At 54.0% G+C, this 121,896-nt stretch overlaps 2 protein-coding genes across 2 annotated transcripts; one reads left to right on the top strand and one right to left on the bottom strand.

Annotated features, from left to right (window-relative positions):
* Nucleotides 1–8,383: 8,383 nt before the first annotated feature.
* ASTN1 (astrotactin 1) lies at nt 8,384–61,890 on the bottom strand (the record flags this gene model as incomplete). Its single annotated transcript, XM_082312231.1, has 23 exons — nt 8,384–8,618; nt 13,694–13,877; nt 14,510–14,610; nt 14,741–14,876; nt 15,223–15,374; nt 16,056–16,189; nt 16,442–16,710; nt 19,795–19,983; nt 20,158–20,262; nt 22,551–22,678; nt 23,019–23,213; nt 23,410–23,576; nt 24,303–24,453; nt 24,821–24,958; nt 25,415–25,489; nt 33,227–33,311; nt 33,518–33,685; nt 34,392–34,541; nt 35,636–35,743; nt 36,232–36,378; nt 37,217–37,610; nt 40,750–40,937; nt 61,608–61,890. The coding sequence occupies 23 exons, from the start codon at nt 61,888–61,890 to the stop codon at nt 8,384–8,386; spliced, it is 3,882 nt and encodes a 1,293-aa protein (XP_082168357.1).
* Nucleotides 61,891–71,642: 9,752 nt separating this feature from the next.
* Nucleotides 71,643–77,377, top strand: BRINP2 (BMP/retinoic acid inducible neural specific 2; the record flags this gene model as incomplete). Its single annotated transcript, XM_082313233.1, has 7 exons — nt 71,643–71,944; nt 73,853–74,043; nt 74,214–74,404; nt 74,778–74,883; nt 75,242–75,478; nt 75,688–75,910; nt 76,261–77,377. The coding sequence occupies 7 exons, from the start codon at nt 71,643–71,645 to the stop codon at nt 77,375–77,377; spliced, it is 2,367 nt and encodes a 788-aa protein (XP_082169359.1).
* Between the last annotated feature and the right edge of the window lie 44,519 nt (nt 77,378–121,896).

The raw sequence follows: 121,896 nt of genomic DNA, 5'->3' as shown, positions 1-121,896 counted from the left end.
GGCAGAGAGCTGCAATTATTGACAGTGATCCATTTTTCAATCCAAAAAAAACCCCCAAACCAAGGAAATTTTTAAAAAGCCCTTTGAGACTTTTTGGACCTGAATGCCCCCAGAAGGTGCAACTTGGGCAGCCCGTCCTGCTCCACCAGCACAGGGAAGGGGAAATTCAAGGGTCTCAGCACAGCAGGAGCAGGGGGCACGGCAGCCCCCCGCCAGTGGGGATGGTGGGGACGTGGGATGAGGGTGACACGCAGAGGGAGATGGAAGAATTTCAATTCCTGGCATCTTGTGATGCCAAACCCTTCCCTGCCTGGTGTCAGCATTACCTAGATGCCTATGTGTTTAGATGCTAAATTTTTACCCTTTTGGCGTGAAAATCCTGGTCTCAGCAATGGCTCATCCCTGCTCAGCAGTGGATAGGGGAACCAGGGGCGGGCCGGAGGTGCTGGCTTGGCTGATAGAGATTTGTACTTCTCATGAACAGATAGCTTCTATGTACCTAAATATTGTTCTTCTATAGCGACACTGAGCGGTTTTTGTCCCCTTTAGGTTTTTATTCACAACGGAGGCTGCTGCTATTTTTATTTTTTTGTATTTGATAATTATTTTTTATAAAAATCTATGAAAAATAAATAATCTTCTCATCCTCCACCTCTTTTGCCTCCTTGCTTCAACCAAGGGGAGGGCCAGGCTGGGGGAGGGAGGTGGTTCGGCCGCTCCCAGCACCCTTGGTCCCACGTTCCCTCCTCTGCCCCAAACTACGGGTTCTCTCAACCTCCTCCCAGCGCTGTCTCAGCCCAGTGGGAGACCTGCTTTGGGTTTTGCATTGGGGAAACTCACACACAAACCTCCAATGCTCTCCCTGTTCAAGGCTGCCACCCAGGCAGCTATTGCTGCGCCGCCAGCTGTGAGGACACTTTTGCAGCTGGTCTTCTGCTGCTTATGCCACAAACTTGTCCATTGCCAATCACTTTTTGTAATTAACTCACTGTAAAGGTAGGGAAAATATATTTGTGTGTGTTCACACGCCACCTCCCTGGGGACAGGGAGCAGAGGGTGGCTCATGCCACAGCCAGAGAGAAATGCTAAGTGGCATCCTGGCAAGAGGGTTAAAACCAAAGACAATCAAAAAAGTTGCTCAAAGATTTTGAGAATTATTTTTTTTTTAAGCAACCAGATAAGCTTTGTACATATGGACTGAGAAACAGCAAAAAGCCCTGCACAAGGTGGGTGGCAGTCCACAGGGAGGCAGCCAGCTCCAGCCTCCCCATCGGATGGTGGTAAGCCCAAGGCACCCATCTCCACTTCAGTGCACCACCAGCATGAAGCATGACAGGGACCAGGGCAAGCTGATGCCATAGTACCAGCTGAATCTCCTCCCATGGACAGCCCCAAATCCCACAAACATCCCATGTCACCAAGGCAGGGGACATCCACAGGGTCCTTGTGGGTTAGGACTTCACTTCAAAGGTGCCCACAGTTGCTCTACTCTGCCCAGTTGGCCAAATCAGTGTTTCTCGTGCTCTGGAAAATGGGATTTGCAGCATTCGATGAAGCGGCCTGTCCTGTGGAGCCTGCTGCAGCCACAGCCCTGCATGTCGCTGGCCATACCTGGACATGCCCTCTGGACCAGGGGCACCTGGAGCATCTGGGCCAGGTTTGAAAGTCCCACCACCCCCCGCACTGGAAGGCTATCATGCCAGTGGCACGAGGAGGGACAGCGTGAGGCTCCTTCCCCTAGGATTCTTTCCCTGTTGCAATTCCCAATTCCTAGTGGCCCCCAGCTGGCCAGGTCTCCCATGGTGCCAGGTACAGAGCCACTGAGCCACGATGGTCCGTGGTGGCCATAGCTGGTGGCCACATCTGCAACAGGACCAGCCTGCCCTGTTGTTGGTTTCTCAGGGCCTGCAGGGTGGTTTACTCGGAGGAAATACTGCTTTTTAAAGGCTTTGAGGAAAGAGGATTACAGGGTTTTTCTTCTTCCCACTGCTACCTTTTCCACTGTTCAGATTTTTTTGGTATATACTTTATGGGTATTTTTTCCCCCTTTTTTAAGACTGTTTCAACTGAGCAAATAAAATGGCCCTGAAAAAAGTTCAAGAGCAGAACAAGCAAGCACAAATGGCAGATAACAAAATTCAGGCTGCATTTCTGATAGACTAGTTCTGGCGACATTTCAAGCCTCTCCGCCCATCAGTCAGGGGCAAGATGGTCCCTCAAGGAGCCCCTTTACTGTTTTGCAGCTCAGTGCAGGGTTTGAAAAGGCCAAAGCTGTGCTAGTAGCTATTTCTCTTTCCTTCGCCACGCACTTCGCTTGCAAGCGGTGGAGAAGGTGAGTCACGGCTGAGCAAGCAGAAAGGTTGGAAAGGACTGAAAAACACAAGCGCTTGCAGTGGGTCAGAGACCAGGGGGCTGCTGAACCCCAGGGGGCAATGCCAAGGCTATGGAAAGCAATGAAATCCCAATTTTCATCCTGTGGGGCTGATGTGAGCACATCAAGGGTCCCAGAGAGGAGCAATGGGCTGAGAAAATGGAAGGAAAAGCCCCGAACATGGGGTGCCCGGTGCTGCCCTGGTGGCTGGGTGAGCAGGGAGCACCTGGGGACAAGGAGTTGCCCCCGCCAACCCTGGGGTGGCTGGGTGCATTGCACAGCCCTCCCTCCTCATTGCAGCCAGGGTGCCCTTCCCGTCATCGGCAATTGGAGCCATGTGTACCCAGCCTTGATTGAAACAAGCTGAGGTGCTTTGGTTTTGTGTTGCTGCTGGAAGCAAGCAAGGTCCCGGCAAGCCCTCAGTCCTTCTGGCTGCCTGTGCCAGAGCAGCTGGGGATGCACAGGCGCATGCAGGCAGGACTGTGGGCAGGGCTGCCTCCAGTGCTGGCCCTTGTACCATGTCCAGGGGCTTGGGGCTGGGATAGAGATGCCCAAAAGCCAAAGGGGGTGTACTCCTGCTGGGGACAGTCAACTCATCCTGAGTCTCCCTCCTTGTTATCTTTGATTTCCCTTGTTGTGTCTTTAAAACCCACTTCCTCATGTCTTTAAACCCCGCTGCCTCTTCTTCCAGCCATCTCTGATGGCCATGTGCCTCCCTTTGCTCTGCACCAGCCTCTCCTTCACTTCTGGTCTTTGCACGGGCTCTCTCATCCCTGGATGAGGAACAGCATCTCCTGGTGACATCAGATGTCCTCTCTGGGGCAAAGCTCCCCAAATCATGCACTTCCACTGGGGCTAGATTTGCTTCCACAGAGGACAGTGCATTAAGAGGCTCCACAGCCCCAAGCAACCAGGACCCCATTTATATCAAAAAGGGGAGTTGTCTATGGCAGTAGCCAAGTGACAAGCTGTTTTCCCATCCCATCCCCTCCTTTCTGCCAAACACCCAGCCTTAAGGTAAGAGATGCCAACCCCTGTGTCCCCAAGACAAGGGGGACATGTGGTTGAGGAGGGTGGTGGCTTTTTCAGCAGCACAAACTGGATCTGAAAAGTTTTGTCAGCCGTTACAATGGAGGAGACCATGCAGTCAGTCATTAAGAAATGGGGCAGGGGGGACCAGGTGCCTTGTGTGAGGGCCCCAGCGATGCCATGTCGTTCATGCATGCACTGAAATGCGGAAATCCCTGCTGGTACCTGCTTTCTGAGCATGAATAAGGATTGCTGGCCAATGGCAACCCTTCCAACATGCACACACATTACCAAACCCTTCCTAAAAAGCTGCCATTTTGTGTCAGCTGGTGATGCATCCTTTACAGTCCACTTCTTTTTTGGGGTGGCTTTCTCCAAACCCCCATTGCTTCCAAGCCAGATGACCCCGGAGGAGATTTTGCTCTGGTGAAGCTGTGAGGAGCCAGCCACACCAAGACCTTCTTACACAGCAGTCCAGGCTTGCGACTGCGCACCTCGCTGCCACGCAGTCCCTCTCCTCCTCCTCTTCTTCTTCCTCCTCCTCCTCACGTCTCGTTCCACAGCCACGGGTTATTGTGCAATGAGCATAGCACTTAACTGCATGGAAAATAGCAGAAGGAAAGTATTGGGTGTATTTTTAGCTTATTTTCCTCCAATTTAGCAGTGGGAAGAGAAAAAAACATAAAAATCAAGTTGTTCCATGAGACATAATGAAGTCTGGTTTCCTATGGATTCGTGTGCTATAGCCCCTAAATCCCCCCTCTCCCGTGTCCTCCCAGGCATCCTGTCTGCCTGCCCACAGTAATCCCCAGCTCTCCCCTGGGTCTCCCACCCATCTGGCAGGGCGGGTAGCAATACACACTGAGCTTGGCCAAGAGGCCAGCCACTACAAGTGCTGATGGCCTGAGCACTAGACACAACACCACACTGCAAATGACTTTTAAGGCATCCTTTGCGTCTCTCACCTCTGCTCAGGCACTGATTTTTGCATAGTTCATAGGACATTAATGTTCTTGATGCTGCTAGTCCTCTGTCAACGGTCTGCCAGATGGACCAGGAAGTTATCAGGGGGTGGCTGGCCACCAGACAGCACCATCCCATCCACCTTAAACCCTAAGAAGACAGGCTAAAAGGAGCTTTTTTTGACTGTGCTCCCAAATTCCCAGCATCCATGGAGGTTTGCAAAGCAAGGACTGAGAGCCCCTTGCAGAGGGTAAGTAAATGCAGTCTTCCCCCCAAAACCTGAAGGTGCCTGCAGGCATCCGCACTTTTGTGTGCCCAGCAGAGCAGGTAGGCGAGGCGAGGTGCAGGACACAGCTCCGGCTGTGTGTACTGAGTGGTTTAGGACTTGGCTAACCCAGTGGGCAGACAGGCTAATGCTAAACTTGTGTGAAGATGCACCCAAGTTCAAAGGCTGGGAGTGTTTCATCTGCTACCAAATGATGACATCAACTGGACCAAAACTATAAACAAACACTCCAGTTTGCCAGAGCCACAGATTACTAACAGCTCCGTTTAATAGTCAGTTAAATTATCATCTGGAGTTTTACATATTGTTACAATGATTTTTTTGTTGCTGTTATTTAAAACCTTTTTTTTCTTTAAGTAATCCGGAAGGGTTTTGTGTTTCTTGCCACATGGCTATCTCACCCTAAAGCACCCTACTTTCAATCTACAGTAGTAAAACGTCACATTAGAGTTTTAATAGAACATCAAGGAACATGAATTGTAGTCATCTTTGTAAAGAAAAGGACCAAACCATCTTTGTATGTTAAATAACTCCACGACAAGTAAAAGGTAGTAATGCTATTACAGGGGTACAGGTGCAGCAAAGAAAAGATAACGACCCAGAGGTTCATCTCAGGTGAATGATCGCTCATTAATTGAGAAACAAAACAAGAAGAGAGGGCAGGAGGGCAAGGAAGGTTGCAGAAATGGATGGAAAATGATGTCTTCTCCAGCTTTCATGTGGTTGATAGCATGGGAAGAACCAGGAGTCCAAGAGAAAATGCTGTGCAGACCCAACAGTAGGGCCCCGCGGCAGACATGGACGGTGTCAGCTCTGCAGGGAAGGGTACACATTGGGGCTTGCCCCCAGCTGTTTTGGATGAGCAAGCCCCATACAACACATCCCACCAAGGCCAGGTCTGTAGCCATGGTGCAGCCCCTGCCTCTGGTCTGGGCCCCAATGGCAGGCTGCTGGCATTTGTCTGAGATGGGCTCATGTTAGTTGAGGGATTTTGGCAAGAAAATCCAAGTTTGGGCAAAATTCTGACTTGCAAAGCCAGAGTGAGGAAACCAAGAAGGAAGCCTTCATGAAGCCAGGGCCATCATGAAAATGGCCCTGCAGACATGCCACGCCGGCAGGATCTGCCGACACAGCAGGTGCAGCAACACCGCGGCGGTCAACCAAGCAGAGCATAGCCCCACCAGCAGACTGGGCAGTCCACCACGGGATAGGAACACCAAGTCCCTTCCAACTGTGCAAGGGTGCTGTTGAAGGACCTTGGATGGGTGGCTTTCCCCTCACCTTCCAGGATGGTCCATCTCCCAGCCCATGGGGAAGCTGGGGCCACAGGAGCAGAGTCCGGCCCAGCCAGCTGATGATGCTGTGGGGTTTTGGTTGACCACGCAAGGGATTTTAAATGTGAGCACAGAAGCAGAACAGAAATACCTGCAGAGCCCCAGTGCAAATCTTGGGGCCGGATGAAAAAGTAACCTAGGCAGGTGTGAATGCATGGGGTGTCCAGGGTTTTCCTGGCAGCGTTGCAGCGAGTGGCTGGCAGACTGCACTGCTCCTGTCCCTGCTGCTGCACCTAGTAAGCAATAAAAGAGAGGAGTCTGCTACCCAAAGGAAAACAGTCTGCGTTTCATATAAAGGCCACGTAAGCGGTATTACTTGGTGAGCAACCAATTTGTGTCTAGGCCAGAGCAGCCTTCGTTCAAGCATCCCTCTGAGGTGTTGACTGGAGGTGCCCTTTGCCCATCCCTGGATGGCTGCCCGGCTGGAAGTTAAAAAGTTGTCTCAGCATCCACTGGGAGAAGCAAGAGGATAAAACAAAATGTCTTGGCCAACACTGCCAGTGGCTGAAAGGAAAAGGAGCAATGGCTCAGTACGAACCACCTGCCCAACATATACCTGCACATGGAGACAGCACTGGTCTTGCTCTGAGCCCCAAGCCCTTGCCAGCATCAGGCACATCAAAATATAAGGAGAAACATGTGAGAAAAAGCCAAAAGGATCCAATAGACTTCCTTCTTGCAAAGAGCATCCATTTGCCTGATGACTCCTGCTAGACACATTCATTACAGAAATGACATGGGGATGCACAGGTAATATTGACTATTGGTGGCTGCTCCCAGCAGCTCCCCGGTTCAGGCCAGCTGCCCCTGGAGTAGAGGTCTGCCCACAAGAAGGGAAGAGCAAAGCACTGTGTGGTCCTGCAAGAAGATACTGAACTGCTGTTGAGCAAATACTGTATTGCAGTGCTGTTGGCTGTGACTGGCTGTGGACCACAGCCACGTCCCTCCCAGCACCACGCAAATATTCGAGCCGTGTCCTTGGCAGGTAGGAGGAGGAGGAATGAGGCAGAAAATCATAAGAGACAGGCTGAAGATTGCTCCTGCCAAGACTGAAAAAATGAAAAGGAAATTCCTCTCTGAAGAGGCATCATAAAAATCCCACTGTAGGGCTCCTGGCTTGTCCAGATCAAAGGTGCACAGCTGGCAAGTCCAGAGATGCCTCCTCTGCAAACCAGGCTGGAAGCTGAAGCTAAAAGGAAGCCATTTGCTGCCTCCAACATTGTCAGTGGTAACAGGGTTTTGGAGAACAGTTTGCTCTGAACCAAGCCCAGTGTCCCAGGACAACCCCAGTTGTCTGGTTTAAAAAAAGTCACCGGTGAGAGCTGCAGATGTGAGCCTGAACATAGGCAAGCAACACCCCCAGAAGCCTGCCTGCCACGTCATGTCACCAAACCTTCTCTGGGACCAGGACCTCCAGAACCATCCTGCACCGCCACGTTGGGGTACGCTACACCCTGCTCCCCTCGCCATGCAGAACCTGGGCTATGCCACAGCTACAGGGTGGCTGGTGCAGAAGGCAGCCTTGTCTGTGCCATCTGGGTGCTGCTCTCTAGACTGGGACACTCCTGAACAGTAGTTTGACATTGCTTCAAAGTCTTTGTTATGGTGGGTAAAAAATAAAATAATGGAAAGGATTTTTAAGTTGACTTCCTAGGAATGTGGTCCCACAAGAAGAAAGCTCACGATGTCCAGCTGACCACTGGCCCTGAGGCCAAGCTGCCTTTGCTCTGGAGGACTCTGAATCTTGGAGCAGATGTGGGCTTTGACCATGACAGAAGAACTTGAGGAGATGGGCTCACCAATGCCCTTCTCTCCTCACCCCAGCCGGTGACACCACACCAGCCCTGCCCTGCAATGGCACCATCGCTTGGCCAGGTCTCATCCAGACCTCATGCTTTACAATTGCAAAAAAAATAAAAAAAATCCCAACCTTCTTGGCCATCCAGTGGCTGTTTTGCTCAGCCATAACCGTTAGCATCTCAGCCTGCATGCCCTGCCTCCATTTTCCCAACCCTGCAACACCTGCTCTCCTGTCCTGGCTGTGTCACCGTGTTTCTCCTGTGAACAGTGTCCCCCACCCTTGGGGATGGTCCCCATAGCCAGGGCAGGGATGGGGCAAGACCTGCCCTCTCCACCAATGCTGAGGAACCTCTTGGCAAAATGAATGAAACAAAACCAAGAAAACTGGGTCCCACAAGACTTCTAACTAGAAAGGCTTTTGGCCAAGTCGAAGAAGAAACTAATACTGAGACAGTCCTGCACAGAGCAGCCGGTTTCGCTCCCCAGTCCAAATTTTTGCCTCCAGAAACATCAGTGACACCCTCCCCACCATGGGTCCATGTATAAAACCCTCACAAACGCCCGTGGGAAGGCCAGCATGAGAGCGGGCGCCCGCAACCCTCAGTAGTCCTTGTCACCATAGTCATTGTAAAGGACACTCAGCGTCTGCTCCTCGCATGTCTTCTTGAGGTCCCGGCTGAGCTCTGACCAGTCGAGCCCATAGGGCTTGATCTCGCTGTAGCGGCAGGCAAGGTACTTGAGGGACGAGCGCTGGAGGCTGATCTTGGGCTCTTGCAGGAGGCCATTGCACCAGCTGCTGAGGTCCCCCAGCTGCGAGAGGATGAGGCCAGCCTTCCTGCAGTGAGGGCGGGCAAGGGGACATGCCAGGGGGGATGGACAGCGAAGGGGCGGCAGGGGTGATGGAAAACACCACAGGGGGATGGTGGGAAGGGCAGGAGAAGTGTATGAGGAGAGAAAAGCAAAGACAGTTAAGGACACCGCGGGAGCTCCTGGAGGGAGAAGAAATAACGCAAGAGTCAGGCAGCATGGAGAGCAGGCTGAGCGGAGCCCGATGCTGCTAGGACGAGGAGGAACAGCAGGGCTGGGGGGACGCACCAGCCCTGTGGCAGCACTGCAAGCCTAAATGCATGCGAGAACAGCCCCTACCCGGGCCAGAGATGCCCATGCCACCATGGTGGTGCTGGACCTGCTACGCTGGTCTTGGGACTCACCTTACACTTCCCTGCCCTGTCCCTCCCTTCTCCTTCCATTCTGTATCGTCCCTTAAACAATGCCAGGTTTGCTGCAGGTTTAGTGAGGCGACAGTCACAGGTGTAGCTGTGAAACCCCCAGCACCCCTTGGGATGGACATCATCAAAGACTCAAATGGCATCACCAGTCACTGCTGCAGCTACCGGACCCCAAATATGACAGGATGGAAAAGTGGGAGCAGATAGCACTGCAGGCAGTGGGGAGAAACGCGAAAAGGTGTCAGGCATGACATGTGTGGCCAGCCCAGGGCAGTGTCACCACGTGTGTCCTCTCCATGAAGTGCATGCGTTGCATGTTTGGGAACTGCGCTGGTCACTCATGGCTTGGTGTAGGACACCTCCAGTGACATGGCAGGAAGGGCAGGGAAAAGGCAGGCATGCCAGGAGCATCGCTCCCTTGCCATCACATGACTGAGGGGCACATGATGGAGAAGAAATGCACAGTATTGGGAGCCAGCATGCTGGGACACCACTGAGCATGAAGGAGATTTAGGAAAAAAAACCACTCAAAATTATCATGCCTGGCTTGGGGGGGTCTGTGTGGAAGGCTGAGGGCGAGATAAAAATTACGATCCTCATAAGATGCAATATCACAAGATCTAAGTACAATGAATGACACTCCTGCTACATGACTTGTAATGTTTAGTAACAGTTGAGGAAATGTGTCCTACAGGATAGTGTGCAAACTAGAAGGAATATACTGAGGTATACAACATTGGTTTGACCGAAAAAGCTCTGAGAGAGCAGGAGATGTGGCGGAGCTCCCTGGTTCTTTGCATGTGCATTTTGCATATTCCAGTTGCAGACAGCAAAACAAGGAAAGGCAGGTCATGGCAGTGGCGCTTTTTAAAGAGCCACAACCCAGCCAAGGAAGGCAGGAGAGAAGGTCGGGTGAGAGAGGGAGAGGAGGTCTAGGAGGAATCCATCTTCAGCAGAAGACAGACATGCAGCACCCCTAGGGCAACATAGCCTCTGTGTGGGCTTGTTCTGGTAGAGAGAAAGTGCTAAATTACCAACCCTGCATGTTGGATGAGATACTGGAAGAGCGCAGAGGATCCTGGCCAAATATGACCTAAATTGTGTTCTCTTCTTTTCACATTTTTCCTCTTAAAATTGTGCTTCTAATGCTTTTATCAAGAAAAACAGCTTGTTCAGATAAAACACATTATGTTCATTTTAAACTTGTCTAGCACTTTGGGTGATCTCCAGGGAATCTGGCAAATGTGGAGGTAATGGATTCAAATGGAGTGTCTTGAAGGTGAGTATCGCATGTGCCTGGAAACCCAGATAGAAGTTTAAGTGACTCGAGAGCTGGGATAAGTTTCCTAGCCAGCTTCAAGGTCAGTTGGTGGGTTAGTATAGACAGGGAAGAGAAGATACATCCCCTTGGTAGTTTTAATTCAGCATCTGTTCAGCACAGAACAGGCAGCAGAGGTACAAATTGTAATGCTAGGGAAAAAAACCCTCTTTGTCACATTCTTACTTGGATAAGCAGGGGTTATGTGTGGAGCACATGGCTGTGTTGTGGCTGCTTTGACAGCTCAAGGGTATGCGTACCAACCATAGAGGAACATCCGCAACCCCTCCACACCTTCCTCCAAGGCCAGGTGCACCATGGGAGAGCTGGTTGGAGAGGAATTAATTTACCGCAGACCCAGCTAGAGCCAACCTTGGCTTTCCTGGAGAGGAAACCCTCAAGAGGTCCATCACAGAGGTGGCTGCAGCTCCAACGGGCCAGTCTGGAGCCATAGAGAGGTTGTCTAGCTCTGCAGCCATGTGACACCTGCAGCCCCGGGGCTCACATCCAGAGCACAGCAGAGAGGTGAAGGTGCTTAGCATGGTACTGACTCTGGAGACAGTCACCCAAGCTGGCCAGGTCTTCCAGCCATAAGAAGGTAGCCGACCCCTCACTTGTCTTGGTCCCCGCACCTAGACACCTAGGCAAGGTGCTGCGACTGCCTCTCTTCCTCCGGCGTCACGGGTACCATAACAGGAATGTTGAATATGATCCCACAGATTTTGGCTTAAAGCCCATAGACACTACCCGACTTCACCAGGCTTTGCATCAAATCCTACTTTCACTTATTACTTGATAGAAAATGACTTGTGTTTCCCTCCATTTCTTCTCCTTATGCAAAGTTCAGGCCTCTCTCCAGGCTTTCTCAGACTGGGAGGGAGCGACTTGCTTTCGTAACCCCAGAGAAGTTATCTGCACACACCCTTGCTTCCTTCAGTCCAGCAGCCAGCATCGCCAAGAAGGGAGGCAAGCGCACCCCAAGCAAGCAGAGCCAGAAGGCGGCATGGCCGCGTGGAGGAGGAGGGACATGGTAGAGTCAGTCGCGTGGGTCCACATCCAGGACTTCAAAAGAGCAACAGCAGCAGTCAAACAAACACTCTGTCTGCTGGCTAAATAATGTCATCTGCAAGTGATTTGTCCTGTCACCACCAGTCTGGATCCTTCGCCCTCGCAGACGATCAAACAGGAGGTCTGCTTTCCAAGATTTGTCATCACCAGAACCCACTGCAGCTGCCTAAATGTCTCTTTCCAAGTAGTGCGAGCTGCAAACACTTCATCAGCAACTTGCGTCATCCCATCCTAAGCGCTCCAGCATTTCCAGAGGGTGGAATTAACCCTCTGGCTCGTAGATTCACACAGCAAAAGGTAACATTTGGGCAATTCAGTGGCATTTCTGGCTGCTCCGTGCCAATACACCTCTGTGTCATAGGCAGCTTCCACCCCATGTTCTGGCTGGTCCTTGGTCTCCCCACTGAGGCAGTGAGCAGTGATGGCAATGCTCAGTCTTGGCAATGGCAGTGGCTGTGTGATGACTCCAGTCTGTCACGTAAGGAATTTTATGTACCCCTCATGCAAACCATCACAACAGATGTCAAATGGTCTGTGCAAACTGGGGCTGGATTTCACATCTGGAAATGGAGACAAAGCGGCATCATTGCAGCTGGGCTCGAGACGAAGGTGAGACGTAAGTCCAAGCCTGCTGATCCCACTTGGTATTATGGGAATGAAGCAACCCTGGGTAGAGGAGCTGGTGGGAGCCTCAGCCTTAACAAGACTCCACGCGCTGTGGGACGTCGCTACTGAGCTTTGAGGCTGTGCCTCAAAGAGCTCACATTTCTTGGAACACAAATGGGAAAAGGGGAAGGAGGAGAGACCTCAGCTTTGCCCCAGGGAGTGGAGTATCTCTTAGGAGTTTCCCACTAAAGCTGAACTAGGAGACATGCCTAAGACACTAAGTGCAAGACAGCCACCAGCTATTTGCTGAGTCTTTCTGACCACCTAGCAGAGGTCTGGAGGACAGAGAAGGGACACAGAGGATCTCCAATCCTCTGCTAGAAATCCACAAGTGATCACTTGGAGAAGCAGGGCTGGAAGACAGCTAGTGGTGAGACCAGCAAAAGGAGCTCTGGAGCAGGGGGTAAGGTGGAGGCCATGCATTTCATAGATAGGAGCTGTTGCTGATGCACATTTGGAGTAATCCTGATTACGGGATGGGCTCAAGGCTCCAGTTCTTTGGAGGCCAGATGCTATGAAACACCACTGCAGCCCACACAATCTCCCAGCCCAGCTTGCTAAACTGACTGGAAACATCCACGTTACTGGGAAACCACGCAGACAAAAGCAGACGTTGAAGGACAAAGGAAAAGGGAACATCTGTCTGCCTCTGCAAGCCCGGGGCACAAGGCACCTCATCCCCAGGCAGCTGGAGGGGCTGCAGTGACCTGGAGGAGCCCAGGGAGAGGACATGGTGCTCACTCAGGCATGAAGGGACTGTTTCAGCCAGGAAGAGCTCAGGGCAACCTCCTTCAAAACCTGCCATGGCAGCTCAGCACTGCCTGGGCACCAAAAACACTCATGTCCCTGAGATCACCCCACACAACCACAGACATGGATCAAAATGGAAGAACACGTGCAATTCAGACCCAAAGTCAATCCACTGCCTGCTTTGGACCACAAGTGACAGCGAGTTCAACACACAGAGATGCATTCAACTCAAGCCAAAGCCCAGGAAAAGGAGGAAAGCCAAGCCTGACCTTGGCATGGCCCCGCACACACATGTGTTTGCACGCACTTCATCCAGCAGCTTCCACAACCAAGCTCTTCTGTGTCACCTTCTCCAGCAGATTTGAAGGTACAACCACCTCCTTGCACCTTTTTGCCTCCCTCATGCCCAGCGCCCTTCTCTAGCAACACGCTCTGACCACACTCCCTCCCATTCTCACCCGCAATAACCTCCATTCCTCAAAGATGCATTATTTTTCCAAGACCTTCCGCCTTTTTGCCTGTGGCAGCAGCTACTGAGAGAAAGAGAGAATCCCATCCCCTTCCTGCATAGCATGAATAGACTAGGCAAAACTCCAGAGACAGTATAGGGCTGGTGGGATGGACAAGGATGATGGGTTGACAATGGTCTACGGCCTTCCACCTTGTCCTGTGTTTATGGTGCTTCGAGGGAGATGGCTGGACCTGAAACATATGCACAGCAACCAGCAAAACAGGAACCCCACTGTGAGACTGTAAGGTCTATCATCAAACAAATTCAGATTTGCCAGAGAGCCACCTTACTGGTGATCAACATCTACGAGGGATAAGCCTGTTGGTGGGCGGGCCTGTCTGCCTAGCCAACCCAACTCCTGAGCCTACCTGGGCCCCAGCTCATCTTCACAGCGCCAGGTGAACTCCCCAAAGCTCTCGTAGTGCTGATTGTAGTGGTAAAGGACTCGGTGCAGGCTGGGGGAACCCAGGTCCAGCAGAGTGTTGTAGGCTGTTTGCTGCTCCTTGCCACTGGTGTAGCCATTGAAGAGGTTGTAGATCTTGTCTGCTATTTCTGTGCAGAAGGACAGGGGGTATTCAGTGGGGTGCAAGGAAAGGCATGAACAAAGCCCACCAGGCTAAAGCTCAGCTCTAGGGCAATGAAGACCAGAGCCAAGATTTGTCCCCTGAGTTACGATTTACGTCATATCAAGACAAGGTCCCAATGGAGGAGCAACAGAGTAGATGGCATTCCCTGGACTCAGTGCAGGTTAGGTTCCCATAGTTTGGTCCAATTAGGAAAAGAAACCGGTGGTGTCATCAGGGACTGTTGGTGAAGTACCATTTATTTAGAGGAAGCGGTTTCTTGAGCACAGCCACCACCTACACTACCAGTTGCTTTCTGGGCAGGACAGACAGGTCTTCTTGGCTATTTTGGTATGTCCTGAATGCCTGCCCCCCCCCCCCCCCCCCCATCCTCCCACGCTTCCACCAGCACAGACTGCCTCTGTGTTTGTTTGCGGAGAGGATGCGTGCCTCCTGCTACCCTCCACGCCAACCCTCAACACCACGTGACAGCACCTGGGCCACCATGGGCGAAGGAGATGTTACAGCCAGGACACAAGACGTGTGCGGGGACACGCTGGAAGGGGGAACTCCCTGTTGCTGGTCCCAAGCATCACAGTCCAGCAGCTCCCTCCATCTCACCTTGAGCTTTCACATCATCTACCACAGGGCAGGGGGTCTTGACCGTCACATCACTGGACCTGGAGCGTCTTCCTGTGTTGTCGACTCCCCAGAGCGTGAACCTGGCCAAGAAGGAAAAAGGTGAAGCTCTGGACTCCCAAGATTTTATGCAAACCCAGGCAGAATCAGGCAAGAGCACCATGGTCAGGGCGACGGTGCTGCCGCCAGCATGGCACGGGGGAAGCGACTCACATGTAGGTGGTGTCGGGCTCCAGGCAGCGAACAATGAGGGAGATAGTAGAGGAGAGCTTGTCAGGCACTTGGGCCGGCATGGCGCAGGGTGACTTGGCACCAGAGATGATGTCATCCACGAAGCTCAGCACCGTCTCTAGGGAGAGAGGGGAGGACATACCGCAGGTGATGACACAGATGTCCCCAGGGCTGTGGAGAGCCGCTGAGGTCTGTGCCCGCTACCATGCTGCCTGGTGCCGAGGGGGACCAAGGCTCATGCATGAGGCTGGTGCAGAGATGGACCCGTTGCTTTTCCAGCAAGGCTCATCACCATGGCGTGGAGCTGTCACTTCTGCAGCAAGGTGGGCAGGAGAGGGGCTGCTTTCTCTTCCACAGGATACTAGATATGTTGCAGCATTCCCTTGCAAAGAGGGAGACAGAGGCTGTCCTCCAACATGTCCATCCCACCCTCCCCAGAGAGAACCAGTGAAGTCCCCGCTCACCTGTCTCCACCTTGGAGTGGTCCATTCTGTCGGTGACTTTCTCTTGACGGAGGAGGTAGTCGACGATCTGCACCCCAATGGGGGGCTCCGAGTGCCTCCACTCCAGCACCACCAGTGTGCTGCTGGGCTCGTGAACGGTGGAAAGCCGCAGGCTGGGGGGCAATGCTGACCGGTCAGCATCTCAGGAGGGCAAGGTCTGTCAGCCATCCCCACCACCCACCCATGCTCACCCTCACCCATGTCTATCAGCGCTTTGCTGATCCTCTGTGCCTTAAAAAGGCAGCAAAACCACCAGGCTGAGACACACAGTGTAGGAAAGATGCTGAGGACAACCTCTCCAGCCAGTCCCCATGGCTAGTGCAAAAGGCAGCATGAGCGTGTTTGCTAGTGCCACTTGCTCTGCTGTGCAGACCACACACAAATGCACCAGAAATTAGTTGGTTTCTGTAAGGTAGTATGTAGGGACTATTTTTGCATAACTCTCTCCCAACAAAAGGGCTTCAAAGCCATTAACCCACGGAAGAGAGCAACCCCAGGAGAGAAGTGACTCCCCCTTTCCTACCCCTCCTGGCTCTGGGCATGCTGGTCCAAAGGGCTCCTTCTCTGGGGTTGCTCTATCAGGATGGATCCAAAAACAGCTCCCCAGTCCTCAGCTGAATTTAGAAAAGACACTGCATCTCTGCACACTCTGCCTGATTTCCAGGTCCCCCATCTGCTTGCAAACCTGTCCCATAAAGCCACCCCAGCCCCACCACCTCCTGCCACCACACCGTTGGCCATCACCACCTCCTCTCAGACCCAAGAAACCAGGCTGGGCATGCATGGAGGCCTACATGGGGTGCGGGAGAGGCGCGCAGGTGGGCAGCCCATCAGCCCCGAAGGCACTTGAGTCACAGCGGCACCAGTCCTCGATGACATCTCCACTGCCCGAGCACCACAGTGAGCTCATGGTGGCCTCCTGCAAGAGCTGGGAGAGAGGAGAATGGGGTGAGCGCCGGGCAGGTGAGCTCCCATCCCACCACCACCCAAGTCAGTGCTTATCCATCCCCCGGTGGGTTCAGCACAGACCATCCACCCTGGAGAGCAGGACTGGCCAATAGGCAAGGGCTGCCATGTTTTGATGTGATGCTACCAGGGCAAGCTGCCTGCAAAGACCACCCCAATGCTGTCCTGCCACCCCCCCACGCCCACCCCACCACCCCAGCCAGTGGCTCCTCACCCGCTGGGTCTGGTTGTTGGTGACCAGCTCGTAGATGGGGGCCGCTTTGGTGACCTCCAGCAGGATGGGCTCAACGGGCACGTCGGGACTGGAGGTGACGTGGCAGAGCGGGCAGGAGGAGGGGCAGCGCCCACGGCTCTGGCACTCCATCCGCACGCCAGCCGCCATGCGCTTGGTGCCCGACTCAGAGAGGCTGGCGATGTACTCAGGGAAGGTGAGCACCTTGGGGTCCCGCTCGCGCTCCTCTGACTCGTCTGAGGGGGAGTTGCCTGGGGAAGGGGGAAAAGAGTGGCACCAGGGTGGGCTCCGAGCCATCAATAAGGGGATGCGAGGGGGCTAGAGCCCTGCCTTCCAGCCAGGAGAGAGGCAGTGCTGCCCAGAGACCCTTCTGTATCCTTAAGAGCTCCCCATTTGCTCTGTAGGGATGAAACGCTCACTGGTCTTCAGAGGAGAAATCAGGACTGAAAAGTCCACCCTGGCCTCTACCATTGCAGGTCCTTTTGTCTCCCCGTGCCTCAGTTTCCCCAGCCCCAGCCCTTCGCCTGGCACTGGGACAGACCACCCTTGCAGCAGGTCCCCACGAGAGGGAGCCTCCTTCATGTGGCTGGAGACTCATGAAGGACCTGCCTGGGCAGCTTCACCCCACGCTGACGCCCCACCAGAGCCCCCTGCCAAACCACTGTGCTGCAAAAGCCCTCCTGGCCCAACAGCTGATTTCTTTGCTCAACTCCCTCGGTTCCCAAGGACTCCCATCAAAGCTGATGTGACAGAGCATGTTGGAGACCAGAGAGAATGAGTGCCAGACCAGGGTGCACAGCAACGATGCTGACTCGGTGCCCCCTGCCCCGCAAAAGGTCTGCAGCCAGCAGCACTGAAGAGCTCAGAATGAGCAGGAAAGACTTGCCAGTGCCTCACGATGCCCAGAAAGCTCCTGAGATGGCTACAAAGCCACCAAGCCCCTCTCCAGCCCCTCTACCTCTCCTGCACTCAGTCCCCACGCAGGGGGAAGGGAGATGGGGAGCTGGCTCAAGCCTGGCTCCTCCTGTCTCTTTGCACTGTCATGGGGCAGGATGGAGGTGGACAAAGTTGCAGCTGAGCAAGGAAACAGGGTCTCTCCCCAAGGGCTTAGCTTACAAAGCATCATCACGAAGTAAAAAAAAATGGTGAGATAGAGGCAGGTACGTTCATCGGGACCACAGACCCCCAGCCAGACTGTGATGAGACTGAAGACTTGTTTACCCTCCGCCCCGTACACACGGGGGAATATCTGCAGGTCCTACCCTGCCAATACTCAGGCAACCCTGCAACCCAACAGGCTCAGAAAAAAGATTTGCAGCACAAAAACATCACCACGGTCTACGCTTTTCCCAGCTCCGCGCAAAGGTGCCTGACGCTGGGTGCCGCCATGGCTCTGCCACACGGGGCAGCGAGCCAGACCGTGCACTTGGTGGGCTTTTCTCCAGCGCTCCCATAGCAGGAAATATTTTGACACAAGGGGACAAGTCCTAGCACAACAGTCAAGAAGGTAGGATCTGTCCATCACTGCTGTGCCCTGGCTAGCATCACCCTGCCGCTGAGAGCCTTGTCATGCAGGGGAACACTCAAAATCCCTGCCGAAGGATGTCCCTGGCTCTGCACTGAAGAAAGCGGGGCACAGAGGGACCATTGATGATGGTCAGTGGGGTCAGAGGAAGCCAGAGGATGCCCAGGCAAAGCCTTGCCCTTCAGGCAGGCTCAGGGCATTGCTGGCGGTAGTTTGGTATGGGCTGGTTGCTGCAGGGAGCTGCCGGAGAGCACATCCATGGCTCGGTAGGAAGATCTTCCTATTGCAAGGGTTTGCTGAGAAATGGGCCACCGCTAGCCTATCCTTGGGACTCCTGCAAGGAAAACAAGGCTGTTAAACAAAACCTGGGGTACAAGAGCATTGCTTCGCTCCCCTAGCAAGCTAGAAACAGATCGCTTTGGGCTAGCTGTGAATTGCAGCTTAGCAGGCGCCGAGGGAAAGCAGAGGAGCCAGGGAATGATTTGTCTCTTGCAATTCCTCAATCAATATCCAGCTCCTGACGTTTGCAAACAAAAAGCAAAGGAGGGAAAGTGGCAGGTGCCAGAGCGAAACCAAAATGTGATATTGTGGGTGGAAAGAGACTGCCAGACCTGAAAAGCCTCCAAACAGGAAAATCAAAGAGGAGGAAATTGCAGGAGAAAAAAAACTACTTGCAATCAAAAGATGCTACATCTGGAGACAGCCCACAGCAAAACAGCAACGGGTCTATACTCTTGCAGGTGGGCTTGGGAAGAAGTCCAGGCTCCAGGAGGTCTGAGCCCACAGGATCCAGACTCAGGCTCAGAAAGAAGCCTTTCCCACACAAGAGCCCTGGAGAGAAAACAAATGTCTCCGCGGCCAGGACACAGCAAGAGCAGCACCGTAGGCTGGTGCCAATACTGAGAATTATGAAGCTTCATGATGGAAACGATGTGGTGGTCACAGCGCCTGTGAGCTCCACGCTCATGCTGCCAGCTGCTGGGCAGGGGGCAGGAAACCAAGGTCACCTGAAAAGCAGCGGCTCCGCTCGACATCCCCTATGTCTGGGCTTGGGAGCTGGCTCTTGCTTGCTGCCCAAGCCTGGGTGGTGCAACCCAACGTCCCCAGCACAGACAGCAAAACGCCTGCAGGCAGCTTTGCAAAGGCCAGCACAAGAGATGCTGCAGTCCTGGTGACAGCAGCAGCAGGCAGGCAGGCATTAGGCTCCTTCTGCTTTTGGAAAGCTGGTGTCCAAACCAGCCATCGCCCACCTGCAAAACCCCTTCCACAGGAGAGCCGTTGCATCTCGCTGCAGCAAAGGCTCCAGAGGGGATGCAGCAGTGCCACATGCCCTCTGCACCATGGTGAACCTCCCAGTTCATAACTGGGCTCCAGACATTAAAAGCACAGCACTGGCAGCCTGGGAGAAGAAAGCACATTAGAGGGAGAAAAGTCTGGCCGCAGGATGCAAGTGGAAGAGAGCAGATATGGCAGAGACAAAAGGAAGGAAGGAACAGGATTAAAGACAAATAACAGCTAAGTCCGGAATCAGGCAAGACGGTTTGGTGGGATTAGTGCATTTGTCTTTCATCTCCCTGGGGATGTGGGTATTTATCTTCCTTTCTGGCCCAGACTAACGCCCGCTGCAGTCCACGGGAGTCCTCCAGCCAGCTTCAAAGGGTGCAAGAGCAGGGTGTAAATAAAAGGCTGAGATGGGATGCTGCCCTGACACAGGCTGAGCACTTTCCCTGCTATGCCAAAAGCAAACTCAGCTTCCCACTTCCGTGGGCTGGCTTTGGGAACCCTTCCTGGAGACGAGCGGGGCTCCTACCTTTGCTGATGTCCTCGTACTCCAGCCAGAGCTGCCGCTGGACCTGCCTGTTGGGATACCAGATGGAGCAGGACTCCTCAAAGCCGTACACTGCCTCTTGGATGTAGTGGTTGCCAAACTGGTCCAGCAGCGCCATGAAATCTCCACGGGATGTGGCCCCATCCAGAGAATGGAGCGCGTTGCTGAAGGCTGGGGAGGAGACAAGAGAAGATTCTCAAATCCCAGGGGATCCTGAGCCCTTGCCACCCCTCCAACATGCTTGCAATGGGCAATCAACCTCTGAGCCCATCACCTGCCAGAAGGCAGCTGTGTGTCCTCTCGCCACCCCTTTTTCCCTTCTTCCCCCTGGCCCCATATGCTTACACTGGGAGATGGTCAGCTGGTTGAGCCGGACGTGATACATGATGGACTGCACCTTCCAGTGCTGCAAGAGAGGGTACCCAGACACCTCACTGAAGTTCACCATCCCTGCCAGAGAAAGGACACGGGGGCTCAGTGCCACTGCCCAGGGATGCCTTGCCATGGGGATGGCTGCAGTCCCTCGTGCCTGGGGCAACGCAGCCAGCAGGGTGGGAAGAAGCTGGGGGAAAGGACTGTGCGTACACCATGTCCCCCCAAGGAAGCGGCGAAGCATTCAGAGCTGAGGGTCAGCTGCTCCTTGGCAATTAAAATCATGGCTTTGAAGGATAACACGTGGGTTCATTTCATCCTGACGTCCAGGGCTCTGCATCGGAAGATAACGAGCCTCCTCCTGCATCCCCTCCTTCCTTCCTGGTGCCTGCTCCCAAGACATGCCCAGGTGTGCTAATTATTTCACTAATGAGAGCTGCACTTTTTAATGAGCGGTTTGCAGGCCTGGGAACAGTCACCGTCATGCAATGCGTGCCTGAGTGCAGCCAACTGAGAGACTCTGGGGTTCCTTTCAGCCAGGACTAAGCCGAGCGGGACATATGCGTACGGAGGAAACCACATGCCTGCTGATGCTCCCGCTCCCTCGGGACGTTATGGCAATGCTAGAGCTGAGCAGGACCTGGGGTTTCTCCCTCTTCAGGCAAAGACATCCCATTCTCCAGCCATTTAACCACGCATTATGGGAGCCAGAAATTCATGGAGACCAGGGCTGGGTGGCCACTTTGTCCTGCCCAAGGCATGAGCCTTGCCTGCCCAAGGCATGTCCTGCCCAAAGCATGTAGCAGCTCAGCTTCCTTAAGCAGAGGGACAAAGGCCACCAAGCCTGGACAAAGCCCCAGAAAGTCAATTGAAGGGTGCTCACGGCTCTGATTTTGGTGACCAGAGCAACCCGTGGTGTGCCACAGCAGAATGCCAGGGCATGGCCACCTCCTCCCTCACAGCTCCGCTGCCGTACAGCCAACACAGCACACCTCTGCTCAGCAGTGAAGCGGCAAACTCTGCTGCTAAACAGCTACACAGCAGGAGTTCAGGAAGATAACAATGGGCATCCCCCACTCCATAATAAAAAATGGAGAAGATCCTTCGCCTTCCAGTGCCTCTCTCTTCGGTGTTGGCTGCTACCAACAGCTTCAAAGGCTTGCTCTTCCCTGCAAAGTGTTTATGCAAAAACAGCCCTTCCTTACTCAGCAGCTCTGCCTCTCATGTATTCACAGCAATATCCAGATCTGCTTACTGACAAGCAGAGAAGATTTTACTTCTTTTCCCTTTTTTTTTTTTGCCTTAATCAGCCACAAAGAGCCAGCAGAGCAGTGGGAAATGAATAGGATAATTTACTGGCTTCTGCCCCCCCAGCATAATTGCCAGCGGAGTCCCAGTCACACCGACCCTGCCATGATGCTGAGGCCACGGTGGCAGTGCCTTCCCTACATCCATGTAGCCGTGTCAAGGGCAGCAGAGCCCCATCAGGGGGGCAGGTGTCCTCCAGCACCTCCAGGCAGGGCTGAGCATCCCCATGGATGCAGGGGTGACCTGCCAACACAGGTCTCTTGGGGTAGCTCAGCCCTGCTGGGACCCACCAGCACCCTCCTCCCTGCCTGCATTTGCCTGCACACACACCTACATTGCCATGAACCCTGTTGGAGTAATCAGCACCCGTTGGACCCTGGGTGCAGCGCACATATGCTCCCGAAAACCCTCCTGGGAGGTCTGCCAAATGAAGCGAATGCATAAGGTCTCGTATGAGACTACCCTGCAGACACCTTACGAAACACCTTACTAGCCACATCCCTCATTTAGTAGCTGCCCAGTATCCTCAGCCATTTCAGCCAACAGCAACAAGCACCAAGGAAACAAAGGCTGGAAACTTGGGGTGCTAGCAACTTGCTGGAAGAAAGGTAAATCCTTGAAAGTTGTCTAGGAATCCCTGACAGCCCTGTCGCTCATGGCCCACAATGCTCTGGGAGGACAAACCGAAACATTTTGGTTTGGTTGCAGCAGGTTTGAATGCTTCGTTATGCCAGCAAAGGGTTTCTGATTTGGAAATCAAATGAGAGGTGTTTGGAAAACTTTTTTACCTTGGTAAAAAAAAATCCTTTTTGCAAATACCCCAAATATCCAATGGACACTTGAGCTTTTACGCCACACAATTAATTTACAGCCTCTCCCTCTCCTTCATTTTTAATGCCTTCCTTTTACCGCTGCTGCTGCAGGTGAGTGTGGTATGCTAAAGCCAGACTAGATATATCCCATGGTAGATATATCCCCTGGGAGGCTTAGGTGCTGAAGCTCGGCACGCCAGCAGCTGCCCTGCTGGGAAAGGCGTGGGTCCAGCCTGACTCACTCACCGGTGAGGAACTCGGGGTCAGGCATGGGGTCGGAGAGCTCCTCTTGGCACTGGTTCTCCAGGGGCACTGTGGCCACCACCAGCCCATCCGGCAGCTGCTGCTCCAGGCCTCGGGCAAAGTTGTTCTGCCTGGAAGTTAATTGCAGAGAGGAGGGCAGGGCTGGAGGACAGGGGAACTGCTTGTGATCATCCCCACCAGCCAGTGACCCATCCCAAAAAGCCACTCAGCATCAAGCCTTTCCTTTGGGCACAGGTTACAAAGAGGCCTACTCTCGATTGAAAGCTTCAGATGCACCCTCCCCACCAGCTGCTCCATCTCCTGCAAAGCTTGGCAAGACGTGGATGGCAGTCTGCTAAGGTCCAGCCCCAGGCTGCTTCCCATGCCTTCTTCCTGGAGAGGATGGTGAGGTTTGACCCTGCTGGGGTCACCTCCCCACGTCCCTGACTCACCTGAACGTCCCTGACTCACCTGAACGTCCCTTTGAGCACCTGCCCTGGGGCCACCTCCTTGGAGTGGTTGTTGTAGCCATAGAAAATCTCCCCAAAGAGCGTCTGGTTCATGGGCAGCTCACGGGGCTCACCGCAGTCCCCCACCTCAGGGCACGACTCCGAGATGAGCTGGCATGACCGCCCGTCCGTGCCCAGCTTGTAGTCCTCAATGCACCTGGGAAACCAGCACGGGGTCCACCATCAGCTGCAGCCCCCATCGATGGGGACTGGGGCCACCAGGTCACCCCAGCAGGGATGCTGGGAACAGAGGAGACCTTCCCTCCCAACCCTACAAGCTCAGTGTGGCAGCAGCAAGGTACAGGAGCACCTTGGGGGTGTCCCCATGGCCGGGGCAGTGACGGGTCACTCACCCACAGAACATGAGGATGTTGTAGAGCAGGGGGTCCTCAGGCAGGGGGACCATCTGCTGCAGGCACAGCTGCTCGCAGCCCCCGTTGAAGCCATCCGAGCAGTCCACCCCAACGTGACGGTCATAGCAGCCTGTGCCGTCCTTCATGGGGCTCAGTCCCGTTGGGCACTGGCAGGGGTGGGGGAAGCAAGAGGTGAAGCCCGTGAAGAAGAAACCTAGCCCCAGAACTGAGGTGGAGGGGAGGGCTCCAACGCTGCTCTCCACTGGAAATCGCAGCCTGAGTGATGCTTGGGGGCTATGGGATGGACGGCAGCAACAGTGCCCACAGCTGCAGATATTCCTCCTGTACCAAAGCCTCTTTGCAGCCCTGGGCAGTGTGGCCCCTGGGTGGGAGTCCCCCAAGCCACCCCCCACCAAGGTAATGTGCTAGCATCAACCCTGCTCACCAGCATCCAGCTCTGGTGACCGCCAAAGCAATGCTGCCCTTTCCAAACCCACCGTCTGCCCCATGTTCACAGCCTCCCCACCCTGATGTCCAGCTCTGGTGGCATCACAGCAGGACGCCTCAGCCCCACAAACCCCTCCATTTCGGGGCACACGCTTTCCCTGCACAGCAAAGCAGCTGCAGTGGTAACAGGGGGCACACATGAGTGAAGTGGGGCCTCCCAGAGAGCTAGCAAGAAGATGGGCTCTCGCTCCCTCGTGTGTGCATGCAGCAAGGGCAGGGATGGGGGAGATGCCAAACCCAAAACGTCTCTTCCCGCTGCAAAACCAACCCCAAAATATCCATCCTGAGGTGATGGGAAAGGAGGAAGGATGCAGCCCTTCCCCTTCCACCCTCCTGCTCCTTGCTCACACCAAAGGAGATTTGCAGGTTCCCAGGGGGCCACGCACCACGCAGCCTGTCGAGTCCAGCTTGCGGTCCGAGATGCAGCGGAAGTTCTTGCTGCAGCCCCCGTTGTCCCGGGAGCAGTCGCGGACAGGGCCAAAGGAGTCAAGGAGGACCTCCAGGCTGTCGAAGGAGGAGGAAGTCATCAGCTCTTCCCTGCGAGGAGGAGGAGGAGGTGTGTCACTGCTCCGATGAGATGTTGCGAATGTGTGCATGGCTGCTGAGTGGGTTTTTCCAGAGCTCAGGTTTCCCTTGGGCTGACAGTGAACTGAACGGTAGCCAAGCTTTTAGAGGGATGCAGGAGCTACTGAGATGATGAGAGCTACCTCTGAAGGCTCAGCTTTGCAGGTACTAAAGCGGGGCAGGTTAATGGATGTATTAATCTCCACCTGCAAAACGTGGGGTGGGGATCCCAGCTCTCATCAACCCCCACAAGTTTTGGGTTGGTCCTCTCACTCCAGGGCTGCACCACCAGATTTGCTGAAACGCCTCCTAAATGCCATAGCCCCGCCATCGCACCTACCTGACCTCCACCGCATCCTCCATCACTGTCATATCGGTCTTGCATTTGGCCGAGGGGTTGATGGCCAGCTCGGCTGGTGGGATGACGAAGCTTTTGCTTAGTGGCAGCCACATGCCTTCCCCCAGGGTGTAGGTGAACCTGCAGGGAGAGCAGCAAAGGGAAACGCTGAGCCCAGAGGGCTACCTCTGCCCAAAACGAAGCCCTTGAACCTGCCCCCTGCCCTGCAGGGATGCAAGGCCAAGCAAAGGCAGATGGGCAGGGTAAAGTGGGGTGGGTCCTCCGAATGCACCCAAATGACCCCAAAAGGTACACATAATTTAGGTAATCAAAAAAAAGACGAGACAGACATTTCTCTTTTTGGTAGAAATCCTCCTTCAGCGCCTAAACTTCGCTCTCTTCATGGAGGGAGAGGAGGAACTGGCTGCTGGGCATCCAGCAGCCCACATGGACCTTCCCAGCCATGCTCACATGTCCCCAGGAGGTGGCACAGCACAGCTGTGCTCAGCCCTGCCAGCTCGGGGACCAGCCTTCCTGGATGCCCTGAGTCAGATTTTTGAGTCCCCCTGGGCTGACCAGGTTGCCTTTACTGCTTACCGAAAAATCTTGTCAGATGGCTGCTCGCCTAGCACTAAGTCAAAGCCACGCTGGAAGATGGTGTATGGCCAAGGCCTGGAAGAGAAACACAGGAGCATCATGCCAGCATCATGCTCCCACTACCCCTCACAGCCCAAAATGCTTCCCCCGCTTAGCCCCCAGCTCATGTGCAGAGGAGTCCTGGGATGAGTCAGCTCAAACCAAGCCAGGACAAGGTGATAAACTAGCCCCACATCCAAGATCTTAATTCTGGGGTTCCTACATCAGCTCCTTACCCCAGCCCCAACCCACCAATGGGTTGGTGGCGTATTGCATCCTTAATTTTGGGTACAGCATTCTCCTGACTGCCACTGCCCACCCAGCATCCGTGAGCCTCATGCTTCTGCATGCTCAGGTACACCTGCCTGGTTCCCATTTTAGGGATTTGAATCACAGCCATCGAACTGCAAAAAAAACCCCAAAAAGCAGCTGGACCCTCTGTGAGGCATTTGCAAGGGAGCACGTCAGGTCCAGGGCCGCAGCTTCACCACCTGCCTTATTCCCCTTGGGCTTCATTGTTTCAGGAGGGGAACTGAGGAAGCCTCAGTCCCCACAGGACTTTGCAAAGGGGTCTGGAAGATGAGCTGGAAGTTTGGAGCCAAGCAGGAGGCTGGAGAGCTGATGGCCCCGTCTCCTCCATCTCTGCTGCCCTAGATAGCACAGGGTGACGTGCAGCCGCGACTTGGTGGCCATTGCCCTTCGGTGGGACACCTGTGGCCATGACACCTCGGGACATGCATCCCCTGCAGCACGGTCCTGCTGGCAGAGCATCAATTGCAGAGCGATGCTGACAAGGCAGAGCAAGGGGAGGCACAGAGACGTGACCGCGGTGGGCTTTGAATCAGGCAATGCGAACCCTAAAGCTCCAAATCCCCTTTGCAAGAGCTCAGAGCTGGGGGAAGAAAGAGATTTTCCATCCCATCGCATTGCTGCTGTTAAAATTCAGGGTGAGAGCATCGGGTGCCGCCAACAAGCCTGGGGATTTTCTCCAGAGGCAATTACAGCTCTCCTGCACAAGCACTTTAATTTCTAATCTGAAGTTATTTCAGCAAGGACAAAAAAAAAATAAATCCTGATTGCAGGATTACAGTGCGCTGTCTCATTTCCTCGCTGGGATACAATGCCACTTTCCCGTCCAGTAGACTGGGAGCAAGGGATTACATTCAGCCCACAGATCAGATTGCCCTGAATGAGGTCAGCTTCGGCCGGAAAGCAATGTGCTCCTTGCGTCTCGCCGACGCCTTGAATGCTTCACGCCTCCGCCTTCCAGCGCTCCTGCAGATGGGTTTTATTCTTGCTTCTCAGGAGCATGCCAGGCAGGGAACAAAAGCAGAGGCAAGGTATTGTTCCCCATCAACTCAGGTGGAAAAGCGGTTGTGAAGAGCCGCTCTTGGCTTGCAGTGGAGCTCAGCCCTGGGGCAGGTGCTGCGCAGGCGTGGTGGCTGCCGGACCTCTGCCAGATGGCACATCTGGCAGCCCATGGATGCTGACACGTCTGGGACACACAGCCAGTGGGCTTGGACCTGTCTGCAAGATGGAAATCAACATCCAGGCCAGGTCGCATCCACCCAGGGTGCAATTTCCCACTGTGGCTAAAATTCGTGCAATGATGACTTTGAGCTGGGGAAGAGGTTTCCATGCTCCAGGAAGGGACCATGTGGCATCTCCCCAACCTGCCTTACTTTGCCTCTATTTGGGGTCAAAAAAGGCCTGTTAAAAGGGAGGTTCAGCCTTTAGCTATGTGTAGGGGACAACCAATGCTGCCAGGCACCATTGAGTCTGCAAGGACGCGGTACCTTCTGCAAGGAAGCCCTGGGACAGTCTCCATACAAGACCTCCAGCTCAACAAGAGGCACTTATCCATCCTCATCTCTGAGGAAGACCTCCAGGAGCTCAGCACCAACATTTCCACCCAAGCACTGTAACTTGCTGACTCGTGCCTTCTGCTGCAGAGGACAGGGCAAGATCTCCTCCCCCAGGCACACCTCACCTCCTCCATCACTGCCTTGTGCCCCCTGTGCCTCTGCTGCTGTTTCACCCCCTCCTTCCTCTCCCATGCACGCAAGTGTGTGCTTCCACAGCTGTCTCCCTCCTTGCTTTCTGTGATCACTGGAGGTGCCTCGCTGCTCTGGTTTTTGTTGCATGGTGTTCAGAGCTCACAAAGGAAAGCTGGACTTATCAGAAGCAGCTCTGCGCCTGATCAGGTTGGATTAAATGGGCCAGAAATGACTGCTCTCGCTCCCTGCAAGCCTTGGCACTCAGGTAGGCATCTGAAACAACAAAACAAGGGATCACCAGGGCAGCTGAGAACCAGCAAACTCCCCACATGTAGTCAGCAAGTTCCCGTGGCCGAAGCCCTGCCAGTGCATCCCCAGGATGATCTTCAGGCCTCTCTGCTTTTTCCAGCTGGATCATCAGCTATGCTTTGCTCCAGATCTGGGCTTGAGTGGAAGCTCCCAAAATACCAGCTAAGCCTGCCAGATCTGGTGCTGCTGGTGATGCTCTGACCCACCTCAACAGGACCCCAGCCACGCTCGAATTGCAGCCCCAAGGGGACGAAGCCAGACCGACTTCCAACATTGAGAACCGCGCTCCTTCCAGTCCTTGCTCCCTGCAAAGCTCTTCTAGACAAGATGGGTGGGATGAGGAATCAACGGCTAGTGTCCGCAGGATGAAGCCATGATGAGCTGACCCGGAGCAGCTGCTTGAGGGGAGCTGGCAGGGAGGTCGGAGGGGTGCAGGAGAGGGACTTTGCAGTGGGCACTGAGAAGTTGCTGCATGTGAACATGGCTGAAATACCACTGGAGGAGAAGGTGGTCAGCTGTTACGCACCAAAATAGGTGATTTCATGTGCGGTTCCCTGACCCCCTGTGCTCCTGGGGGTTTCGCCCAGCGAATGGCATGAGGACGGCCATGCTGAACCCCATCATGGCATCTAAGCACCAGCTCCAAGTGTGTGCTGGGAGCGAGCGGCGCAGACAAAGCCACTCACCACATCCCTCCACTGGCGGCTCAGGAGTTCAAGCCCACGGTGAACAGACCAGAAGCATCCCCGCAGCACCTGCACCCCCCCTGCAGCCCCAGGACCCATTCCCCACGATGACCAAAGTAGGGATCCATGAAGACCCAACACCACCCTGATGGGGGCAAGTAGAGAGCAGATGTGACACAAGCACCGAGCTTCCGACTTCTCCCGCTGGCGATGCCCATCCCAGCTCCTCCCCAGCTTCACTTTGCTTTGCAACGGCTTCGCTCAGGCTTCAGCTGCCGATGCCTCTCCCCTTCCCACTTCCCCACCCCCTGCCATCCCTTCCAAGCAGCTCTTTATTTAAAATGCTAATGCCGGCACTTTCTCCCTGGGCTGCCCGTAAATCTGCGAGGAGAATGGGGCGGGAGGAGGAGGCGGATGGGTAGTTTGGTGAAAGGATCTGAAAGAAAGAGGAGCTTTTTATCTGGCCGTCCTTCAAGCTCGCAAAGCTGAGGCACACAGCAGGGGATGGAGAGAGGCAAAGGGGAAAAAAAAGATAGAAAAAGGGGTGGGGAAAAAAGAGAAAAAGGGAAAAAAAAAAAAAGACCTTAAGCAGGAAAAGTGCTGTCCTTGTCACTTCAGCATGTCCCCAGTTCCTCTGTGGAGTGGGGAGTGGATGGTGCATGGGGATGGGACAGGAGGAGAAGGTGCACAGCCAGAGAGGGGGATAACTGCATGTGGAAAAGAAGAGGCACCATGGGGAGGGGAGGTGGCTGAGCAGGGCATGGGCTGTTGCACTAATTCAGGTCCTGTGCTGGAAAAAATGGCTGCAAGGCTGCAGGGTGGAGAAAGGGGTAACTTGCCCAGCATGGGAGGGGGCTGGGGTGGCCCCTGCTTGCCAACTGCTACAAGAGGATGAGAGCGCCCAGCCAGATGCATTCGTCAAATTGCCTTAAACTGGCCTAAAAGCTCCCTGTGCCAGAATGAAGTCCATTACAAGTTGAAAGGGCATGTTGATAAAGACCCCTTAAATGCAGACCATCTTAAATCTCATCGGGGTGTCTGAAAAGGGCACCCAGGCAAGAACAGCACATGGGTATGGGAAAGCCATGGGCCGTCGCATGACGGATCTAAGGGCTGAGATGAAGAAGTACAAATGCAGGCAGGTAACAGTTTATTAACTAAAGGCAGAATGAGATGATTTGACTTTTGGTTCAGTCATACCATGAAGTAATCACAGGAATTTGGTTTGATGAGCAAAGACAAGGCAGGGTTGGTTGGATTGTTGAAAACTGAATCCTGCCCAGGAAATGTTAGAGTAAGAGCCGAAAAGCAGCTAATTAACAATGCATATCAAAGTAAGAAGACAGACTGTGAACACACAAACAGCACCAGCCAGATTTGTTTAAAACAGCCGAAGAGCAGCACAAAAAAAAGGAGCTGATCAAATGTATCTGCTACCCATGATCAAAAAGATCTTATTTTTTGAACAACTGATGAAGATCTAGGGACTGGATGCATTGGGTAAAGGATGTACCACGGCAGCATGGATCTCAGTATGGTACTCAAAATGCACACAACACACAAAGCCTCGCTGCCATCGCCAATAAAGTTCAAAGATGAGATCGCCTTCATGAGCAAAATTAGATGCTGCTGGGTGAACAGACACCGAGTCAACCCGTAATCACTGTAAATAAAAACAAACCAATGGCAAACCTATCTAAACCAAAGGGTTGAAATGAGTTTTCAGATAAAAACACCACCCTAGGAAAACAAAAGAGGTCATAGCCAGACCACGTCACTCCCAAGTCCACCAGGGGATTTGGCAGAGCCCCCAGGTCCTGCTTTGCTGACCTCCCCCTTTGCTAAGAGCCAGCGTGGCTTCTCCGGGGACTGACTTGCTGCCTGGCTTGTGCTACCCAGGGCTGCAGCACATCGCTGCAATATTGGAGGGGTTAGGAGCGCATCAGACAAACAATGGTCAGAAATTATTCAGACACAGTTGATCTCGCCTTGGGACAAGGAGAGAGAGCAGAGGATTTGCAGACATCTCTTTCAGGTGACCCTGTGGGCAACCTTGTTGCTAGAGCTGGGAGTGAGCTGATGAGCATGACAAAACACAGTGTGGCCTGGCAGTTCAACCTCCACCCCAAAAAATGTAGATACCAGGTTAAAGTTACAAGTTATTCAGTTAAATGGGCTCTGACAAGATGGTTCTGCTGGACCAAAGAGAGTTCATCACAGACATGACCCTGTGAAGGCCAAGGGTTCACAGGGGACACCTTGGACGGGTAGAAGAGACCTCCATCATCACAAGCCCTTGCAGGCAGAGCTGCACCAAGCAGCACCTGGACATCAGGAACAGAGCGCAGCACAGAAAAAAATCCTCACTAAACATCAAGCCCCAGCATCACAATGCTTAGTGTGGACACACTTTCAAGAGCCCCTATGGGGCAGTGGAAGCTGCAGGCAGGGATGGTTGAGTTAAGCATGGTTTCAGCTGCTACCATTTTCTGAAACAAAAACCTGACATGTTCAAGGAAGAAATACGAAATTACCCCAGTTTCAAGCAGCTTGGGAGAGAAGCCCTCAAAGGACAGCGCCAAAAAAGCCCCAACACTCCAGCATCAAGAGCCCAGAGAAATGCAGAAGGACTTTGACAGCCCCACCATGGTCTAGGGCTGTGTTGCACCTTGGAGAAAAAGAGATCTGCTAGGTTTCTCTGCCCCGAACAGAAGTGTATGCTGGAAACACTGCATGTGATTTATCATAGCCAACTTTGGTATATGAGAAGAGATGCATGACAACATGTATCCTGGCCCAGTACGAACACTGCTGCAGGAGGAAAGGCAGAATTTCAAGTGTGAGCATGGAGGAGGCTCCCATGGGGTCATCAGGATGGAGCTGGGTCTGAAAAGCAGCCCCAAAACCCTCGGAGGAATGGAGTGGGTCCTGAGCACCTTTCGGGTTGGCGTTGCTGAGACTAAAGCTGGGTCTGGAGCTGCGAGCAGGTCTGGAGGGCTGCAGGAATGGATTTGTCCTTCCCGTCCTTGGCTTCTCTCCTGCTTGTTACCATCCATATTTTTTCCCATTTCACCTGTAAGCAGCTTTTTCTCCCCTTTCCCTTTAGATGATGGAGGAGCTAGATCAGGAAGAAGCTAGAGAAGAGCAATGTGCATGGGAAGAAAAGCGTGAAGCTGCAGTCCCATGTCCAGGAGCAAGTGAAAAGCAGAGGAGATGGAAGCAAATGCTTCTCCACCTGTGCTTATCTATTTTTACTACCTGCCTCAATGGACAAAGTCATTTGCCCTCTTGCTCTTTGCAAGGTGGTGGGTCCAGCATGCTGCTGATAGCTCTGACCGAGGCACAGGCTGTCACCAAAGCCATGGGTGGTCGTGGGTGGCCATAGGCTCTTTCCAACCCACTGTGAGACACTCCTAAACACAACACATCCCAAAATGAGCAAGTCCCTGGCAGGGGGAATAACCCTCCCACGACCCAGTCCCCATTCGTTCAGTGCCTCTTATGAGATGGGTACAGAGGAGCTGGGGACATCTCTGTCAGACACTTGTCCCCTGGGGACAAACAGGGCAGGGAGCTGTATTTCTGCCTGTATTTTCCCACTCTAGCAGTGGTACCTCACGGTGGTTTGGGGACCCTGACCACACCACCCAGCACATCCCCAGCACGGGGTTACCTGTCTCATGAGCATCGTCGTGTCCCCAGCCTGGCTCAGGGCACCCACAACAAAGGCCACCCTTGTCTCCCGCAGCCAGTGCTCTGCACTGGGTTTAATTGCTAAATTGCTTTAAAATGAAAAAAACAGAGAGGGGGTTGGAGGCAGAGGAACAGTGTTCTCCCCAGGCCCCAGTTCAAAGGGACGCAGCCGGGGCCGGCTGGCACGGGCAGCCCCCTGTGGCTGCCATCCTCTGGTGAAGCGGCACGGCGGGGGTGCCGCCAAGCCCAGCCTTTGATGATTTTCTCTTCCTGCTGTGAAGACTAATGACTTCAGAGAGGGCGTCCTGCCATGCTCGGGGCTGCCTTCGCAGCAGATCCAGCTGTGGCACAACGAGACAAGGGGAGGAAAAAGGGGGTTGGAAGTGCCAGTGCACGTGGGGCCTCTGGTTCTGGGGGTGTCTTGCCTTTCTGCATACTACCTCCAGCTATCCCTGGAAGTCCCCATCTGCATGTCAGAGACCCATGAGTGTTAAGGACCAGATGGAGCATCCCCCGAGGGTCACAGAGAGATGGGAACGTTTGGGATCCCCCACCAAATTGCTGCCAAAACATCAGAAAAATTTCCCTTTGCACTTCCAGGGGTGTAAAGCTGTGGAGCAGACAGCGACTGCTTTGTTCCCTCAGGCCATGGCATGGAAGCATCTAATTTGCCCAATTTTCAATAGGGCATCCCCACCTTGCAGCCTCCCTCCTCTGCCGGGGACTGACCTCAGCCGTCCTCCTGATGCCTCGCACACCCAAACTGAAAGCCCCACAAAGCGCAGGATGCCAAGGAGAGTGCCTGCAAGGGGAAGGTGCGCAGCCTTGATGCTCTCCAGGGGGTGTTTACTCTGAAACTGAACAATGGCCTCTTCTACATCACCTCTGATTATTTCAAAGAATAGAAATCCTCGCCTCCCGCAGACCTGCTGCAGGCCTCAGCTGTGCACTGACCTTACAATTCACCGAGATGCCTCTAACTGTTTCACTCAAGAGGATTTGTCACAGCCCTAATATGCTGCTGCCGAAGCCCAGCAGCTCGTGCGAGGACGGTCCAAGCCTGGGCACGCTGCGGCAGGCGCACTCACCCCTGGTTCGTTCCCCACTCGTTTCGGATGCAGAGATGCTTATGTACGGGGTCCTTCATGTAACCTTCGTAGCAGAGACATTCACCTACGGAGAGAGGGGGGAACATGAGGGACGTGGGAGGACAGGGCTTTCCATGTGCATCCCTGCAAAACCCAGCCTGCAGCCACCTGGGGCACCCGGCAGCTCTGTTCTCATATGTGGAGCAAGGTGAGAAAGCATCTTCCCACCAAAGCTGGGTTGAGCAGGCAGAGGTGAGCTCCCAAACCCACCCCAGCCGCCTGACTACCTACCAGTCTCAGGATCGCACTGGTGCTCACAGGGGTCGAGGAGGCGCCGGGCGCAGAGGTCCAGGGCCCAGGGCCCGCTGGAATTTTGCTGGGAGAAGAGGACGACCTGTGCCGGGTTCAGCCAGTCGCTGGCATCCAGCTGACTCCCCTCCAGCAGGATGAACCGGCTCCCTGCCACCAAGAGGGGAGTCAGCGGTGGCAACCCGCTGCTGTCCCCTCCATCCCATGATGGTCCCCTGCATCCCGTAATGGACCCCTCAATCCCATGATGGTCCTCTCCATCCCATAATGGACGCCTCCATCCCATGCCCACCCCCTCCATCCCAAGACAGTGCCCTTTATCCCACAACATCCCCTTCTGTTCCACAATGAACTCCTCTGTCCCGTGCCCATCCCCTCTGCCCTGTGATGGCCCCTTCCATCCCATGCCTGTCTTCTCCATCCCATGACAGCCCCCTCCATCCTGTGCCTGCCCGCTCTGTCCCACAATGGCCACTTCTGTCCCACACCTGTCCCCTCCATCCCATGGCTGTCCCCTCCATCCCACAATGGCCCCCTCAGTCCTGTGCTCCATCCCGTGCCCATCCCCTGTGTCCCACACTGGTACCCTCCATCCCACACCTGTCCCCTCCATCCTGCATCCATCACCTCCATCCCATGACAGCCCTTTCCATCCTGCGGCTGTCCCTCTGTCCTGTGCCCATCCCCTCCATCCTGCACCCATCCCCTCTGTTCCACATTGGTACCCTCCACCCCATGCCTGTCCCCTCTGTCCTGCACCCATCCTGCATCTGCCATCTCCATCATTCCCTCCTCCCCTCCATTACAGCTTGCAGAGTGGGACAGGAAGGGGTGGGTAGGACCACGGGACACTCACCATCAGCGATGAGGTGCTCGGGGACATGAAGGGTGATCTTGACAACAAGGGGGCAGCTTATGTGGGAGGAGCACACCAGGCTGATGACACAGCTCGTCACGCTGATGAGGGTCAGCGTGGTCTTGTTCACGGGGCTCCGGGGGGAGCCCACTGGAAAACACAAAAGCACAGTCAAACCTGAGACCCAAGGGACGCAGGAAGATCTTGGGGTGCAGCCAGAGGATCGCAGGGTGCAGAGACCCTGCCCAGCCCCCTGGAAATCCAGCATCAATCCAATTGAGCGAAGTCATTTCGGATTTTCAAGAGCATGAATAGCCTTTCCCACAGCAGCCTCTCTATCCTGCCTGCTGCGGCTGGGGTTTCCCTGAGCCCCCACACCCTGGGCTCTCCTGCACCCCTGCACCGCTGCACACCAAAACCTTTGCAGCAGCAGGACTTTAAAGCAGAGCAGAGATATTGAGGAGAAGAAAGGTAAATGCAGTATCCTTTTTTTTCCCCCTTCTTCTCGGCATTTCTCTTGGGTTAATTTTGCCATGACAACAGCCTCCTGGATGCCTTTGAAAAAGCACAGGAGAGCCCTAACTGCTCAGGGCACACAGGTTTTTGACTTTTCATCTCTTAGCTGAAGAAGCTGAGTGGAAAATGCTGTCTGGGGGCTGAGCTATCCTCTGCAGAGACAAAGCCTGAACTGGCCTCCCAGCACCCAGCACGGGTGCTGGGGGTGAAGAAGATGGCTCCCAGGCCCACCGCTCCCAGAAAAACAAGGAAATGTCCAGAGAAGGATTGAAAACAGACAGAAACTCTCCTCCCCAGGGGAGGAAACCTCCCAAAGGGGTGGTGCAGGGCAAGACCCCTACCCAGGAGCCAAGCCTGTCTCCATCCCCCATTGCACATACAGCTCATACGTGCACCGTGTCAGAGCAAACCTGCGGCACCACCGTGCCGAGCGGCAGCACAGGGACTCACGGGCCAGCCCTTTGAAGCATGTTACTCATTAATACACACCAAAGCCCCGCAGAAGCCTCCAGCAAAAATCAGAATATATTTCATCCTCTGCTGAGAAACTCCACCGGAGAGCAGCAGCAGCCCGCTGTGGGAGCCGGGACCGACACCTGCCCACGGCAGCCTGGATTGTGCCTGGGCTTCCATCTTTTGCCAATGCAAAGTCTCCAAATCCAGAGAAGTGACAGCAAACAACGCAAGAGGGGCCACAGCTCGCTGCCCACCTCTGCGCCCGCACCCACCTCGGCTGCGCCTCCGGCTCCGTGAGGGGTCCGTGTAGAAGGTCAGCTGGGGATCGGTGTCTGCCTCCGTCCCTGAGTCCCCCTCAGGGTTGAGAAATGCTGAGCCGGCTGCAGGGGACACCGAGTGTGGTCACAGCAGGGCCGGCACCACACCACTCCAACCAGCCACATCCTACATCACCATCCTACAGCCTACATCCATCACCTACAGCCACATCCTACATGGCTAGCATTGCCTTGAAGACCAGGAGCCCTGTCTGCCAGGTGCAGCGGGGACAGCATCTTCTCCCCATCCCACCACACACAGCCATGCCCCCTGCCATGGCTCCCATTACTTTGCAATTTTTCCCCATGGCCATGCCAATATCGTAAAATATTTACCATGGCCAACATCCTCTGCATCTTTGCAACCAACCAACTCAACATAATTTGCATCCTTGCAGACACTGCTTTTTCTGCTTCCCCCCACCCAAACCCTCATTTCCATGCTCTGACCCAATGCTGGCCCTATTTCTGCATCCCAGGAGAGGGTAAGTGGCTGGAGCATGGGTGGGTGGAAGCCCAGAGCACCCCATCTGCCCCAGGGATTCCCCTACCTCGCGCCTTGTTGTTGATGCGCTTGCGCTGGCTGCTGGAGGTGTGGGACAGCAGCGTGGCCTGCTGGTGGTTCGAGTCCACAGGGCTGGTGGCAATGATGTTGTCCTTGTACTTGTTCATTAGGGACAGTTTGGCGTTATCGCTCCCTGAGCAGGAAGAATTAAAGGCAAAATCTTTCAGGGATAAAGATTTTAAAAAAGGAGGGAGGCAAGAAAGAGAGAGATTTCCTTGGATGTGCCTCCAACATCTGCGTGAGGTGACAAGGGTGCTGTGGCCAATGGGCCAAGCTGCCCCGATTGCACCCTCCCAAGCTCCTCAAAGCCTGAAGGGGACCAGCACTTCTTCCAAGCCTAGCCAAAAGCTGAGATTTAACATTCAGCCTCTCAGGACACTTCTGCATACCCAGGTCTGCAAAGAAAATGCCTAGAGAGCTTTAGGAACCACACCATGGTCTTCCTAAAACATGTCTCAGTTGAGAAGGTTCCAGTTGTGTGGCTCAGCTGGTAATATGGCCAACAAGCGTGTTACAAGCCTCAAAGAATCCCTGCTGGTGATCAGAAGACAGCATTAACTCTGAATCATACTGATGGCAAGTATAATTTTGCTACTAAAAACCTCAGCTGAAGAAGACACCGGAAATTCTGGGATTCTATGATTCTATATAGAAGGGAATTTTGGGGGGCACCATGGGGGAGCTCAGAGGGGACACCATTCTGGTTCTCCATCAGGCCACAGGAACCACAGCCCTTCCCCTCAAAGTTCCACCCTGCGTTGTCCCAGCCACGTCCCACTCAATGGCAACCACTCTCAACCAGCTGCAAGGTCTCCCCAGCAATGGAATTGCCTTCAGTGTGCCACCAACATCTCACACGCAATGAAAACCCAGAGAAATGGGGAAGACGCTCAAGGGAAAACATGGAATGATGGAGAGAAGATGAGGTGGAAAGGACGCAGCTCAGCCCATGCTTCCTGTCCCATCCCCACCTGGCGTGAGGTCCATGCTGGCCTTCTCATTGCAGCCCTGCAGTGAGTCCAGGGTGCGGGTGACCTGGCTGGCGAAGTCCTCCCCGCCGTTCATGCACTCGCGCTGGAGATGGTGCCGCAGGTCGGTGATGTCGTACTCATAGCCGTCCAGGATGGGGGTCTCACGGATGCTGAGCGTCCCGCTGGAGTTGTGGCCCTGCACGCGGGCATTGCGCAGGCTCTCCCGCCCGTGGCCCCCGATCAGCACTGAGGGGATGTAGTGGATCTCGTTGGCCGCCTCGGCGCTGGCACTCTTCTGGGGCTGCGGCACTCGGCGTCGCTTGCACCACCGCCGGCGGGTGTAGAGGATCATCACTAGGCAGAGGATGGAGAGCAGCAGGGCGATCATCCCTCCCTGTGGGCACAAACGTGAGTAGGGCTCAGCTGGGAGCCAGTGCCAACCACCCCCCAGGGATGCAAACACACCAGGGATGCTCTGGGGTGGCCAAAGCAGAGGCAACAGCAAGAGCAGCCCGGTCACACCGATAAGAGGGTGCTGGCACAGGGAGCGCACGGCGCTGGCCAAGCACTCCCAGCTGAAGCCTGCCTTGAGCTGGACCGGCTTTGAAGTCACCACCGAGGCATGAAAAAGCAGCATTTAAAGCAGAGCGTGTTTTGTTTCACTCTCCCACAACACGTCTTTGAAAGCAGAGATCAGATTTATTCCAGGCAAACTCTCCTACAGGCAACTTTTTCTGACCCATTTCCAACTGGTTTCATGCTGTCACTCTCAATCTTGGGAGATTTTCCCAGGGTATCTTGCAGAAGTTGCAGCACAGATTAAAGGAGATCAAGGCTTGAGACAGTCAGATCCCTGAAGCGTTGTTTGGGGAACGCCTGGGCGAAGAGGGGGAAAAAGCTCCTGCCTCGCAGGGACAGACCCCAAAACTGCACCCAGCCCTGCCACCTTGCCACTGTCCCCAAGGTCACCCTCCTGCAGAGACACTGTCACTGCACACAGATAGAGGCAGTGAGATGAAAGCCCAAGCTGGCCCTTTACGCCCAGTCTGCCAATAATAATAACAATAACAATAACAATAACAATAACAATAACAGTAATAGTAATAGTAATAGTAATAGTAATAGTAATAGTAATAATAGACCATGCGGAGCCAGGTAAGAGCTCCATGTCTATCCATGGCTCTGGTCCTCCTGCTTTTTTCTATGCAATAGGTGATCTTGATAAAATAAAATAATAGTAATAATCTGCTCCATTAGGACAAAACATTAAGGGAATTATTGAATGAGAAGCAGGAGAGGCAGTTGGAAACGGATCTCTAATGGACGTTATGGTTTAACCCTCTTTCATTCCCAGGATAATGGAGCTGTGATGCACCCTCCCAGCCCTCCTTCCAAACTTTCTTTAAAAAAAAGAAAGAAAAAACAAAGAAATTCCAGTGATTAAGGAGACAAGCAGTCCAGCGAAGGAGGGGGGGCCGGCTGGCACACAGTAGCTCTCTGGACAGGAGCAGGCAGATGGGAGGATGGGAAATCTCTTGCCAGGGCTGAAAACTGGCGCTGGCTTCCTGCCCAGCCGTGCTCATTCTGAGTTTTTTAGTGGTAAAGTCAGGGCCCAGTTCTCTATCATGCTCAAATCCCTTTGAGTTCCTCTGATCCATAAATAAGTAGGGGCTATCCCCATCCCCACCGCAGATGGCCTCCCGTGTCACAGCTCTATATCACCTCGGGGAAAGGTCCACCTGCAGATGGAGTGGCAAGCAGATAGGATTAATACCAGGACATTCCTGGCTTTCCTTTGCTGCCCTCCGTATGCACATTATATCCCCCAAACGCCAGAGAGCTCTGCCATACACCCGTGCTGGTAAACAAGGGAGACCAAGCTGGAGCTCAAGTCAGGTGGACGCCCATTTGTTTAGGACTGTGGTTGTGGGTTTGCAAAAAAGACCTGTTATTTAATTGAAACTGTTTTTCTTCTGCCCTGATAGTCTGAGAGCTTAAACTACCCCTGAGGAAAAGCAGCCTGTGACCACTTGAGATTTCAAGAGGCTCCAAAGGGAGGAAGAAAACCAGCACTAAGTATCCTCCACCCTGTGCTAGCTGGAGGAAGTCAGGGCACCACCTCAGACCCCCAGTTCCTCTCCACAGCAGCACAGAAATCCTGTTCTGCCTTCATCCCCTCGCCCCCCAGCACTAGTAGGATGGGCTGCAAGAGGAGCTGTGCACCGGGCAGGCGCGGGAGTGGTTCTTGCACAGTCCACGTGCAGACTGCTATCACGATGGATACAAACCCTCGTTCACATTTCTTCTCTTGGCAACCACATGGGAAAGAAAGAAAATCAGCCTTGAAGACTGCGTGATCCTGACTCCTGGCACAAAAGCCAACTTCTATTTGTCCGGGAGTAAGGGTGCCTCTGGAGCGGAGCTGAGAGTGATGGGGAAAAAGGAGAGGGAGGATTCTTTCTGTATTTACACATTTTGGTACGAGAGCGATGAGCTGAAGACATCGTTTTCATCAGCTTGATAATAAGCCTTGCTTCAGGCACTCCTGTCTCCATCTTGGTATTTAGTGGTGCCCATGAAAACCAAGACCCGGGTGGCAGAGCGGGGCCAGCCTCTCCCAAGGTGATGCACCCTCTCAGGAGCAGCTGGGAATGGACAATAAAAAAAAGGAAAATGTCCAAAATGTTTTTTGGGGGTGGCTTTGCCAGTGATTATTTTTTTTTCCTCGAGACTAATCAAGCAGAAATGACGGAGGAGAAACCTGGCCTGGGGCTGCAATCTGGAAGAGCTATTGACGCTCTCATTAAGGTAGGCACCATTAAACAGCCTGTTTGCAGCCTCGTCAACACATTGTCTCCGGCTAATTATCTTCCAGTGGCACAAAAATTGTCAGATTCTTCAGATTTTTTCCAACATAAGAAAAAAAAAAAAGCAACAAACCACAGATCCGCCTCCAGCACACAGATCTCTGTCTCACCCTCCTTTCTCTGCCATCAAAACCTTGTCCCTGTGTTTCTGCAGGGAGGAGGAGAGCCGTGCAGCCTCTGCGCATGGGATGCTCTTGCTTACTGCACGCTGCGAAACCATGGCCACAGGGCTGCCGTCCTGATAAAAGCGATGGTGACAGTGCCCGGTGGCACCGTGACACCCGCCGCGCACCAGAGCAGCGGGCACTGGGCACCATCCACTGGGCAAAGGGCTCCCAACAAAGTCAATGTGAATTAACCCCGGGTTAAGGTGGTTGAGACTTTCAAAGCCCAGCATCCCCTGCGGATAAAGGCACCCCTGCAAACATATTTGCAAAGCAATGCAAACTAAGGGAGAGGTTTAAAGCAGCCCGATGTTAAAGCACCCTGCATGCGGCATGGTTCGGAGAGGTGCCCAGGGCATCTTAACCAGCCCCCGAAGGTGGGCTTATCTCCCCATCCTAGGACAGCTGGAGCCAGATGGGGAAATATATGGCTTTTCAAAAGCCCCTGTATTTTCTACAGGTTTCTGAACACCTAAACGGGGGCTACCTTCCCATCACGTACCATGACAGAGATGTGGAGGATCCGCAGCTCTTCCTCCGCTGACTCAGTCTGGGGCTCGTCTGTAGGGTCGAAGCCAGGCAGGTTGGGGGCTCCGTCTTGGTGGTGGATGTGGAAGAGCAATGTGCCATTCTCCAGCCACTGCTGCCGCCAGCGCACCAGTGGGATGTCATCTGTGTTGCCCGAGATCTCTGCAAAAGCAAAGCTGGTCATGTGGGAAACACGATGGAGGAGAGGGGTGATGGAGGACATTCATCTCTTCCCAAAAAATGGGTGGAGGGACCAAGGGACACACACAGCAGGCTCCCTCTGGTCACGTCCTGCCAGCACCATGGCTGCCCCTACATGACCCACAACCTGAAGTGTTAAAGTGGAGTAAAATCATATTTCTGGGTAAATTCCAGGTGTGGGGCCCTCCAAAAATGCAGGTGCGGTGCAGGGATAGAGCACTTACTGACAGCATCTTGGGGCCAGAGCCGGGGAGCCTGGCAGCATCCTTCCAGTCCTAATTCAGCCAGGTTTCACCCACATGCTTCATGTTAAACACGGCTCCAGCCATGGCAGGGCAGAGGATATAGGTCATCTTCTCAGCAGCACTAATGGAATCATTGGGATCATGGCACTAAATTATTGCAAACAGAAAGTATTTCCCCGTCCTTCGTGAACGGAGAAACATGCATATGGCTGCGATCGCACCTGCAGTTCTGGCTCTGATTGAGATGCATTCTGAGGTTTTCAGTCTTCAGCCACATTTTGTACCTTCCCACACAGGACACAGCCCTGAGATCTGCAGACGTACCCACACCTTCTGCCCAAACACCCTGACTTTCCTGACTCATGCCACAGGATGCTGAATGCTGAATCAAACCAAATTCACCTGGCTGACTCCAAAGTTTCATGGACATCCCATGGCTGAGGCTTAGCAAAAGCGGCGGGGGGAGTGACACCAGCACATCCCTAGGAGAGACAGGCACCGTTTTAACCATCACCTGCATCTCAGACCAGATCACCTTGATCACCATTTCAGATCACCTTGATCTCAGCCATCAGCTCGAGCCTGCCATTTGCTCGTTAGTTATTTTTCCTGAAAATTTAGCTTCAATTGCATTTGTTGGAATGACCATTAAAAACATGATGCGCTTCCCAGCAAGACGCAGCTTTCCCTCGTGTCTCTGCCCCGTGGGAAGAGTCCAGCCAGACCTGTCCACTCCATCCCATTTGTAGCCGTGTGTTTTGATGGCAATTGTAAAGAGCCCAGCTCGCTTTGCAAATTGTCATCTTTATTTTGCTTGTTTCATGCTGCCTTCAAATGAAAACCGGAATTCAATTACAGTGCCGAAAAACAACATTTTAAATTTACTGTTAATTAATTTCATTAGGCTGCCTTAAGTGAGCTAGCTACCGGGGTGGGGGGGGGGAGAAATCTGCATCAGGAACCAGGTTCATCCTCCCAAACTGATTTGATTAATCAAAAGAAACATTAGCCGCAGCGAGCGAATTGGCAGATTGTTTCTGCTCAGCATGGGCCATATTTCTGGCGGTAATCAGTGCGCTTCGAGTGTCCCAAGTAGAGAGATGCTGAGCTCTCCTTGATGCCACTGGGAAGCAAAACCGAGAGGAGTTAAAGCATCTAGGAAGCCAGAAGCACTTTTGAAATTCCCTCTAACTGCTGAGCTACGTGTTTAGGCACACGGATCCCCTTTGAAAAGCTGGTCCTCGGAGCTGGGAGGGTTTGAGAAAGCAGATCTCCTCCTCTCCCACCTGGTCTTTATTCATGGGCTGAAAGGGGAAAACAAGCTTTCCTGCTTTCCCAACTCCCCATGGCTTCTCAACTTCAAATGAACTAGCTCAAAGGGAAGAAAATATTCTCCCTGCACCTGCCTGCTAACGTGAAATTAGGAGTAATTAAGGCAAGAGTTTTTATGCACAACAGGAACTCAATGTACTGACATTTGGAAAAATGTAAATACCAGCATTTGCTCCATTGTAAAGAGTGAAAATAATAGATACTAAGTATATGACATTGTGACATTTAGAAAGCTAGAGTTAAAGATGTTTTCCCCCTGATCTGACATATCATTGAAAAAGCAGCACCCTTCAGCTCATTAATATTTGAGGAGGACTTCTTGATGGAAGTTATTTAAATGATTAATAGATTATAGTAAATTTAAGCCTTAGAATAGGTTGTCATAATTTCAAATTTATTTAAACAGGCTTATTTTTAAAAAGAAAAATGTATTTCAATAAAAAATGGATTCTTGTTTTAAAAGAGCACAATCCAGCCACAGAGCCTGAGCGCGTTATCCTATCCCACCAAGCATCATGACATGACCCTGCGGCTGCATCGTACAAAAGTCAGAAGTGCTAGAAACAGAGGAAAACATCCCAGAAATCAACTGCCATCACCCCAAACCGGCAGGCTATGACCCCTCCATCACACCACAGGACAACGCTGCTCCACCATCTCTGCTTCTGCCCTGGGCAAAGGCTCTTGAGGCAGCACCTGGATGAGTGAGCTTCATTCTTGGACCTCCTCTCCTCAAGGGTCTTAGCAACATGCCAGCTGCCCCTATCCCACCCCATTTCTAATTGAAAAAAATATACATATAAATGCTTTCCTGCACCTGTGAAGTTCTCCCAGAGTTTGGTTCAAGCAAGACCAAGACAAAGACCAAGACCAAGCTTCTTCCCTAACACAGCATCTCTTTGCTCTCTCTTCTCCCAGTCCAATGCATTCCACTGCTCTCCAAGCAGACATCTCATCACCTGGTGGGACATGCTACAGTGACCCATGTAGCCAACTGGGGCCATTTATCTGGGTGCCGTAGGGACTCAGCTCTGCCATGGGGCTGGCAGGTCCCAACCCCACTGGACAGCTTGTACTGCTGGGCCAGGAGACCTCAGAGGAGGTGGGAAAGTGGGCAGAAAGCCAAAAAAAGAAAGGCAGGGGGGAAAGGATAATTTCAAGTTCAAAGTTTGAAAGATATTGATGATAGGCTTGGTCCCTGCATGGCTTTCATTAAGGCCTTGGATATGAAGCCATTAGCACTAGTATTAACTTCTTGCACCTCTGTTAAAAAATAGCCTGCCTGAGTCAGGGGTTAATAACAGTAGGGGACCACTAATTAGGCTGTGCCGCGTTCACCTGGTATCAAATGTGGCCCAGGTCCTTCATATCTACAGGAGCAGCAGCCTCTAAGGACCTCGGCTGATGCTTTCAACATAACGGCCGCGGCTGTTCCCCTCCCAGACCATCTGCGAGGGGAGGGAGGGGGGAAGGAAAGGTTGTAGAGGAGCAAACTGAGGAGAGGATGAAAGTCCAGATGAAGTTGCTGGATGTGGGTGGATTTATACCTGCTTCATTACTGATCATCCCAAATAACCTCATTTCCACAGGGACAGCTGTCCCACCCAAAGAAAACCCAGTCCTTCTAGAGGTAACACCTCTGCATCTCCCAGTTTTGGGAGGCAACACCTCCATCGCAGCCCAATTCTGCACCTGAGCTGGTGCAACGTCAAAACTGTGGCCCCCGAGCCCAACACCGGCATGGACCCATTCCCACATCCTCATCCCCCTGCCGAGACCCAGCATCATGGCACACAAAGAGAGCAACTCTCCTTAAAAACACACACCAGCATTTTGATGAAAAAAAAAGGCAAAACAATTTTCCTTTCCATTTGGAAGCGTTTTGCACCAATAGACGCCTCTGATTAGTCAAATGAACTCTGCCATAATGCCCGTCTCTGCAGACTCATTTCATACAGCAGAGCGCAGATTTTGACTTGGACTTACATTTCCTTGTTAACATTTAAACCTGGCTTATTTTCCATCCGGAACCTGACTGTGTTTTTATTTAAGCTCCCCATTAGCTAAGGTTTTTGCTCCATGTCTAAACCTCGCACACAGGGCTCTAACTCAGCTAAAGCATGTCCTGGCCTTGCACTCCTCCAAGAATCTCCAATGTCTAAAGTAACTCAGAAGACCTTCCCACCGTGAGCCACTCGCACTCTCTGTTGGGACCTCAGGCCTTGATTCCTATCAATTCAGATGTCAAAACGCATATCCTGATATTTATCTCGTTTTTACTTTTGAGGTTTTAGTGACACATCTTTCATGGGATGATATTCATGTTTTTATGGACCCATTTAAAAAAATCACATTCTTCACTGACTATCCATATTTTATTTGCATTTTTTTTCCTGTCTCCAATCTGAGGTAGGAAAACCAGCTCATTCTGTAGGTCATTCTGCAGGTCATTCTGCCTTTTCAAGACAATCCAGCTTTTCCATACCAGCAAACACAAACCTCACTTTATCTACTAGGAATCTGCTTCACAGGACAGGGCACCTTGGGCAAAATTTCTGAAAGACCCATAGACATGGGAGAACCTAAAGGCTCAAAGAAAAGGCAGCCGCTGTATCTAGAGCCACTCTCTGGCTAGGTCAGAGAGATCGCCCCACCATGACATCTGCACGTGGGGCTGGTACACGTGAAGCCATTAGCTGTTGTAGCAAGGCTGACAGCTAACCAGGTTTCTCCTTGAAACATAGGGTGTCTTTGCTTTTGGGAAGGTCATCAAGGAGTTACATTTCAAAACTGTAGCCACACTTTAGCCTTGAACTGGGATTTTTGTCCTGAATGTGCCACGGCCCTAATTCATCCCTTTCTTTAACAACAAAACCCTTCATCACTCTGGGAGTGACATTGTGCTGCATGGCCACTTGCAGAGCGAAGGACACCGATTCATCATTAATGGGTCTGAGTCAACTGGGTTTGCCCTGCAGCTGCTGACCTTACAACGTGACGTGCCCCATTGCCCCACTCTTCCCTGCGGACCCAAGGATGTGCCCAGCTACACCTGTGCAATGTCCGCTTCGAGGTTATTTTTCCACTGCATTTGTCAATTTTGACCAAAAACTGGGAAAAACTTGGCTAATGTATGTCGCTGCAACAAGCAGGCCGGGACATTCACTGGTGTTTGATTTTGTTAGTTTGGTCCCATCTGCCATAACTGGAAACTACAGAGGAGATGTGGGAAGAGAGACAAATCCACCTCCTGGACCAACACTTGGGAGACATGGTCATGCAAAAAAAAACCCAAAGCCCCACCCCACAACAGTGACCAAAGCAAAATAAAGAGGATGTGTGACAACTTATGAAATGCAAGGTTGATATTTAAATCCCAGAAAGGACCACATTTCTAGTTGATATCCTACCCTGCAATGCCATCACATCACCTCTTCCAGAAGGAAGTCCAGGTCTCCATGGAAAGAGCCCAAATGACGCAGAAGCTCCCAATCAGCCATGGAAAATTACTGCCCTGACCAAATCGCCTCCCAGCAAATGAGTGAGATGGAGAACACGAACCCCTCAGCCCAGATGGTGCTCACCTACGAGCAGTGGAGGAGGACAGCTGCTGAACTCTACCAACACACCAGCTATCACTCAGAAAGGGTGAGCAACTGGAGGAGCAAAACTTGGCAGAGGAGACCCCAATCTCTTAAAAAAGCTCTTATGCATCATGGAAATTACAGACCAGTAAATCCTACCTCTGCCCTGGACAGTTTGTTAGAGGAACCAGAAGGTGCATGGACAAATGTGGGTCGCTCAACACTGTAATCCAGTAGATAAGGGTGATCCAGTTTGATGGACTCGTTTCAAAGAGTCCTTGTCAAAATCCACCCTCAAAGTTTCCCAAAGCACTGAAGTGGGGCTGGGATAAGAGGGAAAGTCCTCTTGAAGCCCACCAGGCGGGGAAGGAATAAGAGGTTAGTTTTCAAAATGAAAGGAGGTTACCAAGAAGCCCCACAGAGATCTTTGTCAGGACCTCAGCTGTTCAGAAACACTCTGGAAGAGGAGATGAATGACAAAGTTGGTCACCAATGCTAAATTTAGTCTCCACAAAGCTAAAGCTGTGAAGTGCTGGAGGGAAGTGGGCAAGGAAGTGGGCAGGTGAAATTCAACTTTGGTGAAAGCAAACTGATCTCGAATCCTGCAAGTGGTATTCAGGTCAGCCATCTCATAACGGAGGAGGCAGAGCTAGGAAGGTTCAGAGGAGGGGTACAAGGAAGATGAGATGTCACAAACGGCTTTTTGGAGAGGAGAAACCAACTGTGTTAGGACACCTCAGCAAGGAAAACATATAACTGAGCAGGGACATGATAAAAGCCTATAAAATCATTAAGCCAGTGAAGCAGTGGCAAAGGCAATGATTATTCACTATTTCTCACTTTGCAAGAATTGGGAGTGTAAAAACTAACAAAAGGCTCTGTTTCATCCACCATAAAGTATGAAAGCAGAGAAAGGAATCGAATTCAGGGAAGACCAGCGGCTATTGAGCCAGACAGCCCAGAGGCAAATCCCAGCTCAAGAAATCCCTGCAGCACACACCTTGGCAGGAGGGAAAGGGCCACGCAATATATGCTGTGTTTTTTACATTTTTTCCCTCAAGTATCAGCTGCTTGCCATGGCTGGAGATGTCGAGGGACCACAAAAACGCTCTCCCCCACACTGCCCAGTGTCTTGGGGATGGAAGGTGGTTGCAAAGCCAGCTAGATACTGCCCAGGCCACCCTTTGAGGATGCACCCCGCATCAACGTGTCCCTTCAGGGGCAGCTGAGACCCTCTGCTCCTCCAGGCACTGCCATGCTGGGTGAAGGAGACCCCAAGGCAGCGCCCTCCCATTGAGACAGCCTCTCACCACCCAGCCAGCAACTCCTCCACTCCAAACCCCAGCCACCCGTGCCATCAGACCCTACTGACGCAAGACGCCTGCCAAGATTACCTTCAGCTTTCCAAGCCAGCCAGCAATTTTCACAGGGAGGCAAAGGGCTATTTATATCCATCATGGGCTGGCAGGGAAGGTAATGGCCGGCCACTCCAGCCCATCTGCCAGGCACTTAGCAAGACATTGGAGCATATCGTACAGGCGAGGTCAGGCAGCGGCAGTGGTGGGACAGGCAGGGGAGGCGAGGGGATGCATTACAGTGATGACACGGACTTCACTTCAAGGGTAAACTTCAGCCCGCTCCTACAGAGTAATTTGTTTAAGTGCTCGTTGCGCTGAGGCCAAGAGGTTGGGCAAATTAGATGTTATTTTGCTGTTCTCATGCTCAGCACAGGAAACAAGCACGGCTGCTCATTCCTCATCTCCTCGGGGGAGAGCCAGGACCTGCCTGTCCTCTGGGGCATGAGAGAGATGAGGTGGCCCTCCCAGGGGGTGAAACAGGACCGAAATAACCCTATCCGCTCTCCTGCCAACAGCTGAGCCAAGAGGTTTTTCCAAGAGGTGGTCCTTCTCTTCCTTCCACCTCCCCTGGAGAGACCGATGCTTGTCTTGGGAGTGGGATGAATCTTCATTGGTGGCCCCATACCAGGATGGAGAAGGCAGGCATGGGCTACTGCCAACTGCAGCCTAATGTCATAAACTCTTCAGTACTTGGGAACTCTTACCTGATTTCAAGCTCCGTTTTCAAGTTTGTGGAGAGGCTTTGAAAAATAACGAGGAGAAGGAAAAAAAAAAGAAGAAGGAAGAAAGATGTAGAAGGGGAAAAAGTTGACTGTGCATCTTGAATTTATCACTCTTGAAGGAAGAGCTTGTCAAGAGGGCCAGAGACCAGCCAGTGCACAGTGATCAATGGGAGGACTTTTGGGTCTAGTCAAGCTTGTTTCAGATTTACAGGAACTGAATAGAGGCATAAATCTGTCGCCGCCTGACGAAAATGGAGGTAATTAAATCTGCAGGTGTATATAATTGTCATATTGACGATCTATATAAATCAGCAGAGCCAGCAGAGGCACAAAGCACTGCGCTGAGCACACAGCCTCCCCGCGAGGAGCTGTTTGCCCATCTGCCTGGCCAGGGGACAGGAAGGGCAGGTGCAGGACACAGCCCCAGGGACACCCATCTCACCCGCATGGACCTGCCCATCGCCGCAGCCACCATGACCCTCTCCTCCATGAGAAACCTTCTCCAGGTTGTCCCCACAGGCAGCAAAAGCAGCAGGATCCCCCCACCACTTTCAATGGATGCAATTACCTGTGATCTCATCCTGGGTACTGACAAATTTCCCAAGACTTCAGGAAGATGAAGATGGGCACTGAGATGCCCAACTGCAGACACCATGGGGGGCTCTTTGCAGCCACTTTGAAGGTCCAAGCCCGGCTGCAAGTGGGGCCCTGACTTGATCTTGCAGAGACTCTTTTTTTAAAATTTATTTTAACCTTTGTTATTTTGGGAACTTTGAAGCCTAAGCTGCTCTGAGGTGGCTGCCTTTGTAGGAAGGACAGAAAGTGCAGAGTGGGGATTTGAAAGAGGGGAGAATAGGGAGGGGAAGAAACGGTTCTTCACAGCTGAGGTCTACAGCAGCTCCTTCACCATTTCTTCCACATCCCAACAAACTCACTCCAGGAGGCACTCGGGGCTCTTTTACCAGCAGCTACGGGAAATCCGGATGCGAAGCAGCCACAGTGTCTTCCATTTATCTAACACTGCGACGCAGAGAAACTTCAAAGACCTTTGCAGACCTGCAAGCCTTCTCCCACTGCTCAACAGGACACCCCTCAGTCCACGGGGTGGCTGCAGATCATCCTTCCCAGCTGCCATGGCTCAGCCCTGCTCCTGCCATGCGTGCCTGTGCCATGGGGACACGTTTCTTCTCGCCATGCTGGGAGGGACGGGAACACGAAAGAAGGCTTTCCCATCGTCTTTGCCAGCCAGGCCCCCTCGCACGTGCCCATGGGCCGACCCTGCTTCCCAGGTTGAGCGCTACGTACGTGCGGTAACTGGATAATTAAAAATTAAGCAAGTGCTTCTGCATTGCAGTCCAAATTATGTAACGTCGCTCTTCGGTTTCAGCACCCATCAGCTTTAATGCGATCGCACAGCAGTACGGCCCTGCCTGTATTTACCTGCCTGTCTTTGCAGGCAGGGCTCGTGCCCTTGGCAGGGAAAAGGAAACCCCAATGTCATAACCACGGGCAGAAAGTTCATTCCTGTTCACATGGGAAAAAAAAAGGAGAAAAATTTACTTATTTTCCTGGTCTAGGGCTAAAATCTGGGATGGCCAGAAAAAAGGGGATGGAGCCGGGATGCTCCAGCCCAGCAAAGTGACAAGGGTTGCCCCAGCCAGGGTAGCATCCCTGTGACGGGGGGTTTCTGAGCAAGGGGCTGATGCCTCTTGCTCCTCCTGCGCCAAAGGGAAGCAGCATCCCATGTTAGCAAATAAGCAGCATTTCTGTAAGCAAACAAAATTAAATCAAGGCGAGGAGTGAGCTGCATTTTCGGTATCTCGAGAGCAAAGAGCCCTGCCAGACTCTGAGCACTGGGTAACTGCAAACTCTTGCATTTACAGACACATCTTTGCTTTATCCCCACAGGCTCTGGCTGTTGCCAAGACTGGGATTCAGTGGGCCAGCCCGCTATCTCCTCCCTTCCTTGGCCAGAAACCCACCAAATACACAGCCACGGCCTCTGCAGTGCTATTCCCAGGACAAGAATGCTGCCATCCGCTGTGAAACCAGCCATTAATTCTTGCGGTGATTAGCTCCAAAGGGTGCTTTACAGGGGTCCATGCATGGCAGCTTCAGGAAGCCACCAGGGATGCCACAGCTCACACCTGCGGTGAGCGGCTCTGCCAGTACCCTCCATCACTGTTCCTAACATCCCTCGGCTTTCGCGTGGTCCCTCTGGTTATTTTCTACCTCCTGCCAGCACACCTCTCCTCCCACCTCGTGGTCCTTCCTTTCCTGCCCTCCCTCCATCATCCCGACACTTTCCCACTGCTGGCACAGCTGCGTTTCACACGCATGCTGCCTTTCATCCTGCAGCACGTGAAAAGCCGTTCTTCCCTGGTGCTGAGCTTTAATTACGAGGAGGCAGCTGGATCCAGCCCGGGCTGACCATGCCACCACCGTCCCATGGGGAGATGTGCACCACGTCCATCCCGGGAACCTCCACATCTCTCATTCACCCCCCAGCCCCAGTGCCCGCGGGACACCCCTTTACACCAGTTCGTGCCAGCAGGTGTGGGGGGACTGCGGGGGGATGCTCGGGGCCGGCGGCTTGAGGCTGAGTCCTCCGACTGTTAACCAGCCGTGTGCTTTACTCAACAAGCAACAAAAGGGGGAAACGTGATAATAAAAAGCTGTGGAAGCCAGCCCAGGTCGAAGGTTGACTAAGCAGGTTCGATGCATGCGGTGCACTCCTCTCCGCCATCCACTGAGGGGGCTGTGCTACTTCTGCCCACCAGGTCTGAGTATGCCAGGAGCACGGCACACCCGGAAAGAGAGCAGCTCCTGCTGAAAAGCTAATGAAATTGCTTGATTTTTCCCTGGAAGGATGTTTCAGGCATTGCCTTGTTTGCAGATGCTTGGACACGCATCCCAGCCTGGCTAAAGCTGCGCCTTGGCGTGAGCTGGAACAAGACCCCTGCAGCTCCCAGCTCGCAGCCTGGCAGAGACATTTCTAATCACCCCCAATTCCCGGGCCACATGTGTCATGTCTGCAAAGACAAATTCCCTTGTCCCTTTTGCCGGCAAGAAAGACAGCAGCTCCATGGCAGCGTGACGGCTGTCGAGTCTCACCACTGCTCCTGTCCAGAGCTCTCCCAAAGTGGTGAAAGCCAGAGCCCAGCTATTTCTGGCTGAGCAATAGAGGAAAGGTTGGGGAGATGCAGCTCTGGGATGGGAAAACAGCTCCGCACTGGCCTGACAGCCACTGGGAAAGCAGCGCCCAGAGGAGCTCAGGGACGGCCCAGGGCAATGGGAGGCACGGCAGGCTCTCCAGTCCAAACCTGACATTTCCAGGAGATTTCCCAGCGGCTGCAGACACTGGGGACATCATTAGGGGAGCGGACGGGCTGAGAGCACCACAGCAATTTAAAGTCCACACTGAGCTGGAATTAGCCCCCCTGGGACCCTGTAGCCACAGCTGCAAAATTGACCCTGGCAAGAAAATTTGGGAGAGCAATGTCTTCTCTCCCAGGCATCTGACCTTCCCCACCAAAGCTGGGTAGCTGATCCCCGCACGAGGCCTCCTGCCACGACGCTGCCCTTCTCGGCAGGAGAAAGGGCACTGCCTCCTGATGCCACACACGTAAAGACAAATCACCCCGACCTGTGCTGAGCCGCCCGCCCCCATGCTGGAGCTGTGCCCTGCAGTCGTTTTCCACATCCTCACTCCTGCAGCGCCCTGAACCTTTCGTTCACACCAACTCCCCCCCCCCCCCCCAGCTCTCCAACTACAGAGCTAGGAAGGGGGTTTTTAAGCCTTAAGCTGCCTCTTCTAAAAAAACACCCTGCTGCTTCATTCGTGGTGGAGAAACCCCATTATGGGAGGGCATTTGGTGGCTGCGAGGCAGTGGCACCGGGGAGGACCGAGAGCCCACTGGCCTGGGCAGTGGGTTCCCAGCACCGTGCCCTCCCTCCCTCGCTCCCCTTGGGGTGCTCAAATTAATTGCCTTGTCTCCTGGAGCTTTTAGCTGGAACAAATAAAAGAAAAAGGGGGGTTTGCCAAAACCCATAATAAGGTCTACAGTTCCTCTGAGCTACAAGGGCTGCTTTAAATTTTGGGTTTTTTTCTTTTTTTTTTTTTTTTATTTGAAGGAGGTTTCCATGGTAACTGTCTCCCATCGCACAAGAGCCTGTCCCTGGGATATTTCGGGGTTGCTAATATCTGCTTTCCCAGGCAGCCACTGTGTTGTGACGGTGACATCGTTGCCAGGTTTTTTGGCAGGGGAGGAGGGTAGGGGTGCAGGAGAGAGAAACAGAAGGTGTCGCCCCGAAAAAACAAGGTCAAGATCCTGCCTGTGCCCAGTTCCCCCTGCCTACCAGGCAGACCTCCAACCCAAAGGGCTCCAGCAGCCAGGCAATGGTTTCGCTTGGACTCCAGATCCAATTCAGGGAGCACTCCCAAGGCAACACAGCCCTTGTCAGGCCAAGCAGAAATGATGTGTCCATGCAAGGGCATGGGCAGGGTCTCCTTAACATCTCCTGCTGCCTTCTCCAATCCTTCTCCAACTTCTTTCTTCCACCAGGTTAGTTTTCAGCTGGATCAGCTCCCTGCGGGAGCAAAGCCAGCTCTCTGCATCTCCCATAGCTGCTTGCTCTGCTACGCTCGTTAGTCATCCTAATTACTGAAATGCCTCAGAGCCAGCCAGGAAAGGGACCATGTCTCCTCTTGCATCGGGGCCATGGACCCCAAACTTCTGCAACCGATGTGCCACCACCAGACAGAGGGTGTCTCAAGGACCCTTTACCCCCCCTTCAATTATAGATGGTGAAAAAGCCCCTGCCTGTTCCCCAGCACATCTCAGGCTCTGCAGACAGGACACAGCAGAGGGGGCAGACTCAGACTCCTGCCCGTGCCCATCACCAGCAAATGAGGCCCTGCAGCAAAGCAAAGCATGGGATTCAGCTTAGACCACATCCCAAACCAGACCCCAAAGAGCCCAGCGCCAGTTCTGCGGGGTGAGCATCCATCTTGAGCATCCCCTGGCAGCAAAACAGGATCAGAAATACCAACATGCCATGCAGGAACAGAGGATGCTTTCCTCCAGGCTCTTTCTCAGCGTTAAGCCGTAGCAGGGTGGCCAGAACCTGGCAAACAAAAATCTTCCCTTATCTAGACAAATCCTCCAGCCTCCAGAGCGCTGCTGCTCGGGGTGAGCCGCTGGCCACAGCCAGGCTGGCTGCAGAGAAGCCAGAACCCAGCAATTTGCAGGTAAAAGGACAACCAGTCTTAATGACAGAGCTGCTGCCTTAATCTCACCAGGCAAAAATTCCTTCATTTGAAGAATCACTCTGCAGCGAGACTCCAGGAGAGATGATTTCAGAGCCTCCATTTAGCTGGCTAAGCAACCATTAAAAAAAAAAAAAAATGGTAGGTAAATGGGCTGCAGCCCAGGAGCAAATGCCGCCAGCATGGGAAGAGCAGGGCAGAGGTGAGATAGCGGCGTCAGGGAGGTGTGTGGCTGCCTGAGGGTCCCCTCCACTGCATGGACCACAGGCAATTCCTGGGGGTAAATCATGTCTGCAAAGCTTTGGGGGCCTTCAAGGAGCACCCACAAGGGCAGCCTGGCCCCTGAAACTGGGACAAGTCTTGGCACAGGAATGGGAGTGAGCCTGAGCCTCCCCGTCAGGAAGCAGTCTGAGAAATTAAGGCTGGGAGTGATTAAAGGGAGCTGGGAGCATCACTCTGCACATCCAGCTGGAACAGGAGGCCAGGCCCCCGCAGCCCCCTCGGCTGAGCGCCAGTCCCGTGCCCACCCTGCCGGGCACTGCCAGACCCTGACACCCACCACTGAAACGCCCCACGGCCCACTCCCCCGCTGCTTTCTGGGTCAGCGAGATCCCTTCCCAGCCCCGCTGCCGCTGGAGCCGGCTGGATGCGCGGTTGCTGTGGCAACGGGTTCCCAGAAACTAAATCCCTGTTTCTTGGGGTTTTTTTCCTTGGTTAAGAAAAAATATACAAGAGGCCTTCTACATCCACCGTGCCCCTGAAACCTCCACTCCCAGTAAGATAGCCAGTCGGCAATGGGCACAGCATGGGGGCAAGGTGTCCATAAGGATGGGGATGTGCACCCTATGCTTCCCTCCTACGACTCGGTCACCCCCGATTTGGCCATGGGGGACCCCATGCTCCTCCCAGGGATGCTGCCCACTTTCCTGTAGCATTTTCCACCCCAGCCGCTGGGTTTCAAAGGCTGCCTCTGCTCATAGCTGAGGGTGGTGCTGGGCTCCATCACCTGGAGGAGAGTATATGACCAGGCATGGGGGGTGGCACTCAGTGCTTCAGTGGCTCTGAGCAGGTCACCTTACTCACTCTGGCCCCATCCTTCAGCTGGAAAAGGGATGTGGAGAGGTCAGGTTTACATTGTATGGCCAAGAGCAAGGGCAGGAATAGGGTCCCACCAGCAGTTTGCACCCAAAGCCTATTAGATGAGCCTGTCATGTCCCACCAGGTGCTCCAGGGCAGGTCCAGGTCAGGATGCCTCCCCTCGGCAGGTCCCTCTCTACTTTGCTGGAAGCTCTGCAAGCCCCCAGGCCTTGGTGGTACCCTTTGGGGCACATTGGCTGCTGCCAGCACCCAAGAGGACGCGTCCAGTGTGAAAAGCAAGCATCAAAGCACTGGGGGGGAAGGAGGCGCAGCAGCACTGAGGTCTCAGTGATGGGCCAGGTTTGATAGAGAAAAAATGAGGAGGCAAGTGATGGGGAGGGAAGCATCTCACACCACAGACTGGGCAACCGACAGTGGTCTGAATGCTACAGACAACGTCCCACCACTAGCACCAACCACTCCAGGAAGAAGGTGGCACCCCTGGATTTGCAGGAGACGTCAACCCCAAAGCACCCATCTCAAATTCACCCCACAGCGACAGGATGCTGGCCAGGCGATGAGCTGCTGGCAGCACAAGGGAATTCAGCACATCCCACTGCCAGGGCAGGTTTTGCCAAGGGGCAGGAGAGCTGCTGGGATGGGGCATTTTGGGGTCCCTTCCCCACGGCAGGTCCTGGCAGGGGTGGGTTGGGACCCCCTGGGTGAACCTCCTGGCTGCCCTCCAAGCCGCCCGGCGGGGAGGTGCCGGCGGCCGCCCCCTCAGCCAGGCACGCAGCAGCATAGATCATACCGCCAGGTTTCAGAGCATGCGACAGTGTCCAGGATCAAAGCCAAGTTCAATTAATGGCTCACAATCTTATTAGAGAAATTATTTCAGGATCTTGAGTAAAAGTCCAATATATCCACTCCATTCCATTAGTCAGGCTCATTTAGTAATTCAATCAATCTAAGCAAGGCAATTGAGCTCCTCTGGTATAATTTAACTCAGTTATTCTCCAGGTACTTAAGAATTTCTTAATATTTGCTTCATTATTTTGCCATTACACCTATTTCCAGGTGCAAGGTTCGCACCGGAGCGATGCTGTGGGTCTCACCATGGGACCAGCCCCACTGCAGCCCCCTGCCGTGCCCTGGTCTCACAGGATGGGGGCGCATGGCGGGGAAGGGGAGCTCCACTGGTGATACTGGGGTGCCCTCGCCTCCCTTGGAAATGAAGTTGAGCTGGCGACCAGCACCACAACACCCTGAGACCCCTTTTCCCACCACGGAGTGCTGGGACCAAGGAGCTACCCTGTGTGCCACCAGCTTTGGGACCCACAACCAGTGCCCAGACCCAAGCAAGAGGACCGGGGCCAAGCAACCCCCAACAAAACACAATGGGATGTTCTTCTCACTTGACATGGAAGTGGAAAAAAATAAAAGGGATAACACAATCCTGCAGCCCCTTGGCTCCTGCTTTCCTCCTCCAGGGCCATTTAGGAGCCAGGGGTCGAGGGCAGATTGCGGGGGGACACCACCTCCCGTAGTCCACAGCGGCGGGGAGATGTGTGGGATGAGGATGAGAGCCGACGCGTGTCACATCTCACCACCTCCCCACGCAGCCTGGAAGGAGACCTGGGGCGGGCAGGCGCACCAGCGTCCCGTCACCCCGATTAGCAGCAGCCCGCGTCCCCGCGGCAGTCCGTCTCGCATCCCCACAACCCCCCGTGCTATTCCCCCGTTATTAACCCAGAGCAGTCATGGCCAGAGTATCCACCAGCACAGTCAAGAGCTTAGCAGAGATTTAACAAAAAAAAAAATGGATTAGATATTTCGGAGAAATATTCAAGAGCAGCTAAATATGCCCAGCTCATCGGTGCCTTTGAAAAATCTCACCCCTCTACAAAATTAGAATTGATTTTGTATTTAAAAAGGAATCTATTTAATTTAAAAGTAAGATAATTTGAAATCATGACAGCTTGTATTAAGGCCTGAGTTTATGATAATCTATTAAAGCCATTGAAGTTAAGAACCTTCTCCCACCCTCTGCTGCCAAGGCTCCCATGAGGGTGATAGGGAGCGGGGGAAGTTGGGGGATGCGGGGCTGCTCTGCCCCTGTTTCAGGGCATGGCAGCTGGGCTGGAAACCAGGGAGACAGAAAAAGCTCCTTCAGCTCCTCCACGCTCGGGAAAAAGAAAACAGGATATGAGAAACCACCTGGTATTTCAAGAACTTGAATTATCCAGCACCCAGAAAGCACGGGTTTGACCCATCAGCTCCGCTTTCTCATTCCTCAAGTCCCTTTTATGCACAAAACTGGATTTCAAGACTTCACTTTTCAAATCTCTAGTGCGTTACTTGGGCGAAGAAGTCAAAGACGCCGTCTTCTGTGCAGTTTTTAATTGCATTGCAAATCTCTGCTGAGCCCAAGGGGCTGAGGGAAGCTAGGATGCTAATAAATACCCTGCTCGCCTGTTTGTAACCTGTGAAGGATGGGGCCCAAAAAAAATTAGCAGCCCGCAGGAGTGTGAATTCAGTTAATGACATATCAAATGCAGCTGGATGCTGCCGAGCCAAGCAGCAAGGAAGAAGGGGGTGTGAAGGTTAACAGACAGAGAATATTGAGCTGCTAATTAGCATTTCTTAATGGCCACCGACCACCAAGACTTGGCCTCCCTTCAGGAAAAAATACAACTAATGCAACAAACACAAAATGAGATGAAAGGCGACCATTTCAAATGGAGGTTTCCTTGATTTCAAGCAGGATGAAACTGGGTGCTTTTAAAGGCAGGCAGCCCAGCGCACACCAGAAAGCAGCCCTATCCCTGCTCTCACGCCCTCACCGCTTCCTGAAAATTCAGGAGGTGGGAAAAAACATTGCAGCAAAATGGGGGGATGGTGTCAGAGTCCCTTTGAGGTCATGCATATAAAACCATGTGAGTTTTTATGGGTACGAGCGTGAAAGGCGATGCACGTGGGGACTGCGTGCCACCAAGCTGCTCGTGAGCAAACGCAGGCAGCGAGGCAGCACGTGCACAAAAAGGCGGCCAGCGCAGTTAAAACACGCACCGTTTGTTAGCAAAGGGAGCTACGAAGCAGCTGAAAGCCCTGCTCAAGTGCCTCCCCTCACCATAAACCAGGGGTAGTAATCCCAAAAGACAGCCCTCTGCTTTTGGAGGAACGTGGCAGCAGCCACGGGGTCCCCACATTTGGGAGGGCCAAGTACCAACACATTCAACACACCCGGTTCTGGCACTGGGACGGCCGTGAGGCCGGATGAGACCCAAAAATGGTGCATGCAGAGCAGGCAACAAGCAATGCTGCCTCACCCTCTTGGGTAAAGATAAATATAAAGCTAAAGCCGCAGGGCAGCAGATCAGGGCAAGCCAAAGCAAGTGCATCCCCCCCAGTCCCCAGCTGAGCCGCAGCTCACCGCTACCCACAGTGGGGAGAAGAAAACGCATGAAGGGGATGGATGCCAGTCCCCAGGCATGACTTTCCCACCACCCCGCAAAGACCCCGAGGTAGGGCAGAGAGTCCCCATCGTCCCTGCTGGCACAGGTGAACTTCAGCAGAGCTTGGTTTGGGGGGGCCCATCAAAGTCCCTGCCACACCACCCACCACCAGCGAGGGGATGCCCGCAACCTCCGCGCTCATCATTAAGTTGATTATGTTACTGGAGCATCTCGTCTGGGGTGGGGAGTGACAGCCATTTTTGGGGTGCCCAGTTCAACCCACCCCCCCAGAACCCTATTTTTAGCAAGCAACATACGTGGCTCTCCAAAGACCCCAGCACATCTCTAGCTGGGGGGAAAACCTTGATCCATGTGCCCATCAGCGGGATGCCTGGCTCGGCCACCATGGCAAGGAGGTGCCACCAAGGCAGGGGAAACCACACACGCCAGTCTCCACGAATGCCAGCCAAGCTTGAAAGCACTTGAATTATTCAGGGGAGTTTTGAGGGGGACAGCCAGGGCTGGAGGGGGATGACACCCAGATACCCTTGGGCTCCCTGATCCTGATCCTTTCTTGGCTGCTCCCCTCGCCCCTTCCCCCGCTGCAGTCCCAGCCTGCCGCAGCCACCTCCCTGCACAGTCCTGCCATCCTTGTGGGGAAACTGAGGCACGGAGCAACCTTGAGTGAGTTGCTCGAGAGCCCACATGGCAGAGCCAACATGCTGCTGCCAGGAGCACCCAGGGAGCACCACCTGCCCTTCGCAGTGCTCAAAGCCCACACCCAGGCCCTCCCCAGCCCGGGGACAGCACCCTGGGGTCTGGTCCAAGCCCCTACCAGCTGGCGGGGCAGCTCCCCCCGGCTCAGGAACGCCTTCCCTGTACACAGGCCCTGGATCTGAAAAACACCAAGAGGAGAAGGAGCAGTCACCCAGCTCCCTCCCCAGTAGAGACACCCCGAAACAGACCTGGCTCGGAGGCACAGAGGTGGATGTGGGGATTATCCACCACACTATTGTACATTCAAACTCAACAAGGTGGGCACAATTAATGGGACTGGGGTTTCCCAGGGGCGGTGCAGTCAACACTGTGTGAAGACAGGTTCCTGGAAGGATGCTCAAATGCACCCTCCAGCCACACACAAGCCTTGTGGAAACACAAACAGCCGCCGAAACCGGTTCCACACATCGACTCGACATGGCCATGTCCCCACCAAGTGCGCAGCACCAGCAGTGGTGCTCTCTGCCCCACAGGTTTCTTGGGCTGGGGGGTCTCTGGCTCCAGAGGATGCAGCCTCTGACTTACTAAGTCTGGGTCTTGCAAGACTTCTGTGCACTTCAGGGCTTCCGCCATGCAAAGGCATGCCCAGGCTAATAATAATAATAATAATAATAATAATAATAATAATAACAACAACAACAACAACAACAATAATATAATAATAACAACAACAACAACGCAACACCTACACATGGCAAAGCAGCACAACAGCAACAACAATAATAATACCCACACATGGCAAAGTGGCCATGCCAGCTTCAAAGCAAGCCCTTCTCTCATGGGAGGAAGGGAGATGTAACATGGCATTTCCCAGGAGTCACCAAGCCAAAACCCTGGCAAGCAGGGGGCCCGTGAGGTGCCCTGTCCTGCCAGCCCAGCCCCCAGCCCCAGCATCCTGGAGCGGGAGACTTGTACTGGGACCACCTCCGTGTCTCCACAACCCAAACCCCTGTGTGCCGGGGACTGGCGCAGCCCCGCGCACCCACAGGCTCTCAGGGGACCAATGTCCCAGGCGGGAATGCCTAGGGGAGCCCGGCCACCACCAGGACATCAGGGAGCTCTGACACAGGGCCAGCCATCCTCATATTTGTCTGGTGGCCATAAGCAGAAGGAGGTGAAAGCAAACCCCTGCCTGGCATCATCAGTGCAAGCCCTGGTGCAGCGGCGGCTGTCAGGGCAGGTGGATCCTTTCCTGTGCTGCCCAGTGTATGGCACCTCACGGATTTGAAAAATGCTGGGAGAAATCCCCGCAGTACCAGCCAGGGGCCATGGCCGGGGACCCCTGCCCGATCAAAGCCATACATCCCCGCCCAGATGCTCCCCGCTGGCAGCATCCCAGGCCCTGGGGCCCATTGGGGTCCAGCTCCCTGGGAGCAGGTCTGAGGGGGAGTGGGGACAAGCACCCGTGTCACCTTTGGGGCGTCAAGGCGGCGCGGGGCTGGCGGCCATGCCTGCGTGTCCCCTGCATCCGCCGCTCTGCCGCCCTGTTGCCACAGCAACGCTCCCGGCCTCCGCTGCAGCATCCCGCAGCACAGGGCTTGGACCAGGGGCCGGGGGGGCAGCACAGCCCGCTGCCCCCTCCCTGCACAGCCCCTGGCCTTGAGCAAGTCATCCCTGGGTGACCCCATACACCCCCCCCCCCAACAGCATCAACAGCCCCCCGCCTGCCTCTGCCTTTCTCACGGGAGAAGGGGGATGCCCAAGCAGCGGTGAGCGCTGCCCCGAGCCCACGCAGCACCCAGGACTGGGGGCTTTTTTGCACACAGAAGGGCCTGGGGGCCAGGGAGGTGATGAAGCGCTGGGAAGAAAATCCAGGTTGGAGCCACTGTTATGCTCTGTCCACACAAAAGGGTGGCACAGAGAGGCAACGCCACGCAAAGCAACATGCCAGTGCCTCATTTTTGGGACAATGTCCAGACAAGGGTGGCATTTTAAGAACTTCACAGGGCACCCAAGGTGCTGCAGGAGCAGCAATGGGTGGGCAAGGCTTGCAGGAGGTGTGCACAGCCACGGCGGGGCTGCTAGGAAAGCGATGGCAGTGTTTGCCCAGGGCAGGGGGTTACGTGCAGGCGGTGGTAGGAAACTGGTATTCTGCACAAATATCACTAAAAAATAAAAATCTCAGTGACTTGTTCCAGGCGGCGTGGAGGGAAGCGGGTGCCTGCGCACAAGTGGCAGAGGCCTTGCTCTGATCCCAGCATAAACAAAGGAGCAAATTGTTGGCTTCTTTGGTGGGTGAAAACTGAAGCAGCCCATCAGATTTTGCCTCACACAGTGGGTGAAGTGCAGAGGCCTGGCTAGAGCAGGTGGGAACCACCTGGACCATGCGAGCAGGCCAAAGCCTAAAACCTGGGGGCAGGAGTACTGGAGACAGCACATACAGGCGGGATGGGAAACGCTGGGCACCGGAGTATTTTTCCACCGGGCTGCAGGAAAAGTGACTCTGCTTGGGGGCAGACAAAGCAGAAACCCCCACCTCCAGCCAGCCACGCTGGACGCAGGCTGTGGGCCTCCTGCCAGCACAAGCCGCCGGTGGCCGTGCACCGAGCTGGAGACAAGCCCGGTGACAACCCGGGGATGCACCGAGCGCCCCGGGCCTGCAGCCGCCCCACGGCATCCAGCCCGCCGCTGCTGCCGCAGCCGCTGCCGAGACGCTGCAGCGGGGCGAGCGGGCAGCGGGGCCGAGCTGCTGCAGGGCACCCGCACGCCGGTGCCGCAGGGAGGAGCCCCGCAGCCGGGGCCCGCTGCCGGCCGGGGAGGGGGGGGACCGGCCGCGTACCGGCGCTGCCCGCAGGCCCGCCCGGAGGCTCACCCAGCACGAAGTAAGGCAGCTCCGTATTCTCCAGGTCATCCACCACCACCATCTCGCCGGGGAAATCGTTGCGTACGGAGAAGAGCAGCTTGGGCTCGGCGGCCGAGGAGCCGTGCATGATGCTGAGGTCGTTCTCCCGCAGGAAGGGCAGCGCCGACACCGTGATGCTCTTCAGCTTGCACTCCAGCTCCTTGGCCGCCGCCTCCGCCGCCGCCTCGGCGGGGCCGCTGCCCGCCGCCAGGCAGCAGCCGGCGAGCAGGGCGCACAGCCCGGCCAAAGCCATCTTGGAGCCCCGCGCCGCGCTCCCAGCGCCGGCCGGGCGGGCGGCGGCGGCGGCGGCGAGGGGCGGGGACGCGGGGCCCGGCGCCTCCCCGTGCGGCTCGGCACGGCGCGGCGCGGCTCGGCTCGGCACGGCTCGCCACGGGCAGCCTCGGTAGCCCCGGCCCCGCGCCTCCCCCCTCCTCCGCTTCCTCCGTTTTTTTCCCGCATCCCTGGAAAACCGGGACGGCTGCGGAGCGACGCGGTGGCGGGAGGGCTGCCGGGGCTGCCTGGCCCAGCCCGGCTGCCTTTGCTTCTTTCTGCCCTGAGGGTAACTTACAGGTAACCTCCCCCCCCCAGGAGAAATCACGGACCTCCGAAGTCACAGACCTCCAAAATCCCAGCAGAAGTCATGGACCTTCAAGATCCCAGACCTCCAAAATCCCAGCAGAAGTCCCAGACCTCTGAAGTCCCAGACCTCCAAAAATCCCAGACCTCCAAAAATCCCGGCAGAAGTCATGGACTTCCGAAGTCCCAGAAGAAGTCATGGACCTCCAAAATCCCAGACCTCCAAATCCCCAGGAGAAGCTGCAGACCTTCAAAGCCCCAGGAGAAGTCACAGACATCCAGAGCCCCCAAGCCTATGTGTTTTGAAAAAAAAAAAAGATACTGGGAGCCAACCCCAAACCTGCTGGTTCTTTTTGCACCAGATGCTTTTTATTTTTACTCTGAGCTTAAAGCAGCACCGACGGCTTGCCCGGCCACCAAACCTTCCTGCAGACACCTGTGATTCTGCAGCCAAACGCTCTGACGGTAGCTGTTCTCTCCCGAGGCAGGGTGAAAGGCCCAGGCCCCAGCCTGGTTTCCGACAGCAGCAGGAGCACACGACCCTGCTGGTTTGGTTCCCCCCTTGGAGGCTCCTGCTGGCTGACACCCGCGGAGCAGAGGGGTGCGGAGGCATCACTGCCCTGGAAGTGGAGCTCCTACCCCACCAGCTCCGTGCCAGCTCCTTCTGCAGAGCACAGCTCCATCCTGCTCGGCGCCTCCAAAGAAAACCACACACAGCAGATACGTGTTACTTTAAAAAAATCTTGCTTTCTTTTTTTTTTTTTTTTTTTTTTTTTATTTTGCGGAGATTTCCCCCTTACCATGCAGCAGCCGCAGGGATTTCCCCAAATTTCTCCTCCACTGGAGCCAGCCATGAAGCCCCGCAGTGTGGGCATCACGAGGGGGCACCGCTGTGCCCCAAACACACCACGCAGAGGAGCCACAGCGGGCGCCTTTCACCAGACCTGTTTCTGATTTATAATAACCCTCCCAGTTACCTGCCACATTTTGGGGAAGAAAAGCCACGCTCACCAGAAATTACCCATTTTCAACACCAACCTCGTTAACAATTGGAGCTGAGCACTAACCATATAACAGTGAGGGTGTTTTCAGCTGGTTGGGAAGGTGTTTCAGCAGCACTGTACCCTGCCAGCACCGGCTGGCTGCAGCTGCTGGCAGAAAAAAATTAAAAAATCAGGAAAAATGAGGAAAAACGAGCAGCGGTGTTTTGTAGGACAGGGCATGGCCCTCCCTTTGGGGGGGCACAGGGAAATCCCTTTGGAGGGCTGCCGCCAGGCCCTTTCGCTGCTCTTCTTTCAGCAGGGGACATAAACTCACTAAAAGGAGGAGTTTTCTGGGGAAAAAAAGTGCAATTGCATTATTCAGAAGGGGTCGCCAAGAAGGCCCTTTCAGCCCCTGTTTGGAAACAGGGTGCATCCCTGAGAGCGATACCCCACTAATGCCTAACGCCGCACAAAGAGGAGCAAACAAGAGGCTTGGTAGGAGGCGTGAATAATACATACAGATAAATAAAACATTTAAAAAGAAAACAGCAGAGAACGGCAAATCCAGTGCCACCGATGGATCTGCCGATCGCCAGTAACACTCCACATCCCGAACCTCGTTAATCCTTTACTGGTATTGACGGTGTAATTCGGCACAGCCGGGGTTCCTCTGAGGTCGGGACGAAGCCCGTGCCAGCGCGCCACCGGGGCCTCGAGGCAGCAGCCCCTCCCCGCCACCGGCACCGGCACCGCGGGGGGACCCACCCGGCCCTTCCGCGGGGACAGGCGGCTTTGGGGGCCGGGAGGGAGGGAGGGGAGAGGCCGGCAGGGCTGGGGAGCCCCCGCCCTGTGCGGGCCGCTGAGCGCCCGCGGGCCGCCGCCCCCGCCCCGCCCCGCTCCGCTCCACGCGTGTCCCGCGCCGCGCCGCCCCGCGCCGAACGCGGCATCACCAATGGGAAGGCGCGGGGAGGCCGGCGGCGCCTTTGATTGGCTGCCGCCCCTGCATATATTATCGTGCGGCGGCGGCGGCGCCCGCGGAGCGCGGTGGGACGCGGCGAGGGCGGGCAGCGGGGCCGGGCCCGGAGCCCGGCCGTTGTGGCGGCGGCAGCGGCGGGCGTGGGATGCTGGCGGGGCCGCCGGGGGCCGCCTGCCCGCCCGGCGATGGGGCGGTGCGGGGCGGCCGGGAGGCGGCGGCGGGGCAGGGCCCGGGGCCGCTGAGAGGGAGCGGAGCAGGACGGGACGGGACGGAGAGGCGGCCGGTGCCCCGCCGGCGCTGAGCGGGAGCCTGGGGTAAGTCTGCGGGGTCGGGGGCAGGACGGGGCGGGGGAGCCGGCGTGGGGACCCCGCCGGTGGGTGGGATGGCGGGCGGGAAGGGGAAGGAGCGGTGCGGGGGGAGCCGCGGCCCCGCACGGCGGAGGTCCCGGGTGCCGCTGTGCGCGACGGTGGAGAGGCGGCTCTGCCGCCGCCGGCTCGCTCGGTGACCTTGGCCAAGTTGCCTCCCTGCTCCGGGCTCGCCTCGCAGCCGCCCCGGTGAGGACGGGGTGGAGGAAGGCATCGAGCCCCTGCCGGGCAGGAGCCACCCCGGTGCCCGACTGCGGGGCCCTGCAGGACCGGGGGGCTGCGACCGGCCCGGTGCAACCGGGTGCTGGCAGGCTGCCGGGGTAAACAAGATGCCCGGGAGACGGGAAACCTGCTGCTGCTTGTGCAGCGTGCCCCGCTCTGAGGGACGTGTCAGTGTGAGGTGCCCTGGGACCACAGGGACTGGGGGAGATGCCCCCGAAATGCTCAAACACCGACTTTGCTGTTGGGCGTATATAAATCAACAGGAGAGGTCTCGTGTGCCCCGTGCTGCAACGCAGGGCCCCGCTGCCGCGGCTCTCCTGCCGGGGCACCGGGCCGGGGCGAGGAGCGGGTGCCCTGTCGGAAGGGGTTGGCCCACCTCGACGGCCGCCGGCGGTCACCAGCCTGGTGCCGGTGACACAGCCGCCGGCACCCCTGGGGGAGGGGGGTCCCTGGCTGCGAGGCTCCATTCCCTTCACCAAACCCTAATTTTTTTCGGTAGGAAACAAAACTCTGCGTCGTTCCAGCACTGGGCTGGAGCGCATCAGCTCTCAGCGTACTGAGGTCCATCCTGTCCTGCCCCTCTTTAGGGGTCCCGCGTTCTGCTGCCCTGGAGCAGGGCTGGTGGGTGCCAGGGCTGTCCCCCGCTGCGGTCCCGGGGCCGGGCAGCGGGAGCCGGGTGCTGCGGGGCCGGGTGGGACCAGCCGGCAGATGTCAGTGTCCCCTCTCTGTCGGCAGCCAGCAGGGTCTGTACCAGCCCCGGAGATGTTGCAAGGAGCCCCCTGCACTTTTTCCAAGCTGAGCTGGCTTTGGTGTGGGTTCAGTGACAGCTTTGAGACCTGGGGAGCAGCGGGTTGCTGGGAAGAGGGGTGGCCCCACTCCGGCACCCCAGATCTCCTCCTGGTTCTCTGCCCAGCATCAGTCACCCACTGCCTTATTTATGCTGTGTTGTTAATGCTGAGCTACTGCTGTGCATCACTGCCCACCCGTGACACTTGTCACCTGTGTGAAGGCAAGGGAGGGATGGGAGGGAGCGGTCCTCACCTTGCACTGCTTCCAGCTCCTGCACAAGGCTGGTGCCTGGCTTACTCTGACAGCAGGGTCCATCGGGGGCAAGGAGCCATCCTCTCCAGGGAGGGGGCGCCGCAGGATGCTCTTCCCCAGCTCTCGTGTGCGGGCTGCTCTTCCCTGGCCCCAGAGACCCATCTGCAGGGATGCTTCGGGCTGAGAGCTCAGCACAAGGTGGGGGAAGCCGGCACTGCTGCTGCCGTTGCTGTGTTGGGGGGAGTTGTATTTTGCACATTGCTCTTTTAAGAGGCTTTCTGCCTGTGGGTGTGAAAGTCTCGGGTGAGCAAAGCCAGAGGGCAGAACACATGGCACTGGTGCGACACAGTGCACACAGCTGCTATCTCCCCTCATGGCAGCCCAGGCTTCATCTCATTTGATGTCTTATGCAAATCCTTAGCTCCTCGAGTCCTGGGATTTTCTGCTATTTTCCTTTACTCTCATCTTCAAGTGTCTTGCTCTTAAGGATGTGAAGAAAAGCTAATAAAAAGAACCCAAGTCATCAAGTCTTGCAGGTTTTTAAACCAGTCTCATGAGCTGGGGGGAAGGCAGTGACTTAAAGTCACTTAGCAATAGTGACTGATTGGGCTACGGAGGGTGGTTTGCAGGAGCCTAGCGAGAATTGGTTCACAGCCACCATCATGATCTTTAACGACGCTGCTTGGGCAGGGATGGAAGGCTCTGAGGTGGCTGTCCCCATGCTTGCTGCCCAGAGCCATGTCTCTGCAGGCCAGGTGCCAGCTGGCTGACAGCACCCTGCCGTGCCCACTTTGCCAGCGATTACCGTGCTGCTGTCGCGCCGGCGGTGCCTGGCTTGCTCTCTTAATTACCCCGGCAGATCAATGAGGCCCTGGTGCTTCCTTGGGAGCGTGTGGATGCGAGCCTGGGGGTGTGATGCACTGTGCTGGGAGCTGCTCATTGCAAACCATGACGGAGCAGAGGAGGCAGCAGCGCGGGCAGGGCTGGGTGCAAGGGAGCTGTGTCCCACAAAGCCCCAAGTGACGCTGGTGGCTCTGGAGCAAAGGGCTGAGCATCCTGCAGGTTTGAGCCCTTTGGGATTGTCTGTCCTGGGGGGTGCAAGTGGCAGAGCAAGAGGTGCCCTGGATGCCTGTGTGAATTTGCATAGGCACGGCTCAGCTGAGTCAATCCACTTCAGAAACTAAACTGCACTTAGCCTCTGCCCAGACTCTCTTAAGTGGCTTTAATTTGATAAAGCTTTCCCATGTTTAATGAGAAGGTGACTCGGTCACTAAATTTGACGTTCATTCCCACTGAAAGTTATCCGCCGGGAGCTCAAGACCCATCCCCATCGGTCCCTGCTCCTGCAGAGATGCGCCTTTGCTCCTGCCGTGCCCCAGGGACCAGCCCCCTGCGGCTGGGCAGGTCCAATAGCTCTGCCACCAACAGGTATTGCTCTGCCTGGCACAGACATTGGGTGCTGCTTTTGCTCTGGGCTTCAGCTCGGCATTTACAGAGGGTAGCGCCAGAGTCCGTCCAGAGTCCCATGGCACCCAGCAAACACAGCATCAGCCAGGGCAGAGCCCTCCTGAACCAGCGCAGCCTCTCCCCAGCGCACGCTTCCCAGTTTATGTATCTCTAGATCCGCTCCTGCAGCATGAAAGGGCAGAAATCGATGTTAATGTCCCTGACAATTAGCTAACGTCTTAATTATCGAACTCTGCCTGATTAGCGGTGGAGCGCGTGGCTCCGGAGATGCAGTCGGCATGGAAGCAAGCAGGACCTCGGCATAACTCTGCAGGATGTTGCTGCTGTCACCATCAGCTCCAAGGGCAGCAGAGAAAGGCTTTTGCAGCTCACCCGAGCTGCTCGCCGGGCACTAGAGCATCCCCACCCACACCTCGCACCACCCTGCCTCAGTCTCTCAAGCCATTTTGGATGAAGACACCCACCGTGGAAGCAATCCCATTGCCATCTCAAGCCTAAGGGTGGGAAGGTGCCTCTAGAAATTGCAAGCTATTTTTAAGATGCAGCTCATGATGAGTGACAGTCTGGGCCATGCATCGGCCATCACTGGAGGGACACCGGGGGGTTCTGCTGCAGGCAGAGGGGACACGGAGGGCTGCAACAAGATCAGGAGGACTTGGCCAGGAACAAGGTTGTGGTCCTGAGAAAGTTTGCCAAGAATATTTGCATTGGCACTCTTCTTCCTTCGCTTTAAGGTTTTTATAGAAAAGAGGAAAAAAAAAAAGAGCTGGAAGTTTTCCAACTTTTATGATGCAAAACCCTAAATCAAAAAAAAAATGAGTAGTCAGATGCTTCTCATCAAATCTTCATTCTTTCGGATCAAGGAAAAGTGATTAGAAAGTTATTTCCAGCTCTAGTAGTAAGGTCAAGGGGATTGCTCGTTTCTGAAGAGCTTTGCTCTCCCTGGCATCCCAGGGAGATGCTGGTGTGAGCAGGCAGAGGTGCACCCCGATAAGCATTGCCCCCAACCCTGCAGAGCAGCGGCAGGAGCCCCCCAGCAAAACCAGAGCCCCCACACACATGCAGCTGTGTGGACTAAAGACTATATGGAGCTATGGCAATTTCTGCATGTACTTATTTTATATAAACCCTGATCAATACGAGCAAATAAATTAGCCCAGCTAACAATGGTGCAGGAAAGCTGCTCCTCAGGGATAAGCTTGCCGTGTAACTCAGTGCAGCCCTCGTTCGGGCTCTCATTTGCACGGTGGCTTGCCCGTTCCTGCCTGACTTGGTGCTTCAAGTTTCTGTTGGCAAGGATGCTCGTGTGCGTCAGTGCCCATCCCCAAGCAAGAGCCCGGCTCAGAGGTGCCAGCGCTCACAGTGTAAATAAGAGGCAGGTGTAAATAAGAGCTCATTTAGCAAGGCTGGAAAGTTTGCTGCTTTAAGGGACTCTGCACACCAGGAGGGGACCTTTGCTGGATTTGCACTAGCCAAGCGCTGGAAATACCCAATTGTGACTAGTTTTGCTGCTCTGCAGTAAAACATGAGATGGCCACAAGGAAACATCCCATGCTCAGTCTTGAATCTCGGAACAAGCTCCCCAGGGAAGGCAGGAGAGCAGGCTGAAATTGTTTCTAGCTGGTCTGGGGGCTGCAGCCCAAGGGAAGAGGTGGCCCAAGGTGGCTCCATCCCTTATGTTTGTCTCCATGATGGTCACCCAGAGGAGGTTTGCTGCTTCAAGCTGGGGTGCTGGGAGGGGAGGTGGGAGAGGGGGTTTGGAGGGGAAGGGCAGCACAGGGAGCCCCTCTCGGGGAAGGCAGGTGGGGGTGCCCTGTGTGGTGGTGGTGGCAAGGGGCTGGTCAGTGCTGGTGGGAAACTGTTAGCACCCAGGATGGTTTGCTGGAAGAGTCAGTGCTCTGCCTGGTGCCCCCGCAAAAATCCCCTCTGTGCTTTCAAATCAAAGGAAGAATGCTTCCACCTCCTGATTTACACCAAGAAAGCCTTGGGGAGGGCAGTGCAAGACCATCCATACCAGTCCATGGTGGTGTGAAGTAGCGATGGATGAAGCCAGTCTCCCATGGTGCTCATGGAAAAGCATCCTCTTGGCTGTATAGACCTGGGCGGAGGGAGAGGGGGCCAGCCAGGGAGCATCCCCTGCCCCTAGCCCCACCTTGCCTGGGATGGTCAGGAGCCACCTAAAAGCCACAGACAATGACAGGGGACAAGGAGATCAGCCGTGCCAAGCCCATTCATGGTGCAACAGGCAGGCTACCTAGCGCACCGGCTATTTAAGCAAGGTGTTTTGCAGGCACAGCCATATTTAATGCTACAAGCAGTGTGTTTCCACGAGCAGGGTTTAGAAAGGTGCTGTTCAAGGAGTGCTTTCACCTTGGCTTCTCAGCTGAGAGCTGGAGTGCTGCTTTCCTCCCTGCTATATGGGAGGCGGACCAAATCACAGAGGGCTTAGCCTGTGGTCAGCATCTTAACCATCCATAGGATTTGCTGTCAGGCCCTGGCTCCCACCATGCCCTCCCAGGCACGGCAGCTTGTCCTGGCTCCCCGGGTCACCCCATACAGCACAGCAGCAGGACCCACAGCTACAAGGCAGCAGGGGGCCAGGAGGGTTTAATCCTGAGCTTTGCATGCTCCTTCAGTCCCCAGGCCACCTCAATTTTAAAAATTCCTGGGGAGGAGAGCAAGGTGCTTGCCTGCTTCGGACAGCCACAGCATCCTGGCTGCCTGTTTGCCCCTGGCCCAGCTTTAGTTGCAGGCAGGGAGGATTTCAGAGCAGCTGAAGTGCCTCAGCTGCTCAGCCATCACCCACACGTGGCAGCACACGAGCAGCTCCATGAGCAGCCAGCGTCGGGTTCTGCCACGTTTTGGGGGGGCGGGGAGGCGACACCCCCCTTCCAGCCCTTGAAGTGTGGAGCAAGGAAACCAGCCTGACATTGCTGGTCCCAAAACCCCTGCCCACCCTGGCGTGGGGGCCCGTTCGTTTGGGCCAGGATTTGGCCGTGTCCTGACCACGGGGGACTCCATGTGCCAGGAGCAGGAGGCAACAACCAGGCATTATGCAGCTGCCTGCAAGGCTGGGAGAAACCAGGGTGACATGTGGAAAAACCATGCGGGGGGGACAGAAAAAACCCTGCCTGCTGCCCCTGCCCGCCCCACTGCCCTGGCACCCCCAATCTGGTGATATGAAAATCTCAGCTTTTGTTTAAAATTAACAGGGCCCCGGCCTCGAGGGCTGAGCGAGAAGCTGAGAAAGTGTAATCAAAGCGCACCCTTAAGGGTTTAAAAATAGAAGAGAGGGAGGAAAAAAAAATTAAAAAAAAAAAAATAATAATACATGTTGAAGCACGATGATTCATCCGGCAAAGCCCCATTTGGGAGAGCGTGGGGCTGGTGTTTAGGCGCCAGGCCCCCACTGGCCACCTTCCTGGAATAAAAATCACCTCCCCTGGAAGCACTGCGGTGATGGGGGCCCTATTTTTAGGCAAATGGCTCTTGCTACCCGGCAGCACACCTTGCCTCACCCCGGTTCTGCTGGACCTCGCAGCTTCCTGTCTTCCCCCTTCACTTGCAAATTCAGGCTCTGGCTCCAGGGCCGCTGCTCCCAGCAAAGGTCCCTCTGTGCTCCTGCAGATAGTGCCACACTGAACTGAGACCAGAAATGTCTTGTCTTGAGATAAATGCTGTTTGCATTCAAAACATCACTGTGATCAGCCTAGCCAGGCTTGGGGTGGACCTCCATCCATCCATCCATCCACTCAGCCACCAGCAGGACGTAAAGGAGGGTCTAACATCAACTGCATGTGGCTCAACCCATACCTAAAGAAGCTCATTTTTTCCAGTTCCCAATGCTTACTTATATTTAGCCCCCTTAAAACAAGCTGCACATGCTCATGATGAGCATACCCAAAGTGCAGGGCACGGAGGCAGCCCACTGCCCCACCACATGGACACCTCATAGCAGCAAGCTTGGCTCACTGGGGTGACACACGGCAGAGAAAAACATAAAGAAAAAGCCAGAAATTTCTCAAACAGGCACTAGCCAGGTTTTCATTTAACTTCAGCAGCAGCCAACTCCCCTAACCCCATAAACTCTTACCTCCTGCGGCACAACCGGTCCATGCCCGACACATGGCTCTCCCCAGAGCACAGCCTTCCCTTCATCAGCATTTCAGCAGCCTCTCCAAAGCAAACTCTGCTTTCCCTTAGCTTGTGGTTGCACCTGGTTTATATCCATGCCAAACTGGCCCCACCTGGCCCCTCGCCCCGTGCCGCTGGCCTCACGGGGTCCCTGCTTTGTGCGGTGCCGTTGCAGGGCAGGGCTGTCCCGGAGGATCGCCGTGGGGTGAGAGAATGAAGAAGCCGGCCGGGCAGCAGCAGGATGGGGCGGCAGGACCTCCCGCGTGCTGACGGGCCCCCGCCGATGCTCCCGTGGCCACTGGCCCTCCTGGCCCTGAGTGCGTGCTGCCGCTGGGGGGTGGCCAGCGAGGCAGGCGGCACGGTGCCCCAGCAGCATGCCGCCGCTGCGACTGCTTCCTCCTCCTCTTCATCTTCCTCTTCCTCTGGCCGGGCACCCCTTGACTGGCTCCTCACCGACCGGGGACCCTTCTACCGAGCCCAGGAGTACGTGGACTTCATGGAGCGCTACCGGCAGGGTTTCACCACCAGGTACAGGATCTACAGGTGAGAGGCAGCGCCAGGAGCCAGCCCTTCGGTGGGCGCCCTGGGAGTGGGCTGCAGCATGGGGGGCTGCGGGGGGCACAATGGAGCAGAGCCCTGTGCGCGAGAGGAGGCTGTCCATCGGGAGAGACAGTGGGTGTATGCAAGATGCTGCTTTCCCAGGGAATATAACAGCAGCTCCCCAAGATGCTCATGGCATGGCTGGGATGGGCTCCGGGTAGGATTTGCCCCAAGCTGGGAGTGATTTGGTGCACAGATTGAGATGGGATCAGCCCTTATGGTGGGAGGCACAGAGGGATGCTACTTTGTCCTTTTGCCGTGCACAAAGGCATCTCTGTGCCAAATTATTGAGCCTGCCTGGACTGCCAGCCATCTGGGGCTGGGATGCTGCTGGGGCTCACAAAAAGCCACCCTGACTGACCCGCTGGCATGTCCCCAGTGCCATCACCCCATACACTGCGGCAGCAGGATGCTACTTGCGTGGGGGCCAATGCTGAAGCGGGTTTCTTGCCAGTAGAGAACCAGGTTCGGCAGCAGTGGGGTCCACTGACCCCAGCAAAGGGCTACCCCATGACAGCCAGCGTGGAAAACCCACTCCACTGCCTCCCGGCACTAATTGGGGCTGTCGCCTCCTGCTAAGGAGCCCTTTTCCCTTCCTCTCCTCACTGCTGCCAAGCCCTGGGGGTTTCCAGCAGCGGAGCAAAGCCCAGCCGCTGCCTCCCAGGGAGCTGACGTGGGTGCCGGGATGGCAGCCTTGTTATGCAGCCCAGCACCCCCAGAGAGCTCCTCTCCCCGCTCTCCCCTGTCCTATGCGCTGACGCTGCCATGCCGAGGGACTTGCATCCTCCGGGGATGCTGCCGGTGACGGTGGTGGGACGGGAAGGAGCAGCCGGAGGGACAGCAGCTGGCTTGTGCCTCCTCTGAGGCAGGGAACCTGCTAGCAGCCTTCAGGGCTTGTCTTGCCTATGGGGTAGAATGGGGGGGAACTGGTGCAGGGCTCCTGGCTGCCCAGCCCCGCATGCCCCAGCACCCAGGGAGCGTGCATGCAAGAGGGAGGCAGCATCCCCCCCTTCCTCACCCCCAGCTCTGCTCCCGGCCCCAATCTCCCACTTTATGGGCCCAAAAATCACAATGGGAGGCAACCCGGCACCCGCCAAGCCCCTCAGCTGCTTTGCACCCATCCACCCCTTCTTCCTCCTCCCTCTCCTTTCCCAACCAGCCCTAATTAAACTGTCTGAAAGCCACCGCCTGGTTTTAATTAGAGAAAAATGCTGAAGATTAGGCTGAAATCGGCTGCCGGTTGTTTACGGGGCCATTGGTAGTTCAAGGCAGCAGCAGGCTGGCGGCTCCCCCTCAGGGCCGGGCAATGCCAGGGGGCCGGTGGGGGAGCACATTCATAGCCTCCAGGGCTACGAGGGGACCCACCACCAACCCCACCACATCCCAACACTTTCTACAAAATGCTGCCGATACTTAAAACAATTAAATCTCCCAGATGTTGGATTTTCACCTGGATCCGTAGGGATGAGGATGGACGATGGATAAGGCCCGTCCAGCCCAGCGGGCTGGAAAAGACTCTGGCCCTGCCCTGGGCTGTGATTAATGCCTGCCGGAGGTGCCTGATTAATCAATGTCAGGCATCTCCGCTTCTTGTAGCTCGTTATCGCCATGGATGGCTTAGGGAGGGATGATGCTTTCGTTCCAGCTGGGTCTGTAGCTGGCGAGCACAGGCAGCAGGTCCTTCACCTCTGCTGTGGCGATGGGGAGGTCGAGATGGTCCCAATGGGAGTTTTTCCACCTACTGATCCCCTGCCCCGAGGTGGACATTGGGGACAGCGGAGGGGACAACATGCATGTGGCATGGCCGGACCGGCTTCATACCCTCTCCCCACCACTGCTCTCCTCCCGCAGAGAGTTTGCTCGCTGGAAGGTGAATAATTTGGCCTTGGAGAGGAAAGACTTCTTCAGCCTGCCGCTTCCCCTGGCCCCTGAATTCATCCGCAACATCCGGCTGCTGGGGCGCCGGCCCAGCCCCCAGCAGATCACCGACAGCCTCATCAAAAAGTATGGGACCCACTTCTTGCTCGCTGCCACGCTGGGAGGTGAGTGCTGGTGGGTGCTCGCTCCCCGCTAGCTCCCTGCTTGCTTCCCTTGCACAAGGCAGTGTGCAAAGGAGGGAGGGTGGGAAAATAAGCACTGCAGGAGAAATACGGCCAAGAAGGAGAATGGGGGGAGCCCAGCAGCCCCCCAAAAGCATTGCGTGTCCCCCCAGGAGAGGAGTCCCTGACCATTTTTGTGGACAAGCGCAAGCTGAGCCGGAGGGCAGAGCCTGCCGGGGGGGCTGGGAACAGCTCGGGGGTCTCGCTGGAGACCCTGCACCAGCTGGCAGCCTCCTACTTCATCGACCGGGAGAGCACGCTGCGCCGGCTCCACCACATCCAGATCGCCACGGCCGCCATCAAGGTAGGCGAGGGTGCAAGGGAGAGGGCAGCGCCGGGAGACAGCGGCCCTGGGCCTTGCCAGCAGCCACTCAAAGCTGCCGGAGACCCTAAAGTGGCATCACACCCTGGGGAGGGGAGACGGAGGGGGAGAGCAGGCAAAGTTAGCTCATCCGCGTTATTTATGGGAAATTGGGCACACTAATGAAGGCACATTTTTCAGCGGGCTGCAGGCAGGGCTGCCGCCTGTCAAGAAGCCAATTAGCAGGCAATTAGTTCTCCTTTCCAAGCATTGCCTTGCTATGGGGAGTGGGGCATCGCAAGCCTGGCCAGGGGTTATTTGCAGCATTTCTGGAAGGGTGGCATGTGTCCCTGATCACATGCGGGTCCCCCCTTAGGTGACCGAAACACGGACGGGGCCACTTGGCTGCAGCAACTACGACAACCTGGACTCGGTGAGCTCCGTCCTGGTGCAGAGCCCCGAGAACAAAGTGCAGCTCCAAGGTAGGACCAGGCTGGTAGGGATGTGGCGACGGATGAGTGCCACCGTGGGATGCTCATGGGTGCACAGGGGGCTGCAGGGGAGGATGCTGGCTCAAGATGCTGCTTTTAATTTAAGGGCTGGGGAGGAGGGAGGATGAAAATAATCAAAGCTGGGCAGGATGAGGTTGTTGCTTGTCTGCCAAGAGGAGCCGAGATCAATGCAGAACCCAGACAAGTGGCTCCACAGCGAATTGATATGAAAATCACACGAGGGTGGGAGCCTGGGGAGGAGGAAGGCTTGCTACCTCCTCACCCGGGTGATGTTTTTGAGGGGCACCACACGTGCCCTGATGCTCTTGGGGCTGCCTCCTGCTCACAGGGCTGCAGACAGTGCTCCCCTCCTACCTGCGGGAGCGGTTCGTGGCGGCCGCCCTCAGCTACATCGCCTGCAGCTCGGCCGGGGAGCTGGTGTGCCACCGGAGTGACTGCCGCTGCCAGTGCCAGCCCGCCTTCCCTCGCTGCAACTGCCCCGAGGCCGACGTCCAAGCGCTGGAGAGCAGCCTGGCCCAGCTCTGGCGAGCCTGGGAGAGCCACCACGGCCAGTTTGAGGAGTCAGGTGAGGCTGGGGAGACCCCACCAAGCATCCCCCTCCCTGCAGCCCCTCCTCTGGGAGCAGCGCAGACTGGGCAGTGGGGGTCCAGGGCAGGATCCAGGGTGGTCATCTCACCATGAAGACCTGAGAGCCCAGTTAGAGGGAGGGTGGCTCCAGCCCTACCTTCGCCACTCGCCGACAGGTCTCCTGACGCCGTCTCTCTCCCCCCGCAGAGGAGTTTCAGGCCCTGGTGAAGAGGCTCCCTGGGGACCGTTTCCTGAACAGGACGGCCATCTCCCACTTCTGGGCCATGGACCTGGATGTCCAGCATCGCTACCAGCAGCTGGGCACCAGCCTGAAGCTGCTCTCCAGGAAAACCCACCGACTCATCCGGCGGCTCTTCAACCTCAGCAAACGATGCCACCGGCAACCTCACTTCAAACTGCCAAAGGAGAGGTAGGGTGCCATGGCATCCCTGTCCCACGCCAGGGACACTGCTCAGAGCCTTGAGGGGGACTCAGACCCACATCCCACCTCCCCGTGGCTGGGACTGGAGGAGCTCCCGCCTTGCTGGAGGGATGCCCAGGGGTGAGCAGGCAGCAGGGGCAGCTGTGCCACCCTGGGATGTTGCCTTGAGAGGCTGGGTCCAAACCTGGAGCTGGAAAATGGGGCTTGGTTCATGGGGGGCACCAGCAGTGCAGAAAAATGAATGCAAGGTGGGCAGCTCTTCCATCCCTAGGGAAAGTTGGTCACACCCGTAAAGATGCCACGTAAGCATCTCTCCTCCTGTGTCTCTTCTCCACCAGGTCCCTCCCTTACTGGTGGAGCCGTGCGCAGTCGCTCCTGTACTGCAGCGAGACCGCCATGCCTGGGACCTTCCTGGAAGAAAGCCACAGCTGCACGTGTCCCTCTGACCAGCCCTCCTGCCAGGGGTCCATACCGTGTGCCTTGGGCGAGGGGCCAGCCTGCGCCAGCTGTGCCGAGGACAACAGCACCCGCTGCGGGACCTGCAACCACGGCTATGTGCTCACCCAGGGCTTCTGCCGCCCCGAGGTGGCTGACTCACTGGAGCACTACCTGGGGCTGGAGACGGACCTGCAGGACTTGGAGCTCAAGTACCTCCTGCAGAAACGGGACAGCCGCATCGAGGTGCACTCCATCTTCATCAGCAACGACATGCGCCTTGGGAGCTGGTTCGACCCCTCCTGGAGGAAACGCATGCTCTTGACCCTGAAGAGCAACAAGTACAAGCCTGGGCTGGTTCACGTGATGTTGGCCCTCTCCCTGCAGATCTGCCTCACCAAGAACAGCACGCTGGAGCCCGTCATGGCCATCTATGTCAACCCCTTCGGGGGAAGCCACTCTGAGAGCTGGTTCATGCCCGTCAACGAGGGCAGCTTCCCAGACTGGGAAAGGACTAACGTAGATGCTTCTGCCCAGTGCCAAAACTGGACGCTCACCTTGGGCAACAAGTGGAAGACCTTCTTTGAAACGGTCCACGTCTACTTGCGGAGCCGCATCAAGTCTCTGGACGACAGCTCCAATGAGACGATCTACTATGAACCCTTGGAGATGGCAGATCCCTCTAAGAACTTGGGCTACATGAAAATCAACAGCTTGCAAGTCTTTGGCTACAGCCTGCCCTTTGAACCAGATGCTATCCGTGACCTGATCCTTCAGCTGGACTACCCCTATACCCAGGGCTCCCAGGACTCAGCCATGCTCCAGCTGTTGGAGATCAGGGACCGGGTGAACAGGTTGTCACCCCCTGGCAAAACCCGCCTTGACCTCTTCACTTGCTTGCTCCGCCACAGGCTCAAGTTGGCCAACAACGAGGTGGCGAGGATCCAGTCCTCCTTAAGGGCCTTCAATGCCAAGCTGCCCAACGCAGTAGAGCAGGAGACGGGCAAACTGTGCAGCTAACGGCTGGGGCTGCTCAGATCTTGGAGTGAGGGGGTCGGGAGAAAGGACTCCCCGGGGCGGGAAGGGGGGTGAATAACCACCCTGAAAAATTAAATCAAGGCCTTACCTTAGTGCCAACTGCGTGCTTCCATGGTACACTCAGTGACCGGCCAAAGAGATGCAGGGCTTGAGCAGATGGAGGACGCCAGTGGGACTATGGAGGAGGGACGGCTCGCGCAGCGCAGACTGGCTCCAAGCATGGGGACGATACCAGCACGGCTGCCCTGCGGCACCACTTTTTCTCGAGCGTCGGTGGCTGGGGGGACTTTCTGATGGCCAGGGGGGATGCGGCTCAGCCAGAGGCAGCTGCTGGCCCCACCAGAGCAGATGCTCAACCCACCATGAGGATCCTCCAGTGGCGGTCTCCTTGGTGCCCCAACTTTTGTAGTCTTTTTAAGAGAGGTTTCTACTGGCGCCTTCGCTTCCGCATCCCCCGCAACCCTTCCTGCGGCTGTGCCCTCACACACGGCATGGGGGGACCATGCTGCAGGCCTCCAAGATGCAGCAGATCTCTCTGGGCACCTCTCCACAAGCATCTCATGCTCGTCAAGGCACCATCACCCCTCGTATGGGAAGGACCTGGCACCTGCCCTGCGGACGCTGCTTGTCACGGACACCGGCAGAGACCTCTGGGCTGCAATTCGTTACAAAAAAAAACCAAACCCAAACCTAAAACGAAAGAAAGAAAGAAAAAGAAAAAAATGTTTTATTTATGTATTTGTTTGTTTTGTTTGGGAGGGGGTTTTTTAAGCCTATTTATTTGGGGAGGGTCATTTCTTGTTGGTCGCTCCAGCCAAGAGACATCTTAGTAAAATGTATCTGTTTAATATATTTTTTAAAAAATGCCTTTTTTGAGCAAAAGAACAAACAAAAACAACAGAGAGGAAAAAAAAAAAAAAAAAAGAACAGTTACTGTCATCTCTGGCCCTGGCTTTTCCCTTGCTGTGTGGCAGGAGGGGATGGAAAGGAGGCTCCCGCGCATGCCTGGCCACCATGTCCCCCCCTCCTGTCTCTGCACTGTCCTTCTCTCTGGATTTTAGCCGAGCCTCCCAAGGAGGGAAGATGCCACCACACGGGCTGGCCATCTGTCTCCTGTCCACGTCTTCATTAACTCAGAGGGACAGGGCTCAGAGGTGGCCCATTAAGACCATCAGACGTGCCTGGAGGCAGGGAGGGATCCTGCCCACACCTGGAGCCGGCAGCTCCTGCCTGCTTCCCCACGCTCTCACTTTTGCTCCTGGTGGGGTGCCTGGAGCAGATGCGACACATCCCTGAGCTGGTGGGAAGGACCCACGTGGCACCAGCTGCACCTCATGTCCAACCTCCTCCTGATCCCATGTAAACATCCACCATGCCCCCAGGGTGAGCAGTGCTGTGGCTCGGTTGCCTGCTGTGGCATGTACCACCTTCTTGGGCATGTCAAGCATGGCCCTTGGGAGGTTCACTTGATTTCCCTTAACTCTGGTATGGGAAGAGACAGAGAATACCTGACCCCCAGCCGTCCTTTCTGGCCAGTTAGAATTGTAGAGACAGGTATGGCAGTCATCTCTGCATCCTAGCTCCATTGCTTGGTCCATATATGTAGGTTGTGCCATACTTCTAGTATCCTCATTGTCCACCTCAAGGCCTTCTCATTCATCAACCCCTCAGAAAAGGCCCCAAACCAGGTGCAGCCCATCCTGGACAGGGGCAGTCGGTTTCCCTGAGGCCGGCATCTCCAGCAGCCCCACTGCCAGGGAGCTGGCGGCATCTCCGGTGCCCGCTCAGCTCAGCCCAGCGAGCCGGGGTGAAGAGCCAGGCGGCGGGGGCAGGCAAGCTGGCAGCTGACGGCTCGGCGGAGCCAGGCTCCCCTCCTTCCTTCCCTGGTGCTGCTGCTGCCGCGCTCAGTGCCTGACCAGAATATCAAGCAGTGGTGCTGCTTTGCTGTCGGATGGTAACGCTGGGTATCCAGACAAGCAAAGCTCACTGCCTTGGCGGCTGCCCTGATTTCTTGGCTGAGGACAGGCTAGAGAGAGGAAGGAGCCGACCCTCCGACACACAGCATCCCCAAAGCAGGGAGTGCGGGCAGAGGGGATGGGCAAGGTGCAGGGAAAAGGAGACAGGGGAAAAAAACAAAGTGTATTATTGGTGTGCAGATCTGAGTCTGCTTCCTAATCTTCCCTGGCTGGCAAAACTTGCCTGCTTGGATGCTGCAAAAGCAGTGGTAACCCGAATTCATCCATCCTGCTTCTGTCACCCGCTTTTTGCCCACTCTCCTCCATCCTCGGGTTGGACAGATAAAGAGATAAGCGGGAGGAAAATAATACCAGGAGAGATAAAGAGATAAGTGAGAGGAAAATAAAATGGGGGTAGATAAACCATGCTTGCTATTTATATTCCTTGTCTAATCTATCAATCCATCAGACCAGCTATTGTGGTTATAGCATCCCTCAATCTGTCACCTGGACTTCTCCATACATCTGTCTTCCTTTGCCCATGTCTCCTCCCTTGTCTCCCAGTCCTAAAGGGAAAAAAAATCAGGCAATTAAACACACCAGGAGGAAACGAGAAGTAAAAGCCATCGTCTCAGCTCCCTGGGGGAAGCCGGCAGACATCTGCCCAGGGATGAGGAGGGTATAGGCAGGAGGGCTGGCAGTGCTGCCTGAGCAGGCAGGGCTGCTGGGAGGCTTCCAAGCTAGAAAGACCATTTCGGCTTTTGCCACGCATCTTTTTGGGCCATCACGTCACTTCTTCTCCCCATCGTAACGTTGGGAGATGTTCCTCAGCTTCATCCTCTGTGTCCCCCAGATAGAGCATTTCCTACCATGCTTTTTGGTGTCCTTAACCAGTCACACATCCTAAGGTCACCTGAACATGAATGCAAGAGCCATCGGGACATCTGGCAGCACCTTGAGGAGCTGCTGGTGAAGACATGATGGAGCAGCTTCCACCTGGTGGGGGACAGACGCTGGGCTTCTCCGCCTTGGTGCTGGCTCCAGGGGCAGGCAGGTGATGCCCCGAGAGTAACAGGCCCGTGTGCGGGGACAGAGGTAGATGAAGGCTGTTTACTTTCAATTTAATGCAAAAAAGAAGGCCAAAAGGGGCAGGCAGGCAGCTGGAGGGATGCGCCTTCAACTCTTTGCATCCTTGATGGCTGCCCCCTGGGCTGGCAGGGAGAGCAGAGCTGAAGCCTCCCCTCCCCACAGCCCCCCCAGCAAGATTTCATTGTGTATTGCCCAAAAGCACCGAGTTTGGCCCAAAGTGCTGATTCCCATCAGGAACAAGGCTGTGCGCAGCACTCCCAGCCCAGCAGCTGGCATGGTGCCTTCCCAGCAAAGCACCCCATCAGACAACGCAGGGGCCAGCAGACGAGGAGTGACAGCAATGCCGAGCACATCTCTGGCCACCGGCTCCCTGCCACGTGGGGCTGTACCACCTCTTTGACAGAGTGGAGGAAAAGACAGGGGTGGCTCCCTGAATTTTGCTGATAAATTGCTGTCTTTTGGGAGAGAACCACTTCCACCTTTTTTCAGGTTAAGTGGGTAAGTTAGAGAAAGAGCAACAGCAGCGTGCCCCCCCTGGGATGGACAGGAGGGGACTGCCAGGCTGCATGTTAATCTCGGGTGGAAGCAGCCAGGTCCTCCCATCCCTGTTCAGCAATTAAGGCACTCGATGGAGATGATTAAGAAGAGGAGGTTAATAACTGAGGGTCAGCGTTTGATTACCTTGCAGCGCTTTCCCCTGCAAAGAACAATGCTGACACCAGCGGGGCTGGCTGGAGAGTCGCTGCCGCGCATGGAGCTGGCAGGATCTGGCCTCCAGATGCAAAAAGCCAGGGTGCCACCCTGCCAGGCCTCCCCGAACCAGGAATTTGGTGTCAAACCCATGAGGTTTTAAAAACTGGTATGGTTAGGGCCCTCCTTACCTGTGCACCGGTTTGCAAGCCCTTGTCTTTATACACCTTACACAGCTCCTCCCTGCAGCCAGAAAGCTGCCTCTTAAATACTGAGCGGAGCTCCTCACTCGCTTGATTGCAGCTGCTCTGGTTCCCTCCAGACACATTTATTTAGCAGCTCTGCCAGGGAAAAGGAGGCCGAGAAAAGGCTGGGCTGTTTCACCCCCAGCCCTGGTAGCAGGATGGGATTATCATCTGCAGTGCTCTCCCCCAGCATCCCTGCTCACTGCTCCCAGTGCAGACTGGTCCCACCTCCATCTCCTGGCCCCGAGACAGTCAGTAATGGTCTGTGATCGGCTACACCTCGTAGCTCCAGCTATCTAACCTACACTCTTTTTCCCCTCCTGTGTTTTCACCCCTTTTCCACAGCACCGGCTGGGCCTCCAGCCCTGCATGCCATGAGGTGGTGCCTTTGGCCTCATGGCCAAGAGCATCTCTGCATCAGGCTGTACTGAAATACCAAGGACAGGCTTGCTGTGAAGAGCCAGGATGGAGAGTGGTGGTAGGGCTAAATCTACATCCCTGCTCCAGCCTGCCTCAGTTTCACCCCTCAGAGCTCCCAGCTGATGCTGTGTCAGCCTGGGAGAAGAGCACAGGATGCATAGGGGGTAAAACATCATCAGAAGAGGAGGGAGGGCTGGGGGGCTCCAGAAAACATGCTTTGCTGGCAGATGCTCTTTCTCTTTGCATGCAAACAGCACACTGGTGCAGATTTCGCTTGAACTTCACCCCATGGTCTCTGCCCTGTTGGTTCAGGCTGCAGGACAGGCAAGAAGTGGAAATCAGATATTTCGCTTGGTGGGAGGCTTCATGCTGAGCATTTTGCTCAGGGCTTCTCCAGCTTCGTTAGCTGTACAGAACCACCAGGCAGCTGCCCAACGGAGCTGTTTTGCTGTTTCACAGCATTTCTGGGGGAGGCAGGCGATAGCAAGCTGCCTGCGGACCTCTCCACCCTGGCATGGGGCTCCTCCAGCTTCTTCCTTATAACACGGTTTCACCACAGGAACAAGAGATGCTCCTGGGCACGCGTGGGATCGCCGTTTGCTCTCCCAGCTAACCAAGCAGAGGGTGGGATGCGATCCCTGGGAAACCAGGATCCCCAGGTTGGGTAGTGCCGTGGCCTGGAGCTGCTCTGCCAACACAAGCCCACAGAGACTTGTCGTCGTCCCCTTCCCACTCCAGGCTCATGGGTGGAGGGGTTCCCCCCCTTGCTTCCCTCTGCCTCTCCAAAGCCCAGCGACATCTGCGTAGCCAAGAGGCAAGCCAAAAGCTCGCCATCTCTTTTTCAGCCGCGTCTTTTTTTTCTTTTTTTTTCTTCCCCCCCCTTCCCCTGACAAGCTCAGAAGTGCAGTCAAGGTGGCAAATTAGTGCCAGAGCCTCGTTAATTGGCAGGCAGGAGCCTTCTCCTGCTGTTTAGGTTGTCATCAGCTGCTTCAGCACATTTTCAGTTTCTCTCTGTTTCGGTCTATTTTCTCCCTTCGCCCACAGTGGGCTGGGTTTTTCCTCCCTGCTCCATCTCTCTGCCACCTCTTTCAAAGCCATTGAGGGCTCTCATCCTCCCACACCGCACTCCCTGGGGTTCCCTCTCTGGAGAGGATTTATAGGGCCTGTGGTAAATGACCACTTCTTAGGGAGCATGGGGGGACAATTAACAGGCTCTTGAAATGATGACAACCTCGGCTTCTTCCTCCCTCCTCCTCCTCCTCCTCAGCCTCCTGCTGCAGCCTCTGGAGAAGGCAGGAGAGGGATCAAAGGACAGGCAGGGAGGAGGCAGGGGGAGGTTGCTGTCAGCTCAGCCACACAGGAGAGGTCCCGGCCACCCTCCTGTGTGTCCCCCAGGAGCTTAGTGAGGAGCTGGGATGACTCAAGCTGGTGGGGACCTCTGGAGGCTCCAGTCCCAGTTCCTTGGCTCCCTTCTTCCCTCCCCTCCGAGTCCTCCATAAGCGAAGATGGAGAATCATAACCTCACCCACCCAACGCCACTGCCTGCACCAGCCCCTGACCTCCTTGAGTGTCCCTCAGCTGCTCCCTGGAGCTCTCAAGGAGATCTGAAGATTTAGATACCATCAAATAACATATCTTCACAGCATCCCATGCTGCAAGCAGAGAAACTCACAGGGGAGCAGGAACACCGATGGCAAATTGCTTTTTCCTCCCTGATCTCAGGGCTGGGAGCCACTGCTGACAGCAGTGGTACCCCCGTCCATTAAATACGGGTGCCCTGCCCTGGGGTGCCACCGCAGCTGGAGTAAATCAGCAGTGCCGGGGCCAGGAGCATCGCTGATTCATGGCCAGGAGCCCGGCTGGAGGACTTACCTCATCGGGCCAGACCCTGGCCCCCCCGCCGGCCCGGCTGCCCCCGGGACAGCGCTCCCAGGGGACCTCTTGGCTCTGCTCCTGGGCTGGGGGTTGAGATGGTCAGTGAATTTTGGAGGGATCTCCCTGGAGGGCAAAGATCAGGGGGGAAAAAAAAAGCCAAAACAAAACCAGACAAAGCTGCGATCCAGACCTTTCGCTCCTGATACGCGTGCGAGAAGCAGAGCCCAACTGAATGGAAAGAAAGAAAAGGAGAGAGATTAGTCAAATTATTTTTAAAAGTGCTCTCCCAGCTTACAAGCAGCCTCTGCTCCATATGAGGATATGCAAACCCTCCCAGCCAATCTGCCTCAAAATCAGCGGTGGTTACCACATGGGCCGCCACCTTCCAGCTTTTCCCTTAATGCAATTCCCTGCGATGGTTCCTTGCCCTTTCCTTGCCCCTGGCATTACTGATCCACTCAGGGAGATGGGAATTGAAGGAGAAAAGGATCTCAGGGACCTTTTTCTCCACCTGTAGCCCATTTCATTGCTGGGAGAGCCCATGCCACCAAGAATTTATCTCCCACGTTGTTTTCCCAAACTAGTTTCTATGGTTGTTTCACTGACATAACAGTAAAAAAATACGGCATATAACCCACCCCAAATAGCGTCCAGGGATGTGAAATACTATAAATCCCAGTAGGCTGCTGGGAGAAGAGCGATGCTGGGATCATGCCTGCTCCATCCAACCCATCTTCTCATCGGCTGTAAATCAGGGAGCTCCCCTGAAGCCCATGAAACTCAGTTAAAAAGAGATTTCCTTCTCTCCTGAGCCTCAGCAGTGGTGTTGGGAGCAGTGCTCTCAGAAAGGCTCCTGGGGGAACAGAATCAGTGATTACCCAAATTAGTTTCTAATAGCTTTTATCTCCTAATTTCTACTTTGTCAAGTACTAAAATCCATTAATAATCAAGGCACCATGTAGAAAAACATTTAACATGCCAGCTGCCAAGAGCTCCCACCCTGTCACACTCCAGCAAAGTTAAAGGAGAGGGGAAAAAAAAAAAAGAATTATTATTATTATTTAATCTTAAACCCAGCTCTCCAGGTAAACCGTCACCTGTATTTGCTGATTAGCAGGATGACGGGACAAATCCACGCATGAAGCTGTTGATGCTGCACCTCTCATCTTGCTCCTCTCCAGCCCTTGCCAGATAAAGATTCCCCACGCAGCCCCGTCCCCACGCCGGCTCCTCTCTAGAAGGGACCAAAGGCTGGGGGCCAAGGCTTGTGGCACCCACAGTCCTGCCTGTACCTGGTGGCTCCTGTCTAAATGAAGGCAGGATGCTGCCCCCCACGAGATGGCCGCAAGCAACAAGTCCTCCATGGGCTGAGGTTGGGTTGGACCATTTCCACCCCAGAGCTGGTCCCTTCCACTCTCTAATAGCGCTGCCAAAATACTGAAGCCATTCATACCCCCCTGCTTCTGCCTCTCAGCTTTATTTATTTCTTATTTTTGCCTTGTAGAGCCAGCCTTGGCCTTCTGGCCACGCCAGGCCATGGCTCTCCCTGCTCAGGTGGGAAATCCGCCCACACCCTGCTTCGATTTGCACCAGCTGCCGCCCTGCGCCGCAACATTGCCCTTCTCTTAATCACCTATTTGAACAGTTTAATAGGCTTCTAATAAAATAATGCATTTCTAAAGCCCTCCCATGATAGCATAAATCCCTCTGGCATCCCTGGCAGCAGCCGGAAGGATGCATGCAACCGCTGTATGGCATCGCCTGTGGCTTTCCCTCTGTGTCTGGGCTGCTTCCCCAGCAGCAGCATCCTGGAGAGGGGAGGGAAATAAAACCCCGCATCCAACCCAGAGGTTGTTGCCTGAGCAACAGCGGAGGTGGGCGCAGGGATCCAGGCGGTGCAGCCAGAGGTGAGCTTCAGACACCATTGCCGGAGGGTTCAGGGCACCCTCTGGGGAAAAAAGCGGGAGCGAGGAAGGAATTGGGATGTTGCAGCTTGAATCGATGGCTGCGGTACCTGCTGGGAGCGGGGGAGAGGGCGGGGGAGGCACAGGCAGGTGGCACGGGGGTCAGTGGCTGCGGCATCCTGCATCCCAGCTGGGCTGCTGCGGGGCTGGCGGTGGGTGGGCACGTTCCCAGTATCAGGGTGGATGTGGGACAACCTCGTTTAAAGAACACTCCTGTCCAACGTGTCCTGGCCTCGCTGCACATTTCTCTTGCTGAGGGGATGGTGGCCTGAAGAAGGGGACTGAGATTTTTTTTCTTTGCAGTTTAACCATTTCCCCAAGGCAGGATCAAGAGCTAACATCGCAGTATAGCAAACCCAGTATCCCCATAGAACCAGTAAGTCCTCATCCCCACGTGACTGGGAGTCCGTCAGTCTGTCCAAGGCTAGCTGGTCATATGCAAACCCTGTCCTGAGCTCCTGCGGCTTGAACCAGCTCTGGTTAAGCTGCTGGCCTCGCAGAGATGAGCGAGCAGCAGTGCAATGGCACTGTACTGTGGTGGCCACCTTGGGGCTGGACCATTGCTAGACAAGATCCAGTCTTCGTTAGGACATCAGTCCCTTAGTGACCATGCATGGGGCATCACTGCCACCACGCAGTTTTTGTTCCATCCTTTTCCCGCTCTCAGCGAGGCCCAAAGTCTGCTTATGGATTTGTTTGCATTTTGCTGTTGGCTCGAGCATTGCTAAAAAGCCTCTGTGATGTTGGCTCAGAAGCCGCGGGCTTCGGGCACTCGCAAGCCATAAATTGACAGCTGCACTGTGTGCTAATCCGTACACAGGGTTAATGGACGCAGCTCCCGCTGGAGGCGGGGCACCACGGCAATCCCTGCCGCGGGGATGTGACAGGCCAGTGTCCCTAGGGATGCGACAGGCCAGTGTCCCTAGGGATGCTCAGCATCCTCCCAGAGCAACCTCCCTGTGCAGGCTTTCTGCAGCCGTTTGCAAAGCGGCCAGTGCCCACCGAGTGTCAGGGGCTGCTACAGCACCCACGTCATCTCCTAACTGCAGGGAGATGGGATGTTGGGATGGGATCTGGTGCTGTGGATGCTTTCCAAGGGTTTGCTCCTAACCTGGGGGGGTGTAAGTAAGGTCACAAACCGAAATATATCCAGATGCATACAGTACATAAAACTACAGTCTGTTTCCCTTCTAATTGGTAATAAATGTAAATGTTTAGTTATGCCTAGCTTGGGAGCTATGAAAAACACATCTGGCTGGCTGGTTTTTCTGCCTACCATCTGTTGCCGAAAGGAGAGGCGAGAGTGCGTGTGTGTGCGCACACCTGAGGAAGGCGACAGCGGGAGAAGAGGGAGCGGGAGCAGGAATGGAGAAGGAGAAGGACTGCCAGAGAGGGGAAGGTTGGTGCTGGAGGGCGGTTTCTGGCCAGAGCTTTACCCCGCTCATGGGGACCACCAGGTTCTGCACCCATGCTCGGCCCTTTGCTCCCCTCCTGGGTAATGCAACCCGCAGAGGAAGGGCCTGTGCCTGCCGGAGCTGCTGACACAGTATTCCTGTGTGCACCAGTGGGGGAAACAAAGCTGGCAAGCCCCGGGAAGTCTCCTCCTGGCCATTAATTACCATTAACCGGAAGCTCTGATCTGATCAAACCTAGAGCTGTGTATATATGCATCCCTCCATCCAACACAAAGAGCTTATGGCTGAAAGGGTCAGACCATGGCTGCCAAGGAGGGCATGCTGTTTCCCCCTCTGCTCCTGTTCCAGAGCTGTCCTCAGGTCTATAACACCCAAGCTGCAGCACCATCCCCACCAGTTAAAGACTGGGAGGAAACCGCTGAACCAAGGAAGCAAATAAACCCTCTTCTCGGCTCAGAAAACTTTCTTGACCCCAGGTCCCCAGGGCTGGGGAAGGTGGGAGAGCCAAAAAGCTAACACGCAGAGAAAATCAGGTTTGCAGCAGAATTAAGCATAGGGGGAGGCATAGGGTTCCCCCTCCCCACTGTACCTCCCAAGCTGTGGTCTCCTGCCTTCACCCAGCAGCAGCTCCAGCCCCGCGGCAATGCCACCATCAGTGTCCCCGCTGGACCCACACCTGGCCCAGCCCAGCTGGGGCCCTGGGAACCCAGCAGCCTTCCTCCTCCTCCTCCTCTGCCTGCCTGGTTCACTCTTATTCTGACAGCACCGCCTCTTACTTTGAAGCAGGTTTTTTCTTGGAGAATGAGCTTCCTTTTCTAGACCATCCCCAAAGAGCCTGCGAGTACTCGATCTCGTCCCTCCCCCTGCCTTGATCAAGGCTGAAGGCTGAAATCCAAGCGCATTGATCAAAGCAGCTTCTTCGGGTGAGATTTACTGGTGAGGAAAAGCAACAGTTGTTAAGGAGCTGGTCCAAGGGGCCGGCAGTTCCTCGCTGGGAACAAGATGGTAGCTGCAGGTAGGAGGTGCAAAGGACTTCATGGCACCCAGGGCACCAAAGAAAAGGGATTTTCACTGACCAGTGAGGTTGTAGGCTGCTCCTGAAATGTTAGGGATTGAGTAGCAGCCAGGTGTCCTATTTCTGAGCTCTCCTAGGGAAAGATGCAGATTTACATATGACTGGGACAGAGATCAGTGATGCCTGGGCGCAGCATGCCGTGTCCAAGGTCTTTTGCCTCGAGACAAAAGCATCCTGTTCCTCGAGGGCAGCTTTAAACCAGCCCAGGCTCCACAAAACCTCTTGAAGAGCTGTGAGCTGGCAAGCCCAGACAGCAGCCCCCTGGCTCAGTGCTGAGCGATGGGGCTGGGTGCCAGCTACTGATGCCAAGGTGAAAGCGGAGAGATTGGGCAGCCAGATGGCATCCTCCCACAAAAATATCCACCAGCTCATCTGCAATTGAGGGCTAAAGCTAAAGCTGGGCCTGATGCAGCCGGTTGCTGTCCCAAGGGGGAATACGCTGCCGCTCAGGCAAGGAGGGGCAGCAGGAGCAGGGGTAAAGCCATCTGCAGGGATAGGCAGGCAGGGAGCCAGTGCCATCACTGGTGTTTCTCAAGAGCATCCAGAGCCTGGCTGACTACATGTTTAAGTGCAAGCCATGCCCTTATGCCCAGCTTTTGATTGCCTAGCACACGCGGCCTGAGAAAGGCAGTGATAAAAAGGGGTGAAGGGGTGGTGGCAAGGAGGAGAAAGCTCTTTCTTGGGTGGCAGACAAAGGACAGGGTTGTTGCTGTTGGTAAGACAACCAGACAGCCCAACACCAAGAGGCAGCCCCTCTAGACAAGCTGAGACCTGCTTAGCCCCAGGCAGCTCCCGCATCCATTCTGCTGTGACGGAGGTGACGAAACCCCCCATGCCACGCACTGTCTCTGCCCTCAGATGGGCACAGACAAAGCCAGCTCGCTGCTGCCTGCACCATGACATGCTTTATGCCCAAGTCCCTGCTGCCCACCCCATGGTACCTGCCTGCTTCTTGCCTGCGCCAGCGGCACACTTCCCTGGCACCCTGGGTGAGATCACATGCCCTGCAAGGGTCCTTTAAGCCAAGCTTAAACCGTAACTCAGCCAAGCCCAGCTGCAGCCCCCCCCAGCAGGACATGCAGCCTTTGAAATACTGGGGCAGGCCCCCCCAGCAGTCACACCAGCCCCCACTTGTTGGGGACACTCATCTTGGTGAGCCCTCCCAAGCTGTCAGAGATCAGCTCCGGGGCCATGCTACCTTAGTTGCCGGTGGGGTCGATCCCTGCTAGCTCCAGCTCTCAGAGCTGTTGCATCCAGATCACCAAGGTCAGGCTATCAGCTGGTGCAACTCCCCAGCTACCTCCAGGAGATTTACACCAGCTGCAAGATCCTGGCCATCCCATGGAAAGGGTCAGATGCAGCTGGTGCAGGAGGAAAGGACAGAAGTGACATTTGCACGCTGCTCCTGGCAGCCTCAGCAGCTGCCTTTGAGCACTTTTCATCTAATTCAATGAAAATGAGATGTTCAAGTGAATGAAGATAATTTAATAATGAATAGCTCCAACTTATCGGAGAAGCTCTCCATCCCTGCCTGACAGTCGTTGCCTCTAAGTGCAGTTTAATAAGGGAATCATCATCACTCAGCCCTGTGGTAGGAAATCAACACTTTGCTACCCAGGGAAAAGGCTCTGCACCTTCCTAAAAGCTGAAGCAATTTCTCAAGGAGCCTAAACTCTGTTGGCCTTTAAAAGGTAAAAGAAAAAGAGCAGGGAAAAATAACGAACCAGCAAAGCAGCCCATCTTCAGAGGCAAAATGTAATTAAAAATAAAAGCCAGCTTGAAGAAGGCTGTAAGTCATCACAAGCAGCAGCCAAAGCTGCAAGCGAAAGGGATGCTGGCTGAGCCTGTGAGTGGGGATGCAGGGGGGTCCCAAGACTGCAGTAAGCCAGGAGGGCATCTCAGCAAGATATTTCAATGCATCAACGTGCTGCTTTCTACCAGCCAGGACTGGGATGGCTCTGCTGCGTACCATCATCCCCAGCTGGGAGACATGCTGCTCAGGGACAGAGCAAGCCCCCTCCTTTGCCAGGACAGGGCATCATCCCTCAGCCACCTGCAGCCCAGCCACCCTGGTCACCCCCGAGGTGGCTGTGCCAGACCTGGGGGGAGACACTCCTGGTCTTCAATGCTGCATAGAAGCGCTGCTAAGCAGCTTCCACCCAAAGTCACTCTGTCTGTACAGCAAGGATGGAAAACGCTCACAGAACATCCTTGGCAGGGACTGATTGAGCCGGGAAGCGCCACTGCAATGCTAACTGGGGACTACACACAGGTCCTGACAGCTGGGCAGGCAGGGTTCGGCCCTCGTCCCGCTGCCCACAGCCCCAACGGCAGGCAGCCATCATCCATGCTGTGGAACTACCACCAGCAAGTTATTTCTTCAAGGCATGAATCTGCATCTCATCGAGTATCGATCCAGGCAGCGAAGGGCTGCATCCTGCCTGGCGCTGCCGGCTCCTGTGCGGGCAGATGGAGGTGTCGACGCGGGGGATGCAGGGCCCCGTGGATTCCTGCTGACACCTGCCAGCGCTGGGTGCTTAATTATTAATTGCATTTCTAGTAGCAATTGTTGCTTGTGCCGATGGAGTTGGACTAGACATCAGAAGCAATTAGCAGAACCCTCCGCTGGTGTTCGGTCGGTACCTGCTTAATGCTCCGCTCACGTCCTCCTCGGGACACTGCAGAGGGAAGGAGGAACCCATTTACATCTCCTCGGCTCATAGCCTGCCGCTCGCAGGGACTCCTGTACACCTGGCCTGTGCATGATGGCCATGGGCAGTGAAGCTGCCTCTGACTGTGGGCCAGCACTGCCACGGCGCTGGCATTGTCCCCTCCTGCGGCCATGTGGCAGATGTGCAGCAGGACGCACGGGGCATCAGCTGCCGTGCATCCATGTGCCACCGATGGCCAGCCCTTGAAGGCACTGGGGTCTCGGTCAGGTCTCCTGGGCAAGCAAAGCCACGAGCAGGAGCGGTGGGAGCTGCGGCAGAGGAGGCAGCCCCAAGACCCGTCCCGAGCAGAGCTATCTCAGGGCCAAGTGTCTACTCTGCCACAGCTCAGGTGTTCGACCAAATTAATTTTTATCATACCCAAAGTGACTGGTCAGTGGAATCCAAACGGGCTTTTCCTAGTCATTGAGACCGTTTCATAGTGAGAGCAATTTTGGGAGCTTATTTTCCACTTCACCGAGTGCCATGTTACTGCAAATGAATATATTCCTTGGTTGGTGTGATGGAAAATACAGCTGTAAATGCTTTCTGCTTCATTTGGGTAAAGAGCTCCAGATCGGACTAAATATAAAGAGAATTTAAATGCTCTACTTCATTAAAAAAGTTGTTTCCCATTCTCTTTCTTCCTGAAAATACAGGACTGCTAGCGGAGAGAGCAAAAGAAGGATTTAAATTTACATCAGTGTCACGCTAACCCAGCTGATCACTCCCCACCCATGACTGATGGTAGTAGATGTCTGCCAGCAGCTTGCTCTCCGGAGGTTCAGAGAGGTGGAAAGCTGAAGGCAGAGGACGGGATGCCCAACACCAGAGCCCGGGGCCATGGCATGTCCATCTGTTTATCTCTGTGTCAGCGTACATAATCACCTTCGGCTGGTGGCTCAGCCTCGGAGGCAGCAGGATACATTAGCAAAGGCATGAAGTCCCAAAACCTAATTATTTTGGCTGAGCTGGGGCCCACCTAGAGGTTCCTAGAGACATGCGCCACCATTTCTACCTGGCCTTGACGATGAGGTTGGAGATCCTTACCTGCTGCTCAGCCACCAGTGCTAGAGAGGTTTGAGGACCTGGAAGGTGGTCTGACTGCCCTCTAAATGATCTCAGTGACCACCCAGCTGGCTGCACCCAGGAATCAATTACTAGCTCATTTCCTTTTGCCACAGAGTAGAGAGACTCATACCAGCTAGTGGGCATGCAGCATTTCACAGTGACCTCTGGAATGGAGTGCTACCTCATCCCACAGCCATAAGGAACTCTCCTGGCTTGTTGTCACTCCTGGTTTATCCTCTCCAGGAGGGCAATAAACCCCCCAGCCAGTGTCTCATTTCCTGATCCAGTTCCCAGCAAGGAGGTAACGATCCTTATTGACTTCATAGTGGTTGGGATCATGTCCACACTCTGACATCAGCTCCAAGACAGCACAAGAGCAAGACCCAGCCTGGTGGAGTGCTGCTCTGAACAAGCTTATCATGGCTTCTGGGAGAAGACTAAAATCCCATCTTTGAAAGGAGGGGTACAGCCAGGTTGGGTTGCTATGTCCTCTTGGGGCTCCTTCTTAACACTCAAGAGTCACAACCTCCTCTGCATAGCACCAGGTGCAACCACACACCTCCCTCTCCTCCCCGGGTGTTCAGGAGAGGTGGGATCCCTCTCCAAGCTACCCAGCAGCCTAGCAGACTCCCTGGTATCTCACTGAGGCCAAAGCAGAAGGGGGATGCCTCCTGCTCCTGCTGGGGCAGGCGATCAAAGTCACTCAGAGCAATCCCGTTTCATGCAAAGTCTGAACAGATTTCTTCACTAGAAGTAAAGGGCCATTGCAGTCCAGGGAGACACCTCAACAAGTCTTCGGAGTCTTTAGCCTTACAAATCCTGTTGGACCAGGACGTCAGGTTGTGCTCTGCTCCTACTCAATACCAACAAAGTGAGGGGAAGCTTTCATCTCTGCTAAATCCAATTATAACCCAGGAAGCAATACGTTCTAGGCTCACAGGGCTTACAGATAAACAGATCATCTCAGTAGGGCTGTGGCAGAGTGGGGTGGGATGAGTGATAGGCAGTGGGCTCACATCTGACGAGGATAAATAGAGTTCACTTGACTCATAAAATAACTACCTATTGCAATTTTGCTAAATTTAAAATTGCAGCTTTTCCCCCCCCAAAGATTTAAGTGGAATTGATAGGAGTGAGTTCCATATAACATATAAGCTTCATAGAAATAACTACGTTTTAATTCAGCCTTACATTTGAGTGGAGGAGCCAGGAGCAAAGTGACATCCATGGCTCTGTCCCTTACCTCGAGCACAGGGGTTTGGCCAGCCAGCTGCTTTTCATAGACCAAGCAAACCAGAGGGACCCGGATCCAACAATACCATGGCTATGAAGAACGAGCCACAGCAGACCCATTTCAGAGACTTCCCTTCCCTTTCTCCTCCTCTGAGCATGAAGTTTCCATCGCTCAGTTTGCCAGCAGAACTCAAGGCACTTTATGAAGGCGTTAAATGGCACTATCCATGTCTCCAAGGCATGGAGACAACCCAGATGTGCAAGGGAGGGACAGGGAACCTCCCACCCATCAACCAGCCCCAGACTGAGGCACTGGTTCACATGTGGCCAGGAAGGTCCTCCACCAGAGAGCGGGTGCCAGAGAGGTGTCCCAGGTCCCACCTCCACTCAGCCCTATGCCTTCTCCCCCTTTTTCAGCCCATCCTAGTGGAGAAGCTGGAGGAGCTCGGGGGTGGCCTGGGAACAGAGCTCTGACCAGGACTAGCGTAACAGCAAAGAGCAGTAACAAAACTTCCCCAAGGAGCCAGCACAGGTCTCCCATGCCCAGCATGTTACCCAGCTGAGATCACACCACCCGCTATGCCACAACCTTTCCCTTGCATCTACTGTCACTTAAACAGCTGGCAGCAGGTGTGAACAATTACCGCCCCAAATCTGGATCAAGGACAACGTGATATAATTATTACCTTAATGGCATTTCAAGACTGTCACCACCGGCTGGAAGTAAAACTTCTGTTGAGTGAGTTTAATAAGCATATAATCTAATATAATATTCGCATGGAAGGGCAGGGTGGCTTTAGGAAGGATTACGGTAGCTTTGCAGCTTTGCGTAGCTTTACATGGGATATTTCACATGCAACAGATAAAGCAGAATGACTCTGCGATAACTGAAAACCCAGATAGCTCCAGCAGCCTGTAATGCTACCTCCCATCTTTTGTTAAGTAGATTACAAGCTTACCGCACACACAGAGAGCAGGAGGCACTGCATCGGTGCTCCGGTTGCCTCCACTATGGCCTCCACGACGGTGGCAACCAGCAGGGTCCCCACCCTCATGGTCACTGCCAGCTACTGCCTGGCCATTTCGCAGGTGGCCAGCTGAGACCTGATGAAGGCATCACACCAGTGCATCATTCTCCACCAGTCCACAGTGGGCTGCAGACCTGCCTGGGTAAAGCCCCACAGGGAGCAGATCCAACCTCCTTGGCAACGCTCCCGCCATCCTTGCCCACGCTCTGCAGAAGCTGGACAGGAGCGGGTCCCAGAGCTGGGACTGGGTTAACTGTGCTCAGGGGAGCCCAGCTCTATGTGCATCAGCTCCGCACTGCGCAGTGACTCCATATTCCCCCCTCTGCCTGGTGCCTTCCCCAGCCCAGGAGCCTTCACAGGCTCTGACTGAAAGGCTTGCACCCCCAGAAGCAACCAGACACCTCAAGGCTTGTGCTTCCCTCCAGTGTGAGTTACTGCCAAGGGAGCTGCGGGTAAGGAGTCACCAGGGATTTTCAGCTAGCCCTGCTGGTTAATGCACCCACGGGGACGTAAATCAAAGCAAAGGGAAGGCGGGCAATTGCACAACAGCTCAAGGGATATATTGCACATGTCTAACACCTGAAACTCCCTGCCACAAAGCACCAGGAATGTTAAGTGGGTTTTTTTCAGATTCAGAGACCTTCCTAAGCCTAACATACCCAAAATTATGAAGGACTAAAAACCAGACAAGAGCTCTGCAAGAGAAAGAGGTACGTCTCAAATTCCAGCGGGGTTATCCAATGCAGAAGGTGCCCGTCAGCAGCCGAGAACCCAGACTGCTCTCCGCTCAAGCCAGCCGGGCCTTAGGTAATGTCCTATATTAAGCACTTGCATCCGTACATTGCCCCGGTGAGCATCTCAGAAATACTGCCTCGCTGCCTAATATATGCATTGGGTTTTGCTCAGCTTTTGAACCATCGGGTCGCCTTGTCGTTAATTAATGCATCACTAAAATTATGTTTGGGGGCTACTAAGGTTTATTGGGTAGAAAATTATTTCAAATACAGAGAGCAGGCAGTAAAGATTGGAAATATGTTTTCAAGTATAAAGCTAATTGCTACAGGGAATCCCTTTGGGATCCATTTGGAGCCCTTGCTTTTTTATTTCCTTCCTCTGTTAATGACCCAGCCAAGGTTTGTAAAACAGCAAATGCACAAATGCGTGCTGATGATGTGACACCCTGCACGCCGGCAGCCGGCACGAGGTGGGATCCCCTGTCTCCATGGGGTGGTGGCTGGAGCAGTTCTTAGCCACGTGCCCTGTCGCAGCAGACTGGGGCAGCCTGGCAATGGTGGTGACCACGTTGGGTCCAGCTCTGGTCTCAGCTGTGGAGCTGCTCACCACCCTTTTGCCATCTGTAGGAGTCCTCTGAGCCAAAGGAGAAGCCCACCCTACCCCCACCATCCTGCCAATGTGGGCGTTTTGGAGAGGCACATCAAGAGAGGGCTCTGCCGCTCCCAGGAGAGACTTGCACAGGTCCCACAGCCACACCAGTGTTGGCAACTGGGCTTGAGGTCTCCATGGGTCCAGGAGCAAGACTGTAGATGCAGCCTTGAAACAGAGGCTGGCCTAAGGCCGGTCCTGTGACCTAAGGTCTTTGCTTTTACATCCAAGCAACCTCAAAGTACCTATTTTTCTGAGAAAAGATGTCCTGCCTCAGGGTGACATTCTGCAGGCCTCCAGTCATCCCAGTAGGAAGGAGCAAGTCCTCATTTCCAGGAAGGTTTCAGTTTCTCACAGGCAGGGTCACTTAGTTAAGGAACAAAAATAAAAGTATAGTAACTTCCCAGCCCAGGCTGCCATGATCAAATCAGGAACCACCAAGAGGGGCTACCTTGCAGAGGATCTCATGAGGATGCTGCAAAGCCAGGGGTCAAGAGCAAGGTCCTCCCTGGCTCCCGACATCGACAGCAAAACCCCTGCTGACCTGCCCCGGGCAGGGATGCCACATGCTGCTGCCCGGGGAGCCGTTCACGCACGCTTAAGTGCTTTTCTGGACAACAGCCCAAGTGAACGGAGGTGTTTTGAGTGGCACAGATGGGATTTTTCTTCTTTCTTTTTGTTTTTTTTGCCCTGACGGTGCCCTCTGATATGTAAATAACTGCACACTGGTGACCCGGACAGGTGACTGACCTGGACAAACACGGAACAGTTTTCTTCATAAAAACCATCCTTGCTCCCCACTCAATTTGGTGATGGGAGGGGGAACATTAAGCTGTCTTATTTGATATGTCCAGCCACTGCCTTGCTCTATTTTCTTTTGCTTCCTAGAGGAAGCATCTCCCCCTATAACTGCCCCTCCTTCCAGCCCCTTCCAAGGTTTCAACACAAGCCAGGCATCAGGATGCTGCTCCCAGTCTCGACTCTGAGGGTCTGCATGTCAGCAGGGCTGCCAAGGAACACAGAGGTCTGCTTGTCCATCACCTGGAGACATCCGCGAACTGAGCCTGTCACGACCCCATGCCCGACATGGCAGGTTGGAGTCACTCAGAAACTGGGATTTTCTGATGGTCCCTCTTCCCCCAGCGAAACACTTGCCCTGGGAGTGTGATGGCAGCCAGCAGCACTGAGGAGGCGATGCTCCAGCTCCCACCTAGTTGGCCAACACAGAGAAATGAAAATTGTGCCACGCTGCCCAAAAGCACCCACCCTCTAGAATTTCTCCTTCCAGAAAATACCAACAAAAAAAAAAATCACAGCCAAAAACAAGCCCAATTTTTTTTTAAAGAAGCCATGTGCAGTGAAGGAGGCCACCTTGTCCAGTGACTGTGGCCAGGCTGGAGCTCTGGCCATGTCCAGTCATTCCCGACTCAATCCCTGCTATAACTGGAAGATAAAACCAAATAATTTCATCACCACTGGATTTTCTTTCACCTCCTACTCCTGTGGCTGCCTCTCCTGCTTGGACCAAAGGCTTTTTAAGGTAGGACCTGGCTCTCCCTAGGAAGACCTCCTAGTGCTGGCATGGCCAGCCCCGATCCAGCAGCAGGGACATTTCTGTCATTCGTGGCCAGGTGAGGGACCACATACACTCAAAAGCAAAGCCTGGTTTCAAGACATCTTCACGTGATGCAGCCCATGTTAGGAAGAGCTGTGCTCAGCAGGCATCACCTCCTAGGCTCAGCACCGTGCAATTAGTGTGGGGTTATAAAGCTTTACTTTAACCATGCCCTGAGTGTGGAGCCGGTGATTACGGGCTCCCAGAGATCGTAGTTCAAACAGCTTCATCTCTCCGCCTTGGTGGCAGGCAGGCAGGCAGGCATGCACGTCTGCTCCATGTGCGGTTACAGAGACAACGCTCTTTGAAATGCAGATCCTGCCCCGCTTTGTTCCCCACATCTTTGTAGGTGCTGGATTTACAATGCCCTCGCGTCTTGATCACTGGCCTTACACCAAGACCCGCTGTACCGTCCGTGTACGCCAAGCTCTCGTTAGCATTTGGGACTGCGGAAAACCTGGGAGCCTTTTACCTCCCTCGGCTTCTCTTGACTGATGCTTGGGCTGGGAGACATGGTGGTGCAAAGCCCAGGGTCAGCAACAGCCGGCCAGATCACAGGATGCTTTTCAAGATCAAATCCTTGGTTCAGAAAGCTGCTCAGAGGAGCAGTTATTCACATGTCTGTACTGGTGCCAGCGAGGGGGAGATCGCGAATGAGAGCAAATTACTGCTCATGCAACAGCAGCTGGAGACATCAGTCCCCCTCTGGGCATGGGCAACCCCTACACAATGGGGAGCCACATCCAGAGAGCTTCAGATGGAGATGGATTTGGGATCCCCGTGATGCTGAGGGTCCTCACTTCCCCCCGATGCAGGTGTCCACCCCAGCCTGTCTCCCTTGTCCTCCACCAGCAAGCTCAAGCTGCCAAGGGGAACATGGCTCGCAGTCTGCTGGCAGACGCCCCATCCTTTTCAATTATGTGCAGTCCAATTCCCATCACGAGGAGGCGAGCCAGGAGGAAATGCCACCAAAGTCAGCAGAGTCGTGCTGCATAGTCTGGAGTGAGCGGGAGGAGATGCTAAACCTGGCCTACACACATCTTCCGGGCTTCTTACACCTGTCCCATTCTGGCTCAACCTTCATTTAAATTTAAAGCATTCATTCCCAAACTGGCAGGACATGTTTACAATTAATAAGAGGGACGTGGGGAGATGTGTCCTTTTTTCTTTAAAGCCAAACATCAGACACTGCACCAGCCTCTGCTCCCCCCAATGGAAAGCCTGCGCTGAAATCCAGTCCCCAGCTGCCAGCCAAAAAGCCAAACCACCCAGCCTTGACCCCAGCAAACATCACCCATTAAACTACACAGCTCTAGTTTAAACCTTTCCCAGGCTAGAACCTTAACGATTCATGGGCTTTGAGCCCTCAGCCCAGCTTAGCCCACTCACTGGGGATGCACCGCAGAAGTGGGCACCAGCACTGATATCCTCTGGGGCGCAGCCAACACACGCCAAAACATTGGCAGCCACCAGCCAAGGGAATGGACTCTAAGGGGCTGGTCCTGCTGGGCTAGTTCCCAGATTAGGGGAGCAAGCCCCCTTTTTACTGCCTGCCCTCTCCCCAGGCTTAGGACAGCTCAGAAGGGCTGCTTAGGACATCCAGGAGCTGCCCAGGATCTCCATCCCAGTGCTTCAGTTAGACCAAAGGGTCTGGAGACATGGCCATACCCCAGGCTGCAGGACCAGCCCAAGGAAAGTCCAAAAGCCACCACTATAATGTGGCACAGGTAGCAAATGAGGAAGATTAGCAGCTCCATGAATTTCCTAGGGCCTTGTAACAACAGAGGAAATATTTTGGAAAAGACTCCAGGCACCAGAAGGAAGCCAAATAAAGCCCTGTGCTCCCTGTTGGCTGACCAGGGAAATATCTCCCTGTCCCCAGATGCATTTCCAGCTCTGGCCACTCTCCACCATCTCAGAGAGAGACAGGACCACCACCAAACTCAGGAGCCAAATTAGGCATCAGTGGAGATGAGGATTCCTCCCTGGACCATGTGGAGGACAGCAGACGCCCTGAGGCATGGGATTAATGTAAGCTAAAGACAGCACGAACAAAGATCAATTCAGTCTCACTTCAACACATCAGATACCCAAGGACTCTCCCCTCTGGAAAGGCTCTGGATGAATAATCCTTCCCATGAATATTGAGAGCTGTCTTGAAACAGTGGCTGTCCCTTCCCACCCACCATCTCTTTTGAAGGCCACTCCAGAGTTATCTCTTTCAAACCTCAGAAATTGCTTCTAAAATCCCATCTAAATTTATTTATGAGCAGCTTACTGCACAGGGATGCATCTTTCTCGACCAGAGTCCTTACAGAAGCCACTGCATTAACAACTGGGTGTCTTTTAAACCGTACTGGGCGTTAAATCTAATCCCACTTACTATAGAAAGTCTGAGATGCAGCCAAAGTATTTGCCCTGTCCTGATGCAAGGACCCTTGTAGGACCCCCAGCCCTCTCCTTCTTCCGTCCCCTTGGGAGGAGCGGGGAGGGAGAGTGACTGAACTTCTTAAAGCCTGGTCCAATGCCCCAAAAGATGTATTTATAGAGTCCATGGCTGGAACGCCATAAATTTTTATTTCACTGCCACAAAGGCTATTTTGGGCTCGTCTGCCACAGTGACCAGGCCAGCAGCGAGCAGAACCTGGCCCTTCCCTTGCACAGCGGTTGATACCAAGCAAGGAGAAACATACCTATCCAGACGTCTGGGGTGGGAGGAGGTCCCCGTTATCTGCAGGACTACGTGGCAGCCTTTCCAGGTTGTAGTGCAGGGGCTAAGGCCATTCTTCAACCTCCTTGCCTCTTCCTAAGTGATTTCTACCTCACGTTTCACACCAGGAAGGACCATTATGCTTCTGAGACCTTTTGGAAACTTAAATAAAGAGTCAGACACTATCAAGAGATTTGCAGCTGTGTGAGCCAGCGGTGGAGGGAAATGCTATCCACCTCCAGGAGTAGATGCTGAGGGGCTGAAAACTGGTGTCAGGCCCCCAGGACCTCCTGGAGATACGCTGAGTGCTGGGGCTGGCTGGGGACCTGGCCTCCAGAAGAACACCATAGACAAACAGCACGCCTGGACCATCTTTTATAAGGCCACGGGAATTCAGAGGGTCCTTCCACCCCAGTAAAAGTTTGGGATTTAGATGCTCAGCGATACGGTTGGACCAATTTCCTTGATCTTTTATTACCCTGGTAAATAATTTATTGGGACAGCAGTTTTAAAAAATCCCATAAAAGACCCATAAAACATATTTATCACACAAAAAACCCCGCTCCTTGGCTCCAACCAACAAGCTGAAAACTTGTTTGTATACTTCACTGCACATAAACTAACCAATGCCTTGTGACAGCTTTAAGCTTTTTAACAGCTCTCTCCCTGCTGCTCTTTATGTCCATTTTTCTCTGTGTGACTTCAGAAGAAAAAAATAAAAGAACCCACCGCAACAGGAGAGGTTTCTGCTTTTGCACAGATATCGACAATTGGGAACTGCCCCCCAGTTTTTCTGACACCCGGCAACTTTAGCAAATGATGCTTATTTTGGCTGAAAAGCATAACTCTGTGGTTATTCGTAGCACATTGGGACACCAGGGCTGGCAGCCGTACACAGAGGGATGGATGCACACGTGACTGAGGTGCTAGTGGTACAGGCACCAAGCCACCTCTTTGTGCCTCAGTTTCCCCCCAGAGATCAGGAGCATCCATAAGGGACTTCTGTCTTATTCTGCTGGCAGAAGGCAAGGTCTTTTTTTTTGTCCAAGACTTGAATACTCAGAGAATCTAAAAAGAGGGCTGAGGACTGTGTTTGCCCACCCAAAACATGCATGAGCCACATGCACCAAAGCTTGTTGTCACTCCCTTGGACACCAGAGGACCAAGTCAGATGAAGCTTGGCCAGCAGGACGAGACCTCAGCCTGCTGCCAAAGTACAAAACCAGAACCCAAATTACATTTACTGCTGCGAGCGGGATGTCTGGTGCCAGGCAGTCGCACAGCCTCCAAAAGCAGACCCACCCACATCCCTCTGCACTGTGCCCACAAACCCGGACCTCCAGGGACAGCTTTGTCCAGCAAAATGCCAACAAATGCAGGTGACCTGGCATGGGGCAACTGACCTTCACAACCCGGGGATGGGCTGGGGTGTGCTTCTCCTCTTCCCAGGAGTGAGGGGAGATGTGGGAGCAGCTGTGAGGCTGGATCGAGCCTGGAGCCCCTCTGCCGTGATGCAGAGCAGATCTTCCAGTCATGCAGAGACGGACTCTGAGGAGGGAGAGCACAGTCCTCCTACACTGGGTCAGCAGAGCTGGCCATCAGAGGGCTGCTGAAGCACACAGACACCCAGGCGTGCGCAAAGCCTGCTCCAGATGGCATCTGTCAGAGGGAGCCAGGAGCTGTCTGGGTCAGAGCGCTCCCCATGCACAATTTGGCTATTTCCCATCCCTAGACATCTCTGAAAACCTTCATCCCAGTCCTGGTTCCAACACAGAAATGATGCAATCCATTAAAATGCCTTTTCAGGACATGGTCAACATTCCCACTGTGCTCCCCCCTTCACTCAGCTTCCCCTCTGCCTCCCCAAAGCCCACACCAGGCACTTGAGCTACAGCTGCTCTCATACCAGTGTGAGCCAAATTGCTCCTGTCCACGCTGGCTGGTTCTCCATAATGGCTGCTCTCTGCCTCCACCACTTGCTCTACACAGAGATCAGAAGTTCAGAGCAAGCTCAAGCAGCCAGCATGGCCATATGATGAAGAACAAGCTACAAAAAGAAAGTCAGCAGTCAAAGTAAGCTGGGGCTGGGGTCTCTGCATGCTGGGCATCACTTCTGCCCAGCTTCAGTGCCCCCCTTGCTGTGGGTACCCTTCAGGGCACGTGAGCTCACCCAGGCCAGCGAAAGTCGCTCAGCTGCATTGTAAGCCAGTCTTCCATCAGGTTAAAGCCCAGCAGAGCATCACGGAGGCTGGGATGGAGAGTGCAGCTGCAGGGGGCAGGGAGAGCCTTTCTATATCACATCCCCAGTGTTGTCACTCTCTCTCACCTCATCCCCTTCTCCTTCAACTGCTCTCTTGTTATTTCTTCCTAATATCTCCTCCCAGTCCTGTGACCACCTCCTGCTAGCACCAGCAAGACCACTGAGGATCCCAGCTGGTCTGGACAACCCATGTGCCCACCACCCCATGCATCTCAGCCCTGGTCCCAGCAGCACATGCTGTCCTGGATGGAGATCAACAAGGATGCATTGCCCACAGCAGCAGAGCAGAGCCATCAGGTTTCCCTCCTTCCTCCTCAGGGAAGCTTCGTCATTACCGTCAAAGGAAGGAAGCAAAATGGACACTATGAGCTGCAGTATGGATCAGATCTCTCCGAGTTTTCCTGGGATGGAGATACAGCCTGGTGCTGCAGACCTGAACAGATCCTTATGGCCAGGGAACAGACTGTAGCCAGCCCAGGAGAGGCTGGGACTCCAGGCTCAACTTTGGAGCCTCCCCCACCTTTGCCAAGTCCCGCAGCTCCTTCAGCTGCCACTTCCAAACTGATGAGCATGTTAGCGGTTAACTCCGTTTGCAGATTTAAAAGTCAAACCCTGCCACAGGAAATTAAAAGATAATGCAAGGAATTATTAAAAAAATTAATCTTTATTACTCTCCACTCCCAAGCCGCTAATAAAAAAATGTGTTCCTCATGCAGTCTCTATAAAAACAGGTTATAAAGCAGGGGAAGAGAGGAAAGCAGACGCTTTAAAAAAACACCTTTCATCCCTCTGCCCTGCCTGCCTGTCGTAGCCATTCCTCTGCACCTGTGTGTCAGCCCCTTTTACTCTGCTAGGTAATTATTCCCCATTTCAATCTCATCCCCCTTGTCCTCCCTGTTTTACATCTCCAGGAGATCAGCAACCCTGGTCCAGAGAGCAACCTAGAAGATGGTTTAATGGCACACCTTCCTTGCTGAAGGTATTTCTGAGCACTGTATAAACCAGGATGAATTATAGCTCACTACAGAAAGGGCAGGCATTTGGGAAGTAAACAAAGCAGCTATTACAGAAGGCACCAATAGCTCCACTACACCAGAGCATGGTTGATACACGCAGGAAACCATGCCTGAAAGAGAGGTCAAGGATCCTTGGCAGCTCTCGGAAGCCAGCATAAGAGGCTGAGAGGCAGGTGGCAGTTGCACGGGTTTATTCAGAAGATGCTTCTGTCTAGAGCTGTGCTCGAGCAAGAAGCACGGTCCTTGGTTCTAGCTGGTGCTCAAGTCCATGGAGCCAGAAATGGGACTGCAAAACCACTTTTGTGTTATGACAGCTGCCATCAGTTAGCCAGGCTTTGGTAGGTCCAAGAGCCACCACAATCACGCAAGAGCACCCAATATAGCACGAGAGAGATGGAGAAGCAAGAGCCACCAAACCTACCAGCCGCATCCACGCTGCAGTAGAAGAAAGCTACAAGCACAGCTCTGTGTCCCACCAGCCTTCTAGCCAGCTTAGGAGTGCATGTGGCTTGGGCCTGCTCAGGAGGACACCCACCACCAGTGCTCCTGCCAAAGAGGTGCCCCTGGGTCTGGTGGAAACACAGCCAGGCCTGGAAGGGGCAGAGGACTTCACAAAAGGAGAAACCGAGAGACCAAGAGCTGCTGCATTGCACCACCAGCCCAGCATGAAAGACGGTTCCCTGAGCGGCTCCATGCCCAGAGCTGGGGCTGGGGTGAAGGAACCAGCAATCCCCAGAACATGCCCTGGTAGCCACTACTGCAGAAGCAGCCTCAAGGGAGCTGTAAAGTCCAAACTCTCCCTCCCCAGATGAGCACTACAGGCACCAAAACCACCCCCACCCTTCCTCCAGGCAGCAAGCAAGGGCTGTTATCCCAGGACAAGTGGCTCCACACCTTCTCCTCATTGGGGATAAAAGGAGAATTTGGCCTTTTCTGACCCCAGGACAGGGAGATGCAGTCTGGTAATAAAGCACCAGCGAGGAACAGGTGCCGGGGGTGGAGGAAGGACAAAGACAGAAACACAAGCAGGCTCAAACGCGACAAAGAAGAAAGCCCCTGGGAGAGAACGTGCCTGCGGGCGCTGCTGGCAGGGACACCTGCGGTCCCCAGCCGGGGGCAGAAGTGGAGGGGGGACACAGCAGCACAGCGAGGCAGGAGGTGGCTTTCCGAGGGGAGGTTGACTATGATTGATGGCGCCACGCTGTGTTCTCACTGATGTAGAAAATTAGAGAGAGATCGCTTCAGATATCGGCCCATCCGAGACACTTGTTGTGTCCATCTCCTGTACACAGGCGCCTCTCCTGGGAGCTCTCCCTCCGGCTTGTAGGCTCATTATTCAGAGTGCTGAACTGGGAAAAGCAATGCTATTTTTTTTTTTCCCCCCAACTACTTGATTGTATTATTCTTGGGAATACATAAGGTGTTGATTTCCTCGCTCAGCTACTTGAGGGAAAGTTTGTTTGAGTCTCCTCAGCTAGGAAAAAGAAGCCCTTCACCTTTTTCTTTCTATCCTCGCCCAAGGCGAGGAAGAGGCTCTAGAAAAGATAGGAGCCATTTTTTCAGATGGAAATAGGTCCCTAAAAACAGTGAGTCACGCTCCACCCCGGGGCAGATCTGATAGCTGGGAACCACAGCGAGCAGTGCTGCTGTGCTAATGTAACTTTGTGTTAATTTCCTCCTGGCAGGATGGTCCCCTCCTGGCTTCCCATCCCTTTGCCATTTAACCAGTTACTGTTCCCTTTATCATGGCTGCCTTTGTCCCTCCACTGCCTCTCTGCTAGATGGCAAAATGGTTTTAAAATGGCCTTTAAGTGGTCTAAAAAAATCCATGCATGCTTCCATATACAATGATGAAGCCAATGGTCTAGTGTGCTGGTTTTGACTGGGATAGAGTTAATTTTTTCCACAGTAGATTGTATGGATTTCTGCTGATAACAGTGTTGATAACACAGGGATGTTTTCATTATTGCTGAGCAGTGCTTACGCAGAGTCAAGACCTTTTCTGCTTGTCACACCACCCTGCCAGCAAGTAGGCTGGGGGTGCATAAGAAGTTGGGAGGGGACACAGCTGGGACAGCTGACCCAAGAGATACTCCACACCATATGACATCATGCTCAGCAATATAAAGCTGGGGAAAGAAAAAGGAAGGGGGGGACGTTCGGAGTGATGGTGTTTGTCTTCCCAACTAACCATTACATGTGACGGAGCCCTGCTTTCCTGGAGATGGCTGAACGCCTGCCTGCCAATGGGAAGTAGTGAATGAATTCCTTGTTTTGCTTTGCTTGTATGCGCAGCTTTTGCTTTACCTATTAAACTGTCTTTATCTCAACCCACAAGTTTTCTTTTACTCTTCCGATTCTCTCCCCCGTCCCACTGCGGGGGGAGTGAGTGAGCGGCTGTGTGGTGCTTCGTTGCTAGCTGGGGTTAAACCTTGATATCTAGATCAGCACAGGCTGGTGGGTCTTCAGGAGTTGTGTCACATCGCAGACCAGGCGACTACTGGACCCTTGCCTTAAAACAATGCTGTCCCTCAGTAGCAGGTAACCAGTTTCTTCCCAGCCAGGCACGGCATCTGAGCTCCCATCCCTTTAGTCCCAAGGTTTCTAAGCAGGTCTAGAAATGGTAGAGGAACCTCTCTGGCTGCTGCCAACACAATCGCAAACAGGCCCTACACTCCTACTACAACCAGTCACCTCTCTTCAAACTCGCCAGGAGCTCCCAGGCAACTACACCAGCCTGGGGAGCAGGCTCTTCCACTTGATAAGTATGACTAAAGGACACTGACCAAGAGGTTGGATGCTGGAACTCCCACCTCTGGAAAGGGCAGGGAAATGGTTCGGTTTCCTTCACGACTACAAACTCAGCCACTGGTTTCTCCTGCCAGCTCTCCAGCTTGGGGCAGCTGAGCTTGTTCCCATGGCAAAAGGGCAAATTTCTTTTTTTGCTCTTGGGTATCTCAAGGATGGCTTCAAAATTTCCCTGCTTTGAAGCCCATCACCCAACACGGATGTCCAGGCTCCTGAATTGGGGAGCTCCTCACAAAAAGACAGTAGCTAAACCCAACCCGGCTTGGGTCCTTTGTTAAACAGACAATGATGCCACCAGCCGCAGCCCTGCCAGCACTCTGAGCATCCCGTTGGTCAAAATGCACTGAGGGCTCACAACAAACAGCAAACACCAAATGCAAGCCAAAGCCTGAAGCACTCGAGAAATTCCTACATGAAGACGACTTGGAACAAAGTGTCCCTCTCCCTCCCTCCCACATCCACCCGAGACCAATCCCAGTGCCTGCTACCGGTTTTCCCAGTGGTGGTTAATCATCTGCCCTCTGGAAGTCCCTTCTCGAGGTGCAGAACAATCCCCATACATCCTCCCCTTCTCCATCTGCTAATGGCTTCCCTCCACCCAGGCTGAGCCTCCCCCAGCCTGAGCTAACAGTAGGAAATTAGCATTAAAATGATAGCTTGCTATTAGCGGTGCCTCGGCTCCCTATCACGCTCCAGGAACAGCAAATGACAGGCTGTGATTTCCCTGCCGCGATGCAGGGGAGAGGGAGCAATGGCAGCCAGAAGTGCTGAAGTTACCCAAGGAAAGTTTTAGGCTCATCTCTCCCACGCCGGCAGCCCCTTCCCTTCGCCATCCCCGTTGTGCTCATCCACCGCACAGGCAATCCTACAAACAGATGGCACCTGGGCAGGAAAGCAGACAAATTGGCTCCCACCTGCAGGAGCACTAAGAGCTTTCAAAGCAGATGAGCGCTCACTCGCCAAGAGCCCTGCGGTGTGGAGATGCCAGAGAAATCTGCCATCGCTTGCCTTCCTCCCTCCTCGCTGCTCAACAGCTCCTGCTGTATCCTTGCCTGGTCACAAGCAGGCAGCTGCTCCTCCTGGGAACCAGTGGCAGGAGGGGATGGTCGCTGCTCCCTGAATCAGGTTCCTGGAAGAGCTAATTCAGGCCAAGCATCAATGGAGCGATGCTTTTTTCTCATCAGCACAACACTTTGGTTTGGAGGGCTCACAGCTAGCCTGAAGCAAGAGGGTTTTCCTGGGCCCCCGCTGAACATCCATCTGCTTGTCAAAAAAACAGCTCAGCTCAACCTGCCTGGTCTCTCCTCCTGCCAAAGCGGGGGTCCGCCCTCCCAGAAACTTCCCCTCCTTGACCAGATAGCTGTGGCAAGAGCATGGAGAGATTCATTTCATTTTCTTGCCTGCTTGCTCCTCTGAGCCCACCTGGCTGAAAGCTTCTTAGTACATCAAGGCCAGGGAAGCAGCTCGTGTACCAGGCTGCAGGAAACCAAGAGGCAGGAGGAGGTGAGCAAATCCATGGGTGTCAAGGCAGGCTGTCATCTCCTTTTGGGTACAGGGGTGAACCTGCAGAGTTACAACATCTGAGCATCTCATAGCTGGTGCATTCCTCCTTGCAGAGCTCTGTAGAGCTGGTCACCTACAGCAGGGAAAGGGGATGCAGCGAGGCCAAGATGTGCAGGAGCGCTTGGGTGCTTTCAGCACATCGTACGTGGAGTCACATACAACACTGCTGAAAACTTCCATTTAAAATTACATTTTAAGCCACTCGGGTAAGGTCAGACAATCCCCTCCCCTCTACCTCATCCTTACCCCTCTCCAAAGGCACCTGGACCAGCAAGAAAAGGCAAGTGTCCTTGAGCCCCAGCCTGGCAATTGGCTTGTAATGGGCCTGGGAGGTGAGATACAAAAAGGAGAGGGAAAAGCTTGGTAGCAAAAAGCAGGGTAAAATGGTTACCCCTTCCCCGGCATTCCTGTCAGCAGCTGAGATGTGGGAGCGAGGAGAGGACTCATCTGATGATGGATGGCAAAGAACTGAACCTTGGCAAGGCAGAACAGGAGCAGAAGGAAGCACTGCTCCCAAAGGCGATTCTCACACCTCCTTGGGATAAGAAAAACAACTATGAGAGGCAGCAGCAACGAAGGAAGGGAACGCACTCTTCTCCCTGCACGTTTGGTATTCATCTCCGGCCTGTCAGAGGGGGCCACGATCCAACCGCACATTTGTATATTCACTGAGCCGTACACCCGGCTCAGCGGACTCCTGACAGATGCAGATGGCAAAGCCATTTTTCATAAGGTGAGGGAAAAAGGGAAAAAGAAAAAAAAAAAACCAAACCAAAAACAAAGACAGGCTCAGGCATTAGCTGGAAAAGATGCAAGACAGGATCTGGGCTAATAGAGAACCAGAATCCAATTAAACTCTTGGATCTTCAAGTGCACAAAGAGGCCCGTCCCCTGTCTCTATTTTCTAGCGTGGCCTGGCAGCAGCAGCTACCTTCATTTTCTCCTCCGTAACCAGCTGGAAAACGAAAGCTGGACCCAGAACAGCACTAAGGCTTTGCTGAACTGGCCCTCCAGGACAGAAGGCTGGCAGAGGGGTTGCTGGAGTGGTGTGGGCACAGGCACTCTTCTATGAGATTAGCTCCCATTTAGAGGAGGTGAGAGACAGCCTGCGGAGAACATTAACCATTAACACATGTTTATCTGCCCCTCAGACCTTGACTTAGTTCAGACCTGGCCCCTGAAGAGCACAGATGGCCCCCGGGGCTCTGAAGGGACATCCCTGGCAGACCTCCTGTTGGTACAAGGGTGCCAGCATGGCAAAGATCCACTCAGTGCAATGCTCCCCATGATGGCAAACACGGCAGCTCCCAATGGCCCCAGTTTGCCTCAGACAGTGACAAGGGTTCACCCTCTGCCCCAGGTCACCCATGCAGCAAAGAGGCATCAGTGACACAGAGCTGCTTACCGACACAGCAAGAAAAGTGATGCCTAGCACAGTATACATTGTCCCTCGGGCAGCATGTATGTATGCCCTGCTTGGCACTGGGAGCCAGCGGTTCTTGATGTAAGCCAAGGGGAAAGGAAAGGAAGAAGTACCCTCACAGAGGGAAATATTTCACCTCTGCCAGTGACATTCTGCTATTGTCGCTGCCAGCCATAACATCACCCTCTTGATGTGAAATCTAAGTTGACAGTGATATATGAAAGGAGCGGAGAGGGCGGCAAACACTGCCCAGCCTTCTTTGTACCCCGAATCTCCTCTGACTTCCAGCCTCTGCATGAAGCAGAGCCAGTACCTCATCACCAGGTTACTGAGCAAGTAGATCTTCCTTTTCCAGAGCCGTGGGGTAATCTTTCCTTGCAGTTATCCATCCTTCTGAGCAACTCCGAGGAGGATTTCATTTTGATCTCTGTTGCATCCTCTTCATTTCTGAAATGAGCAACACATGCAGAAGCCAACACCTCCCTTGCAAAACAACACATGTTGCCATAAGCTTAAGTCACCAAAGCCTGAAGAGTTTCTGGTGCCAAAGTCCAGGTGCTTTCAGACTCATCAGAGGTGCATCGAGCACCATCGAGCCCTGCTGCCTGTGGCATTTCCAGCTGACATTTGCTCCCCTTGCCCCGGGAACAGGCAAGTGCAGGGCTGGGCAGCGAGGCTTGGCGAAGGTTACTGCTGGGACCTGGTAGAAATGTCATCCAGCAATATATGCTTCAAGAAAGATTCATTCCCAAGCAGCCTGGCTCCATAATAAAAGCGCCAGAGCAGCTGACTTGCCTCCCCCCAATCTCATTGCCTCCAGATTTATCCTGTCTCAGGTCTCTCTCCCTCCATAAGCCAGCACGTGCCTTTCCTTTCAATAGGCTGGCGCTGAAACTCATCCAGCTGACATTGTTGGAGAAAAAGGAAAACAAGGCAGGTGAAGGGTTCAGAAGAAAAAAGCACAGGAGCCAGGTTTTCCTCTAATTTTGGCTGCTCTCAGTTCTGAAAGGGAGGAAGTCAGAGGTACCTTCACATGAGAACACTCCAAAACCAGAAGCCACTGGATTTTGTGTCCCAAACTAATGCCCTAGCTGCCAGGCTGTGTCGCCTCCCTCTCAAGAAGCTGAAATCACATTCCTGATAAAACCCTTCCCAGAAGCCATGAACATCTCTGAGCCTGTCACCCTCCTGGCCCGGGAGCCTCTTCTCAGAGGGCTGTGCATGTGGCGGGCACCCAGAGAGCAAGGAGAGGAAATGAGGCTCCCTGAGAGCCAGAGTCTTGAGGGATGCTGAGCACTGGCCTACCTTCACCACAGAGATGTGATGTTAATGCAGTATCGCAGGCAGCCCCAAAGAGAGGACGGTCTTTAGGGAGTTAAAAAAAAAGAGAGAGAGAAAGAGATGTTAATGGTCCTTTGCAAAGAGCTAAAAATACCCAGAATGGCCAGAGTTTCTGTTGGTTCTTTTCTTCCCCCTCCTCACCCCCCCAAAGGAATGTGCCACACAAATTAAAACAATTTCCCTCCAACCTGCAAGACAGGACCAGGCAAGGCATCCTTCAGCTGTGAGTGAAAGAGATGGAGACTGCAGTTGTCAGGAGCACGCCAGCCCCAGGGAGGTGAGGTGGGGGATGGCAGACGCCAACTGCAGGGATCCTGCTGGCTAATTCCCAGTAACAGGGACAGACAGGTCTGTGCCAGGCACCCAGCTGGGGTGCAGGGTGTGTGTCTCCAACACAACAGAGACATCAATAACAGAAGTGAGGCCTGGGCATCTTGACTGCCCTGGGGCCACGCAGACTAAGAGCAGAGGCCTGCGATAGTGGGTTGTGGAATGGCTTTCCATGGAGCAGAGAAAGCCTCTGCCATCCCAAAGGCAGTCCTGTTACATTTGCAAAACACGTTGCAGGAGGCAGAGACCACGATACCTCCTGGACCCTTGGACATTATCACCCAAGGACATCTTTTTCTGACCCACGCTAGGGTGCCCGTTCAGGTACATGGCTTGCAACCTAGCACCCATTTCCTCCGCTCAACTGACAGCCAGTTTGCTTCCAGCAGTGAGTGCTCAGAGACAGGCAGAGAAAAACCAAAGCCACCCCCACCAGCCTATAAAAGTGCTGCTTCACTGTTCCACAGCTGTTTCTCACATCTGGATGCAGACAGCACTTAAAGTGTTGCATCTGGCACCACCTCCTCGGTTAGCATCTCCCCATCCTGTTAACACCAGGCAGGGGAGAGGTCCGGCAGTCGAGGTGAAGGGACACTTCATCTCTGTCAGGTTCTCCTCTGCTAATGAAAATGTTTCTCCAGCGTGTCCTCGGGAAGGTTTCCTTCAGCTCCAGCCCCCGTGTGATTGAAGGCTAATCTCTGTTACTCTTGGCTGAATGGCAGCCCACAAGGAAGGTGATGTATTGTGTTTCCCTTCAACTCGACATTTAATGGTGCTGGCAAAAGGAGAAAAAATGCCAGATGTTTCTAGATTGTAAGTGAAATCCTCTCGTAACGTGGAGAGAGGTCAGGGCAGGAACAGAGGCCTCACGGACTGGGACCAGAGCACACCCCTATAAATTCAACCCCACTTCAAAGGGCCATTTCACGTGCCAGTGTGCTTCCCTCCCAGAGGCAGACCAGCTGATCACATGTGGCCACAGGAGGCAAGGTGTCCTGCAGTCACCCTGTGGAACATGACTGGCCTCCAACGAGCTCCCCATCATCAGTCTGCTCAGCGCAGGGGCCTGGGAGAAAGGCCAAGGTCCGGAGTGCAGAATATTTGGGGACAGGGAGGAGAGCACGTGACAGGGGCTCAGCACTCACAGGCGGTGGCCTGGGCTCCTCTGGCTGGCTTTGAACTAGTCTCTGAAGCCTCAAGGTGTGAAGTTTTTCAATATCTACGGTGTTAGCTTCCTTTTAAAATGCTTGGAGACCTACTGATAAAGAATGGAGAGAAAAAATTAAGATTACAATCCTCTTGCTGGTGTGCTGCTCGCACTCAAGGAAGTCCCTGGCTCCATAACACACCAATCTTTCTCCTCTGCTCCAGAGCCACAGCTCTGCAAACACACTCCAAACCATCCCCACCAACTGTTGCTCTCCTGCTGTCTCTGCAAACACACTCCAAACCATCCCCACCAACTGTTGCTCTCCTGCTGTTTCTGCCCTCACTGGAACAACCCAATTACCCATCATGGCGCTCTCTGCACCCTCCACCTGCAAAGCTTTGCAGCTTTTCTCCTCCTTTTTTGCCCCTACAAAACCACCAGCATTTGTTGAGGACACCCAAACACAACACAACCTCTCCTGTTTGCCTTCCCTTCTCCTCCTCCCCCTCTCCCTATCTTCTCCCAACCCTGCCTGCCACTGGCACTGGATGTGCAGTCCTTACCATGGACCACCCAAAACACATCCTCCAACAGCTAAACCTGGAGGAGAAGAAGAAGAAATTAAGAAAACAGACAGGAGGAAAAAGAAAAAACTTCCAATTACTGGCAATTAGCTCTACTTACTGCTCATCTGCTGTTCACCATGCCCCAGACACAATCACTCTGGTAGGTGAGCACGCAGGCTGGCACACCACATACCTGCATACAGAGTGTACAGGTGAGCACACAAGGTGCTTGCTGAAGGTATTCCAAACTATTTGGTCACCTGTTTGGGCACAAATGGCCGCAGCCCCTTTGGGGGCCTCCTGTAGTCCAGTCACATCAGCGACAGTGCTCTTCTCTGCTCCCACAAGCTGTGGCCCAAGCCCTGGGGCAGAGGCAAACGCACGTGGTTGGAGCTGAAGCCCAGCATGGGAAATTGCCCAAGGGATGTCCATCCTCATTCCCAGACCTGCCTGCCCAGGTTATCTGCCTGTTTTTATTTCCCAGGAGGGATGCCAGCTACAGACAGCACCACGGGCTGCCTGTTGACGCAGTTGCAGATGGTGCAGCTCTTGCTGACAGAGACGCCTTCCCCTCCACGGGGAGGACATGCTTTGCTCCCAGCCAGGGGGAAGGCACAGGCACCCAGCATGCTGCCGCAGTGGAGGATGCACTCAGCCAGCTGCTAATGCTTCCTACTGTCTTGGAGCAAAGGGATGAATTAGCTTTTATTAGCTCTTGCAAAGAGCACATCACTCCTGCCCTCTCCTCCTCACACAACTCATGCACAGACTCAGCTGTGCTGCAAGTGAAGCAGAACCAACTTACCTCCGTGCCGGCGGCACCAAACTCCTGTTGGGTCTTGTATAAATCTTATAAATCTTAAATCTTAGATGAGCTGGGAGTTAGGATAGAGCAATCCTCCTAAGGGTGCTGCAGGCCCCTCACTGCCCAAAAGTACTTTAAAAAAGACGAATGCTTGGCTTTTAATGTCCAGATCTCTCAGGTTTCACCACACATGGCCGGAAGGAGGGCAGGATCTCCATGCCAGCAAAGCCAGAGCCACTGCACAGTCCCTACTGCTGACACCCAAACTCGGGGCTGTTATCTGGGGGGATGGTCTGTGGTTTCCTGCTGAGCGTTCCTGCCACAAGATGTATTCCTGACCGCCAGCACCCAGCCATCAGCAGGGCTGAGGGATGGTGCTGCTCCAGAGAAGTCTCTCTGAAGTCGCTCTGGGGCTTGTTAGCAGGGTGATAAAGGGGATGAATGGCCTCAGAGAAACGCTCTGTCTCCTGCTGTGGCATTCATTATCCTTTAGCTGGGCAATTCTTCACACCAGCCAGGAGCTCTGGGCTTGCTCGTTTATCGTCCTCAGGGGCTGTTTTCCACAAGAGGCCACACTCCACACTTGCACTCACCGCCCCAGGCAGCTCAAACTCAAACGTGCCTGAAGAGCCCGCAGCATGGCAGCTCGTGCAAGACGGCTGGGGGCAGAGAGCAGTTCTTCTCCTGGGTAGTCTCTGAGCTCATCACCTTCCTCCCACATAACCAGCCTGCTTTCCCAAACTCGCAATTTGGTGATCTGAGCCGCAGCTGCCCCCACTGATCTGCAGGAAACAGAGCTGAGCATATTTTCAGCCTAATTTCCTAAGAAGTGCAAAGCATATGTAATCCTGCTGCATCAGTCTGTCCTCTGCCCACTCCCCAGCAACTTCTGACACTGCAAACAGACTTCAACCTGATCTGACAGAGAGACAGAGGTCTTGGAGACAGTCAGAGTCTATAAATTTCATGGGAACAGACTGTCAAACAGAGGAGAGACATTATTAGCATCTTCCAAACTGTAGTGTATCATCCCTTATTAGACATCAGACAATCTGCGTGGGAGAGAGAGAAATGCTATAAATACCCTGGTATGGGGAGATGCTCCATTCAGCACACACAGCTTACTAGACACCAGAGAATCCAAACCCAAGCTCCACAGGAGATGAGGCCTCATGGATCCTACTGCACACAGTACTAACGGGAGAAGGTTTTAAGCATGCCTGGCTGATAGGAAAGCCAGCCAGCTAAGATGTCATTTCAGCCTTTGGAAAGCCTCTGGAAATGGGCTGTGTGCTCTTCCCTTGCCGTTCTTCCAGTGACCAAGCTGCGCTTCCAGCCTGAATTGCCATCCCAGACTTATGGATGAGTTCAGATGCTCCCTGAAATGGAAGGGACATGCCCAGCTCCATGGGGGAACACTGATGGGCAGAGTGGCTCCCTCAGCCCCGCAACCTTCCCATTGCCTCTCTGCCACACGGACAGAGATTTCACCTTCCAGCAAGATGTTTCATCCGCAGGCTGCTGCCAGCAAATGCCAGGAAGGCAGCCCAGAGTCTGAGCAGCTGCCTGGGGAGCTCACAGCAGTATCACTTACACACCAAGCTGCCCATCAGCGGGTTGACTGATTAGTGGCACTTCTTATTGTAAGGGAGAGGGAGCTTGTCCCTCTACACACAGGTCCTTGCTGCAGACCAGACCCACTCACCAAGCCAATGCCAGCGCAGAGCTGGCAGGCAGCAGCAGGGGTGCAAAGCTCAGCCTTCCCCCGGCAGGACATAGGGAGCCCCAGCAACCCTTCCTCTTTCTCCTAAAGGCTCAAGGGGACACAACAGCCTCTTGGTTCTCCTTTAAAGTCAATTAAACAGTTTGCGCATCACGCAATGTGATATAGCCTTTGGAGAGCAACGTGAAGATGTCATTTACTACAGCTGCTGGCTGGCCTTCCTTGCTCACCTCCTTTCAGTGACCCAATTAGGAGACCCTCATTAGGCTCTTCCAGGGTGGAACCTGGAGTCACTTTTGCTGGGAACTCCTGTCACTTATCACCACGCTCTGGTACAGGAACGATTAGCAGAAAGTGTATGGTACATAGCCAGGCAGCAAAGGTGACCGGAGCTTGCTAAGGCTGAGCCCAACATTTCAGTGCTGTTTGACCCCGCTGCAAGAAAGCCAAACCCCATATGTAGTTTGGGGACAGAGCGGAGTAATCTCTCTGCTCATTTAGGATCTGCACTGACCCAGTCATTACCTGTTCAGAGTGTCATTTCAAGCCTCAGGCATCCCAGAGCCCTGGAAGTAACTGAGAAGCCTTTTTCCCTCCAGCTTGTATGTGATGCTGGCCCAGCTGGCCAGACACATTTTGGGACTTCTCTGATTCACTTGGTAAAGGTCAAGTCCCAGGAGGTGCCATCAGCCCGATGGATCACGTATCACTTGTACCTGCAGGGCTTCAGCTCCGGAAAAAGAGAATTTAAACATGCACTACAGCACATCCTTTATTCCAAAAAAAGGATTTACACTTCAGGGGTGCTTGACTCCCTGTTCTGCCCAACAAAAGGAGTGATGGGGATTGAATCCAGGCTTGCATTTGTTGGAAAAAAAAAAAAAATCAAAATCCAGAAATCCAGTCACTCTATCCTAATTGTTCTGATCCAACCTTTCACAGCATTGCACTGAGCTAAAGGGCCGCACCTGAAAGTATGCCAAGAGTGGCATGAAATGTTAATGTTGCAATTAAAACAATATGAATATTGCAGTACCGCTCTGCTGCTCCCCATCCACTGAACAATTCTCATTCAATGGAAGTCAAGTTACATTTGAGGAAATAATGAGGTCTGCTAATTAAGTCTGGCCTAGGAAGACAGCAGTCTTAAAAGGAAAAAAAAAGTTTCAGATCTCCCCAAAATGTGTACATTTGCTGCTTATTACCTGCAAAGGGAAATCATTAATGCTGTGCAATGCCAGGATCACAGGTCAGTGCCACTGTCTTATTGCACACATCTAGAGGAAATTATCTTTTTAATGATAAAACGCATAAGTCATGACCTGCTTTGTCCCTAGGAGCTGAGCGGGAAATGCCGGGCTGACACTTTCCATGAATGCAGAAATCAGGCACCTGACAGTGAATGCGAAATCCAGGCTGGGCTAGCAAGAGGCAGGCAGGGGCGCCAAGGGGCTGAAGGCAGCAGATTGCTTTCAGCTGACACAAGAGGGATCCCAGCTTGCGCCCAGGGAAGGGATTCGGCCTCCCCTGCCACCAAGACAGCTGAGTGATCGCAACACGGGCTCGAGCTGGTGGAAGCCATGGGGAAAGAGACCACTGGGTCAGTTGTGGGGAGGGAGAGACTGGTCAGGATCATCACGTGTTTTAACTCTGACAAAAGGCGACACAGGAGGACCCCCTTCCTGCCCCATGCATCCATCAGTTGCTGCCCCAAGACACAAGCGCGTGTTGCAATAACATGAGGACACAGCAACAGCCTAGAAACCAGAAACATAAGGTCAAGGGATCCCAAAGGAAATCTATATCAACACACTGCACCCATAGCTTCCCCACCTTCTTTTCTTTCATCATCTTCCCAAATTTCTTTATCCGTGACGGTGGTTGGGTCTGCCACTGTGTCTCCCCTGTTCTCCCCAGCCCAGATAACTGCAGAGGGAGGTGAGGTCAGGGAGGGTCTGGCACTGTCCGTATTTCACAGGAAGAGCAGAAGGCTGGGAACAGGCCCACCACATCTTTCTGCTGATTTGGCTGTCTTTTCTCTTTGTCGGAGTTTCAAGAGCACACAAGACCTACTCGTCCTCCAGGCCTGAACTTTGCCATTAGACCCAATCTGACAGACCAGCGTGGAGTTGTCTAGGGGCCACAGAGCAGCTTGTTGTCTAAAGATCAGGATATGGCAGTCCAAATCTCTCCTGCCACCAGAGCAACACCCTTCCTTAACCTCCTTCCCAATTCTCCAGAAGAAAATCCATCCAATGGAGCAGAGTGAGGGAGGGCACTGGAGTCCTGGTCCATTCCTTGACCACTGCTGACACTCCGAACTTTGGCCTGTCTTTAATACAACCTCCCTCGTAAGATCCAGGCAGAGACTGAGCCACACTGACTAGACTCGGAAACACAAAGATCCAAATGAGGGAGAGCTCAAACCATCACGAAGGAAACGCTTCATTTGAAAGATCAGAAAGGACCTTCCAGGTCCTAGATTGTCCTAAGGGACTTAGATACCATTTCTATCCATCCGTGGCCTCCTGGAGATGGAAAAGAAATAAACCTATTTGGTCATCAAGGTCCACCGAGGACGATGTCCCCACTCCATCCCCACCACCAGCAGCTCACTGTTTTGTGGGTGAGTAGGTAGTCTCCTCCCTCCAGCCCACTTCTCGCTGTATTTCCAGACACACTATACTTGCTGCTACCAAGTGTCTGTTCTGCAATAAAGAGCAATAAACATGCCAGAGTAATTAATGTCTTAACAACTTATTACAATCCTCAGATAATTAATCACAAAAGCTAAACATGCTGTCTCACCCTCCTAATGTGTTAATGCTCTAATTATTATGCCTCAATTAAGGGGAAGTCAGCGCTCCTTGCTTAGAAGTGCATGTTTAATAAGGGTGCTTGAATGCAGGCAAGTTGAAGTGGGAAGGGAGGGGGTGCTGGGGGTTAAGGAAGAGGACACCATTTTTAATGAGGTTTCATGGGTGGCTCGAGGCAAGGAATTGACAGCCCCTATCTGGGATCTCACACACGACTGCACGTGGAACTGGGGGCCATCTGCGGTGGCTCTGTGCTCCGCTTCCCGCCGGGCTATTTATAGGAGAAGCAGCAGAGAAGGCAGGGACTGGAGATGAGCAGTTACACCGCAGATCTGCCCAGCGCTAGACAGCAGAGCTGGCAGCTCATAGAGCAGTCAGCAACTGGAGTAGGTGGTCTGCTCTATCCAGCCCACTTCTTGCTGTATTTCCAGACACACAGGCACTTGCCACCACTCCTGTCCCATGTGAAGCATCCTCATTGCCCAAGCCTCTCCAGCACGGTCCTGTTTCCATGATGCACCTTGCCTCCAATCAAGCTACTTCTGGGACATCCCATGGAGATAAGAACAGCCCCCAAAACCCATGATTGCTCTTGGGATGTGACAGACCGGCTCATCTGATTTCAGCCATTGCCTGGTGGTTTTCCACAACTCCTTGTTGTATGAGGGAACAGAAAGCCATACCTCGAAGAGCACACCATTAAAACACGCTTGTTTTATAGGTGAGGAAACTGAAGGCCAAAGAGAGATATTCTGCAGGGGACTTTGTGGTGGTTACTACCACTGCATCTGCCTTTCTAGTGCCTGGCTCTGAACCTCACTGGGTGTTGGGAAACCTTAGAAAGAGGTTCTTGGTGGCGAGTAGCTTGAACAGACTGTAACGATGAATGTGGGACCTGGACCCTTCCCTGTGCGATAGCAGAAGGTCCCTGCTGCACTCAAGACACAGCTCTGCGCCCATATGATCCTTGTTCTTGGGGAAGACTTTTGGTACAAAGTATAATCAAGGCAAAGATGGCATCACCTCCATCCCACCCTGCAGAAGTGGTGACCCTGGAGAGCAAAGGGCTCAGGACGCAGGACTCGGTGAGAGGTGGCACAGCTCTGCAATGCAGCAGGCATGGTAAGCTGGGACCGGGATGGCCGGGCTCCAGATCTTGATACCATACAAGAAGCTGCAACAGAAGAATGGCTGGAGCCCAAGTCTCCCAAACAAAGCCTATTAAAAATTTCTTTTTCCAATAAAAAGCTTTTGAAACAACTCCCCCGCTCAAGTGGGTCTTCAAACACAAGCAAGCTTCCCTGAACCAGCCTGGTTTCTGTTCCATCCCAGCTTTGTTAAATTTCTCAGACAAATGAATCACCAGAAGCATTTCCAGCCTAGGTTCGACTGGAAATCGATTGCATTTCCTCAAGAAATAACACACTGTTTAGGTTTAGATGGTTCCCTCTGAGGAATAAGTGAGAGGAAATAAGACACAAAACAAAACAAAGCAACCTGGAGGGGACATGAATTTTAAAACCCATGAACAGTTTTGGTTTTCAAATAATCAAAATGAAAAAATATTTCACATAGTCACTTCCACAAAAATAATTCTGCCACCCTGATTCTTTGGTGATGTCTCAGGAAAAACAAAAGAAAGCTCTCCACCTCTGCCCACCTCACCTACAGTACCTCTGAGACAGCAACCTGCCAGCAGTCTGACTGGAGAAAAGGGGCTGATGTCTCCCCATAGAGGCAGCCTGTGGATTCCCCCAGGGATGAGGGCTCCAAAAGACGACTTGTGTTTTGGGCCTCTCTCCACACTGCTTTCCATTCCAGCATCAGTCTTAACCTACCCAGACCTTCTCTCATCTCTTTGATGAGGATGACTTTAGACATCCAGCTCTAGCTCTCTGCACTCAGCTGGAGACATTGCAGCACTATATCTCAGCAGCTTCACTTTGCTCTGCGAGTCGCTGCATGAAGACTCCACCAGAACCCAACCCGTCCCGCAAAACCCGACCATCCAGGACAGGGTCATCAAAATCATTGAAATCTGAGCAAACACAGCCTCACTAGGGAGACACAAGGTATATGATTCCTCTTGAGGAACCAAAGGATCCTTCTGCTGCTATTTACGCTGACTGGTGGACTGGGGAGTTTTCTATGGCTGTTGGCATCTATGTTGTTCATCTATGCTGAAGATGGCTGTGCTCAGAGATGAGACTGTTGCCTTCTTTCTTTTCAAACGTACTATCCAAGTCTCTCAGGCACTGCAAGAAAGTATCTAACTGCTTTTGTACCTCTCCCTTCTCACCACTACCATCAAATCAGTGGTCACTTGAAAATATGGGCCATAACTTTAATTCTGGGGCTAGACATTTTAGCTTGGATATATTAGATTCAACTTATTCCAAAGCATCAAGTCAGTTGAGTATCTACTGCCAGGAGTTTTGGAGAAGCTGACTGGCTTATGCTAGTATGCTATGGGGTTGGAAAAAGCCATTTACCTAGAAGAGTGCAGTAGCACACAACTCCTGTGCCAAGGTATTTTCCCTGGGGTGCTCTGGGCCCCATTTAGCCTGTACCCACCACCAATATGAGAGAAGACATCAAACCTGAGCCTTCCTCCAAGTACAGTGGACCCCCATCCCTAATAATCCTCACTCTGCCCAGCCTGAGCATGCTCCCATTCACATCGGAGCAGACGAAATGGAAAGGGGAATCACCGTGCCCCTTTGCACCTTTCCCATCTGAACTCTGAGAATCAGTTCTTGGAGCGAGTCACTGCCCCAACAGCCTGAGATCTGCTCCCAGACATGCTCACACAAAACACCTGCAGCCAGCAACTACACGTGGGCTCATTTCCAGAGCCCTAGAGCAGGGCCTGGATTTTGAGGGCAGCCTCTGGAGGAGAGCAGATAACCGTTACATTAACAGACATGAGATGTAATGACCATCAGACAAAACAGCATCATTGCTTCCCAGAAAAAGACAGTGGGACTGAGTGGATTAGAGTGCTGGACCACGAAGCCGGTGCCACTGGAGCCCACATGCCCCCAACCCCAACCACACAGCCCCCTCCAACAAGAGCTTTCTGAGCTCAGCTTACCCTCTCCCTCCGCCTGCTGCCTTTAAGACAGCATGCAGCATGACAGCTGGGAAACCCAATCTGGTCCAAATTTTGTAACAACCCTGCTGGTTTTTATCCTTGTTTACCGGCATTAATTTTAATGGCTTTCCCTACATTAACTTTGTCCTGAACTGGTCGGAGGAAAATTCCTGCTCACTTGCCTTCTGGAGAACAGCCTGGGTAATTTTCCCTTGTCACATAACAGCCCGCCTGGGCTCCTTGGGAATGACAGCTACACTGTGTACTTTGTTGAGGGCAGTAAACTTCCCAAGGCTGGGGGAGGAGGATTGACATATCCCTGAATACACCGTCCATTCGTTGTGCAGTTTGGGTCTTGGCTTGTGCTGGTGCAGCAGGTGGAAATTTCTTCTTCCTGTTCAGCATGGAAGGGAACTACTGAGCCCGCACCAAGGAAATGTAATGTTTCCAGGCAAAGTGGCAACCTCCCCAAGTCTGGGCAGCTTTGGGCTGGGTTCATCACTGGCCATCTGAGTCTCATTTTCCCCTGGAATCTTAAAAATGCCTGTAAAACAGGTCCTGAAAGAGATAACAGTGCTAGAATACACATGGAGAATGTTTCAGAGAGGTGCAGAGCAGGAAGAGAGGACACCTTGTCCTGCACACCAGCCCTCTGCTCTGCGATGCCCAACTCTGCCCACGCTGGCAGAGTTGGGCATCACCCAACAGGCAGTGCCCCTATTTGTGCTGTCTCATGTGTCCCACACACCTTTATTCACAGCAGGGAGCAGAGGTGAGGATGATGCAATGCCTGAGCTTTCTCTCTCCTGTCCACCCTCCCTCTTCTCATCCTGACTCCTTCCAGCCACCATCCTGGCTTCCTGAAGGAGACATCACAGCTCCATCCAGGCTGGTCTCTGCAGGAGAGAAAAAGATTGTCCTTCCCTTTGCCCACCAGATGCTGTGAGCTGTGGTCCCTCTCCTTTCTCCAGCTCACAGAAAGGTGTGATGGCTCAGGCCACGGGAAGGAAGAGAAACACGCAGGACTCTTTCAGTGCCTTTCTCTCCCTGTTAATAAACACAGAGCAACAGCTCTTTCCACCAAAGAAATGCAAGGGTTCAATTCAGGCATGTTTCCAAAGTTTTCTGTC

The sequence above is a fragment of the Platalea leucorodia genome (assembly GCF_965183815.1).
Source record: "Platalea leucorodia genome assembly, chromosome: 5".
Classification (NCBI taxonomy): domain Eukaryota; kingdom Metazoa; phylum Chordata; class Aves; order Pelecaniformes; family Threskiornithidae; genus Platalea; species Platalea leucorodia.
Note: the sequence above shows the minus strand (reverse complement) of the source record. Positions and strands in the feature narration are given on the sequence as shown.